This window comes from Euprymna scolopes, chromosome 12 (assembly GCF_053919585.1).
Source record: "Euprymna scolopes isolate OS-2025 chromosome 12, ASM5391958v1, whole genome shotgun sequence".
Taxonomy (NCBI): Eukaryota; Metazoa; Mollusca; class Cephalopoda; order Sepiida; family Sepiolidae; genus Euprymna; species Euprymna scolopes.
In genome coordinates this window covers 150,541,992-150,661,991 of record NC_136493.1, presented here as the reverse complement: position 1 = coordinate 150,661,991, position 120,000 = coordinate 150,541,992, and the positions used below count along the sequence as shown (strand labels likewise).

At 34.8% G+C, this 120,000-nt stretch overlaps 1 protein-coding gene and 2 non-coding genes across 4 annotated transcripts; 2 read left to right on the top strand and 1 right to left on the bottom strand.

The window, feature by feature from the left end:
* Positions 1 to 27,263: 27,263 nt before the first annotated feature.
* LOC145291546 (uncharacterized) lies at positions 27,264 to 90,645 on the top strand. 2 transcript variants are annotated; one of them, XM_080137557.1, is made up of 8 exons: positions 27,264 to 27,464; positions 55,842 to 56,062; positions 61,311 to 61,682; positions 74,155 to 74,236; positions 75,261 to 75,406; positions 80,271 to 80,411; positions 81,540 to 81,713; positions 90,033 to 90,645. In XM_080137557.1, exons 3-8 carry the CDS (start codon positions 61,313 to 61,315, stop codon positions 90,512 to 90,514), a joined length of 1,395 nt encoding a protein of 464 aa, XP_079993683.1. In that variant the 5' UTR covers positions 27,264 to 27,464; positions 55,842 to 56,062; positions 61,311 to 61,312; the 3' UTR covers positions 90,515 to 90,645. The 2 variants fall into 2 exon arrangements, with proteins under 2 accessions (XP_079993683.1, XP_079993684.1); XM_080137558.1 differs by lacking the exon at positions 27,264 to 27,464 and adding an exon at positions 33,547 to 33,777.
* A 12,128-nt stretch (positions 90,646 to 102,773) lies between these two features.
* LOC145291843 (U6 spliceosomal RNA) lies at positions 102,774 to 102,880 on the top strand. Its single transcript, XR_013869483.1, has one exon. It is a non-coding gene; the product is annotated as a U6 spliceosomal RNA (small nuclear RNA).
* Positions 102,881 to 109,346: 6,466 nt separating this feature from the next.
* On the bottom strand, positions 109,347 to 109,453 carry LOC145291844 (U6 spliceosomal RNA). The gene has a single exon (XR_013869484.1). It is a non-coding gene; the product is annotated as a U6 spliceosomal RNA (small nuclear RNA).
* Positions 109,454 to 120,000: the final 10,547 nt, after the last annotated feature.

The following is a 120,000-nucleotide window of genomic DNA, read 5'->3' as shown; positions in this document are numbered from 1 at the left end:
TTGTTGGAGTTTTTTATTATAGCTAGTCCGTCATCTCTATATAGGCCGATATCCGTAGTATCGAATATGCTTGTGAGGGTATATAGAATGAATAATCCCACAAGATCTGATGCCTCTGCAGAGTCTCTGGCACCCATCGCCAAATCGAACGAATTTTTCATTTTAGTTTTTATCCATTGGTTATTGTTATTTATTAGAACTGATTTGCTACATTTTTTAATGATGTTGATTTCTTCTGAGGATATATCAGTGTATGCCTCGGCAAATTCTAGGGCAATGTTAAAAAGTTCTTCGGATGTCGAGGGATAAAAGTCTATGATGTAAAACTGTATGAACGTATATTTATCTTTGTTTTCTATATTTTTAAACCAGGTGATTGCTTCGGTAGTATTTGCCCACTGGTTTAGTTCTAGGTCCTGTTTGATTTGTTTGTTTACTCTAGAAAGTATAGTTTTGCTAATTCTACCTATTTCTGGTTTAGTTGGGTTTATCAGGCGGGTGCTGGGATTATTATTAAAGTCCCATTTGTGGTCTTTAAGCAGAATGTATGACTCTCTAGGTTTCAATTTGCCAACTTTATCGCTAATTTTTAGTTTATCGGTAATTTGTTTACTTTCAGTATTTATTATATCTATGTAATCGCATTCGTTTGTGTCTAGTTTTTTTGTAGTTTTTTGTAATGTTTTCTGTGATTAGTTTGTTATATTCTTGCTTATCTATTTTGTAAAAGTTTCTGGTTTTATCTGCTTTTACAAAGATTGTATTAGAGTTGTTTATGTTTCTAACGATTTTGTGTAGTTTCCTTAGATTTTAAAACCCGATATATATATATATTAATATATATATATATATATATATATATATATATATATATATATATATATATTAATATATATATGTGTAATAAATTGCGAACAGACGGGCTTACCTGACAAACGCTCGAGGTGTGCACTCTGCAAAGCGGGCACGTCCAAAGAAAAATGGCAAGATGGCGGCGGCCGGTTAATATTGCCAAGTAATCACGCAAAATCTCGTGTTCTCTCGCACACACGAGAGTTCAGCTTAGCATAAAAACCGGTCACGGTGAGCAAGAAGGGAGAAGGAAAAACGTAGTCAAGAAAAAGACGACGTTTCTGACGACTGAGAAGAAAAAAGAAGAAAAAGAGCAAGAAGTAGAAGAGGAAGAAGAGAACGATACATGAGAAGACGAGGTGTGTGCGGTTTTGAGTAAATCGAAACAGACAGAAAAAAAAAACTCTGATTACAATATATATATATATATATATATATATATATATATATATATATATATAAATAATATATACACTGCATATCAAATTATTAACGAGGTTAGATTTTTTTAAATATTTACGGAACGAGTCAACAAAAATCCATGAAACTTTGAGAAAGTGTTTACAATACTATTCAGCTAATCCAGTCCGAAAATAAAAGTATTTAAAGCAATATTAGCGAAACTATGGCAGAAGATAGGAATATCTGTTGATTTCAGTGTGTCACGTTATTAACGAGGCTGAGAAAAAAACAAAATATACTCATAACTTGTTTATTGAAATAATTTTCAAACATTAAATGAACTAGGAAAAATGCTTAGAACACAATAACTACATAGCAATTTCTACGTTGACATAATTAGTAGGGGATATGCGATCCTTTTTTATGAATGACTTGTAAAAGACGTTGGTCCACAGAATTAGTCAAATTTTGATTTCGTCAACAGTTATTCCTCGCGATACCTCTTGGAGAGCTTCCCACAACTCATCTTTGCTCTTAAATTGGCGTCCACTTGCATAGCGGCATCGCTTCACGATACTCCAAAGGTTCTCAATTGGGTTCAAATCTGGTGAATTCGCAGGCCATTCCATCTTCCGTAACCCAGAGAACCCCAGTTGTTGCAAATGCTCTTTGTTTTTGTTTGCTGCATGCGAGAGAGCATTATCCTGCATAAAAATAAAATGGTTCTTCTGTACATCAACCTGTGATTCTTTCAGAAAAGCTATGTAAGCATTTGACATCATTTTTACACCTTCTGGGACTCTCCAACTAAAGTACTTCCGATAATCTCAGCCCTGATCATTATCCAACAACCACCTTGTTGGCACCTTAAATGCTGATAAAGATGTTGTCCATCTAGGACTCATCCCTTGCTCCAGCCATCTGAGCCATCAAGAGTGCACGCACTTCATCCGTGAACAAAACTTTGGAAAAATCCGTTTTCATTTTGTTCTCTGCCCATTTCAGTCGGTTTTGTATGTGATGTTGCTTTAATGGAGGCTTTGTCACAGGCTTAACAGACTTTGCTACTTCTTTCAAAATGCGACATCGAGTACTTTTTGAGACATTCTTCAATCCAGCTTGGTTAAAGACTTCTCGGCTTGTCTGCTCAGGGTTGTTAACAACTTCACGTTTAATTTGGAGTAGAAAACGGCGTGAAACAACTCTAGATTTACCTTTATCAGCCCCCCTACCTACCTTTGTAGGGTCCTTGACAAAGTTCTTCACAGTTTGATGGTACCTTCCTATCATTTGCAATATTTCGAGGATAGTTTTACCTTTTTCTAGCTGTTCTGTAATAATACTCTTTTCAATTACTCAAACCACCTTTACGGGCCATTTTATTGATGAAAAAAACTGCCTTGTTAATAATTTGACACACCTCAAATACCGTGGATTCAGCAATTACGATGGCAAGTTGTTTACATTGTGCGGAACAGTACGAAAATTTCACAGTACGCACAGCTCAGCGTTGCCAATGTTTCCGAAGCTTTTGATACAAAACTACTGGTAAGACATAATGGCAAAAATATTGCAAAATATAAGGACTACTTTTTTTCTCTTTTTCACCTTGCACAAGGCATATTGCTACTTAAAACGCAAAGGACTATCATTTGGAATCGTGTCTGACAGAGGACTGTTGCTGCATAATGCACCAACACACTTCATTCGGAGAGTAAATGCAACGATATTTCACGCATGAAGGTATTGTGGCTTTGTTAAGATATAGGATACTTTCTGGTGTGAGTAATTTTCTAGCATGGTAAAGGGATCCCACCTTCTTTGCTACAGTCTTGGCAATATCTTTTGCAGCAGCCTTGGCAATATAATTATATAAGAAAATATACACCAAGTACAACTACGACATTTATTAGCATTGATAAAATACTAAGCATCATTGAGAGTTTCACCAAGCATTGTTTGATAATAAGGGCAAATGTTATATAGCGCCAGGACCCCAGGTTGGGAACGGTCGTAGTTAGTAAGTTCCCCGCTGCACACAAAACCTAGCAGCCGTCTTTTATTGATCGTCTAGTTTGTTTAAGGCTTTGGTTGTTATGGTAACTGCCAAGACAGCAGAGTTATTTCCCCCTTGACCGTGCATTTTTCTCTCTTACTCGCCGTCAGCTGTCAATCGCTTGTCATAACAACGTTGCCGGCTGGAATAAAATTAACATGCACACAAAGATCAGACGTAACTCAGCATACCAATCAAGACGTAAGACACGCTGGCTTTTTGTATAAAAATATATTTTATTTTAGAAATATTTTTCTCATTTTATACATAAATGATTTTCACAGTTCAGTTTAACGAGGCGGCTGGCTTTTCTGTCATTCAGTGATGGAGAGGGGGAAGAAGAGACGTTATACTCTCGACAACGCACGTACTTCTGTGGTCTCTCCGGTTCTTCTCCGGTTCTTCTGCTGGACTCCAAAAATCACGTCCTTATATTAGCACGAGTTTTTGCTTGGTAGTTTTCCATTCCACTGGTCGATCAACTCTGTTATTTCCCGGTCACGTTTCCAGTTTTTGTTGACAATGCATTGCTGCGTCTAACCCAGAGACACTGTAACCCATTTCTCTTCAGCTGACCGACCATAGAATTTGTTTATACACGTGAGTCTCCTACCTCGTGCCAGCTTCATATGACATTCCAAACCTCCATTGCAGTGCAAGGAATATCACGTTTCAGCCAAAAATGCGTCTCCCCACAAACTTTCATTTTTGTAAACCTCTGTTTACGACGTAATTATTTTTTCACTTCGACTGGTGGACAATCGATTATTCGATGCCCACCTTTCAAATATTTCCTTCTTTTTTTTTTTAAAGTTTATTTTCACAGTTATGTATCGGATCGTCACAGCCATCCATTACATAACACAAATATGCGTCTTGTTAGTTGCTTAATAAATATAGCTTTGTTTTTAAATCCAGTCGAATTGTTTTAAATCCGATGACGATTTAGTCGAGTGTTTTTCAAACTCTTTTTACCACCCTGCACACCAAGGAGCAAGTTAATATAATAGATTTGAAAACATTTGAAAGTGTACAAGGCGTATCAATGATTCATTTGGGTCATAAGCATTTCCACTAGTTGTTCTATCGGAAGAGGAGCAACACTAGTGAAGAATATTTCGATTTATGTGTAAAGTTTGATTGGACGAAATCTTCTGTCAACAGTTTCTTTCAACCAATCAAGCAAGCAAAAATATTCAGTGCCGAAAATAGGCACGCAGTATAAAAACGTAAATATATAGCTTTCTCTTTTCTCTTATGTTCTGGAAACAGCAGACATGCACACTACATGATCCTGCCTAATCCCCTTTGGGGAAAAAGGCGAGTAACACATAAGTGACTTTTACAGACTACTAAAAAATACCAACATTTACGAAGGGTGTGCAATAAGTAATGCCCCTGACCCACTTCCCATAGGAGTAGAGCAACAAAACTTGGCACAGTTATTAGTCTCTCTCTACATAGGAACCACCCAGAGTTATGCATTTCTCCCATCGTTTGATGCAGCTCTGAAGACCGTTTTTGTAGAACACCCCAGGTTGGTCTTCCAACCACGACATGACTTCAGAAACCAAGGCTGCATCATCTGGGATATGCTTTCCTTTCAAAAACAACTTCATGGCTGGGAAGAGGTGAAAGTCAGAGGGTGCAAGGTCAGGATAGTAGGGAGGATGGGGAAGGATTTCATAACCACACACCCGTGCTTCTGATCTGGTGACATGCAAGTTGTGGACCGGAGCATTGTCCTGCAGGAGGAGGGTACCTTTGCTGATCTTGCCCTGCCTCTTGATTTTGATAGCTTCCCTTAATTTCCTCAAAAGTGAAGCATAATAGGCTCCTGTAATTGTGGTACCCTTTGCCAGGAAATCTGTCATCACCACTCCGTCCTGGTTCCAGAGGGATGCGCCCTTTGCTCTTTGGAGGTGGTTAGTCCAAGTGCTTCCATAGCATTGACTGAGCTTTTGTCTCTGGATCATAGTGATGACCCAGGTTTCATCCTGTGGAATCAGTCTTTTGAAAAACTTTGACTCATCTTCTTGGCACATCCCCGAATTCATCCTCGAGCACTCGACGCGTTTTCACTTCTGGAATGGTGTGAGCAACCTGGGAATCCATCTGGCAGATATGCAAATGGTCATGAATGATAGTTTCCACAGACCCTGTACGAATCTTGACATCTTGGGCTATTTGGCGAATAGTAATGCGCTGATCTTCCAAAATGGCAGCCTCAACTTGACGGACAGATGCCTCATCAATTGCAGAAGGGGGGCGACCAGATCTGGGAGCTGTTTCCACAGACTTCCGGCCATGTTTGAATTCACGATGCCAGCGTCTTACAAAGTCATATGATGGGGCATTATCACCATAAGTTTCTTTCATTTCATGAAAAGTCTCCTGTAGTGTGCGTCCTTTCAAATACAAAACTGGATCACTGCTCGACATTCAACAGGCTCCATTTCACACCTGACTCAGTTCAAACACCTGTAAAACAGAAACCACAATTAGTTCAGAGCTGTAATTTGCCATATAACCCGTAAAGATATAAATCATTGCACATACAAAATTTCAGCTAGATCAGGCAACTGGAAGTGGGTCAGGGGCATTACTTATTGCACGCGCTTCGTACACTGTTAACCGAACATTCTTGCACAGAATTAATACATATGATGTAATAAATAATAAAACATTAATAAAACATGTAACCGATGAAGCACATGCATACACGTTCATAGATGCGGACACTCTCTTAGATAATAAACATGGTTATTGGTGTAATAACAATTTACAAATTACCAAAACATGAAGTATAACTTTTAACAGATTTATTTAATAACTTACGGAGTAGTGTTAGGATGATTAATCGGGAATTGGAAAAATCAGAACTTTGGGAGTATCGTAATCAGTATCGTAACCAGTATCGTAATCAGTATCATAACCAGTATCGTAATCAGTATCGGAATCGGTATCGTAACCAGTATCGTAACCGGTATCAGAATCAGTATCGTAACCAGTATCGGAATCAGTATCGTAACCAGTATCGTAATCGGTATCGGAATCAGTATCATAACCAGTGATCGTAATCAGTATCGGAATCAGTATCGGAATCGGTATCGGAATCAGTATCGGAATCAGTATCGGAATCAGAAAAATTATAGCCTAATTTCCGATTCCAAATAAATTCTTTTATTTTATTGTATTTATTATTTTTTTTTTTTTTTGGCAATAAAAAATGAAACAAGCACAATTTTTTTTTTTATCAGAAGTTGTTCATTTACAAGACTGAGAAGGGTCACAGAATGAGTTATAAATCTCATTTACAGATTTAACATTGATTCACAGAGTTTAATTCATCGAGAAATAACGTGCCTATTTCCTTTGTAAATTTTTTGCATCTATTCGCTAAATGTCTATATGCTTCCATCAGAGGGAGTTCACTTGATTATTAAAAGGTTTTAAATGTTCTGGATGAAGTTTTTAAATTTCATTGGCGCCAGCTGTACATTGGCGGTGTCTGTCATCAGCTTCTTTTAAAATCGTCATGATTTAATGGCGCTTCTCTTTGGACGCAAGTGAAAAATATAGATGAAAATCCCCAATGAGTTAAACAAAATCTTAGATAAAATGCATAAAGAGGAAACATTCTGAAGATTTTCTTAATTAAAAAGGAAATTATATCTACCTTTAAACTTCCCCAAAAAGAAAAATGAGATTGGGACTGTAATTAACAGAAAAAAAAAAAATGACCACCAAATATGCAACAAATAAATGTTACCAAAGGCAAGACTCTTCTAAATACCTGAATAAATTTATTTGTGTTCAAACTTCTTTTAAAGTGTGTTTTTGGTTCAAAACAAACTTAGTTTCTCCTGTGTGAGTTAGAATTTAAGAAGTGGCTGTCCAATAACACCGGCAGAAAGGATCATTGATAATCGCTAAAAATTGAAAATTAAACAAACGCTGGTCGAAACATATAAATAAATGTTAATAATTGATCAAAAATGTTATTCTGTACAAGCATTTTGTTTAATTTTCGATTTTAGAGTGATTAAGCAAGAATAGGCCGGAAATGAGTATCATTTTACGTTAACTTTATATGCAAAATGAATTCCAATTGAGTAATATATATACCATTCAGTACAGACCCGACCATGGAAGATCAGATAATAAATAAACATGGATTTATAAGATCAAAAAATTCAACCTTGACCGTTCTTCGGGGTCCATGGTCGTGTGGATAGAGACGTTGAATCTCTATGGTTCTAGGTGAGAATTGTCTGAAGATAGCGGTTTCAATCCTACCCAAAGCCGGCCAGAGATTTACTTGGCTAAAAACGTGGTGAGACGACAACTATGGATGGCAGTAATTGCTGAGAATTCAGTTAGGAGATTTGCAGTTCCTATCCCATCGCGGTTACCACCTGACGAAGGCCAGAGGAATAGTTGGCCGAAACGTTGTGAAACAATAACTAAGAAAGATGAGGATAATAGTCCGCATGAAATAAATTAATTAAACGTCGTTTTTATATGTAATTTTATGTTTAATAGCTGGAAATTTTTAAATGTACAATAATTTTTCTGTAAAAATTTGTTTTACGACGGAATGAAATTTAGCGCCCTGGCATTTTTTTTTTTATTTATTTTTTTTTTTATTATTACATTTTCACCCCAAACAAGGCACATTGCCACTTTGGTGTAGGGGGCTACTATCAGGGGCAACAACTACAGGGGTACTATGTAGGGATTTGGGCAGCAAGGTGTCGGTTCACGTTACACTTGAAATTCTGCACGTCAGTACTGTTGGGGAAGCAGGGACCTGGAATGGAATTCCAGAGTCTTGCGGTTCTGGGGAAGAAACTATTGGAGTAAAAAGATCTTTTACATCTAGGGACCTCTACAGTGTGGGGGTGGGATCTAGTAGCCTGTCGGGTTTGTCGAGGGTGCTCGCGTCGTGGGGGCACAAGTGATTGCAGTTCATCAGAGCATTCACCACTAAAATACTTGTAGAACAGGCAGAGGGATGCAACATTTCGTCGATGGGACAGAGGCTGAAGCTTAGATGCCAGTTCAGGGCCTATCAGATTTGCGACTCTCTTTTGAACCTTGTCAAGGAGCGAGAGACTAGTAGCAGATGCACCAGCCCAGATGTGGCAGCAATACTCCATACATGGGCGAATGGTGGCCTTATAGAGGTACAGGATACTTTCGGGTGTTAGTAGTTTTCTAGCACGGTAGAGAGAGCCTACCTTTCTTGCAGCGGCCCTGGCAATGCCTTCAATGTAATTGTTCCAACTCATGTTTCCTGTGAACGTTAGGCCAAGGAGTTTGAAAGATGGACTCTCAGATAAAGAGTCGTTGGCCATTGCTATTGGTGGTAGAGAGGGTTTCTTGTAATTATTGAATGAAACTAGTTTAGTCTTGGCAGCATTGAACGCGACCAACCACTTTTGTCCCCATTCCACTACAGATTGGAGGTCCTCCCTTAGTGTTTCTGCCATTTCTTTAGAAATGTGTTCATTCGTCTTCCTGTCGTGTCTGCCATAGAGTGTAGTGTCATCAGCATATATACCCATCTCAGAGGCAATTTTGGCATACTTTTTGGCAAACCAAAATGGCCAATGTCTATTGCATTTTATCGCATTTATCGTCCTGGCGTCCTGACGTCCCAAAAAAATTACCGATTATTTTATGTTAAATGTATATTTGAAACTCATCTTCCTAATACTAAAATGATTGCTTTTCGTTGCGTCAAGTTTTTTAAGAGTTCCACACGTAATCACCTATAAAAGTAATATTTCTTTTTGGAATGGGGATTTAGCTGCGAGTGTTAATCTAAAAATTTGTCATTATTATTATTATTATTATTACTATTATTATTATTATTATTATTATTATTATTATTATTATTATTATTACTATTATTATTATTATTATTTGCATCATGTTTTAGTTTTTGTTTACAGCAAAGCAAATCTATTTAATAACACACCAAATTTTTTGTAATTAAAATAAAATTTTAACTTCATTCATAGAGGGAAGGCACAGAAAGCCCACGCCCTCCCCATATTAAAAATGATTTTCTAAATAGTAACATTACTTAGAAATTCGTTCGTAACAACGGGAGGGGTGTTGTAAAATATTTTGTTCTTACATCGTTTCTCATTTTTCCTTCTAATCGTCGACTATTTTCAACTGTTTATGAAAACTTTGAAGTAGCATGTTGTACACTAACGACGAACTGATACAATCTGGCTTTGTTTTAAAATCAAAATACATCTTTTGTTATCTTACAATTTTCAATCAACTACAAAGAAAACATTTGAGAAAAAATATATGCGGAAATCACTCGGAAATTTGAAAATTTACAAACAAAAAAAAAGTAACAAATCTAAATATTTATAAATTTTAAAAGAATCGGAATCGGGAATCATATCAAAATCGGAAATTTAGAACGGAATCAGTAATTGTATCTGAATCAGGAAAAATTTTGGCATCTTCCCATCACTACAACAGAGTAAATAGTAATGCATCATGTATTATGATTAAAACCTGTGAGATGAAACATTTTGAGTTATCTCAAATTGTTATAGCCGACGTTGTTCATTGCAAGGGCAGACAACTCTCATTGCCTCGATGGGATGGAAATAACTCAGTATTATTTTTTTTACTTCATTTTCGTTTTAGTGTCAGCTGATAACACTAACAAAACAAGGAACACTAATGCACAGACATTTTTCTGCCTATCGCATTTAAACATATACATACACGGCGACAGCCAGAATAAAAATATGCATTCAATTTTTTATCAAAGCTTAAAAGAACGGCAGAAACAAACATGTATATTCAATTTCTCTTACACACAAAAAAATAATTCTACTTTGCAATCTTTACTAACTCTTCATTTGTCTTAACAAGTTATTTAATTGATTATTTTTGTATGAATAAACTTTGCTAACATTTCGTTTGATATTACCTTTCTCTCTGCAGTCCCGCTTTGATTTCATCCAAAAATCTATAAGCTGTGTTATATCTATTAAAAAATTCTTACATAACTAAAAATAATTAATCTCTTTATATATTATCAATAAAGATTATATATATATTTGTGTGTGAAAATTAGTATATATATATATATATATATATATATATATCCGTAATCCTGTCTGTTTGTTCACAATTTGATTAATATATACAAAAGTTTCCTTACTTTACTCTTTCATTTATTTCTATATATAGCTTCATTCTTCGAAACTAGATACAATAAAAGGATTATATCATTTGCATATGACATTAAGAAAAATCGATTTTATTAAATAGCGGTATCTTAATTAATGTTTCTAGCGAGAGAATTGTTTTCAGTGTTTTATTTAAAATTGTTTTTAATACATTTTAAACAATCATTATATTGATAACATATTTATTTTTTGGGGAATTATTATTTCAACATCGAATCTTTAAAAAAACTTTTAGAGTTATTTGCCCCTTAGAATCTTCCGATCATTTCATTTGTTTGTTGTTATTATTCTTTAAACAGCTATACAGAAATCGCAAATTTTACGATGTGACCCCTCGTTGTTTAATAGCTAAAAAAATAGGATCTACTGCCCCCCCCCCTCTGAATTCCATAATTTGCACTTTTCTTTCTTTTTTTTTTCACGTTAATCTCCTCGATTAAAAACTTTAATTTCTAATTTAAAAAAAGGTAAGTTTTTACGACGTGACTCAGCGTCTTTTAACACCTAAAAAAAATCAGGACCTACTTTTTTGGGGCCCTAATACGTTTAAACAATCTTTATAAATAATATGAAAGAAGTAATTTCGAAAAAAAGAAAATTAACATTTTAAAGTGGGGATCACTTTTCTATATAAATTTAACGTAAAAATGAACACCCATTTTTGGCCACAAAGCATTCAACGAGATATATCATCTCTAGCATTTTTTCAAATTTAGCGATCGAGATGGATGGGGCAAAACATGACAAATACAGTTTTTTTGTTTGGTGGACGTGGGAATTACATTTGAAACATAAAATAATTATAAATTTATTTAATTTTTATGACACCATTCTGTACTTTCACCTTACACTTTTATAAATAAAATGAACCCCAACATATGACAAATTCATTTTTGTTATTTTGGAGGGATATTACATTAGAAGCATAAAATGATGAAAAAATTAATTTGTTTTGAAATTAATTGTTGATAGATCTTCATTTTTTTAGGAGTTTTATCGGGCATTCACTGTTATCTTTATGCTTTATTTTTAATTATTTATTTTAGGGTGGGTATTTATAGTACTCAATATCTGGGAAATAGTTTCTTCTATCTGTATCCATTCTGCCGAAATATCTGGTGGAGAGGGTATCAGGTACTTCTTTTAAGGAACGATTAAATTTACATGTTTTTATCCGTTCTTTTATTTATGGAATTGTTGTGAGGGTATCCATGTTACCCATGATGAAAATGATTAGTGTAGCAGGTGTGTTCCAAACGGAACTGTATGTAAACCCAGGCAACGCTGGGTACTCATGCTAGTATATATATATATATATATTTAAATAAGGGAGTAGTCACCAACAATGTGTATTTTTTAACATTATTTTATTATTCCGTGTCTTGGTTTTTCATTGAGAATTATGTTTGGATCATTGTAATAATGTTTTTAAGTCATTGAAATCGTTTTTACGCGCGTTTCAGACGGTCTGTGATGCGTCCTCGTCAGAAATTATTTTCAAATGTGTTGGAGATGTAAAAATGGCGATTTTCGTAGTTAATTTGAAGTTTTTCCAAGGGGTGGAGGCTTGTAAATGTTTTTTATTCATTGGTATGCTCAATTTTTATTGCTCTTTTATTGGGCTTGTCCAGGGAGACGTTGACCTGGCTGTAGTCGCTATCTCTTTCTGCTAATGTTTTTTTTCTTTTCCTTTAGGGTGGGGTAGTGTGTGTGTGTGTGTGTGTGTGTGTGTGTGTGTGTGTGTGTGTGTGTGTGTGTGTGTGTGTTTGCTTTTATTGATTTGGGAATGTGTATATTGTTTTATAGTATTTTGGGGTTATTTGCTTCCTTAGGACGGCGGCTGTGGTCCGGGGTCGTTACTAATGTGTATGTGTGGGGAGGGGGGGGCTGGTTCTTCTGAAATAAGGGTAGGGGTGCTTTCATTCTATTTTGATATTTATTTTTTGGATTCTTGGATTTTAGTATTGCGATTTTTCGTTTTAGTCTTTTCAGGTATTCCGTATATTATGTTCGTTTAGAAAGAGGAGTGTATTTAAAATATGAATAGGGGATTTTTTAATGTTTCTATTTATTTGTCTCCCCATGTGGGTATGGCCAGACCCAGGATCGGTTCCTAGTGTGGGGAAGATTTTGTTCCCCAGAGGGGATTGGAGGGGGTATAGGTATTGTTCAGTGTGTTGTATTAGAGATAGGGGTGTTATGTCTGTGTGTGGTTGTATGCGCGCACGTGTGTGTGTTTTAATGTGTCGGTTCTGATTTATCTGTGGGTGTGTATATGTGTATGTGTATGGGTTTGCATGCGAGTGTACCTTGCATTTCATGTTTTTGTGTGATGGTATTAGGTTCTGTTCAGTTCAGGAGTGAATCTGGTGATGAAGTTTTTTTCCTGTGTAAGTAAATAAAAATAATTGTCTGTTTGGAAGATTGGCATTATTTTGAAGCTGTTTCCACTGCATGTGTGTACGTGTTTTGAAACATAGAGATGTCTGTTATCTGCAATTTTGATGTTGCTCTTATTTAAGGCCACTCTATTGCTGAAATTTTTGGTGGCGCCTATGTAGGATTTGTTGCATGTTGTGCATCTTAGTGCATATACTACATTTCTGGAGGTGCAATTTAGATCCTTTTTTATTTTGAATGTTTGTGCTGGGTTTTTGAATGTGTATGTGTTACCTTCTATTATTATGTCACATACTCCACATCGCGGTTTGTTGCATTTTGTAACTCCTTTTGTAGTATGTGGGACAAGTTTTGAGGAAGTTAGGATGTGTTTTAAGTTTTTGGGTTGGCATTTGCTTTTTATTATTTTGGTTGTTTTAAGTATGTTGTTTAGTTTGTCGTTCTGATTGAGGAGGATAAGGTTTTTTGTTATCAGTGTGAATAGTTTTGGGTTGTTTGTGTTGTGTGTAGAGACGCATGCTAGAATTTGCTCTTTGTTGTGTTCTTTTGGGGTTCTTAGTTGGTCTATTGGAATTTTTTCAGCCAGTTCAATACCTTTCTGTACTAGTGGTAGTGGGTATCCTCTTTTCCGCAGTGTTATTTGTAGTTCATTCAGTCTAGTTGAACGGAGGTGTCTGTCTGTTACTAATTTTCACACACAACTATATATATAATCTTTATTGATAATATATAAAGAGATTAATTTTCAATAAAGACTATATATATATATTTGTGTGTGAAAATTAGTATATATATATATATATATATATATATATATATATATATATATATATATACTAATTTTCACACACAAATGTATATATAATCTTTATTGATAATATATAAGGAAAGTATTTGTAGATATTTATGCTGATGACACTACCATTTATGGTAGCACATCTAAGACAGTAAACGACCAAGTTCTCTCCAATTCTCTCTCCTCTGATCTTGAGCACGTAGTACAATGGGGTAAGGAGTGGCTGGTTACTTTTAATGAATCTAAAACCAAGCTTCTCTCTTTACATCATCAACATTCTGATCCACATCTGGCATCAATTGAAATGAATGGCTCTTGTCTTCAGGAGGCCTCAAGTTTTGACAAGCTTCTTGGCTTGACCATTACTCCTGATCTTAAATGGAACACGTACATCAAATCTGTTGCCAAGGCCGCTGGAAAAATGGTGGGATCTTTCTATCGATCCAGTAGATATCTCACTGCTGATGCTATTCTCTATCTATATAAGAACCAGGTACGTCCAAGGATGGAATACTGTTGCCATATCTGGGCAGGAGCTGCTAGAAAGGACTTGGCCTGCCTTGATAGAGTTCAAAATGGACTTCGTAGCCTCGTAGGAGATGTCCTTTTCTCTTCCTTGCAACCTCTATCTCACAGAAGAGATGTTGCGAGTTTGTCTCTGATGAATCGTTATTTTCATGGAAAGTGTTCGACTGAGCTTCAATCTATGGTCCCCCCTCGCCAAACTTTCACAAGAAGCACTCGTCTAGCTGTAAACACTATCAATAATTCCCCCCACTCTTTATCTGTGCCTAAACCTAAACGTAGATTCCATGAACAAAGCTTCTTTCTTAGAACTGCACACCTGTGGAATTGTCTCCCGTTTTCCTGCATTCTGGCTGACTACAATATGGTTGTCTTCAAGTCTAACGTAAATAAGTTCTTGATGAGCCGTTCCATATAAATATCAAATTTACCAAATTTTCATTACAAATGATTACTATATTGTCCAATTTCTACTGTACACTCTTAAACACTTATCCTTGAGTGGCCTCTTGGCCTTGATAATGTGGTGATGCCTATGTAAAAAAAAAAAGCTGGAGTAATGATAATAAAAAAAGACCACCTGAACTGATGATAATGAGGATAGACCACTTGAAATGATGCTAATGATGATAGACCACTTGAAATGATGATAATGAGGATAGACCACTTGAAATGATGATAACGATGATAGACCACTTGAAATGATGATAATGAGGATATACCACTGGAAATGCTGATAATGATGATAGACCACTTGAAATGATGATAATGATGATAGACCACTTGAAATGCTGATAATGATGATAGACAACTTGACATGCTGATAATGATGATAGACAACTTGAAATGATGATAATGATGATAGACAACTTGAAATGATGATAATGATGATAGACAACTTGAAATGATGATAATGATGATAGACCACTTGACATGCTGATAATGATGATAGACCACTTGAAATGATGATAATGATGATAAACCACTTGAAATGATGATAATGATGTAGACCACTTGAAATGATGATAATGATGATAGACCACTTGAAATGATGATAATGATGATAGACCACTTGACATGCTGATAACGATGATAGACAACTTGACATGTTGATAATGAGGATAGACCACTTGAAATGATGATAATGATGATAGACCACTTGAAATGCTGATAATGATGATAGACCACTTGAAACGATGATAATGATGATAGACCACTTAAAATGATGATAATGATGATAGACCACTTGAAATGATGATAATGATGATAGACCACTTGAAATGATGATAATGATGATAGACCACTTGAAATGATGATAATGAAGATAGACCACTTGAAATGATTATAATGATGATAGACCACTTGAAATGATGATAATGATGATAGACCACTTGAAATGATGATAATAATGATAGACCGCCTGACACAAGGATAATGATGATAGACCACTTGAAATGCTGATAATTATGATAGACCATGGAAATGATGATAATGATGATAGACCACTTGAAATGATGGTAATGATGATAGACCACTGGAAATGATGATAATGATGATAGACCACTTGAAATGATGATATTGATGATAGACCACTTGAAATGATGGTAATGATGATAGACCACCTAAAACGATGATAATGATGATAGACCGCTTGAAATGATGATAATGAGGATAGACCACTTGAAATGATGATAATGATGATAGACCGCTTGAAATGATGATAGACCACTTCAAATGATGATAATGATAGACCACTTGAAATGCTGATAATGATGATAGACCACTTGAAATGATGATAATGATGATAGACCAGCTGAAACAATGATAATGATGATAGACCAGCTGAAACAATGATAATGATGATAGACCAGCTGAAACAATGATAATGATGATAGCCCACCTGAAACAATGATAATGATGATAGACCACTTGAAATGCTAATAATGATGATAGACCAGTTGAATTGATGATAATAATGATAGACCACCTGAAATGATGATAACGATGATAGACCACTTGAAATCATGATAATGGGGATATACCACTTCAACTGGTGATAATGATGATAGACCACTTGAAATGATGATAATGATGATAGACCACTTGAAATGATGATAATGATGATAGACCACTTGAAATGATGATAATGAGGATAGACCACTTGAAATGATGATAATGAGGATAGACCACTTGAAATGCTGATAACGATGATAGACGACTTGAAATGATGATAATGAGGATATACCACTGGAAATGCTGATAATGATGATAGACCACTTGAAATGATGATAATGATGATAGACCACTTGAAATGCTGATAATGATGATAGACAACTTGACATGCTGATAATGATGATAGACAACTTGAAATGATGATAATGATGATAGACAACTTGAAATGATGATAATGATGATAGACCACTTGACATGCTGATAATGATGATAGACCACTTGAAATGATGATAATGATGATAAACCACTTGAAATGATGATAATGATGTAGACCACTTGAAATGATGATAATGATGATAGACCACTTGAAATGATGATAATGATGATAGACCACTTGACATGCTGATAACGATGATAGACAACTTGACATGTTGATAATGATGATAGACCACTTGAAATGATGATAATGATGATAGACCACTTGAAATGCTGATAATGATGATAGACCACTTGAAACGATGATAATGATGATAGACCACTTAAAATGATGATAATGATGATAGACCACTTGAAATGATGATAATGATGATAGACCACTTGAAATGATGATAATGATGATAGACCACTTGAAATGATGATAATGAAGATAGACCACTTGAACTGATTATAATGATGATAGACCACTTGAAATGATGGTAATGATGATAGACCACTGGAAATGATGATAATGATGATAGACCACTTGAAATGATGATATTGATGATAGACCACTTGAAATGATGGTAATGATGATAGACCACCTAAAACGATGATAATGATGATAGACCGCTTGAAATGATGATAATGAGGATAGACCACTTGAAATGATGATAATGATGATAGACCGCTTGAAATGATGATAGACCACTTCAAATGATGATAATGATAGACCACTTGAAATGCTGATAATGATGATAGACCACTTGAAATGATGATAATGATGATAGACCAGCTGAAACAATGATAATGATGATAGACCAGCTGAAACAATGATAATGATGATAGCCCACCTGAAACAATGATAATGATGATAGACCACTTGAAATGCTAATAATGATGATAGACCAGTTGAATTGATGATAATAATGATAGACCACCTGAAATGATGATAACGATGATAGACCACTTGAAATCATGATAATGGGGATATACCACTTCAACTGGTGATAATGATGATAGACCACTTGAAATGATGATAATGATGATAGACCACTTGAAATGATGATAATGATGATAGACCACTTGAAATGATGATAATGAGGATAGACCACTTGAAATGCTGATAACGATGATAGACGACTTGAAATGATGATAATGAGGATATACCATTGGAAATGCTGATAATGATGATAGACCACTTGAAATGATGATAATGATGATAGACCACTTGAAATGCTGATAATGATGATAGACAACTTGACATGCTGATAATGATGATAGACAACTTGAAATGATGATAATGATGATAGACAACTTGAAATGATGATAATGATGATAGACCACTTGACATGCTGATAATGATGATAGACCACTTGAAATGATGATAATGATGATAAACCACTTGAAATGATGATAATGATGTAGACCACTTGAAATGATGATAATGATGATAGACCACTTGAAATGATGATAATGATGATAGACCACTTGACATGCTGATAACGATGATAGACAACTTGACATGTTGATAATGAGGATAGACCACTTGAAATGATGATAATGATGATAGACCACTTGAAATGCTGATAATGATGATAGACCACTTGAAACGATGATAATGATGATAGACCACTTAAAATGATGATAATGATGATAGACCACTTGAAATGATGATAATGATGATAGACCACTTGAAATGATGATAATGATGATAGACCACTTGAAATGATGATAATGATGATAGACCGCCTTACACAATGATAATGATGATAGACCACTTGAAATGCTGATAATGATGATAGACCACTGGAAATGATGATAATGATGATAGACCACTTGAAAATTTGATAACGATGATGGACCACTTGAAATGATGATAATGAGGATATACCAATTGAAATGATGATAATGATGATAGCCACTTGAAATGATGATATTGATGATAGACCGCTTAAAATATGATAATGATGATAGACCACCTGAAACAATGATAATAATGATAGACCGCTTGAAATGCTGATAATGATGATAGACAACTTGAAATGATGATAATGATGATAGACCACTTGAAATGCTGATAATGATGATAGACAACCTGAAACAATGATAATGATGATAGACCACTTGAAATGCTGATAATATTGATAGACCACTTGAAATGCTGATAATATTGATAGACCACTTGAAATGCTGATAATGATTATAGACCACTTGAAATGCTGATAATGATTATAGACCACTTGAAATGCTGATAATGATTATAGACCACTTGAAATGCTGATAAAGATGATAGATCACTTGAAATGCTGATAATGATGATAGACCACTTGAAATGATGATAATGATGATAGACCACTTGAAATGATGATAATGATGATAGACCACTTGAAATGATGATAATGATGATAGACCACTTGAAATGATGATAATGATGATAGACCGCTTGAAATGATGATAATGATGATAGACCGCTTGAAATGATGATAATGATGATAGACCACTTGAAATGATGATAATGATGATAGACCGCTTGAAATGATGATAATGATGATAGACCGCTTGAAATGATGATAATGATGATAGACCACTTGAAATGATGATAATGATGATAGACCACTTGAAATGATGATAATGATGATTGACCACTTGAAATGATGATAATGCTGATAGACCACTTGAAATGATGATAATGCTGATAGACTACTTGAAATGATGATAATGATGATAGACCACTTGAAATGATGATAATGATGATAGACCACTTGAAATGATGATAATGATGATAGACCACTTGAAATGATGATAATGATGATAGACCACTTGAAATGATGATAATGATGATAGACCGCTTGAAATGATGATAATGATGATAGACCACTTGAAATGATGATAATGATGATAGACCACGTGAAATGCTGATAACGATGATAGACCACGTGAAATGCTGATAATGATGATAGACAACATTAAATGATGATAATGATGATAGACCACTTGAAATGATGATAATGATGATAGACCATTTGAAATGATGATAACGATGATAGACCACTTGAAATGCTGATAATGATGACAGACAATTGAAATGATGATAATGATGATAGACCACTTGAAATGATGATAATGATGATAGACCACTTGAAATGATGATAATGATGATAGACCGCTTGAAATGATGATAATGATGATAGACCACCTGAAACAATGATAATGATAATAGACCACTTGAAATGATGATCATGATGATAGACCGCTTGAAATGATGATAATTATGATAGACCACTTGAAATGATGATAATGATGATAGACCACTTGAAATGATGATAATGATGATAGACCACTTGAAATGCTGATAATGATTATAGACCACTTGAAATGATGATAATGATGATAGACCACTTGAAATGCTGATAATGATGATAGACCACTTGAAATGATGATAATGATGATAGACCACTTGAAATGCTGATAATGATTATAGACCACCTGAAACAATGATAATGATGATAGACCACCTGAAACAATGATAATGATAATAGACCACTTGAAATGATGATCATGATGATAGACCACTTGACATGCTGATAATGATGATAGACCACCTGAAACAATGATAATGATAATAGACCACCTGAAACAATGATAATGATGATAGACCACCTGAAACAATGATAATGATAATAGACCACTTGAAATGATGATAATGATGATAGACCACTTGACATGCTGATAATGATGATAGACCACCTGAAACAATGATAATGATGATAGACCACCTGAAACAATGATAATGATAATAGACCACTTGAAATGATGATCATGATGATAGACCACTTGAAATACTGATAATGATAGACCACTTGAAATGCTAATAATGATGATAGACTACTTGAAATGCTGATAATGATGAAAGACCACTTGAAACGATTAAAATGATGATAGATCACTTGAAACGATTAAAATGATGATAGACCACTTGAAATGCTGATAATTATAGACCACATATGAAATGCTGATAATGATGATTGACCACTTGAAACGATGATAATGATGATAGACCACTTGACAGTCTGATAATGATGACAGACCGCTTGAAATGATGATAATGATGATAGACCACTTGAAATGATGATAGACTGCTTGAAATGATGATAATGATGATAGCCCACCTGAAACAATGATAATGATGATAGACCACTTGAAATGATGATAATGATGATAGACCACTTGAAATGATGATAATGATGATAGACCACTTGAAATGCTGATAATGATGATAGACCAGTTGAATTGATGATAATGATGATAGACCACCTGAAATCATGATAACGATGATAGACCACTTGAAATCATGATAATGGGGATATACCACTTGAACTGGTGATAATGATGATAGACCACTTGAAGTGCTGATAATGATGATAGACCACTTGAAATGATGATAATGATGATAGACCATTTGAAATGATGATAATGATGATAGACCACTTGAAATGATGATAATGATGATAGACCACTTGAAATGATGATAATGATGATAGACAAATTGAAATGCTGATAATGAGGATAGACCACTTCAAAGGATGATGATGATAGACCACTTGAAATGCTGATAATGATGATAGACCACTTGAAATGCTGATAATGATGATAGACCACTTGAAATGCTGATAATGATGAGAGACAACTTTAAATGATGAAAATGATTATAGACCACTTGAAATGCTGATAATTATAGACCACTTTAAATGCTGATGATGATGATAGACCACTTTAAATGCTGATAATGATGATAGACCACTTTAAATGCTGATAATGATGATAGACCACTTTAAATGCTGATAATGATGATAGACCACTTGAAATGCTGATAATGATGATAGAAAACTTTAAATAATGATAATGATGATAGACCACTTGAAATGCTGATAATGATGATAGACCACTTGAAACGATGATAATGTTGATAGACCACTTGAAATGCTGATAATGATAGACCACTTGAAACGATGATAATGATGATAGACAACTTTAAATGATGATAATGATGATAGACCACTTGAAATGCTGATAATGATGATAGACCACTTGAAACGATGATAATGATGATAGACCACTTGAAATGCTGATTTGTAAAATGCTGGCATCATGATTTGTAAAATGCTGGCATCATGAATTCAAACATGGCCGGAAGTCTGTGGAAACAGCTCCCAGACCTGGTCGCCCCCCCCCTTCTGCTATTGATGAGGCACCTGTCCGTCAAGTATAGGTTGCCATTTTGGAAGATCGGCGCATTACTATTCGCCAAATAGCCCAAGATGTCAAGATTAGTACAAGGTCTGTAGAAACTATCATTCATGACCATTTGCACATGCATAAGGTGTCTGCCAGATGGATTCCCAGGTTGCTCACACCATTCTAGAAACAAGAACGCGTCGAGTGCTCGAGGATGAATTTGGAGATGTGCCAAGAAGATGAGTCAAAGTTTTTCAAAAGACTGATTACACAGAATGAAACCTGAGTCCATCACTATGATCCAGAGACCAAAGCCCAGTCAATGCAGTGGAAGCACTTGGACTCACTACCTCCAAAGAAGGCAAGGGTGCAGCCCTCTGCTGGCAAGGTCATGCTCAGTCTTCTGGGACCAGGACAGAGTAGTGATGACAGATTTTCTAGCAAAGGGTACCACAATTACAGGAGCCTATTATGCTTCACTTTTGAGGAAATTAAGGGAAGCTATCAAAATCAAGAGGTGGGGCAAGATCAGCAAAGGTACCCTTCTCCTGCAGGACAACGCTCTGGTCCACAATTCGCATGTCGCCAGATCAGAAGCACCGGCGTGTGGTTATGAAATCCTTCCCCATCCTCCCTACTCTCCTGACCTTGCACCCTGTTACTTTCATCTCTTCCCAACCATGAAGTTGTTTTTGAAAGGAAAGCGTTTCCCAGATGATGCAGTCTTGATTTCTGAAGTCACGGCGTAGTTGGAGGACCAACCTGGGGTGTTCTACAAAAATGGTCTCCAGAGCTGCATCAAAGAATGGGAGAAATGCATAACTTTGGGTGTTTCCTATGTAGAGAAAAACTAATAACTGTGCCAAGTTTCGTTGCTCCACTGCTATGGGAAGTGGGTCAGGGGCATTACTTATTGCATGCCCCTTGTCTCTATCTATATATAAAATGTGTGTATGTATGTATGTATGTTTGTATGTATGTATGTGTGTTTGTGTGCCACTAAAAACTTTCGACAGACAAAACAAAAATTCACAAACTCGGTATCATATTGAAGCTCCATCCTTTGCCCGAAAAATTGGCCAAAAACGTTAATTTTTCACCCCAAAATCGACAATTTTCTACAGGGGGGGGGGTAACAAAAACCGTCCTCTCGTGACGACGACCGGTTCTACTCATGCGTCAGATGACGTCATGACCTGATTTAGTTTAAATACTTGAAGAACTGACTAAATTTCATGTACGTCGTGTTAGTTTAGTTGGTTAGCGCATTGGGTCATTATCTAAACGTTTTGGGTTCGAATCGTGGTGTGGGATGTCTTTTTTTTTTTTTTTTTTTTCGATTTTTTAAATTTAAATATTGAACCAGTGTTATTTAAGCTATTTTTCACGTAACGTTTGTTTTTCTGTTTTTTTTTTTTTTACTTCGCTTATTCTTAGGTTTTCATTAACCCCCGACCACACACACTCAAAAACACCCGGGTACACACCGATTTTTTTAATTTTAATATCGAAACAGGCTTATTTAAGCAATTTTTCAAGTGTTTTTTTCTTTTTTGGTTTTAACGTTCGTTTTTCTGTTTTCTTTTTTGCTTTTTCGATTTTTACATTTAACATTGTTCATTTGCCTTGCGCTAGTTTTTTTTGTGGTTTTTTTTTCGATGTTTTGATTATCCCCCCCCCTCGCTTAAGTTTTAACGTTCGTTTTTATGTTTTCTTTATTTACTTCGCTTATAACAAACAAACCTAGTCATTAACCTCATTTGCTGAATAGCTATTGCTTACGTCATCGTCGTCGTAACACTCTACGACTTCCGTGCGGGCACCTGTCAATTTGGTTCTTACTTAAGTAAATTCAAACATCTTTCAGTAACTCATTCTGGCTGGCCGAACGGTTAATGTTTTTTGCACATTTTATTTTCAAACTTCGCCTCAGGGCTTCGGGTTCGATCCTACTCCCCACCCCCACCGGTTTCTTTTTTATTTAAGAGCACACACACCTCCAAACACCCGGGCAACGCCGGGTACACCCGCTAGTATATATATAAAAGCGAAAATGTGTGTGCTTGTATGTCTCGCAAAAACTTTCAACAGAGGCGACGCATCTTCAGCTGACAAATATCGAAAAAATTGGCCAAAAATATTCATTCCTTCATCCTCAACGGCTCTTTGTTTTACAGGGAAGGGGTGGAAAAAAAATTGTATCTTCATGACAAGATGGCTTCTATGCATGCATCAACACGCGCAAAAAACGTTGTACCTTGAATTCGTTTAAATATTATAAAAACCGATCTACATTCGCCCACACGTTCATACCGCACTGGATTAAGTGTCATTATCTTAAGATTGCAGGTATAATCCGAGTTATCAAGATATATTTTTTTCTGTGTTTTTTTGTTTTTGTTTCCCTTTTTTGGGGTTTTTGTTTATCTGATTTTTTTAAAGAAGTTTTACGTCTGTTCGCAGTTTTTTTTTGTTTTTTGTTTTTGTTTTTTTCGGACAGTGTCATTATCTTAAGATTGCAGGTTCAATCCCAGTTATCAGATATATTTTTTTTTCGATTTTTAAACTTTTAAAATTGAAACAAGGCTATTTATACCATTTTTTTCGCTTTTCGCTGTTTTTTTTTTTTTTCCGAACACGTTCATTTTTTTTTTTTTTGGTTTTTGTTTATCCGATTTTTTTTTAAGAAGTTTTACGTCCATTCGCTGTTTTTTTTTGTTTTGTTTTTTTCAATTTTTTTTTTTAAGTTTAAACAGGGTTATTACTTTACTTATTCTTTACCCCCCTCCCTACACACACACACACACACACACACACACACACACACACACACACACCTCCAAACACCCGGGCAACGCCGGGTACCCCTGCTAGTCTAATATATAAAAGACAAAATGGACGCAAGCGTTTGTGTATACCCACGAAAGGCTTTTCACTTTGGTTAGATTCCGCAAGAAGTTTTTGCATACTTCCCAGATCATAATATCTCGGATTTGCAAACGGATATCGTCTCTATCATTTTTTTGATCGAGTTAAACAAAATTCTTACCGTGGCATCATCTTTTTGCTTTTTCATATAAAGCGAAACTGTTTGAAAAAGCAGCAAAGTACTCTTGGCCTTCAGGTCGAGATTGATGCTTCACTTAAGTTAATTGGTTTTTGATTAATGTAGGGGAAAGCCGTCATACTGATATAATTATTATTTATTTGGATACTGCCAGAATGCCCTCTTTTTTGGGGGGGGGACTGGTTTTCCCCCCACATTAAAAACGATCCTGTGTCTAATCTGCTTTCATGGGTAAGCAAATAAATACCAAGCACTTAAATCATCGTACGTTCGATTAACTATGCTTAAATTCGATGCACGCAACTTCCGTTTTTTTTTGTTTTTTTTTTTTTACACAGTGATCACCACTTATCAAGGCCCGGAAGCCACTCAGGGATAAGGGTTATTGCAAGTACATTACGTTAGTGTGGAGATTTGATGAAGTGTTTACTTAAGGGGGCGGTTCATTAGGAATTTGTTAACATTGGACTTGAACACATCCAAATTGTAGTCCGATGGGAAGCAGGCAGACGGAACAGAGTTCCACAGGCGTGCAGTTCTAAGAAAGAAGCTTTATTCATGGAATCTAGATCTAGGCACAGATAAAGAGTGGGGGAAATTTTTCACAGTGGATTCGGCTAGATGGGTGTTTTTCGTGAAAGATTGGCGAGGGGGGACCAGAGATTGGAGTTCAGACGAGCACCTGCCATGGAAATAACGATAAAACAAGGATAGGCTCGCAACGTCTCTTCTGTGGGAGAGAGGTTGCAGGGTAGAGAAAAGGGCATCCCCCACTAAGCCACAAAGTCTATTTTGTACTCTGTCAAGGCAGGATAGGCTGTTTTTTTGCAGCTCCTGCCCAGATATGGCAACAGTATTCCATCCTTGGACGTACTTGGCTTTTATATAGATAGAGAATTGCATCAGTAGTGAGATATCTTCTGGAGCGGTAGAAGGATCCCACCATCTTTCCAGCAACCTTGACAATAGACTTGATGTACGTGTTCCATTTCAGATCAGGAGTAAAGGTCAAACCCAGAAGCTTGTCAAAACACGGGGCCTCACCCAGACGAGAGCCATCCATCACAACTGATGCCAGATGGGGATCAGAGCGTTGATGATGTAAGGATAGGAGTTTGGTTTTGGATGCATTAAAGGTAACCAGCCACATCTTTCCCCACTGAACCACACGCTCGAGATCAGAGGAGAGAGAATCAGAGAGAACTTTGTCATTTACAGCCTTTAATGTGTTGCCGTAGATGGTCGTGTCATCAGCATAGATGTCAACGAATGATTTAAGTATGTGTTTAGGGAGGTCATTGATGTAGATCAGGAAGAGAGTTGGGCCCAGGATTGACCGCTGAGGGACTCCAGCATTTATATTGCAGGCCTCCGATTTTTGTCCATCTACCACTACTCTTATGAGCCTATCGGAGAGAAATGATTTAATGATTGAGAAAACATTCCGCTTGTGCGACATCGGCTAACGCGTTTTTTTCACCTTTTCCTCCTTTGTGTTACAAGATCGAGCCTGCCTGCCTACTACCACTTTTTTTTAACACCTCTCTTCACCCTATTGTTTCTCCCCCTCCCACCAGGCTGCTTTTTATTCCCGCCCTTACTACACCATCGCAACACAGTTACATAATAATTAAACGACCCGGATATAAGCGTGATGCAAGACGTAACACACGCGCTATCGTATTAATATATAGATATTAATAGTAGTGATAGTAGTGATAATAGTTGTTGTTATTGTTATTTGTACTCACTAGTTCTCACACATCAGAGATTTCTCACTGATAACAACTGGTGGTATTCTCTGGAGTCTGCGTGACACCAAGTCTCTTCAGATTTCCATTACTCTCCATCTCTTTCATCATTGTAAATGAATTTGCATCATCACAACAGCCGCTTATCATGGACTTTTCGCTAGCAACAAACATTGAACATCACTGGTTTTTTGGGTGGCAATAATTTCTCCAAGGTCTCAGTCCTCTTCACACTCATCCAGTGGAGGTCTGATTAGTGCTTTCTCTTGTCGGTCTTTCCATCCTACTCAATCCTTCACAACGGGCCAGTGAATGCTAACACTACAATTTTTTTTTTTTTGGGGGGGGGTAAATTATTATTATTATTATTATTATTATTATACATGGCCTTTGCTCAGTGTTGAGAGGCGATGGATTCACCCTTACAGAGTGCCTGCGCGTCTAATTGTGGAGCAAGGGTTGCAGAATAACCAACTACACCTTTTTATTCCAGTGGCAATTATCATCATCATCATCATCATCATTACTACTACTACTACTACTACTACTACTACTAAGAAATGCTGAAAACGTGTTTATTTTCAAAAAGTGATTTTTGCGCATGCGCTAATTTTTGAAACAGACAACACTAGAAATGATAAAATAGAGGAGAAGCATCTACGGAGGCTGACACATTGGATTATTGTTTGGCTTTTTTTAACTCCCCGTCAGCTGTCATGGGAAGCTGCAGTTCCAGAAGAAGTTCTGCAGGTGGACAATTGAAGATGTTGATGCCAGTGTAAGTAAAAAGGAAGATAAATTTCTAGATCATTTTTTATATAACAGTCATATTCGTTTCATCAGTTGAGTTTTCGTTCGTACGAGAATGCGTTGCCATTAAGTGGGGGTTCAATTTTTAATCTAATTTATGTAATAAACTAGACACTCAGTTTATGGCCACCTAGTATCAGAAACTGGCCAGCTGTGTTTATGTATGCATCGTGTTTTTGTTCGTTTTATTTTAATTACAAATATATTTTTTTTAGAAAAGTATATTGATATTATGTCTGTTTTTTTTTTTTAGACATTTTGTTATTTCTACAGTTTACGGACTGTGTTATTTTTTGATAGGATTTTCAAGTTAAATTCTATTTTTGGTATTATTATACAAACACCGTGACAGCGTTAGGATTAGGGTTAGGGTTAGGGTTAGGGTTAGGGTTTAGGGTTAGGGTTAGGGTTGGGGTTAGGGTTAGGTTTAGGGTTAGGGTTAGGGGTTAGGGTTAGGGTTAGGGGTAGGGGTAATTCGCTGTCACGGTGTTTGTATAGTTTTACCGAATGGCTTTCTAAATAAATTATTTCTTCACGGTGGACTGGTGAGTGGTGCGGTGCGTGCGCCGTGCGGTGCGTAAACTGGAGAAGTACCAAATTATTTTTTCCGTAATTTTAATTTTTAGTAATAAAAATAAAACTTAGAAAATCAGAATTAAAAGTTGAGGTTCTTCATTGAAGTGTCGCGCGCTGTCGTTTTTAAGAACCGTCGTTATCGGCATTTTTACGCAAAAATGTTTAATTCTAGCCAGAAATTACTTCCAAACTGATAGATGGAAAAAAAAAAAATGTTTCTCCCGGTTTCCGGTATATTTTGTACGATAATCATTATTATTGTAGTTTTTTGTTTTTTTGAATTGTCACGTTTTTTTTTTTTTTGTTTGCGAAATTCTAAAATGATTTTGAAACCTTTAAACTGCCAACTCGACAGTAATTTTTGCCTTAACCAAAGTTTATGTCAAAATATTATGATTCATGTATCTTTTCTTTGCCCCCCCCCCCCTCCGCCAAATTAGTACTTATGCAGTGCACTTATGTCAATGTTACCGTGCTAAAATGTTATGTAGAAAGCCATTCTTAACATGGGGAGGGTGTTTTGTAACGATTCTGTACTTTCACCTAACAACTTGATAAAAAAAAAAGATGCCGTAAAAAATTGAATTTAACTTAAAATATTTTTTGAAAAAAAAAAAAAAATAGCACCGAAATATTTATTTTTTTCGTTATTTTTTGCGGTCGCGCCTCTATTTTAATAATGGGTTGCGGCCATTTTGGGGGGGTTTCTTTCTTTTGACAATTATTATATCATACAAACTTCTGCTAATATATTTATTTACTGCTATTAAATGACGGTGAAATTGTTTTTTGTGTAATACAAATTTTTAAATATAAAACTATTTTGGTCGAAGAAAAATAAAACCCATGAATATGGACCGTTTTTTTTTTTTTGTTTTGGTTTTTTTATTTTATGATTTATAAGATTTTACGATATCTTTTTTATTAAATTGTTAGGTAAAAGTATAGAATGGTTACAAACCGCCCTCCCCGTGTTAAGAATAGGTCTCTCAATCATGTTATTTCAGCATGGTTCTGCCTAAGTACCAAACCATTTGCTAAAAAATATCTCTCAACGATTAATATATTAAATTGGATCATTTTTAAAACTTAAATTTAAAAGCCAATCCATTTTATCCCAAATTTAGGCAAGCTATTCCGACGATTTCTGTAGTACAATTGAACATTTTAGTGTTTACTTTTTATTCCTAAGTAAACACGAAAACGGAGTTTCGGAATAGAAGCGCATAGTTTGTTTGTTTGTTTTTTTTGTTTTTTTTTGTGCTAATGCACTTGATTCGCGCTATTTTTTAAATCGTATTTCCAAGTTTAAAGTTTTGTTTTGTTATTCAATTGTAAGGTTAAAGTATAGAATAGGTACAAAACACCCTCCCCATGTTAAGAATGGCTTTTAAAATAATAACGTTATTACAGCACGGATCAATAAGTGCATGAGTACCTTTTTTCTTCCCCCCCCCAGGGAGAAGGGGGTCGTTTTTGATAAAAATTGATTGATTCTAGAACAAGATTATCGGAAACGAGATTCGAAAAACATTTTGCAAAATGTTACCCTTTGTTCCAACCTGTCAGCAGAAAGGAATGAATTTGTGTGCCGTCGTGCGATTAGATGCAACATGAATACTTTAGGGTTCAAGGTTAGAAACAAAAGGTGCTTATGCACTTATGTTACCGTGCTATTTATTTCTTTTTTTTTTTTTTCAAATCGTATTTTAAAGTTAAATTCGAGTTTTACGATATCTTTGGTCAATGTCAAGATTCTTTGATTCTTTTCAACTCCCCCCCCCAAATAAAAATACATTTCTAGGTTTTTGGCCAGATTTGCCATTTAGTTGTACAAATAGCCTCGAAGTCTATTATCACAAAAAGGAACACGTTGAGTCGACACCGGTATATAGCGGTGGGTTTGTATTACTGGACACAGATTCGAAAGTTGTCAAAAAAAACAAATATCAAAGGCAAGATAAATTACTTTTATACCAAACTAGATATAATTTTCGTGTTTTTATTCAATTTAACATGTTTATTCAGCTCGAAAAACATACAGTGTTTACCGATGTATTGGAAAATTCAAGATGGCGTCTGATTCTCTCTTTAACACGGTAAGTTTGGGAAAAGGTGTTATAAATAAAAAAAACTATACAAAATACTATTAAAAACCCGCCGAATATATGTCAACCTATGTCACGGTAACATATATTGAGCGAGTTTTTAACAGTATTTTATCTGGGTTTTTATTTATAACACCTTTTTCCAAACTTACCGTGTTAAAGAGAGAATCAGACGCCATCTTGGATTTTTCAATACATCGGTAAACACTGTATGTTTTTCGAGCTGAATAAACATGTTACATTGAATAAAATTGAATTTGTGTAGTAAATAATGGGCAATCAACAATTCCCCCACTAACCAACAATCACGAGGTTGTCTCCTCAGCAACTGACAAGGCTAACATGCTTGCCAGTCGGTTTGCCTCAAACTCCACACTGGACCCTTCCAACCACCCCCCTACCTGACTTTCCTATGTGGGCAGACGCCACACTAGACGATCTGAAAACCACCCCTGCTCAGGTGCATGCTATCATAAAAAACCTTGACACCTCAAAAGCATGTGGACCCGATCTTATCCCAGCTGTGCTATTAAAAAAGTGCTCAGCCGAAGTAGCTCCAGTTCTCTCCAAACTCTACAACAAATGCCTTAATGAAGCTTGCTTTCCGGGCTGTTGGAAAACTGCTTCTGTTGTACCAGTATTCAAGAACTCTGGCGAAAGGACTGACCCATCAAATTATCGCCCCATTAGCCTCCTCCCACTTTTTGCCAAAATATTTGAGACCATAATTAACCATGCTCTAGTCCATCATCTTACAGATGCTAAACTACAGACTGACAAACAATATAGATTTAGACAAGCCCGTTCCACAGCAGACATTCTAACTGTAATCTCTGAACGTATATACCATTCACTGGACAAAGCGGGGGAGGGCAGAGCGGTAGCTCTAGATATATCTAAGGCTTTTGACAGGGTATGGCATGAGGGTCTCCTCAGTAAAATCAGATCATACGGTATCACTGGTAGAATACTTAACATAATTAAATCCTTCTTAGATAAGAGAAAAATCCAGGTTATCCTCGACGGTCGTACATCTAAACAATATGATATAAATGCGGGGGTGCCCCAGGGTTCTATCCTTGAACCTCTATTGTTCCTGATATTCATAAATGACCTCCCCGACAACATTGCCTCTGAGATGGGTATATATGCTGATGACACTACACTCTATGGCAGGCACGACAGGAAGACGAATGAACACATTTCTAAAGAAATGGCAGAAACACTAGAGGAAGACCTCCAATCTGTAGTGGAATGGGGACAAAAGTGGTTGGTCGCGTTCAATGCTGCCAAGACTAAACTAGTTTCATTCAATAATTACAAGAAACCCTCTCTACCACCCATAGCAATGGCCAACGACTCTTTATCTGAGAGTCCATCTTTCAAACTCCTTGGCCTAATGTTCACAGGAAACATGAGTTGGAACAATTACATTGAAGGCATTGCCAGGGCCGCTGCAAGAAAGGTGGGCTCTCTCTACCGTGCTAGAAAACTACTAACACCCGAAAGTATCCTGTACCTCTATAAGGCCAGAATTCGCCCATGTATGGAGTATTGCTGCCACATCTGGGCTGGTGCATCTGCTACTAGTCTCTCGCTCCTTGACAAGGTTCAAAAGAGTCGCAAACCTGATAGGCCCTGAACTGGCATCTAAGCTTCAGCCTCTGTCCCATCGACGAAATGTTGCATCCCTCTGCCTTTTCTACAAGTATTTTAGTGGTGAATGCTCTGACGAACTGCAATCACTTGTGCCCCCACGACGTGAGCACCCTCGACAAACCCGACAGGCTGCTAAATCCCACCCCCACACTGTAGAGATCCCTAGATGTAAAAGATCTTTTTACTCCAATAGTTTCTTCCCCAGAACCGCTAGACTCTGGAATTCCATTCCAGGTCCCTGCTTCCAACAGTACTGACGTGCAGAAGTTCAAGTGTAACGTGAACCGACACCTTGCTGCCCAAATCCCTACATAGTACCCCAGTAGTTGTTGCCCCTGATAGTAGCCCCCTACACCAAAGTGGCAATTTGCCTTGTTTGGGGTGAAAATGTAATTAAAAAAAAAATATATATATATATATATATATCCAGTTTGGTAGAAAAGTAACTTATCTTGCCTTTGATAACATTTATTTGTTATATATTTGTTTTTTGACAACTTTTTCGAATCTGTGTACAGTAATACAAACCCGTTTTATTTTGTAATTTAAAATTTTTATTTTATACGTGAAAATTTGGTACTCATGCAGTCGTGCTGAAATAATGTTATTTTAAAAGCCATTCTTAACATGGGGAGGGTGTTTTTTTTACCTATTCTGTACTTAACCTTACAATTGAATAAAAAAAAAAAAACTTTAATTAAAATTGGAAATACGATTTAAAAATAGCGCGGATCCGGATCAGTAAGTGCATTAGCACCAAAAATTTTAAATATTGAACAAATGTTTAACAACAAACAAAAAAAAAGATTAAAAAAAATAATGAAACGAAGTTTAAAACTTTCAGTTTTTTTGGGTTTTTTTTTTTTTGTTAGACAACCTGAAATCAAATTTTAATCATAGGATTACGTAAATATAAACAAACGTTTAAGCGCTATATACCGGTACCGCCATCGCCTCAACGTGTCCCTTTTTGTGATAATAGGTGTCGAGGCTATTTGTACAACTAAACGGCAACTGCGCCGGTTTTTGGAGGTCCTGAAAACGAATACAATATTTAGAAGTGGCGCAGAGAAATAGTTTTCATATGAAGAAATTACTTTTTTAAAAAAGTGGGGATCACTTTTCTTTAGAAATTTAACGTAAAATGAACACCCACTTTCTGGCCACTTGATAATTTGTGTGTGTGTGTGTGTAATATTTCTGAAAGCTTTTTCGGTAGATTTTTACTTTCCACCTTAACAATCCGCTTTAAAATGACGGCTTTTAGAGATTTTCTGGTATGCTGAAAATGAATACTGGATTTAAACTTGTCGCAAACAAGTAATTTTCCGGATAATTAAGCAATGTAATTCCTTATGTTATCAGCGGTGGCTGTACGCGCAAGCGCGTATATTTGTTAGGTGAAAGTAAGAAATAGTTACAAAACTCCCTCCCCATGTTAAAAATGGCTTTCAAAATAACGTTATTTTAGCACGATAACATAAGTGAAGTACCGAAACAAATAAAATCTGTTTCACTCATACTGAAACTGGAATATATTACATAATATTGCCAAAGAAATTGTCTTTTCTGTAATGGCATCAGAAGAATTCCTGAACATGACTATTCACATCTATAAGAGCTGCTGAGATGCTCACGGACTTAGACGAAAAACTAACCTTTGCTGCCTTTTCTTTCTTTCTTTCTCTCTCTCTCTCTCTCTGCGGAGAGGCGGCGAGGGCGTGAGAACACGGAAGCACCTGTAGTATCAATGTAACAGTACTGTGTTGGGCGAGTTCATTTGCTCGTTACAAAATTTAAGTTAACTTCGAGTAGGAAGACATAGGGTCTGTTGTGGGTCATAGTAGTCTGAACACTTGACGAAAGTTTCCGTATTAGCACCTATCAAGCGACGTGCGCATCTATTAAAAGATGATGAAAGTCCCAGCCAAGAATGAGGTAAGGTAAATCAACGAATTTAGGAAAACTCGTACCCGGAAAACTTGTCCCCTTTTGCTAGGTAGGAAAACTGGTCCCTTATTGAATAAATATCGATTGAAAACACATTTTATGACCGTTCTTGAAGAAGATATTGTCTTTAAAAGAGAATACACATCCCATCATTTTTTTTTTTAAATATTTTTACTTGTATACTGTTTTAAAAAAATTAAATTAATTTTTCTAAGTTTTAGTTTTCTACCTAGCCTTGAAAGTTTTTTGGTCTTTCAACTTATTTAAAAGAGTTTATTTAGTTTAAAAAAAAAAAAAAAAAAAAAAGTAATGTCGAGTTTTCCTTATGAACAAAACATGTCCGACATAAGAGGATCACGTCTTAGGAGGATAATTGCTCAAAAATAGAAAATTAAAGAAAATATTAAGGTAGATATAGTTTTAAAACGAGCCCCCCCCCCCTCCAAAAGAAAATAAATTTGTATAATTTTAGGTAATAATGCACATCCAATAATATTTGTAAAAATATTTTTACATGTTTTAAAAATTAAATTGATTTTTCTAAGTGTTCGTTTTCTATCTAGCTTTGTAAGTTTTTGGTGTTTAAACTTATTTTAAAGAATTTATTTAATTAAAAGGAAATAACAATACGTCCAAGGATGGAATACTGTTGCCATATCTGGGCAGGAGCTGCTAAAAACTGGGTGAGGCCCCGTGTTTTGACAAGCTTCTGGGTTGACCTTTACTCCTGATCTGAAATGGAACACGTACATCAAGTCTGTTGCCAAGGTCGCTGGAAAGATGGTGGGATCCTTCTACCGCTCCAGAAGATATCTCACTACTGATGCAATTCTCTATCTATATAAAAGCCAACTACGTCCAAGGATGGAATACTGTTGCCATATCTGGGCAGGAGCTGCTAAAAACAGCCTATCCTGCCTTGACAGAGTATAAAATAGACTTCGTGGATTAGTGGGGGATGCCCTTTTCTCTACTCTGCAACCTCTCTCCTACAGAAGAGATGTTGCGAGCCTATCCTTGTTTTATCGTTATTTCCATGGCAGGTGCTCGTCTGAACTCCAATCTCTGGTCCCCCCTCGCCAATCTTTCACGAAAAACACCCGTCTAGCTGAATCCACTGAAAAATTTCCCCCACTCTATATCTGTGCCTAAATCAAAACGCGGATTCCATGAACAAAGCTTCTTTCTTAGAACTGCATGCATGTGGAACTCTGTTCCGTCTGCCTGCTTCCCACCGGACTACAACTTGGATGTGTTCAAGTCCAATGTTAACAAATTCCTAATGAACCGCCCCCTTAAGTAAACACTTCATCAAATCTCCACACTAACGTAATGTACTTGCAATAACCCTTATCGCTGAGTGGCTTCCGGGCCTTGATAAGTGGTGATCACTGTGTAAAAAAAAAAAAAAAAAAAAAGTAATGTCAGATTCGTCATTACTTAGTAAATAATTTTTAACAAAAAATGTCCGAAAATTAAAGAAAATACTGAGGTAGACATAGTTTTAAAACGAGCCTCCCCCACCCCCAAAAAAAAATAAATGTGTATATTTTTTAAGTACTGCTACTGCACAAGTGCCCCTGAAATGACTTTTAAACGATACCCTCCCCTCCCGATGTTAAGAATGGCTTTCGAAATAATGTTATTATTTCAGCGCGATACCAAAATTACATAAGACCGTGTTTTCTTTTTTGTTTTGTAATAACACAAGAATTGTTTAAACTGAATTAATTCTTCTAAATAAAATAATTGCTTTCTTTGAATACACGTGTTTTCTTTTTTTTTTTTTTTTTTTTTTTTTTTTCGTAATGTCACAAAGTGTTAAAACTAAAGTATTTTTGAAATAAATATTTGGTTCCGTTTTTCGTATCTTGACTCCGTGATAAAATTTTTTTTTTTTTTTTTAAGCAAGCGTTAAAAATAATTGTTAAAATATGGGGGTGGGTGAGTCTCTTTTGAAAACAATATCTCCTTCAAGAACGGTAATAAAATGTGTTTTCAATCGATATTTATTCAATAAGGGACCAGTTTTCCTACCTAGTAAAAAAGGGGGGTTCGGAGAGGAGTTTTCCCGGGACGAGTTTTCCGGGCACCAAATCAACTACAGTGAAGACGAACGTAAAGTCTACACAATTTCAAATTCGAAGCCGTTTTGTTTTTCAGAAGGCCTGTTTTTTTATACGTCAGGTTTAACATTTTTAAGAGCTATTAAGAGGTATTAAGGTCAACTACTACATTTTATTTGTATGCAAGGTAAATCGTCACACGAAAGGAAAACAAGACTTTTTATAGCAACAAGCTTGACCTTCGGGCCAAGATGACAGTGTAGCAATCATCTGTTTTGATTGCTACACTACACTTTTCCTACCCTCGGTCAGTGAAGGAGATCCTTCATGACTGAGACAATTTTTGTAATTTCACTTAACAGTTTAATAATAAAAAAAATATTGTAAAACTTGAATTTAAGTTGAAAATACTATTTAAAAAAAAAAATAATAAAAATAACATGGTAATGTAAGTGTAAGTACCGTCGGGCCATTTTTTTTTTTTTTTTTTTTTTTTTTTTTTTTTTGAGATTTTATGTTATTGAAAGTAAGACAAGTTAATCTTCTACCCCACTGGATAAATTTTTGTGTGTGCATATTTGAACTTGTTTTAAAGCGTTTATTTACTTTGAAACAAAATTAGTGTCGATTCTTAAGTTGTAGCAAGAAAAATAAGGAGGCTGACATTAGAGGGTCATCAGGGAAGTTTTGATAATCGCTCAAACATCGAAAATGAAAGAAAATTATGGTAGACCATATTTTTGCACAATTGGTGACATTCCTTTGATGGGTTGAGCGTCCAGTGGATAGTGACAGAAGATAGGAAAGGAATGTCTTTCCTTATTGCTTCTAGGATTCTCTCTGTTGACCGACCATGATTTCCAAAAGGAGTTAACGTAGTTCTTTGCTCCCTGCAAGTTGATTGGTGGGTCAGTGTAACCAAATCGCCTAACAGGGACATTTTTCTCTGAGAGAAAATTTCTTATTTATGAATACTAATTCCTCCTTATAGCAAAGAATTTTAACTTACAAAGACCCTCACCCCTATTCCAGTTGCTATCCACACGTTTTGTGTAGATGGTGGAGTATTCAAAGAAGTGGTATCTGATTTACCACTTCAAGTTGCTGCCTACAAAACAAATACTCACAAGATTAGTACATTTTAGATTGCTGCTGCCTTGGATGAATAATATCTAAAGTTTAAAAGACATTATTTTGGGGGTCAACTGAGTAGGTGGGGTCAATTTTTCAGCCATTTTCAATGTTATGTACTAATTTGAAAAGAAAATGCCAACTTAGTCCTCAAAGAATCTATATAAAGAAGAGTTGTGTGTGTTTAGAGAGAGGAATGGGTGGAAGGGTTATGGAGGGTAGAAATACAGAAATGTAGAGGGATAGAAGTTTTAATAGAAATTAGTGAGACCTGTGCTTAGTATTTATGTTAGTTAGTAAATAAGTTGGTATTTATTTTAGTTAGTAAATAAGTTAAGAATATTAATTTTCCTCTCGTTTACCAGTTATTTCTTGGCCTTTTGGTCAAGATCAAAGTGTAAAAAAAAAAAAAAAAAAAAAATGCACACACAACATACAGAAATGAATATACAAATTGTACATAGTTAAATTTTACATTGAATGCTGGGGTTATTAGTTAGATTAGGATCCACAGAGTGATTGAGGTATTTTGGTAAATGTTGCCAGTCAAGAGTAAGACTTTAAAGTCTCATCTGTTACATAGTCAAAAAGACCCTGTACCCTCCCCCTCCCAATTTCTTGTAGGGCCTTGTGCCTAATTTTGTTGAATTGAATTTTTTGTACGTTTTTTATGTTCAATTTTTTCTTTCTCAATAAAATATATAAACAAGATCAAAGTGTAGTATCTGTTCTTCAGATGCTGCACTTCCATTTCTTGTTCTCTTTCGGTGGAGGATCAGTCCTTCACAACTGAGACAATTTTTATTTTTGTACCTTTTCTCCACGTTAAAAAACGACCCTGGTGTCTAACTCTGTCCCGTGGGGAGGCATAGTAAATAGGTACATAATAGTATATCTCTGTTTAGGTCTTACTAGATTCCAGACCAAGAATTCATCTAGTCTAGTTGAATATCCGGCTTAGTGTTGTTACTATAGACAACATCATTTGCAGAAGATGCACCAATCCTTGTATAAGCCATTGTAGGAAAGCTATACTGAAGAGATTTTGGTGGGGAGGGGAGGACTTCTAATACCGTTATTTTAAATATTTAATCAAGGTTTACTTCTAAGGGGAAAATCCTCATGCCAGACACTCTATGATAATGTCTAGTAGGCATTCGAGTTCTTCCACAACATTCAACACAAGCAATTCTAATGTGACTTGTGAGCAATTCTTTTTTTCCTGATATTGGGATGTTTTAGGCAATGAATTTTGAACTTAACACATTATTTAATTAGCTGAGGTAGACACATTCTATGTCTTCAGATATGTTAAATGAGCTAATTCATAAGTTCCATCAGCAGTATATGTTTCCATGTATACGTTTGCAAACACTGGAGAAACCTTGTGTATCTACCATTTCAAAGAATACTGTTTGTATCAGCATTAAATTTGCAGTCTAAATGCATTATCTTGACACGTGAAATTTTAGAAATGCTGACTTCAATTTAAGAAAAATTCCTATTTGACTAGTAACTAGTTGCATATCGTTTACATCATTTATATCTTATGCTCAACGGTTCATTGTTTATATCTTCTGCTCAACAGTTCATTGTTTATATCTTATGCTCAATAGTTCATTGTTTATATCTTATGCTCAATAGTTCATTGTTTATATCTTATGCTCAACAGTTCATTGTTTATATCTTATACTCAACAGTTCATTGTTTATATCTTATGCTCAACAGTTCATTGTTTATATCTTATGCTCAACAGTTCATTGTTTATATCTTATGCTCAACAGTTCATTGTTTATATCTTATACTCAACAGTTCATTGTTTATATCTTATGCTCAACAGTTCATTGTTTATATCTTATGCTCAACAGTTCATTGTTTATATCTTATGCTCAACAGTTCATTGTTTATATCTTATGCTCAATAGTTCATTGTTTATATCTTATGCTCAACAGTTCATTGTTTATATCTTATGCTCAACAGTTCATTGTTTATATCTTATGCTCAACAGTTCATTGTTTATATCTTATGCTCAACAGTTCATTGTTTATATCTTATGCTCAACAGTTCATTGTTTATATCTTATGCTCAACAGTTCATTGTTTATATCTTATGCTCAACAGTTCATTGTTTATATCTTATGCTCAATGGTTCATGCTCACTGAATAATACTTTTCCGAGATGGTCTTCTATAGTGTCCTCAACTGGTCTCTCCTGCACCAGCACTATGATGCATAAAATATCCAATTTGACAGTTGCAGTTTGCAATAACCTCTCCATAGGTAGTGACCGTCCATATGTTGCAAAGAGTCACACCTTTCAAGAGGTAACCCTGTTAACATGCATGGATAGAACCTGGAGGATCTAGAGGAGTAAACCTCAAAAACAATTCTGTGTTTCCCATGGGAAGCAGTCGTTCTTTTGGCGTCCAACCAAAGCGTTATACCAAATGAGAAAACAGATGATCATATTCTTGACAAGCGCAGTACTCCAGTTTGTGGGGGAATATGGCAAGATGGTGTCTCTACTAAATACTCCTCCCTTTTGAGGGCTTGGTGCTAGGAAGGACATCCAGCTGTAAAAGTTTTTCTTCAATTAAACTATAGCTGTTTTAAATGGCAGACATCTGAGCAGCCGCCAAAAGGCAGACCTATGGAAACTTGTCTTATTTTCTGAGTCAAGATGCAAATGTGCTTTGCTTTTTAGAAAGTCATATGGATAAGGAGTGTATTTTGCAAAGCTTAGTGACTTAAACAAACTCTAAAGATAATGATGGGTAAAGTTAATTTAGTTAACAAAAACTGCAAGCGTATCTTGATTTTTTTTTTGTCTTTTTTTTTTTTTTTTAAACCTTTGCCTAATAGTAATGATTTTTTGTTTTGTTTTTTTATTTTAGAAAGTTATATCGATGCATGTTGAAAACTAACTATACCTCTGAGTCATGGAATCTGAGGTTTTGGAATCCTAGGAGTTGGATTAAAAAAACTTACTATTGGAAGACTTTAAAATAAAGAGTCTGAGTCAAATTTGTAATTTTTTTTCTTTATACTTTTTAGTCATCATTTACCAAGGCCCAGAGCCACTCGAAGATAAGGGTTAATGGGATAGAACATTTCAGCCCAAATTGATCACTACAATGACTCGTTTCTTTATGGAAAAGTTCACAAGTATTTGCTGACATTACGTTTAAAGATGTTGTTGTCTGCAGGGTAATGAGTTCCATAGACGGGAGCCTTTGCAAAGAAGCTTTATCCGTGGAATTCCACCTAAGGCTAGGCATATGAGAGAAGTGAAAATTTTTTTGCTGTTGTGGTAGTAAGATTAATTCTTGCTTCCTTACGGAGAGGAATCAGAGATTGAAGGTCAGTGGATCATCTCTCATGAAAATAATGATAAAGTAGAGACTATCAACATCTCTTTCATGATTTTTGAACTCTGTCGAGATGACGAAAAGTATTCAGAGTGGCACCTCCCCAGATGTGGCAACAGTATTCTATCTTCAAACATATCTGACTTGTATAGAGGATTGTATCAGGACTCTGGTACTTTCTGGATTAGTAGAATTTTTTTTTTTTTTTTTTTCAGTGACCTTTACAACAGAGTAGATGTAAGTTTTCCATTTGATATTTGGAGTAAAGTCACTCTTAAGAGCTCGTCAAAGTAAGAATGCCATTTATAAAGACATACCAGTTTAAAAACTAGTCTACCAAATAGCTTTGCACAAAGCGAACATACAAGCACAAGTTGTAAAAGGGAAAGAATATGCAATTATCTCCCTTTTCACCTCCTCTCTAGTGGACAGATGGCAACACTAATTCCCCCCTGCTCTCTCTTTTCCTTCTTCCTTTTTCCCTTTTCCTTGAGTGACACATGACTAGGACACGTGGATTAAGTGTGTCTTGCACACGGAACCGATTCTGTAATGAGATGAGCTTTTGCATAAATTCTAGCTTTATTGAGGTAAGCCCAAACATTGAAAACTACGAACAAACTCTACAATCATGAATTACCTCGGTAACAACTTTAAACAAAATATTTAATTTCAGTCCACATGTGATCGACGAAAATCAACAACCTGCATGTACGCACACAGACAGACACATCTTATGCAGTTTTCACGAAAGCTATTATTTATAAAAAGTGTATAAATATTCTTTCTTGTTTAAATAAAGCCTACAGTTATATATATATATATATATAAACTCAGTATCTATTTTCATTAATTCATGTCAACAAGTGCACAATCTTACCACAACACATTCATTTTGATAAGAGCAAACTGATGATCCAAGTATTGGTTACAGCAGGAGTTTGATCAACAGTGCTCTTCAAGATGCTGCCATAGACAGTTCTTGTCTGTGTAAACGTTAATTATTAATCTCAAAATATGATTTGAAAGATTATTAATGATGATTAGGAAGAGGATTGGGACAGGAAAATTCTCATAATCATTAATTATTGCAATAAAACTTTACTTGAAAACAGCAAACTTTTTAATGTAATGACCACGACTGTTTTTTTTTTTTTTACTTTTGCTGGGAATAGAGAATCCTGCTGGATGCCAGACATTTACCCATTGTTTCAACAACTCGAGCTAAGAGCTTTTAAAAGTTCTAACCGTCTTTTTAAACACAATTGTTTGAATCTGTTTTGCACTTGGTTCACCAGGTATATTCGCCAGATAGTTTTTGAAATTCTCTTGTATGAACATAACTGTTCTGATTTCTGAAATGATGGAGATATTCCTCAGATTCCAATTTCTTTTCATGGCGCGCATAAAATTTTGGTATCTAGTTATCTTCTCCCTCTCGGCTCTGTAGACCAGCATCATTAGAGATGCTGAGTTCAACTAAAGTTTCTACTTTCTCTCTCTTGTCCTATATCAATGTAAGAATGTGGATAACTAAAATCTGAAAAAAATACATTTAATGTCATAAAAGTATGTGCTGACTTGTTAGGGAAACAAAAGAAAGAGAAAACATGTGATTTTATGTTCTTTGTTTTAGAGACAAAAATTCTTCACTTAACTGCACTTGGTCTGTACAAATTATTTTAGTTTTATTTCATCTGCCTTTTCAAATTGAAGGAACAAGGATTTCACTTGGACGATTATTGTTGGTATGAATTTGGTTTTCTTAAACAACAATCTTTTACATCCAAAGCTTTCATTTTTTTTTTCTTTTTTTTTTTTTTTTTACTGGCCTTGTTCACCCCTAACAAGGCATATCGCCACTTGGGTGTAAAGGGCTATTACTTGGGGCCATGCCTAGGAAAGATTAACAAGATTTTGGCTTATATTACATTTAAACTTTTACATATCAGTACAATTAAGGAGGTAGGTAACAGGAAAGGAATTCCAAAGTGTAGCTGTTTGAGAGAAGAAACTATTAGAGTAGAAGGCTTTCTGGCATTTAGGGACGTCAACAGTGAAGGGGTGAGATTTTGTTGCTAAGCGGTTTGTCAGGGATATGTACGAGTTCATCAGAGCACGTTCCATTAAAATAGTTGTAAAACAGGCACAGAGATGCAGCATTGTGGTGATGGGACAGCAGTTGGAGCTTAGTTGACAAAGTGGAACTTATTTGATTGAAAACTTTTTTGAACTCTATCCAAGGGGGATAGACTAGTGGTAGATGCACCAGCCCAAATGTGGCAACAATACTCCATGCATGGGTGAATGATGGCCTTGTAGAGGTACAAGATACTCTCGGGTGGGAGTAGTCTTCTAGCCTGAAAGAGGAAACCCACCTTCTTTGCAGCAGCCTTTGCAATGTCTTCACTGTATTTGTTCCAGTTCATATTGCCCATGAATGTTAAGGCGAGGAGTTTGAAGGAAGAATTCTCAAGTAGGGTGTTATTTGTCATGAATATCGGTGGTTGAAGAGGGTTCTTGTAATTGTTAAGAGAGAGCAGCTTAGTCTTACTAGCATTAAATGTTATCATCCATTTCCAGTTCCATTCCACTCTGGTCTGGGGGTCATTTTCTAACAATTCTGCCATTCTTAGATTTATGTACGTCCGTTCTTCCCTCGTGCATGTTATAGAGCGTTGTATCATCAGCAAATACACCCATCTCTGACACAAACTTTATATTCTTTATTTGTATTCTTCTCTCTTGTATAAAAAATGTTTTAAAAATTTTGTTCTCAAAATTTTTATTTCCAGAACTCTGTTCATGTTTTTAGGTAGTATTTGCTCCCTGGCAAACTTTATATTCTCTTAATGTTTCATTTATTTACATTTTTATATGCATATTACATATATATATATATATATATATATATCCTCCATTTTCTTCCTTCACAAAGCTTAACTTTCATACCCAGCAACTATATTAAATATTGGTGCAGTTCTTGGCAATATGCAAAGACTATAACGTCGTTCCTAAAGCAACCACTACAAAGACCAGGAAATATGCCATAAGTTGGTGACCCAGATGCGAGTAGTTCATTTCTGTTGCGATTAACCGTTCTTAAGATGTTTCTTAGTTCACACTGGCTTAGCATTTTCCCATATACGTATTACTTCTTGGGGTTTGAAACGATTTTTATTGGTTGGAAAATATTTCGAGTCCACATGTTTCTGTGAAAACTTCCTTTGGGAAATGAAGAAGAAAGCAAATTTCAACAAAATGGAGAAGAAAAGTGTAAGCAATTAGAATCATTTGCATTTTAGCGTTTGTTGTCGGAATCGCTTCTTAATCTTACAGGTTAATCATGCTACATTTAGTATGATTGTTTTTTGTTTTTGTTTTATAACAAAGGAGTCACCACTTATCAAGGCCTGGAAGCCACTAGAAGATAAGGGTTAATGAGTGTCCAGTAGTCAATGGGATAATATCGTAGTAATCGTTAATAGTGGGAATTTGGTAAATTGGATTACTTAAGGAGAACGGCTCATCAAAAATTTGTTCATGTTGGACTTGAGGATGACCATATTGTAGTCAGTTGGAAAGTAGGAAAATGGAACAGTTTCACAGGCATGCAGTTCTAAGAAAGAAGCTTTGTTCATGGAATCTACGTTTAGGTTTCGGCACAAATAAAAAGTGGGGGAACCGTACTCCATCCTTGGATGTACTTGGCTCTTATATACGTAGAGAATTGCATCAGCAGTAAGATGTCTGCTAGAGTGGTAGAACGATCCCACCATTTTTCCAGCAGCCTTGGCAATGGATTTAATGTACGTGTTCCATCTCGGATCAGGAGTAAAGGTCAGACCCAGAAGCTTGTCAAAACATGGAGCCTCCCCAAGACGAGAGCCCTTCATTTCAAGTGATTCCAGACGGGGACCAGAGCATTGATGATGTAAAGATAGAAGCTTGATTTTAGATGCATTAAAATTAACCAGCCACCTCTTTCCCCGTTGTACCACCTGCTCAAGATCAGGGGAGAGAGAATCAGAGAGAACTTGGTCGTTAAAGCAGTTGATGTGTTGCCATAGATGGTAGTGTTGTCAGCATAAATATCTACGAATGATCTTAGGATGAGAGAGAGATCATTGATGTAGATCAGGAAGAGAGCACGGCCTAAGATGAACCCCTGACGGACTCCAGTCTTAATATTGTGAGCTTTTGATTCTCTGCCCATCAACTACTACTCTTATGAACCTATCAGAAAGAAATGATTTAATAATTGAGAAGATATTTCCAGCTATACCGTAGCTGGAGACTTTGTGGAGTAACCTTTATGCCATAACCTATCAAAGGCCTTTGATATGTCGAGCAATTAACCTAGAAAGGAAGTCTCCGTTGAGAGATTTGCTAATCATATAAGATATAACTGTTAGCACATCTGCTGTAGATCTAGCAGAACTGAAATCATATTGCATGTCAACATGTGGTTGACTACTTCTCTATTTAGCACAGATTTCAGCAACTTACTCATGACGCGCAGGAGACTGATTAGTCTGCACTGAGAGGGAGATGACCGATTACCTGAATTTTTCATTCAAATACGGAACATACTGATGAGGTTTTCCAGGGTGTTGGGAAGCAATTCTCCTTGAGACAATGTCGGTACAGTGGTAACGTCACCAGCTTTGAATACGACAGTTTGGCTTTTCTAGCTGATGGCACTGAAATGCCTTTTCTTTTTTTTTTTACTTTTGAAATCACGACTCTATAATAATATATATGAAATCTGGACAAATTAAAATATCATATTTAAGCATATTTTATGACCGGGCAAAACCGGGCCCCCCCCCCTCCTCCTTATTCGTTAAAATTAAAAATCAATGCTGTGCATATTGCTTATACCCATCCTAGGATGGGTAATTCTGCTAGTTCAGTATATATTCAAATAAACACTAGCAGTCGCTGCTGACAGTCGTAATAGATTTGGGATGTAACGTTGACAAACCCCACCCCACCCCACAAAAATTAAATTAGACAATTTGTTAGGAAGCCATGAACTAATCTGGAAAAGAAAAATGTGAAAACAATAAAACCCAATTCTACATAAATTCCAGCTTTTTTTTTTTTTAATGAGATATTTATTTTTATTTACAAACACCATTACAAATATTTTCTGCTTGAGTGAACCGTTCATTCATATGTGACAGCTGCGAACATTTTAAGTGACCAAACAATATCTGCAATTTCTGATCAATAAAATAATGTTATGACAAATGTAAGTAATTTCATTCTTTAATGGGATTTCTTTTAATCCTTCTTAGCCATGTTTCTAGATGTTTAATCCTGTTTGGTTATGTTTCTAGATGTTTAATCCTGTTTGGTTATGTTTCTAGATGTTTAATCCTGTTTGGTTATGTTTCTAGATGTTTAATCCTGTTTGGTTATGTTTCTAGATGTTTAATCCTTTTTAGTCATGTTTCTAGATGTTTAATCCTTTTTAGTCATGTTTCTAGATGTTTAATCCTTTTTAGTCATGTTTCTAGATGTTTAATCCTGTTTGGTTATGTTTCTAGATGTTTAAACGTGACTCAATATGATGCGCTCATCATATTCGCTTTAACGTCTGCTTTACATGCTGTCATGCATCAAACATCTTCTAGAAATTAACTTCCAAACTAACCTATCTCTGGCCAGGTCTTTATTTATCCCTTTTAAAGTTCATTCTTATCACTTTCACGTTTCGTTGGCAACCTTCTGTGAACTGGACCTGCTCCCTCCACCCTTCAATCTATATATCTATAAAAGTGAACGTGTGTGTGTACATTTCCCTATGCAATAACTCTGTCAATTTTAAGTCTACAAACTCGAAATTTGATATATAGAGTACTGAAATTTTGGGAAATCTTTGATTGGTTTTCGGCCAGAAATTTGACTGTTAAGGGGTCAAAGTTCAATGATTTGACCTTTGAGAACTCTACCAAACTCCTTCGATTTGGGGTCTAAACACTTGAAATTTTAGATATAGGTTCCTTGGACATGGATCTAACTTAATAACTTGATTTGAGCCCAAAACAAATGTTAAGGGGGGTCATAATAGGGGTCAAATTTTTAAAAAATTGACCGCTTTTTTTTTTTTTCAACATACACCTCCAAACACCTGGGCAATGCCGGGCTGAAATGCTAGTTTTTACTAATCCAAGAACTCTCCATTTTAATGTGACCATACCAATCAAGTCTCCTGTTCTACACACCTCCCTATACTGTTCAGGTTTAATCTTCCTCTGATATCATTAGATCTAAGCCTGTCTTTAACACTAGCATTGCACATCCATTGTATCCTTTTGATATCATTTCTCTCTATGCAACACATGTCCTCAACCCTCACTGGCCAAGTTTCACTTACATCACGTTGCATACAGATGCCTGATAGACTTTCATCGGTCAATATAACTTTATTTAATCCTTTCAGTGCAAACTATGAGTTAACAAGAAGTGTAATAGTTTTACTCTGACGTAGTTGACCAAAGTTGTGTCATATTGTTGTCCACTAATCAATAGCTGAGCTGTGATTTGTATAGATGATTATCATGTCAAACTTGATGTTAAAGCTACTCTCTGGACAGCATGTTGAATGCTGATTGTCATTGTGAACGTGCCATCACTGTTGACTGTGTTGCATGGTCAGAAGGTTCAGGAAGCTGCTGTCAGTCCTTACATACGGATGCATTTCCTTCAGGATTCAGGACAGTATAGTTCCAGCGTATTTTCACTCTGCAATCTTGCATAGTAATGGGGTATTGGGCTCCAAAAAGCTCTGATCTACAACTGTATCCGCGTCCTGATCATGTCACGGTTGGGTGGATATATGGTTAAATAAGTTATGTACACAGGATATTCGGGATAAACTTGATACTTTTTGGAAAGAAAAAACAAAGATACTGTGGTTAATAATTATATTCTCAAAATTCAAATATCTCCGAGAGGATCTTTTGCCAAACACAACTGACTTGAAGAAACTGCCCTGAGCCTCCAGTCCCATCTCCAGACGCGACTTGAACCTGGTGCATGCTACCATCATGGTTTTCTTCAAATGACACCTGGACACTAATTTTATCCTGGCAATCAGCTTGCCTTTGATATTGTAATGAATGGCTTTCGTCTTTGAGAAGCCCCATGTCGCGACAAGTTTCTAGGACTGATCTTCACTCCTGATCTGAAATGGAACACATACATCAAATCTGTTGCCAAGATTGCTTGAAAAATGGTTGGATCACTCTACTGCTCCAGCAGTTATCTCACTGCCGATGCAATCCTCTATTTGTATAAGAGACAGGTACAACCTAAAATGAAATACTGTTGCCACATCAAAGCAGTAGCTGCTCGGCATGCCTATTCTGCCTTGATAAAGTTCAAAACCAGCTTCAAACCTAGTAGGTAATGCCCTTTTCTTTTCCCTGCAACCTCTTTTCCACAAGAGACGTTGCGAGCCTTTCTTTGCTCTATCATTATTTTCACGGCAAGTGTTCGACTGAACTCCAATCTATGGTCCCTCTTTGTCAAACTTTCGCATAAAAAGAATTCAATTAGCTACAACCACTATATACGATTTCCCCCATTTTCTATCTGTGCCTAAATCTAAATGCAGATTCTATAAACAAAGCTTCTTTCCCAGAACTTTCTGCCTATGGAACACTGTTCTGCTGGCCTGCTTCCTGGTTAAATACAACATGATAGCTTTCAAGTCCAATGTAAACAAGTCCTTGTAACGCCGTCCCCATAAAACAAATTCTCAAAAAATTATATAATTACTACACTACCACCTTACATTCATTAATTCTTATCCCAGAGTTTTTCGGGTATTGATAAGTAGTGATTCTGAGTAAAAAAAAAAAAAAAAACTAGAGCAGGAATATGAGCGATTTCACGGAATTCAATAACAATAAAATTATAAAATTGTAATACACAAGTAGCCCCATTGCAGCCAGATGGCTGCATATTGCGAAAGAAAAGCGAGTAAGTACAGTGTATTTACACAACCAATATTTACGAAACTAAAGTTAGCAGTTATTTTTTCGTCGGTTCTCCTGTAGATGTCTCCTTAAACGACTTTAACAAAAAATATTGTATTTTCAACCAATATTAACGAAAAAAAAATGAGATACATGGGTAAAAGTATTATTTTATTTAATGATTGGCGGTCTAAACTGACCACCCCGGTCGAATCAGAGAAAATCCACTTTTTTTTTTTTTTTTTTGTAATCAGACAGAGAAAATGGAAGTAATTTTTTTTTTTAAAAGTAAACAAAAAAAAAATCTTGTAGTTTTCAACCAATATTAATCGAAAACTTTTCTACTTTTTTTTTTTTTTTTTTTGGTTGCAAATCAGAAAGTCTTCTTTTTTTTTTTTTTTTTTTTTTTTTTCAAATCAGAAAATCCTTTTTTTTGTTTTGTTAATCAGACGGAGAAAATGGAAGTAATTTTTTTAAAAATAAAAATCTTGTATTTTTCAACTAATATTAATCGTTGACTGCTGCTGCTACTCCCACCGATTTAATGCCTCTCACCACCACTTTGCCTAACGGCTGCTGAGGCTACTCCCACCAATTTAACTCCTATTACCACTACTACTTTGCATTTCTTTTGCATTTCCATTCACCAAACATGGATATAAATACTACTAAAACATCCGCTGGGTCATAAGCTTCATTTTGGTACCTAAATTGCCTGGGTGAGTTGCCTGTAGGCTGACTTAAACCGCATCACACACACGCACACAGTACAGAAATTTATAATAGGATATGTTAAATAGTCATGAAAAACACAATTAATATAGAGGTGCATTAATTAATGAAGCGATATTGATCCAAACAATACTTGGCACTTTTGGTAATTAATTTGCTTCATGATGCTTGGCACTAATCAGTTAAGTCCCTCTCTTTTGTAAATGCTTTTTCTACTATATAGTAGCATTAGTAGTAACAGCATACACACACACACACACACACACTAGAACCCCAGGATACAGTGGCCCTAGTATACGTTTTTTTCAGGTTACGATGTGGAATACATTTTTCCAGACCCTGGTTATGATATTTGCCCAACCTTACAGTGTGTTATTTATAATGTTATTTGATTATATACATATGTATTATATACTGTACTGTATTTTGTTACTAATTTTTAATATGTATAAAATTTTGCTTATGGGCCCCCGCCATACGGCGATTTGTACCTTAGGATCCCAACCACGAAATGGATTAATGCAGTGTCCCGGGGGTTCTACTGTGTGTGTGTTTGGAGGTGAGCAAAAAAAAAAAAAGTGGTAGTAGGAAAGCAGGCTCGAACCCTACCACGAAGGAGGAAAAGAATGGGAAAAGAACCTGACGTTTTTGCTGTTATGACCACCACCAGACTGGAAGTCGCATAGGTTTAAATTATGGCTAGACAATCGAAAGGAGAGGATGACTTTCAAAAATATCGGTGAAAAAAAGCGACCCCCCCCCCCGTTGAAAAGTGCCCATTTGAAGGTGAAGATATTAGTGTTTTTAGCCAATTTTTCGATATTTGTCGTATGAAAGGTCGAACTCCTACACGATACTGATCTTGGTAAAATCCGTCGCCTCTGTCAAAAGTTTTAGGCAGATATGCAAACATACATTTATATATTGGTAACTAAAAATTTTCGACCCAAACCGATTAAAAAGCTTGCCCTATCTCTGAATACTCTTTATGTAAAATTTCAAATGTTTAGACCAGAAATTGTCTGAGTAATTTGGTAGAGACTGCAGAGATCAAATTTTTAACTTTGACCCCTTAACATTTATTGTTTTGGGCTCAAATCAAGTTAAGTTAGATCCATATCCAAGGAACCTATATCTAAAATTTCAAGTGCTTATACCCAAAATTGTTGGAGGAGTTTGGTAGAGTTCTCAAAGGTCAAATCGTTGAACTTTGACCCCTTAACAAATTTCTGGCCAAAAACCGATCACATCGATTTTCCCAAATCTCAGTACCCTGTATATCAAATTTCGAGTCTGTAGACTAAAAATTTCTGTTTGGTGAAAACTGGTTTTCTTTTTCTTTTTTTTTTTGTTGCAAACCATCTACTAGTTGGCCAGTTGTGTACAAATCCCAAGAGCAATAGGAGCCTTCTATCATGTCTGAAAGTGACACAATGTTCAACGAGCGAGATCAGAGATGTGCCACTGTACAACGCATGCTCTCTACCGATCCAAGTTATGACAACAATACCATTGCCAGCATCCTCAAAATGCAAATTTGGACGGTTCAACATTTGAGAGCACAGCTCAGTGAAGTTTCCGACTATGGTTATGTCTTTGGTGTGGTTTCAAGTGAAGGCCACATCACATCTTCGAAGTTTGCTTGAAAGTCAACACCAAAGTGTACCTGGATGTGCTGAAGAGTGTGGTGATCCCTTGGTGCAATCTGGTGACCGCTGGCAGACCCTGGGTGTGGCAGCAGGACTCTGCATCAGCCCAAATGTCCAAATAGACCCAGGCTTGGCTTCAGGAGTGCTACGACTTTGTACCCTTCTCTCATTGGCCCCCTCCTCCCCCAATCTGAATTCGCTGAACTACTTTGTTTGGTCATACGTCGAGAATATAACCAACATGACCTCCCACAACACCAAAGCCAGCCTGATCGCTGCCATTCACTGAGCTTCCGCCAGCACTTGTGGAAAAGGCATGCTCCCAGTTCTGGACCTGTATTGAGGTGGTGATTGAGGCTGAAGTTAGCTACATTGACTAGATATTAGCACTACTACATAATCAAGTTACTTGAATTGATTTTTTTAAATAAAAGTTTGAAAATAAAGCTGTAGTGTTTTTCATTTGGGTGACAAATTTATCGTTCCACCCTGTACTAGCTGTCTCGATTCAGCATTGCCCGGACTTACTCTTACTCATTTTTGTTTTTCTTTTTAAAATTTTTTATTATGACTTTTTTGACAAAATATTTTTTAATTTTCAAAATTTCCTTTTTAATTCTCGAATTTACAATAAAAAAAAAATAGCCGAAATAATTTCGTTAAGAATATTTTTGTAAACCTTATTGCAATCCATATAAGCATAATGCTGCATGGAAATAAACTGCAAGAAATAAAATAGTATTGCCCAAGAGAAATGTGTTTTAAGATCAGAATAGCCATTAAATTTAAAATTGAGAAAAAATTAGTTTTTTCAAACAAATATGAAAATTTGATGACTGTAGGACGTCAATTGCATGTAAGTTAAAGAAATTTGCCTCCTGTACAAAGATCTTCACACATTCAAAGCGTTTGACATGCATTGCCTACATCACATTGTATGCATCTGCTTCTTTGACTAAATTGCAAACTGCACCATTTGTGTATGATGTAGAACACTACCAGCTTCAGAGACCCTTCTTAAAAGAAGACTTTGGTGGTTTGGTCACATTCTTCATCACTCAGGAGGGATTCATATATAAGTTGGTAGCACAAATCATACCTGCTGGCTATAGGAAGCACAGATGCTCAACCCACTCAGAATGAATTTTTAAAAAAATAGAAATTTATTGAAGTTATTTTAAAACCTGGTATGAAACCACTTGAAGTCGTTAAAAAGAATGAAAGATGATCAAGTTGCGTGATGAAAGGGAATAAGTGTGTTTGAGTTTTTTGCTTTGGTCGTCCTCCTCTGCCCTCTCTCCTCCTTCTTCTGAAACGAACGATGCACAGGAATCTGTCTAATTCTGGAACAAAATATTGCCCTTTCAAGAAAACTTGTATTTTGTTTTGGGGGCCCACACATGCAAATGGGCACAGGACTCATTTTCAGTCCAGCTATGCACACGTAGTGTCATTTCTTCATTAGCCACCATGATGTTCGCCTTGTCATGGATTGTTTACACTCCATCCTGATCACAGCATGTGCAAGATCATACTGATAATCTCTAGCATGTGTTTTGTCATACAGGCTGAGGTTTCTCTATTTTGTGTTGTCTGTTAGCCAGGCAGTGTGATGTATCCAGTGTTATCTGAGGTTTCATCATTTGCTCCATAAGATGAGATGGCATTTGTCCAGAATCACACATCCTTCACAGGACGTCATTGACAATAATGACTTGCAGACTAATCACCTCTGTTACTGTTCCTTCTTGGAATTTGAAACATGCATCAATAACGAGGCGGCTTCACTCGTACTGAGTCACTCATATGGTATTGGTTTTGTGCAGAGACAGTGACGTTGGCGTTGGGTTTTTAATACCTTGAACTCAAATGTTTATAGTTTTGTGTGTGTGTGTGTGTGTAATAATTCCAAGGTTTAACTAATAAAACAATTTTGTGGCAAAATTCGATTTTATTCTTATCAACATAAAAGAAGACAAATGAAAATGTTTTATGGTTTTTGTGGTTTACAAACAGTAAGTAGTCATTGAAGGTCAGATCTGGGGCAAAGGGTAGGTGTGGAAATAATTCTAATTGATGCAGTTTTGTGATCAACTTGTGATATGGCTCTCTTGTTATAAAAGGGCTTTTTTCATTTATCCTTTTTTTTCTTTGGCAATTTCTTCCTTTTAAATACTCCAATAATGTCATATGATACTCGCTATTGTTTTTCCTTTCTCATGGATGGATGGAGGTCAAAATCTTGTTTGCTGATGTTTGGATCCTTAGATGGTTTTGCTGCTGTCAATTCAGCTGAATGCTCCAAAGAAAAGTGGTGGATCCAGGTTGTCTTCATTGCTACATATTGATGTAAAAACTCACTTTTGTTGCATCAAAACAGTTGCAAACAATACTATAACTTGTTAACAATGATTTTTTATTAACTGTGAGCAATCATGCCACCCACTTTAAACACTGTCTTTTTGTCAATATTCATACAAAATGGTGAAGACACTACCATCTATTATCAATTTCTTTGTTATCTCACATAATTTGGATTCATGATTCACCAAAACAGGTGTGTGGATTTTTTGTTTTTCAGGACAACTGCCGAATTTGAGTGATTTTGAGCATTCAGCATCTTTTGTGTCTGTACAATGTTGCAATGTCACCATACCACTTCTTAGTGATTGTTTTTGGTGCAGCAATATAACACATATCAAGCCATTACTTGAAAAGTATTGTTCCCCATCAGAAACAATGCTTTATCAACATAGAAAATTCAAATTTTTCCATTCTTTTGAAAATTCGCAGCAGTAACTTTACCTAAATAAGTGTAATTCGAAAATTAATCATCCAATTAGGCTTCTTTTTTTTTTTTTTTTTTTTTTTTTTTTTTTTTTTTTTTTAAGTTGCACCAACTATGTGTTAAGCTTGGGATTTATTAAGTGATGTTTTATATCCACTTTTCTTGAAATATAATCTATACTAATCTATAAAAGTGAAATTGTCGGTGTGTACATTTCCCTACCAAACTACTGTCAATTTTCAGTCTACAGACTCAAGGGATACTGAGATTTGGGAAAAAATTTTGATCGGTTTTCAGCCAGAAATTTGGCTGTCAAAGTTCAACAATTTGACCTTTTGAAAACTCTACCAAACTCCTCCACCAATTTTGGGTCTAAACACTTGTATTCTTAGATGCAGGTTACTTGGACATGAATCAAACATTTTAATTTGCTTTGAGTCCAAAACAAATGTTAAGGGATAAAAATTGGGGTCAAAGTTAAAAAAAAAAAAAAAAAAAATTGACCTGAGGTCTCTACCAAATTACTCAGCCAATTTTTTGTCTAAACATTTAAAATTTTACATAAAAGGTATTCAGACATGCAACAAGCTTTTTGATTAGTTTTCTGGCAAGAATTTGGCTGCCAAGAGATCAAAGTTAAGAGTTGACCTTTGTAAACTACCAAACTCTTCTGCCAATTTTGGGTCTAAACACGTGAAATTTTAGATGTAGTTTATCTGGATGTGTCAAACTTTTTAATATATATATAGTTTTTAAAATATAATTATCCACTGACACTGATTCAGCCACTCTGATGAGTCGTAGACGACTAAACACGTGTCAGTTGATAATTATATTTAAAAACAATATATATGGCCCTCCCCATGTGGGGAAGGGGGTACCAAATTGGTTAAAGGGAAAATTATTCCCAACTTGCATTTAGGTAAAAATACACTTTCGTAAATAATTGAATTCGTTCAAAACGTATCGCAAAAATAAATAACATATAGATATGCACATAAAGTAATGAGCAGTACATAGGGTCCGAGCGAAGTCGGGCTGAACTACTGGTATATATATATAATAACCACTGCATTATTGCTTTGTTTTCAAAATCCACATTGATAAGGCTTTATCATTCTCCTCATCATATTTTGTTTAGTATTTGTTTCACGTGCTACAATGTTTTGAGCGACTTTTCTAAATTGACGTCCAAACTCCTTTCTCTGGACAGGTCTTTATTTATACTTGTTACTCTTAAATCCATTTTTACCACTTCTTCCCTATTTTTCTTGGCATTCTCCTACCAACTGACCCTGTTCTCTCAACTGTTCTACCTCGACTAACCCAAGAACTCTCATCCATTCTTTCAATGTGACCAAATCAACAAAGTCTCCTGTTCTGCACACATTTCCCAAACTGTCCAAATTTAATCTTCCTCTGAGCTCATCAGATATAAGCCAGTCTTTAAAACTTGCATAAAACCTCTCTCATATCATTTCTCTTCATGCAATGTATGTCTTCAGCATGCACACGTTTAAAACAAGTTTGATTAAACAAAATCTTTATTCTCTTGATTTTTTTTTTTTTTTCTCACCCAATCTTCAGCTATATTTTGTAATATTGATTGATTTAATAAACGACAACCAAAATTAATATTGATTGATTTAATAAACGACAACCAAAATTAATATTGATTGATTTAATAAACGACAACCAAAATTAATATTGATTGATTTAATAAACGACAACCAAAATTAATATTGATTGATTTAATAAACGACAACCAAAATTAATATTGATTGATTTAATAAACGACAACCAAAATTAATTTCTTCACCCAAAATACTTTCGATTTTACTAAGAATCCTCTTCAGGATATTCAATTAAAGTTAATAAGAATTGTCAAAAACAAATAAATTCTTCATATTATTTTGGATTCATCAGACTACTGTTCTCATCTTGAGTGTCATTTTCACAACGTTTCGGTCGTGTAACCTCTGACCTTTCAGGTGTATCTTGTCGACTTTGGGAATTTGGACGAACCCAGTTCAACAAGATACACATGAAGAAGATCGAAAGTTACATCAACCGAAACATTGTGAAAATGATATTCAAGATGAAGACACTAGTCTGAAAATTCCAAATAATACAGATAACCAATTCTCATCTCAGAAATTCAGAAACTTAAGTAAAACATCTGTCACTAAGTTTTTTTTTTTTTTTTTTTTGTGGGGGGTGGGGGGTATTTTATTTTCGTTTTTTACTTGACACTTTTGAAACGCATTTAAATTTAATTATTTGACACTTTTGAAACGCATTTAAATTTAATTATTTTTTTATTTTCAGATTACAACATGTATGATGGTATAAAAAAAGTATAAAGTTTTTATTTGAAATCGACAGTTACTCTAGGTGAAGACCACACTTAGTTGGTGGTGTAACAGTTTGGCCCACAACCACGAATTTGTGATGCAACTTATGAAATCTGGCAAGACTACATGAAGACACTTTGCATCAACCGTGGTGAAGGCGTCATTCATCCATCATGTGAACTTGGACAATTTATGGTATTTTTGTTTTTAGTTTGTTTGTTTTTAGTTTGTTTGTTTTTTGCTTGTTTGTTTTTTGCTTGTTTTGTTTATTTGTTTTGTTTTTGTTTTTTTTTTGTTTGTTTTTCTGCTTGTTTTTATTTCCCTATCATATTAGAGCTGAAGGCTTAAGATTAGGTTAAATATCTAAATTATTTTGAATGTCTCAGATTTTTTAATTCTTGATCAGTTTTAAATGTTTGCTCTCTTGCTTTTAAACATTTTTTTATTTAAACTTTAGTTTTGAGATTTTTAGTTTATATTCTATTTTTTGTTTTATTTATGATATGTCAATCCTTTTTGGGTTATTTAATGCTGAATCTATTCATTTTGGAAAGTTTTTTTTATATCTTCAACTATTCATGGTGTTTGGTTTGGTGGTTTTGTAGAACATTGTTATATCTGTTCTTGGCTTTGTAGAACATGATTAAGTTTTGCAAATGAAAAGAGGAAAACAACACTAACATGAATGTTCGGTGTATTTTAGGTTAAGAAGACGGTATCTTCAGACATCCTGTTCTGTTAAGCACAAGATTCTGCTTTTGTTGAGTTTGATAATTTGAAGTTGTGCTTACTTCTGCGATATAGGGATGTATTTTTCAGATTTTATTTCTTTTGAGAAATTTTTTAATCTTTTTGAGGTGAAGATTGTTTGATTTTTTTTTTTTTTTTTTTTTTTATGACTGTCCTCATCATGAGTGTTATTTGCACAACTTTTTAATCAATGTAACTTCCAAACTTAGGAATCTTCATGGAATGCTGAATGGAATCCATCATTCAACTAACTGGGATACACACTCTTGCTCTGTCAGCCATGACTGGTGGCTTAACCCTGAACCTAATTTGCCCCTGTGCCTTGCCTCCTGGATAAAACTGAAACAAATTTAAATGCGTTAGTAATTTTTTGTCTTTCATCTACCGCCAGTATTCAGCCTTCGTGTACCAGTCTGCCCAACAGGTGGATCCCTCCTTGATGCACAGGTATTTTCTGCAGTGGGTGCACCAGAACCTTGTCTTCACCTTCTTTTGGGTGTTGAGCACCGGGTTCTTATTGTCCTCTGCAAACGGCTGTAGAATGGTAGTTTCCTACCAGTCCCAAACAGTGTTTGACTGTATCTCGTAAAGTACAGAGATTTTCTGGCAGCTGTTTGTGTAGAAAAGTACAGCACATAGGAGTTGTAGCAAGCCCACACGAAGAATTTGAAGAGGCATCGAGGCCAACAGTAATGGCACCGTGAATGGTGAAGGCAGGTCATCTGGTCATTCTTGTCACAACTGGCCATGTACATGTCCAAGGCAAGCTGTGGAATGCTCACTTCAATGAAAGTACCATTATTATTCTTCCTGTTGACAGTTCCTGTCTTTACACGATCATGGTAGTTGGAAATAAAGGTGATGGGATTGTTGTCCTGCCATACATGTGATACTGTCCTGCCATACGTGTGATACTGTCCTGCCATAGCATACGTGTGATACTGTCCTGCCATACGTGTGATACTGTCCTGCCATACGTGTGATACTGTCCTGCCATACGTGTGATACTGTCCTGCCATACGTGTGATACTGTCCTGCCATAGCATACGTGTGATACTGTCCTGCCATACGTGTGATACTGTCCTGCCATACGTGTGATACTGTCCTGCCATACGTGTGATACTGTCCTGCCATACGTGTGATACTGTCCTGCCATACGTGTGATACTGTCCTGCCATACGTGTGATACTGTCCTGCCATACGTGTGATACTGTCCTGCCATACGTGTGATACTGTCCTGCCATAGCATACGTGTGATACTGTCCTGCCATACGTGTGATACTGTCCTGCCATACATGTGATACTGTCCTGCCATACGTGTGATACTGTCCTGCCATAGCATACGTGTGATACTGTCCTGCCATACGTGTGATACTGTCCTGCCATACGTGTGATACTGTCCTGCCATACGTGTGATACTGTCCTGCCATACGTGTGATACTGTCCTGCCATACGTGTGATACTGTCCTGCCATACGTGTGATACTGTCCTGCCATACGTGTGATACTGTCCTGCCATAGCATACGTGTGATACTGTCCTGCCATAGCATACGTGTGATACTGTCCTGACATAGCATACGTGTGATACTGTCCTGACATAGCATACGTGTGATACTGTCCTGACACAGGTAGCGACTTTCACCTCGAGAGAGTTTCTTGACTGCCTTGAAAGACTTTGGAAAGAAATTTCTGTTCTGCAGGAGAGATCCAACAACCCCAGTTTTCAGGTGGTTCACAGCATATTTGGTCAAAGTCACTGAATTGTAGAAGCGGCCCAGGACCAGAATGTGTTAGCTGCCCTCCATCCTAGCCACCAACCACACCCAATTCTTGAACTGGCATTCGTACTGCCTCAGTGTAGACTTCTGCATTGAGAATATATCCAGTCTCCACTTCACAAAGAAGAAATAATTTTGTCAGCTTGTCTTTTATTTACTGTTTTATCACCAGGCGATTTTTCGTGGGAATCGTTCCCTCATCTAAGCTCATGTGTTGTCTGGACTGGTAGTAGTCAAAACTCAGAGTAGATACTCCAGAACAAGCCTGACCTTGTAGATTCTCTCTTGTCAATGCCAGAATTCTCCTCATAAACCACATGCAAGAAAAGCCAGATGGCCAAAAATCTGTCTAGTGTCATGATGTTGCAGAACCACAGAGTATATCCAATGAAGTCACTGCCATCACTTGACCAGTAATACCGATAGCTGGGTTTCACACCGATATATTCCATTTAGATCCTCAGCCAACAAATATATTCATCATCACTCGCATTACTTGATTCAGAAACTCCTGATCAAATTCACCTTCGTCTGAAACAGAATTTCTCACTTTATCCAACACTCGTTGCACCACAAAACTCCTTGGTCTTGCTCTTTTATCTGTCGAAGTGCTTGGTTCGTCACTAGCACACTTCATGGCTACTTTAGTCTACAAAACAATTCACAACTCCGCCCAAACAAAGAAAACCATTTGCAGAACGTTAGGCTTGCACTAAATCGAGGCTAAGCAGCGATTGGGTAGCTATTTTTAGCTCCTTAACAACACAAAAACACATGGTCGGAAAATTACCAATTATGTGGTAACTCGGTATATAGCTATTTTGGAAATTACCGGTATATTCGTAACTTGGTCTAGTAGGATTAAGACGTCTTCCCTTTGTGTGCTTTGATCTCAAATTTTTTTTTTGGGGGGGGGGGGGCTATTTTAATAAATCCACCATATTTAAAAACCAACGTTGTGTTTTTGTTCACATGAAGCAAGAAAAATACAAATCATTTTTTTACTTCACTTTCTGCTTAGCGGAGTTTTACTGATGTACACCAAGAAAAAGTTCTGATTAATGTTTACATAATTCCAGTTGTTGTTGTTGGGTTTTTTTTTTGTTTTGTTTTTTTTTTTTTAAGTCTACATAAAAACTAATCGCTACGTTTTAAATGCTTTTTCGGAACGGTTTTATTTTTAATAAAATGTTATCAAAAAATATTTTTTTAATCTTTGAATTTTTTTTTTTTCAAAAATAGTCTTATGTAATAGAAAAAAAAAATATACTTTAAAAATTTACATGTAAAATAGTCTTTAAATTGAAATGTTTTTTAATATCTTGTAATAAAAATATTTTTTAGTTTTTACATTAAAATATTTTAAAGTTTACATGAATTTTATTTTTTTAATTAAACAATATTTTTATTACCAGTTATAAAAAAAACATTTTGATATAAAAAGTAGTTTTCATGCAAATTAAAAGTATATTTTCAAAGTAAAGACAATTTTTTTATATACAGTTTTAAAATTACACTGGAATTACCTAAATATTTATCAGAAGGGACTTTTCCTTTTGTATACACTGGCAGGACTTCCATGAAATAGAAATCGGAAGTCAAAAAGAAAGTTTTCTTTAACGTAACTAAAAAGGATGCATATAGTGTAAAATAAAAAATAAATGAAAATAACAATTGTTTGCTAATATGAAATCCTCGTTGTATGAGAGGTGGGGGTACGTCATGAGACTTATAGCCTTTATTATCAAAATGTTAAAAATAGCAGTCGCTAACATATTTTTTGCTATTGTAAAATCATTTATTTCAATGTCTGTTACTACAATAAAGAAATCGGGAATGTCCATGTTGTTATACTATTATGACATTGCTTTTTACCCTGTTATTTCTTTTTGTTTTTTACAAGTTAAAAAGCAACTTATGACTCGAGAGTAGAATTTGAGTGTCAAAACTATTGCATTTATTTCGTTCTGTTATTCTTGATATCTTAATAATTTCCCTTGTGTTATTTATCGATTCAGGCATTTGCTTTTTTTTTTTTTTTTTTTTTTTTTTTTTTACACGGTTGTCACCACTTATCAAGACCCGGAAGCTACTCAGGGATAAGGGTTATTGCAAGTACATTACGTTAGTATGGAGATTTAATGAAGTGTTTACTTAAGGGGGCGGTTCATTAGGAATTTGTTAACGTTGGACTTGAAGACATCCAGGTTGTAGTCAGGTGGGAAGCAGGCAGACGGAAATAAAACTTAAATTAACAGAAGAAATAAGGTAAGACTGCAACTCCTAGGATTTAAAAGGATTCTGCTTGTGACTCTCACTCCTTCCTAAACCTGCTTTTTAGTTGTGGATATTCTTATTTGGCTTAATCTTAATTGTAATAACTTCTTTTAGATTCAAGCTTTTGGAACTCTAAACTGTTTTTAAGTTATGTTTTATATAATTTTGTGATGGTTACATATGTCATAATCACGTTAGCACCTTGGTTCTTGTTAGATCACTGAAGTTAAATGACGATGTGCCTGGTCGCTACCAAATGGGTGACTATTTAGGAATATCAGGTGTTGTATGTAGAAGGAGGATACTTTCCTGCAAAAAAATTACGCAAAATAACGTCATCTCCTCTGACCAGGATATACATGCGATTGGGGACTGACACTTATAAATTAAATATTCCCAAGAAAATTCTTCTATCACTGGAAGAAGACTCCACCCAGCTAAAGTGAATACTGTACCATGCAAATATAAGTGCTAAAATTAGGAATTTATTGTTGGAATGATTCTTTGTTGGCAGCTTCGGCCACAGGAAGGCTTCCTTTTTAATTGTCTGAATCTTCATTCTTTGAAATTTACTATCAAAGGTCTTTTCTCTAAAATTGATTTAAGAATATTTCTTTTTTCGTGTCCATCTTTTCCAGCGATGCAATCTCCGTCAAACAGTGACCACCATCACAAATCCATCACTTCTCAACATCCTCTGCATCACCTGCATCAGACTCCTTCCCAGCCATGTATGATGTTTGTCCCAGCCAAAGTATCGATTCAACGTCCGCACCTTCTGATGCCGACATTCACGTTGCGGCGATGTTATATTCAGCTGGTGTGTGCTGTCTTCCTTGTTCTTGTCGTACTCATCATTCGCATGCTATCAAACGTACGCACCACTTTTGTCAGTTTCCATGCCGATAGCGATACTGATGGTGAGCTGGTTGTGCTTCCGGAAGAGTTCGTCCAGAAAAGGGGAGCTTTGTGTCTGGATGGTTCACCTGCTGGATATTACATCCGACAAGGTAAGTTATCGCAAGATCTAGATATTTTCTTGATAGGATTTTACTTTTAATTAACTGGTCTTCTATATCCAATAGGGTTAACAAGGAGCTTTACGTGTTGCATATTCTGAGCTACCAAATTCATCATGAATGGCATTTGCTGACGAAGCTTTACATGATTCGTCCTCACTTGGAATACGGGTCCCTAGTGTTTGCCGGAGTTGGCAAGGTGTTCTCTGATTCTCTTGAGCATCTACAGTGTTGTACCATCAGGTATATACTACATATTCTCGGTTCCCTCTGGAGTATATGATCTGCTTGGATTAGATCTGCTGTCTACTTGTCAGAATGTAACAGTTGCTTCTGTTGCCTTCAAATTATTTCATGGTTCTTGCCCCACCACAATGCTTAAATACCGCCTGTGCTGCAGCTGAACAGACCAAACCTGCAACAATACACATCTCATAAGACCCTCTGCATAATCACAGTATTTGCTCAGAAATCTACCAGTGATCTTCTTTCACATTGTGTTCTGCAGTCCTGAACATGCTGCCTCAGAATTGTATAAATGAACATGTATCACTGTCACATTTTCGGCGTTTTGTATTGTCTATCGTGATGTTTCTAAGTTTTATGCATTCCCTAATTAGTTTAGTAGCCTCTCTCTATTGCTACCAGATCAGGCTGTCTGAAGATATTGGCTTCCTCAGACGAAATGCGTTTATTAACATTGATTGTTTTTGTTTTTCTTCTTCCTTTTGCAAAACTTATGTTCTGCAAAACCAAAAATAAAAAAAACAATTCTCTTTTTCCCCCTTTTCCTTCTCCTCATTCCCTTTCTCTTTCTACCTCCCCCTGATTAATTTCCTAACTTAAAATGTACCAAACATTAATACTGTAACCTTTTCCTTCTCCCATTGCAAAACTCATGTTCTACAGGGCAAGGAACAAAAACTACAAACTCCACTATAAAACAAACCAAACACTGCAAACTAGCGATTGAAGATACAAAAAGCTTGGAGAATAAAAACCTTCTACTAAATGACTGGATGCAACACTTGAAGAACTTGAAACAAAAATTTTACACATTTAAAGGCCCTGTCGGTGAGGCTCTAGAATACACTAACTGCCCACATTTGCAGAGGATAAAAGTCCCTCAATGAGGCCACTTGTTGGCTGTTGGTAGCGACTTGTAATGCTCTAGAATGGGATCCTGGTGGCTGAGCACCTTATGACCTGGATCCAAGTGGCCGTGAGTTTGCAACACTCCACTTTGGCTCTTACTTTAGCTAGACAGGTGGTCGGAGAAATCCAACCCGATCAATTGACTAGTCATGACAGGCCCGAATAACACTAAACCCTCACAAAAAGAGAAATACAAATATATCACACACAAACACATATACAAAAACAACAAAAAAAAAAACACATACTGATATTAGAAAGTGATGGCAAGGGCCAATCAGATAGTGAAACCAGATGATACCAACAACAACCCCTTTATTATACCTTGCTGGAGCCAAGGAAATAAGGAAGTCGTCTCAAGCAACTACACTCATTGTTTGATAATATCATCCTTGTATCCTGAGATGCTTGGGTAAATGGGTCTTCCCCAACCATCTCCCAATATAGGGCTGTGAGGAGGGTGGGAAGCAAAGAAAATGAAAGAAAATAATACTTTATATGACTTTGAAAAAAAAAAAAATCAAAAAACCCCATCCAAACACAGAAAGTGATGAAGATGAAAATACAATCTTTCCTGAATACATAATCTTAGAATCACAAGACATTACATAAATAACCAAAATGTCTCCATTCCTAATCGAAAAAAATTATAAATACAAACTTTTACCTGGAAAACATGAAAGACCCGATCACTCACTTTCCAGATACCATCATCTCAATAGCTGAGGAATGCATACCTAAAACAAAATCATCAACCAAGTATAATCGGCCCTGGTTTAATGATGATTGCAAAAAGATTATCAGGCTACACCATGCATTAAAAAAATTCAACAAACAACCAACTACTCAGAATTTAAACAACGTTAAAATATGCAGAGTTAAAACACGCTAAAAAAAAAAAGAAGCCAAATGAGAATCATGGAAGAACTTTGTGTCCAAAATCAATAATAACACCAAAGACAAAACCATATTGAATATATGGAAAACACCAGAAAAAAACACCAGTTCCCACCTCGACCACCTTCGTATAAACAATAAAAAAATAACACCCCCCCCCCCCCCAAAAAAAGGACATAACCAACATGTTTGCAGATACTATTGCAAATAATTCATCATCCAAAAATTACAATAAAAAATTCCACACAGGAACCAGAAAAAAAACAAACTGAACTTTAAAAGTAATAATGAGGAAGAAACCTTTTACGATTCATGAAAAAAAAAAATAATTCATGAAAAAAAAAGGATTTAAAAAAAAAAAAAAAGCCAATAACACGGCTGAGGGAGCAAATGAGATAATATCTGAATTCCTAAAACGACTACCAGATCAACCATTAAAGTTTTTATTTTCCATCCTTAATGACATCTGGATCAATGGCAATCTTCCAGCTATATGGAAACAAGCCACAATCCTTCTCATACCAAAACCAGAAAGGATGCATCTGACACCTCCAATTATCATCCTAAAGCACTGTGTGTGCAAGACAAATTTGGTCTCTTGAAACTAATAAAATAATAACCAACTTTTAATGTGGCTTCTGAAAAACATTGGAGCATTACAGATTACTTAATATGATTGGAAACTTTTATTAGAAATGCATTTATACAAAAAAAAACCATGACTGCTATTTTCTTCGATCTTGAAAAGGCTTATAAAAGATCTCAAAGAGGCTGGACTGCCCATCTTCAACAACTTCATTAACAATAGACTATTTAATGTTCGTGTAGGAACATGCCTCTTGGACATCAAGAAACAGGAAACAGGAGTCTCACACGGAAGTATTTTGTCTGTAACATTATTTTAACCTAAAAATTAAGAATATTGTTGGATGCATAAATCAAGGTGTGGATTGTTAACTATGTTGATGATTTCCTAATTGCATACAGCTCAAGGTATATTCACATAATTGAGCATCAACTTCAACAATGCATTCACAAAATTGAAAAATGAACAACTGAGGATGGATTCAAATCTTCAACTGACAAAACAAAATGCATGCACTTTTGTCAGTTTAGCCCTAAGAATTTATGTTCCAGCCCATAACTGCATCTTCAATCCCAAATAACAAAACCTATTTGACCAAAAAGTAAAAGCTATAAAACCTTTTGGTCTCCGTATTAAACCACTAGTGGAAGACACAGGTGTCACAATCACCAACATCCATGATTTCAACTAACTAAGCTTTCCACCCTGGCTACTAAAACAGCCTGAAATTATACCTAACTAAACAAGCTCCCAAAAAGTCAAACTCATCAACTAACCTATCAAGAAAAACTCCTTAACATTCAGGAGAAATACCCAAACCATCAGCATATCTACACAGATGGTTCCAAAGACAGCAACAGAACTGGATGAATGTTTGGCATTCCAAGAATCTTTTACGATAAAACACTTTCTTTTTGATTGTGGTAATCTCGTGCACATCCAGCAAAATTATTACAAAGTCAACAATATGAAAGAACTATTTTAAAAAAAAAATTCTAAAAAAATGCTAACATTTCTGAAAAAGTAAATTTATACAAAAGAATATAATTTTAACTCAATCCAACTTTATAAAAAATAACAAAACAATGATCCAAAAAAAAGCTGACTTGATTTACTGAATAAGTTCAAATATCTAACCCACGACAAAAAAAAAATCCAAATTACGGAACTTATAAGAAAAGCTTTTCAAAATTTTAGTTTCTTCTGACGATATTAAGGGTCAAAACTGGAAGGGGATGGGGAAGAAAGTAATGAGTATATTAAAAAAGTACATAGTAGCGATCCAGATTCAATCTCGAGCAATATTGAGTCTTTCTACTAATATATGTTCAACCCAGCTTTGCTCAGGGCCCTCTCGACGTTATACGTTTTCTCCCAATTCACTAGCAACAGGCTAAATATTTGTTATGAACTGAGCGAGAGTTTACTAATCTATTCTTCCTTTAAAACTTAAAATCAAAGTCAGTCTGAGAGGACGAGTATGACATTATGACCCAGTCTCTGAAGTTAAGAATTCAATCGGCAGATATTTCATCAGCCAAGCAGCGAAAACAAAGGAGATTTCGTCAAATCTATTTTTAGACTGGAATGTGAAGCCGAGAAGAGTAAAGGGGCCAGAAGTGATACTACCTCCCCCTTCCCACATTTCTTTAAAACCTGGATACTGACTGATTTCAGTCTCTTTTTTGGCTTCGACAGCTGACCGCACAAGAAGTCACTCTCATCGTGAGAGGGGGAGGGGGGGCGACTTCTTCCCCTCATGCGAGAGATATAGATATATGAAACGCGGACGACGCGACTTCTTCCCCTCATGCGAGAGAATGCGACTTCTCCCCCTCATGAGAGTTACAGATATACGAAATGCGGACGATAAGAAAAGGAGAAAATGAAATACCCGTGGATTTATCGGTTGAATTTGCTTTCCCCACATATGGATTCCTGCATGCATTGCTAGCGAGTTGTGAAACCTGGAATTTACTATTTGAACTCTTTTCCCCACCAAAAAGATTATCTAGAACCGACTATGTTGCTAACAATTGGTGAAAACAAAAAGAGACAAAAAAAGAAAAGAATTGTGAGTGCAAAAACTGTTTCCCTGTACACTAGGCTGAAAGTTTAATTTTTCCTCATGGCATCATGTAAATTCTAATTGCACTATTAGACCCCTTTCCAAAGACTTTCACTCAGTTCACATGTTTAAATATATCCCAATCTCCTATAATTTTGAATATAACTTTTTTTCTTCAAACTTTCTCTTTCATCTTTAATAAACCTACTTTATATTATTTGGAAAAGTGTCTGTGTTCGTTCTTTCTCGCATTTTTGTTACGTTCGTCCTTGTCTCCTTTATTTTTACCCATGTCATATGTGCGATAAATGTTTTGTTTGTTTCTTATAAATTCCTTTTTTTTTTTTTCTTTTTTTTTTTTTTTCCCCTCCCCCCTTAGGTAATGAGTGACAATGTGCATATATATATTAAAGTTTGACTCGTGTCCAGGTAACCTATATCTAAAATTTCAAATGTTTAGACCCAAAATTGGTGGAGAAGTTTGGTAGTCTGCAAAGGTCAACTCTTTCAATTTTGACCTTTTGGAAGCCAAAGGTTCACTCCAAAACGGATGAAAAAGCTTGCTGCATGTCTGAATAGCCTTTATGTAAAATTTCAAATGTTTAGATCTAAAATTGGCTGAATAGTTTGCTAGATACTGCAAAGATCAAAAAAAATTTAATTTTGACTTTTTGGCAGCCAAATTTTCAGCCAAAACCTGATTAAAGAGCTTGCGCTATATCTGAATACACTTTATGTAAAATTTCAAATGTTTGGACCAAAAATTGGCTGAGTAATTTGATAGAGATCGTAAAGGTCAAATTTTTTAATTTGACTCCAATTTTGACCCCTTAACATTTATTGTTTTGGTCTCAAATCACATGAAAAAGTTTGATTCATATCCAAGTAACCTATATCTAAAATTTCAAGTGTTTTGACTCAAAATTGGCAGAGGAGTTTGGTAGAGTTTTCAAAGGTCAAATCATTGAACTTTGACCCCTTGACAGCCAAATTTCTGTCTGAAAACCGATTAAAAAGATTTTCCCAAATCTTGATACCCTTATGTCAAATCTCGAGTCTGTAGACTGAAAATTGACAGAGTAGTTTGGTAGGGAAATATACACACACAATTTTACTTCTATAGATATGTATAGGCATTCTGTTAGGCCTATCTCTCTCTTTTATTTATTTTAAGTAATATCATAATTAAATATTTATAATGTAAAGTTCTGATGTAAAATGATTTCAGAATACAATGTAAAAAGAACAGAATTAAACTTACAATATTGTAATGACTTGGTAACTGCGACTTGGCACTTCTATCAGTGCAGGGTAAATGGACATACACTTTATAAAAATTTGTTTTTGAGCAAATTCAAATTTTATTGAATTTCATTTAAAAATAATGGCCAAGAGAACTTCTGTTTATGTTTGAATGAGTGCTTTTGTGTCAACTTTTCATTGGTCGATTTGAGTCTCGTGGTAGTTTTTGAAAAGATTTCTGATTTTGGATTGTAAATGTGGACATTTATAGGTTTTTGAGTATGCTGACAACAAATATCAGTTAAATTTGGGGCTGATAAGTCTTTAACAAATATGAGAACATAATATCCAACATAAGAAGCTAATGTAATCCCTGACAGCCATTTTGTTTTTACAATCGAGTAGTTAGTAATGCGCCTGTGTGTAACTGAAGACGACAAAGCAAATATTTTTTAACCCACTCATTTAAAAAAATGGGGCGTTTATTCCGAAAGCCGTCCTTAACACTGGGAGGTTGGGGGTGTTTATTCCGAAAGCCGTTCTTAACACGGGGAGGTTGGGGGTGTTTATTCCGAAAGCCGTTATACATGCGCATTACTAATTCCTTGGTTGTGAAAAAATGGCTGCCAGGGATTACATTAGCTTTTACGTTGGATAACAAATGTTTTCATATCTGATAAACTACTTATCAGCCCCACATTTAACTGTAATATTCGTTGTCAGCATACCCGACAACCTATAAAAGTCGACATTTCGGATGTGAATGGTCAGTTTTAGTTAATGTAAAAAAATTATTGAAATATTTGTATTTTAGTCAAAGAGAACAATTATTTAAAAAATGTTATTGAAATTAATATTTGTTTTCTCAAAATTTAATGGTTTATATTTTATTAGTTACGAAAATTTCTATTTTGGATTAAATTAAGCCTCTATTTTGTGTTGTCATAATTTTCTTTAAAATATTTGAATTCGGTAGAGGTGTAAGGAAAATTTTCTTTAAAAAAAAATCACAACACGCGCATTCAAAAACTTTAGAATTTTGGTTTATCTAATCGATGAATGCATAAAAAAGAAAAAAATATATAGGGATGTCTTAATTTTTTTTTTTTTTTTTTTTTTTTTCAGAAAAAGAAATTTTTTAAAGAAAAAGAAAAGTATCTAAACAGAACATGATTAATAATTTAATTTAAAGAAAAATAACATTAAAGTTGGGCTAAACTATGAATATTTCCAATTTCAGAATTTCAAGCAATATTTACGTGTTATTTGTAATAAAAGAAAAAGAAAAGAAACGTAGAAACGTGACATTAGCTTAAGAAAGCTTCTTTTTTTTTTTTTTATCAAAACCGTACTTAGAATTTGTCCCCTGTTGTTGAAGATCTACAAAAAAGAATATGAATTTTTTTCATTGAATTTTGTCTTCATTCATAAGGGATTTCCAGCAAAACAATTGTCAAAAAATATTTGTCTTAAGAAATTTTTGTAAGAAATTAAAGAGAAAAGTTTTATTTTCCAAGCCTGTAAATAAATATTTTGATTCCGCTTGCCGTAAAATATGTTTAAGTATATTTAAAATCATGCAGATATTCACATTTATTAATACAAAAATATGGTGGCAAAAATTAAAAAAAAATGACTTGGTGCCATCAGGCTAAAATTGAAACCAAAATGTTTAACATTCTTGCTATGTTCTCTACCAATGTCGTTACCAAAAGATAATAAACTCTTAATGTTAAGAAATGAATTTTATATGAACAGAAAGAATTAAATTTTTGATGAACAGAAAGAATTAAATTTTAGATGAACAGAAAGAATCAAATTTTAGATGAACAGAAAGAATTAAATTTTTGATGAACAGAAAGAATCAAATTTTAGATGAACAGAAAGAATCAAATTTTAGATGAACAGAAAGAATCAAATTTTAGATGAACAGAAAGAATCAAATTTTAGATGAACAGAAAGAATTAAATTTTAGATGAACAGAAAGAATTAAATTTTAGATGAACAGAAAGAATCAAATTTTAGATGAACAGAAAGAATCAAATTTTAGATGAACAGAAAGAATCAAATTTTAGATGAACAGAAAGAATCAAATTTTAGATGAACAGAAAGAATCAAATTTTAGATGAACAGAAAGAATCAAATTTTAGATGAACAGAAAGAATCAAATTTTAGATGAACAGAAAGAATCAAATTTTAGATGAACAGAAAGAATCAAATTTTAGATGAACAGAAAGAATCAAATTTTAGATGAACAGAAAGAATCAAATTTTAGATGAACAGAAAGAATCAAATTTTAGATGAACAGAAAGAATCAAATTTTAGATGAACAGAAAGAATCAAATTTTAGATGAACAGAAAGAATCAAATTTTAGATGAACAGAAAGAATTAAATTTTAGATGAACAGAAAGAATCAAATTTTAGATGAACAGAAAGAATCAAATTTTAGATGAACAGAAAGAATCAAATTTTAGATGAACAGAAAGAATCAAATTTTAGATGAACAGAAAGAATCAAATTTTAGATGAACAGAAAGAATCAAATTTTAGATGAACAGAAAGAATTAAATTTTAGATGAACAGAAAGAATTAAATTTTAGATGAACAGAAAGAATTAAATTTTAGATGAACAGAAAGAATTAAAAACATGTCATGTTGAAATGAACATTTCGCATTTCAACTTGCCGATATGCCTGTATGCGTTATCAACCGAAACAAAGATTTTACTCATTATAAACGATCTTTTCCTCTTTCCTGTTAATGACCAATAGTTTAAGAGTTTACCTGTTAAATATTTACACACAAATACATCTACTGTTTTACTTATTTAGTTTGTTTAATGCGCTTTGAAAAATTCATTGAAGATGTTTTGAAAACATAAATTTATTAAAATTTTGAAAATGGGCAAAAACAGTTGTATGAATAAAAATTTGAAACATTAAATTATATTTTGAGCTTTAATAATGTATACACTAGAGAGCTATTAACCCAACTTCTGTGTGAATGTAATCTATATATCATGTCCCTTCGATCATACTTCATCAGAAACTTGATATGCATGGGATTGTGCACATTCACCGTTTGAGTTGGTTTGACTAAGTTCAGTGTGCCACCTCCTGTGTCGACTTCATCACACACATAAATGTTTCAGGTATTAGTAAGAATGGTAGTCTGAGGAAGACATGATTTGAATAGAAATGATATAACTGCATGTTACCTGATAATCCATAACATTTTGAGTTGCATGGAAAGCATGAGATGTTACTTGGTGTTGCTTACGTGACAATTATATTTACATCCCAAATGCCAAATAAATGAATTTTTATACGAAAATATTAACATCTCATGAGTCGCATCTTGCAATTAGTGCGAATTGTAAACCCATGTGACTTATTTTTCACCACTCCTTCCAATCCAGGGCAAGTTGGTTGATGGACGCCCAACTGTTAAGATGTCCAATCAAAAACATTTTCTCTCCATCTTCTTGGCTTTCCTCTACCTCTTTTGCTTTCTTAGCACAATAATAGAAATTCATGTTTGATTCCTCTGCCTGAAGATGCATTGATCCTTGTGGATTCTCCTAAGATCTTTGTATGCTCAGTCTGTTAAATCCAAAGTAGCTGAGCAGCGGCTTGGTTCCCACCAGTTTTGGCAAATAGCAAACAGAATCCGGAACAGAAGCGTGTGTTCTATCCCAACTATCATCAATGGACCTGAGGTAATCTCGTCACCATCAGACAAAGCCAAACTCTTTGCCAAGAACTTTGCAGCTAATTCTACCCTTTGCGACCAAGGCCGCCAACCCCCAATATTTCCTCCTATATCAGAAAACACACCATGTGATATACAAATATCTGTACATGATGTTGCCAAGCTGATCAAAAACCTTGATTTTAGTAAAGCAACCGGCCCTGATTGTATTCCAATTATAGTACTCAAAAGACTTCAACCAGAACTAGCACCCATACTTACAAAACTGTTTAAACATTGTCTTAAGGAGAATTGCTTCCCATCACCCTGGAAAATCTCCTCAGTATGCCATGTATTTAATAATTCAGGTGATCGTTCATCCCCCTCTCAGTACAAGGCAATAAGTCTCCTGTGCTTCATGAGTAAGTTGCTGGAATCTGTGTTAAATAGAGAAGTAATCAACCATCTCAGCAAAAATAACCTTCTTAGTGACACGCAATATGGTTTCCGTTCTGCTAGATCTACAGCAGATGTGCTTACAGTTATCTCATAGGATTAGCGAATCTCTCGACAGAGGCAACCTTTCTAGGGCAATTGCTCGACATATCAAAGGCCTTTGATAGGGTATGGCATAAAGGTTTACTTCACAAGATCTCCAGCTATGGTATAGCTGGAAATGTCTTCTCAATTATTAAATCATTTCTCTCTGATAGGTTCATAAGAGTAGTAGTTGATGGGCAAAAATCAGAAGCTCACAGTATAAATGCTGAAGTCCCTCAGGGGTCCATCCTGGGCCCAACTCTTTTCCTGATCTACATTAATGATCTTCCAAATCACATCCTTACATCATTCGTAGACATTTTTGCTGATGACACTACCATGTATGGTAGCACATCAAAGACCATAAACGATCAAGTTATCTCTCCACTGATCTTGAGCATGTGGTACAATGGAGAAAGAGGTAACTGGTTACTTTTAATGCATCTAAAACCAAGCTTCTATATTTACATTATCAACGCTCTGATCCTCATCTGGCATCAATTGAAATGAATGGCTCTTGTCTTAGAGAGGTTTCATGTTTTGACAAGCTTCTTTTTTTTTTCTTTTTTTTTTTTTTACACAGTGATCACCACTTATCAAGGCCCGGAAGCCACTCAGGGATAAGGGTTATTGCAAGTACATTACGTTAGTGTGGAGATTTGATGAAGTGTTTACTTAAGGGGGCGGTTCATTAGGAATTTGTTAACATTGGACTTGAACACATCTAAATTGTAGTCCGGTGGGAAGCAGGCAGACGAAACAGAGTTCCACAGGCGTGCAGTTCTAAGAAAGAAGCTTTGTTTATGGAATCCACGTTTTGATTTAGGCACAGATAAAGAGTGGGGGAAATTTTTTACAGTGGATTCAGCTAAACGGGTGTTTTTCGTGAAAGATTGGCGAGGGGGGACCAGAGATTGGAGTTCAGACGAGCACCTGCCATGGAAATAACGATAAAACAAGGATAGGCTCCCAACGTCTCTTCTGTGGGAGAGAGGTTGCAGGGTAGAGAAAAGGGCATCCCCCACTAAGCCACGAAGTCTATTTTGTACTCTGTCAAGGAAGGATAGGCTGTTTTTTGCAGCTCCTGCCCAGATATGGCAACAGTATTCCATCCTTGGACGTACTTGGCTTTTATATAGATAGAGAATTGCATCAGTAGTGAGATATCTTCTGGAGCGGTAGAAGGATCCCACCATCTTTCCAGCGACCTTGGCAATAGACTTGATGTACGTGTTCCATTTCAGATCAGGAGTAAAGGTCAAACCCAGAAGCTTGTCAAAACACGGGGCCTCTCCCAGACGAGAGCCATCCATCACAATTGATGATCTTAAATGGAACACATACATCAAATCTGTTGCCAAGGCCGCTGGAAAAATGGTGGGATCTTTCTATCGATCCAGTAGATCTCACTGTTGATACAATTCTCTATCTATATAAGAGCCAAGTATGTCCAAGGATGGAATACTGTTGCCACATCTGGGTAGGAGCTGCTAGAATTCAAAATAGACTTCGTAGCCTCGTTGGCATGTCCTTTTCTCTTCCCTGTAACCTCTTTTTCACAGAAGAGATGTTGCGAGTTTGTCTCTGCTTTATCGTTATTTTCATGGCAAGTGCTCGACTGAGCTTCAATCTATGGTTCCCTCTCACCGAACTTTCACAAGAAACACTCGTCTAACAGGAAACACTATCAATAATTTGCCCCACTCTTTATCTGTGCCTAAACCTAAATGTAGATACTATGAGCAAAGCTTCTTTCTTAGAACTGCACGCCTATGGAATTGTCTTCCGTTTTCCTGCTTTCTATAATATGGTTGTCTTCAAGTCTAACGTGAACAAATTTTTGATGAGCCGTTCCATATATTAACAAATTGACCGAATTTCCATTACTAACGATTACTATATTGTCCAATTTCTACTGTACATGCCTTAACCCTTATCCTCGAATGGCCTCTTTGCCTTGATAAGTGATGATGCCTATGTAAAAAAAAATCCTATAAATTGAACTTTTCTTTTTTACGGTTGTTTTGTATCAAGGGAGATAACTTAAGTTTTTAAAGAAAAACATTTTGATGTGCCCGATTTTTTTTTTTTTTTTATATAATTTATATGAAAAAGTAAATTAGTGACAAAATTTTACGATTTTTTTATGTGAATATGTTTGTAATATATCTCGATAAACAGTGAGTGAACACTGACGAGGTGTAATTCTTTTACTTAGAGAGTTTCTGCACTAGTGTTTTAATATTTTTTTGTACATTATGAGCGCTTTTTCTTTTGTTTTTTAGGTCGTGGGGTTTCTCGTAAATATTGGATTCTACATCTCCAAGGTGGTGCATGGTGTTCAACTCAAGAAGAATGTTATAAAAGGTATTGAAAAGTTTTCAAACTTTATTGGGAAACCGTTTATACTCTGATTTCAATGGGACCGCTAAAGCTCAATTTTACTGGATTAGTACAAAAAATAATAATCTACCTCGGTACTCTGCTTAAATTAGTAAAAAAAAAAAAAAAATGCAGCTCACAAATTACTTGAAGTTTTCTCTCAGTTTGTATTTTTTTCACTTTTTCTCTTTTTTTTTTTTTTTTTTTTTTTTTTTTTTTTTTTTAAGGGGATTAAAAAAAAATAGAAAATTATTGCAGACATAAAATATCAGTTAATTTTAACCAATGAAAATGCAGATGTCAATATCAGTTAATTGATTTTAACCAATGAAAATACAGATAACTCATGAGTTCCTGATTTTCTTACTAAGATAAATTTGTTTATTACAATCGTTTTGTTTCTCATATGTTGTCAGTTTGGTTTTCCTTTATGATTTCGGCATTTCCTTAATTGTCATATTACACACGAGACAAAGGTGGATCTTTTTCATGGTGGAGATGAAGCCGGTCAAAACCACTCTCGCTGCTCGATCTGTGTTAATGATTATCATGTGTGCCAGTAGTATTTAAAAAAAATGGAATAGAAAAAAAAATTCTGAAATCTCCATTTGCATTATTCTGATTTTTAAAAAAAATCTTTAGGAAAATATGATTTGATGTTATTGCAGTAATAGAATTTGTTTTCTTTTTTTATTTTTTTTTTCATCATAAATTCTTTTGCAATGCACGGGTAGAGTAATTAAGTCAGTTCTTGACATGTAGGAGTTGCTATGAATCACTTGAAAGTAAAATACAGTTGAGTAGGGGAGGGCACAAACTGCTATTTTGAATCTTTAGTTCATAAAGATGTTGCCATAGTTTTCTGGGTTTTTTTGCAGCCGTGACAAGTCAAATTAGTCTACCATACAAAAAAATGATTTTTTTTTTAAGCAATAAAAAAATAAGTTTTAATTGTTAGATATTAAAAAGTTTGAATAATTTTTTTTTTTTTTTTTTTTTTTTTTTTAAGAAGTTTTACGGAGCTTGGTTCTAGCCTGAGGGCACCAGTGTCTGCAAGTTTTGAGGGCTTTATGTCCAGTGATGATGCAATAAACCCAGATTTCCATGATTGGAATATGGTGCGCTTCCTTTATTGTGATGGTGGTTCTTTTCTTGGTAAGAGGTTTTCTTTTGTTTGTTTTTTTTGTTTTGTTTTTTTGTAACGATTTAACATAAGTTTATGAGATCTCTTTGGCTAAGAACAAAGTGTAGTATCTGTTCTGATGCTACACTTTGATTATTCTGTCCTCGGTTAGTGAAGAAGTTCTAAACTGAGACATTTTTATTTTTATTCCAATCCAGAGTTCTGTATTTTCCCAACATTAAAAGCCAACGTTATGTCTTAATGCGGTTTCCATTGGGAGGTTGAGTTGACTTAAGTGATGTCTCGATTATAACACAATGTTATGACAATGTTAATGAAAAATATGTGAAGTTTCTCTTGATAATTATAACTATGTTCCTATTTACAATGTCTCCCCACGGGACAGAGTTAGACACCAGGGTCGTTGTTTAATGTGGAGAAAAGGAACAAAAATAAAAATTGTCTCCGGTGTGAAGGATTTCTCCTCCACTGACAGAGAACAAGAAATTGAAGTGCAGCATCTGAAGAACATGTCATCTGAAGATAGCCACTTGGAGGCGGAGTTATATAACACAGTAACTAAATCAGACTCCTTTAATTCAAAGTTTCGGGTATAAGGGAGATAACACAAGTTGTCGTTTCGTTTCTCGTCGAAGCAAGAGTTGCTTCCCTTTGTATGATAACTGAGACGTTTTTATTATAAAAAGAAGTCTTCTTTCTTAAACAAGCCTTAAAACTTTGCACATCTTTTTATCAGATACTAGTCTGATTGTCTCCCATACTTCCCCCTCCCCCCCCATTAGTCTGCCAATCTCTGTCGCTTAGTAGACTTTACATAAATTAGGAATAAACAAGTAGCCAGTGAACATTGTTTAAGTCATGTACAGAAATACTCAGTTGTGGTTAAAATTAACAGCATATTTATTAATGTTCAAGTTCAAGTGGGAATACATCGGGATCTGTACAAAGTCCATTGTTTTTAGAGTTTTGAGTTGTCTGGAATATCTACTTTATGCTGCTGATTTGTTTAATGAAGGTCTATTTAAGTTGGAGACTTTGCAGAAAATTATTGAAAGTCAAGGTCTGAGAGTGAATGTTTGCAAGACCAATTAGTGATTGCAGTGTTAGAAAGGCCTCAATATGACGAAATTTCCTCTTCTCGGTTTCTGGAAAAAGGAAGTATGATACTTGTAAGCATTGAGTACTCAAAGAAATACATTGGAATTGTGGTGAGAGATGGTCACTTTGTTTGCAAGACAGTTAAGAACTTTGATATGGAGAAAGTATATTTGGATGGTGAGTCTATTGATGGTGTCCAGATGTTTTGTTCTCTGAGTATATATGTATATTTGTATATATGTATATTTGTATATATGTATATTTGTATATATGTATATTTGTATATATGTATATTTGTATATATGTATATTTGTATATATGAGTGAATACCATTGGAGCACAAGGAAGTGCAGGTGTGATAGCAAAAATTTAAAGTAAATGGAGTGCAGAGAACTTTTATCATTACTAACCAGCAGAGCATTACCAACAAAGTGAAGACTCTGTGAGCATAATGTGATGATGTATCAAAGTGAAACGCTGATGGCAGATATTTCATGAACTGAAACTCTGGCAGTTTAACAGTAATGCAGGTTTAAGGAGGAAGTTTTGTAGGAGTATGAAATTCACAAGTCGTCCCCATTATGGCAAATGACTTGCAGGGAGGTGTCGAGGTCTACCTACATACAGCACCTAGTATTCTCAAATAATCATCCATCTGGTATTGATCAGGCTCAACGTTGCTTAACTTTGGTGATCTAATGAGAACTGGTGTGTCGACATGATTGTGCCGTACATATGAATGTTGCATGTGAATGTTACATATGAATGTTACATATGAATGTTACATGTGAATGTTGCATGTGAATGTTACATGTGAATGTTACATGTGAATGTTACATGTGAATGTTACATGTGAATGTTACATATGAATGTTACATGTGAATGTTACATGTGAATGTTACATGTGAATGTTACATATGAATGTTACATATGAATGTTACATGTGAATGTTGCATGTGAATGTTGCATGTGAATGTTACATGTGAATGTTACATGTGAATGTTACATATGAATGTTACATATGAATGTTACATATGAATGTTACATGTGAATGTTGCATGTGAATGTTACATGTGAATGTTACATGTGAATGTTACATATGAATGTTACATGTGAATGTTGCATGTGAATGTTACATGTGAATGTTACATGTGAATGTTACATGTGAATGTTACATATGAATGTTACATGTGAATGTTACATGTGAATGTTACATGTGAATGTTACATATGAATGTTACATATGAATGTTACATGTGAATGTTACATATGAATGTTACATATGAATGTTGCATGTGAATGTTACATGTGAATGTTACATGTGAATGTTGCATGTGAATGTTGCATGTGAATGTTACATGTGAATGTTACATGTGAATGTTACATGTGAATGTTACATGTGAATGTTGCATGTGAATGTTACATGTGAATGTTACATGTGAATGTTACATGTGAATGTTACATATGAATGTTACATGTGAATGTTACATGTGAATGTTACATATGAATGTTACATATGAATGTTACATGTGAATGTTGCATGTGAATGTTGCATGTGAATGTTACATGTGAATGTTACATGTGAATGTTGCATGTGAATGTTGCATGTGAATGTTACATGTGAATGTTGCATGTGAATGTTGCATGTGAATGTTACATGTGAATGTTGCATGTGAATGTTACATATGAATGTTACATATGAATGTTACATATGAATGTTACATATGAATGTTACATATGAATGTTACATGTGAATGTTACATATGAATGTTACATGTGAATGTTGCATGTGAATGTTACATGTGAATGTTACATGTGAATGTTGCATGTGAATGTTACATGTGAATGTTGCATGTGAATGTTACATGTGAATGTTACATGTGAATGTTGCATGTGAATGTTGCATGTGAATGTTACATGTGAATGTTACATATGAATGTTACATGTGAATGTTGCATGTGAATGTTACATGTGAATGTTACATGTGAATGTTGCATGTGAATGTTGCATGTGAATGTTACATGTGAATGTTGCATGTGAATGTTGCATGTGAATGTTACATGTGAATGTTGCATGTGAATGTTGCATGTGAATGTTACATGTGAATGTTGCATGTGAATGTTGCATGTGAATGTTGCATGTGAATGTTGCATGTGAATGTTGCATGTGAATGTTACATGTGAATGTTACATGTGAATGTTACATGTGAATGTTACATGTGAATGTTGCATGTGAATGTTGCATGTGAATGTTGCATGTGAATGTTGCATGTGAATGTTGCATGTGAATGTTACATGTGAATGTTGCATGTGAATGTTGCATGTGAATGTTACATGTGAATGTTGCATGTGAATGTTACATGTGAATGTTGCATGTGAATGTTACATGTGAATGTTACATGTGAATGTTGCATGTGAATGTTGCATGTGAATGTTGCATGTGAATGTTGCATGTGAATGTTGCATGTGAATGTTGCATGTGAATGTTGCATGTGAATGTTACATGTGAATGTTGCATGTGAATGTTGCATGTGAATGTTACATGTGAATGTTACATGTGAATGTTGCATGTGAATGTTGCATGTGAATGTTGCATGTGAATGTTACATGTGAATGTTGCATGAAGAGAAATGAGTGATCAATGTTTTATGTGAGTTTTAGATCTGATGATAAGGAAGATTAAATCTGGACAGTATAAGATTATGTGCATAGAATAAAGAGGTTGGTTGGTCATATTGAAAGAATGGGCAAGAGTTTTTGAGTTAGAGATAAAACAGTTAAGATAGTATGATCGGTTAGGTAAGTCGGAGGGAAATATGGGATGAATTGATAAGGATGGATTTTAGAGAATAAAATCGGGCCATGGATGTAGAACTGAATATGCCAGTAATGACTACTGGAATGTCCAACAAGAAATAGTGAGTTAACTGAGTGATGGTTGTCATGGATACCAGTGTGGATAATAGACTTTGTACACTATTAGTCCGGTCAGCTTTCTACAGGGTGGAACGATAAAATTGTCGCTCTAAAGAAAAGTTTTATTTAAAACTTTTATTGAAAAAATCAATTCAGGTAACTTGATTATGTAGTAGAATTGATATCTATTCAACATAGCTGCCTTCAGCCTCAATCACTGCCTCGATTCAGGTCTGGAACTGGGAGCATGCCCTTTCCACAAGCACCAGCAGAAGTTCGGCGAATACTCAGTGGATGACGATGATCAGGCTGGCTTTGGTGTTGTGGAGGATCATGTTGCTGATGTTCTCAGTGTATGACCAAACAAAGTAGTCCAGTGGGTCCAGGTAGAGGGGGGAGGGACGGGCCAATGAGTACAAAGTCATAGCACTCCTTCTGAAGGCAAGCCTAGATCCCTTTGGACTTGTGGGTCAATGCCAAGGCCTACTGCCATATGAGTTGTACAGTGGCACATCTCCAATCTCGCTCGTTGAACATTGTCACTTTCAGACATGATAGAATACTCTTATCGCTCTTGGGATTTATACACAACTGGCCAACTAATAGATGGTCTGCAACAAAAAAAAAAAGTTTTCATCAAATAGAAATGAAATCATTGTCTTTTCTAGCGCGACAATTTTTCGTTTCACCATATATAATTACTTTTTTAGATTAAAAAAAAATAAAACATTTAAATTCCAAAATTAGTTTCAAAGAAATTTTGCATAAACTAATTTAATATCAAAATATTATTAATCGTAGTAATGGAGTTTCATCAATTTTGTAATCCAAAATTGTTCAGATTTCTTTTCTTATTCCACCAGGAAATCGCTCTCAGCCGATCAAATATAAATCCAGAGAAATCTATTTCCGAGGTGCAGCCGTATTTGATGCTATCATCGATTTTTTGCTCACTCAGGCGGATCTTGGCTCAGCAAAGAAAGTCATCTTAAGTGGATCGTCAGGTAAAAAATGTTTTGCACTTCAATCGCGACTGTATTTTAGTTTTTAGCCTGATGATTCCCTACAGGGATGAAGCATGGAAGCTTCTGTGTAGCTTAATTGCCAGAAATATATTTTCATAATTTCTATATAAAATAAAAACTAGGGGGGGGGGGGGGCGAGATTACATAAGCAAGGGAGGAAACTTTCAAATATTTAAGAAGCAAAAAGTACCAGAATTGTGACACCGCCATTCCTCGCTAACAATAACAAAAAATAACATGAAAAGTGCATATTTTATTTTTTTTGCATTTTCAAGCTTGACTTGAGATGGAATCGTATTTTTACTTTAATGGAAGTGATTTTTAATAGTCCCACATCTTTTTAAGCAAAAAGTTATTTTCATTAAACTGAACACTAGGTTGCAAATTAAACTTCTCCCATAATTTAATAGTCAATATTTGAACCCAGAATTTCTTAAGTTAACATACTTTTCCAGGCAACGCCAGAACATGTCTCATTAGTTTTCCATTAAATGAATAATTTTTCGATCTTCTATTAATAAAACATCTAATTAATGACTTACAATTTTATACGAAAAAAATCTTTGCAGTTTGTCCTCTTGGAACATATGGAGCATATAGACTTTAGATTTTATTTTCCTTAACAGGTTCAGTATGATCATCCAAATAAAATCTGACATCCTAAATAATGTAGCAGACAACATTGACAATAGGGGAAAAATCCCTTGTAAAAATTTTAATTCTCATTGAACAGATGAACATAATATATTATGGTCAAATCAGCTACGGGTATTATTGACCACTATTTGATTTCATAGATATTGGCACTGGTTTTAAAGGAAATTTAAGTGGCCAAAAACAGGAGAAGGGTATTTAATTAGAAATTTCCCTTTTAGGTCACTAGTAAATTTTTAGAGCAAGTGGACCTGCATGTTAAGTCAAAACTTTATCTACTATAAGCCAAAGAATTAAAAAAAAATTCTTCCATGCATCAAAAAGTTAATTATTTCTTTTTTTCTGATGTCTCGACTATGATTTTCTTAAAATCATGGAAAGAGTGCCATATTCTGTATAAAATCTTATTAATGTTTGTTTCTGTGATTTTTTTTTTTTTTTTTTTTTTTGCAGCTGGTGGCCTTGCAGCACTGATTCATGCTGACCATCTTCGCAAACGATTGCAGAAAATCAAATCTGTCCATGCCGTGCTTGATGCAATGCTCTTTGTTAATCTGACAAGTCGCAGTGGACAGAAAAAAATGATGAACATTCTGGAAAACACATTCCATTTACACCATATCAAAGGTGAGCATTTCATTATATATATATATCTATTCATGTAAAATCTTTTTATCATTTTTTCTTTTACCTCCTATTCCCCTTACCTCACCCTTTTTTTAAAACCAAGTAAGATCTGTGACTTACTTGTGGTTTCATTAAATACTTTTACATGCAAAATCCGATCCTGCATTTTGCTAATTCCTGCCCTCTGGTGAAAAGGAGAGTATTTCTTCGAAACTCTGCGAATTAAGGACTATCCACTTATCTTGTGTTTCCTTTTTTAAAATTAAATGTTTTAACTCTTTTTCAAGATGTTTTTTAACATGTTTTATTAATCATTTGTTTATATATATATATATATATATATATATATATATATATAGGTGAGACGCTTTCTGGGGTGATAAAATGATCCAACTATATTATCAACAACCTTAGCAGCATATTTGATATGTCTTCTATTTCAAGTTAGTCCGTCCTGAAAACTTGTCAAGGTAGAGAGCCTCCTCAAGGAAATTGGCATTGATTTCAACTGCAGCAAAATCAGAATCCGAGCATTAGTGGTAAAAGGAGAGAAGCTTTATTTTTAGATGTTTTAAAAGAAACCAACCACTTCTCTACTCATTGCACCAAGTTTGACAATAGAGAATCAAATTTTGATCATTAATGCTTTTCAAAGTGTTGCCATAGATGGTTGTTTCATCTGCATAGATGTTAATGAATATCAAAAAGAGGATTGGGCCTTAAAACACATTGATACGATGACCTTCAGACTTCTGCTCATCAATGACTATTTTAACTATTTGAACGAAAATATTTAATGGTTGAGAAGATATTTCCAGATATTCCATTTTTCAAGTAATATAAAAAAAAAACTGGGTACAGTAATTTTATTAGTAACAGTTTAAATAAATAAAATGTTTATTTTTTAAGATTTGCAATTTTTTTTTTTTTTTTTTTTGTAACTGTTTAATAGAAGTTGCTATTTTGTTAATTTTCTGAAGTTGTTGATGCGTTTAAGAAATCAAAACGAATTTGTAATCATTTAATTACACTGTGCAACACTCCAAAATTACAGAAAATCTACGACCATTTTTATATGTACAATAGCATGGAAAATCCATTTCTGGCCTTTTTTTTTTTTTTTTTTTTTTTTGTCGTTAGCTACAATATTTTGCAAAATTGTCACTTTTGAGAATTTTGCAGAGAATCTTAGTGACGAACATGAGATTCCATCAGAATTTTTCAGTGATGAAGAGAAACATTTTAAAGGAATATAGAATCCTGGTATGTTAGCATGTATGCTGCTGAAATATGAAAATGATGACACTCAACACAAGAGGGTTAAGAGGACGAAAGTTGTTTTAACTGATAATTCTGCGTTTTTCATTCATAACAAATAAAAACACAATATGATTTATAGGACATGAAAATGGTGCCTAATCTAGAGAAATAAAGGGAACTTCAGGTTCCATTCATCATCTTTTTTTTTATCAGTGAAGAGATCCAATTCTTTATCGTCTGTTTTGTTATCGCTTGATAAATAAACAAACTCTGATCTAGGAGGATAACTCGTGTATATATCGCCATCAATGATATTTTTTTTTTATCACTTTTTGAAGGGGAACCCCTTCCCTTGTTTTATTTTTTTTTCATGGTTAAACCTGGCCATTTAGAACTTGGTGTTGAGGTTGTTTCATCACCAGAATTTTTGTCATTCCTCGTTTTGGGTTTTTTTTTTGTTTTTTTCATGGTTTAAAGATCTACTTATCTATGTTTAGCCATGTTTATGATGATGTTGATGTCGTTTATGTAAGATTTAATTTTCTTTTTTATAAACAAATGTGTTCTGTTTTGCATTGTGCCACTGTTAATCTTTCTTTTGCATTTAGTTGAGTTTTTACTATGACGTGTCATAACCATGTTTTACTATGACGTGTCATAACCATGTTTTACTATGACGTGTCATAAATGGTACGATGCATCATTTAATCTTCATTTTTATGATGTCTACTTTGGAGAAGACTGCCCATCCAAGTGTAATTCACCGTTTGATTTTAGGCATGACTGTTGCTTCATATAAACTGAATGCCTGGCATTGCCCAGTCATACAATATGCTTGCCCTAAACTATGTTCCTCTTCTGTTCTGTCTTCACTGGGATCTCCCGACCACTCTGTTGTATCAGTTAAGATAAAAATGAAATGAAATAAGTCTTCAGATGTACCTCTCCATCGTACAGTATATCGATACTCTATGGTTGACTGGGATAGCTTCCGTACATTTATATCAGATCTACGTCTGCGTTCCATGTTTAAAAAGGATATGTCCTCTATAGTATCAAACCTGACGGAATGGTTAATTGTATGTATGGTCTGTTTCATACCCTTGAAAAAGTTCCAGCAAAAACCTAACAGCCAGCCATGGTTCTCTCCAGAATGTGCTGCTGCCATCACGCACAGAAATCTCTTTTTCCATTGCTTCCAACGTAATAGATGTACTGAGACTAAAGCCACTTTCAAGACGACCAGCAACACTATAAGAGTAATAAAAAATGCAAGAGAGTTACATGCTCAGTCCATTAAGTCTAAAGTAGCTGAGCAGCAGCTTGGTTACCACCAGTTTTGGCAAATAGAATCCTGAACAGAAGCGTGTGTTCTTTCCCAACCATCATCAATGGACTTGAGATAATCTTGTCAGCATCAGACAAAGCCAAACGTTTTGCCAAGAACTTTGCAGCTAATTCTACCATTTGCAACCAAGGCTGCCGACACCCCCCCCCCAATATTTCCTCCTGTGTCAACCAGAACTAGCGCCCATACTTACAAAGCTGTTTAAGAAGAATTGTTAAGGAGAATTGCTTCCCATCACCCTGGAAAATCTTATCAGTATGCTCATCAGGTGATCGTTCATCTCCCTCTCAGTACAGGCCAATAAGTTTCTTGTGCGTCATCTCAGCAAAAATAACCTTCTTAGTGACACGCAATATGGTTTCCGTTCTGCTAGATTTCCAGCAGGTGTGCTTACAGTCATATCTCATAGGATTAGTGAATCTCTCGACGGAGGCTTCCTTTCTAGGGCAATTGCTCTTGACATATCAAAGGCCTTTGATAGAATATGGCATAAATGTTTAGTTCACAAGATCTCCAGCTATGGTATAGCTGGAAATGTCTAAATTATTAAATCATTTCTCTCTGATAGGCTCATAAGAGTAGTGGTTGATGGGCAGAAATCAGAAGCTCACAGTATTAATGCTGGAGTCCCTCAGGGGTCCATCCTGGGTCCTATTCTCTTCCTGATCTACATTTAATGATCTTCCAAATCACATCCTTACATCATTTGTAAACATTTATGCTGATGACACTACCATGTATGGCAGCACATCAAAGACCGTAAACGATCAAGTTCTCTCTCCACTCATCTTGAGCATGTGGTACAATGGGGAAAGAGGTAACTGGTTACTTTTAATGCATCTAAAACCAAGCTTCTATCTTTACATTATCAACACTCTGGGCATCAATTGAAATGAATGGCTCTCGTCTTGGGTAAGTTTTATGTTTTGACAAGCTTCTGGGCTTGACATTTACTCCTGATCTGAAATGGAACACATCAAATCCGTTGCCAAGGTTGCTGGAAAATGGTAGAATCCTTCTATTGATCCAATAAATATCTCACTGCTGATGCAATTCTCTATCTATATACGAGCCAGGTACATTCAAAGATGGAGTACTGTTGCCACGTCTAGGCAGGAGCTGCTAGAAAGGACTTAGTCTGCTTTGATAGTTCAAAACAGTAGTTTAGTAGGGATACCGTTTTCTCTTTCCTACAACCTTTTTCTCACAGAAGAGATGTTGCGAGTCTGTCTCTGCTTTATCGTTATTTTCATGGCAAATGCTCCTCTGAGCTCCAATCTATGGTCCTCCCTTGCCAAACTTTCATGAGAAACACTTGTCTAGCTGAAAACACTATCAATAATTTCCTTTATCTGTGCCTATTCCATGAATAAAGTTTCTTACTTATAACTGCACGCCTGTGGAACTGTCCTCCGTTTGCCTGCTTTCCAGCTGACTACAATATGGTTGTCTTCAAGTCCAACGTAAACAAGTTCTTGATGAGCCGTTCCACTTAAGTTAACAAATTTACCGAATTTCCATTACTAACGATTACTATATTGTCCAATTGACTACTGTACACTCTTTGACCTTTATCCTCGAGTAGCCTCTGGGCCTTGATAAGTGGTGATGCCTACGTTAAAAAAAATAACAAATGCTACTTTACTTTATGCAGATTGCATATGTATTATAAAATCAATCATCTATTGAATATTACAAGGATTAATTCGCAAAACAAATGTAAAAACTAATGATAATGTCGTTCATCAAATTCCGACTATTTGTTTACAATATCACGTCTGCTGATATTTGGGCTTGACAATCTAAAAAATAGTTTTTCTTATCTTATAGATAACAAAGAATTTTTACAGGGGAATATTTTGCATTACACCAGCCAAGGTTACAACGGTGTAACGCAAAATATTCCCCTGTATAAATTCTTTGTTATCTATAAGATAAGAAAGACTATTTTTAAGATCCGATTTTTTCAATTTCGATTTAGTTATCGGATAAATTTCTGCACAAAACATATCTAAGAACACTGTCAGATATATAAATTACATTTGTATGAAATTTAACAAAAAGTTGAAAATTTAGTTAATTTTTAATGTTGTTAGATAATTATTATTGTTAAGAAAAAGTTAAATTTTGTTAATTGTTAATGTTGTTAGATAATTAATATGAAGAAAAAGTTGAAAATTTTGTTAATTGTTAATGACTTGAAACTTGCTATATAGGGGATCCAGGCTTGGAGGACAAATTCAATTTGATTTTTAGCTGGTAAAAATAGCTGCTAAATGGTCCAAATTTTTTAAAATGCTGTTATAGGAAATCTCACTTGAAGAAGGTTCACTATTTCTCGTATAAGCCACTGTTAGTTAGCCATACTGAGATGTCATTTAAGCCACGAATACTGTTATTTTGTTTAGTCAAGGTTTTCTGGTAGTGAAAATTATCGTCGTGCCAGGTTGTCCTGACAAAACCTGTACAGAAAGACCATAAACGTTTGACGATAATGTCTTGTAGGCATTCATGTTTTGAAACCTGACATAAATCATAAACCTGATGTCACATCAGTTATAATTATTTTGTTAAGTTAATATTTTGAAATCTATTTATAAGAAATTCTAAATAGTTCAGTTCGTGGAATATCAAACTGAAGATCTTAATGTTTTGGTTTCAATTTCCACTTATGCCATTCACTTTTTTTGTTAGGAATTTATTATTTTAGTATTGATGTAATATTTTCCATTAGAAAACAAGTTAAGATATTTGTTAAAAAAAAAAAATTGTGACTGACAAATACACAACTAAAATGCCCGTTACATTAGGAGTCGCTATGCAGGCATGTGTGTGTGTGTTTAAAATTAACCTTTCTTAATCTGTTTGTCCTCTGTTGAAATACAAAGTCAACCTTCTGCCAAGGTAAGTGTGTGTGTGTGTGTGTGTAAATTTAATATAAAAATGTGTAAACACAAAAAATCTTACATGTCACTATGCATTTTAGACCTTTATGTACACAGCATTTAAATGGATCATCGGATATTGTGGACTCCATCCCTTTTAATAACCTGCTTTCCCAGGATCTGTGTGTGTGTGTGTGAGGGAGGGGGCATTGTTTATCCTTTGAAAACGGTTCGTCATCATCATCCTGTGTAGGGTGTTGGTATGATGAGGTTTAAACAGGTGAAATGGTATTGGGGAATGGGGGGGGGGCACTACCTCCGGGGATTGGGGGGGGGGGCTTTATTTAGAGCATCTTTTTACTGATTGGAATTCTGATAATGTCTAAGGCTTGGAATGTCTGCTAGCAGAGCATGACTATCTAACTTGATCTTAGTCGAAAACAAAACAGAAATTTGCAAAGAAGAATACGCTGCTTGTCATTCTGTGCACTTTGATGCCATTACCTAACCCCCATCCGCAGTCCCCACCCCAATGTGAAGGTGCATTCATTGTGCTTGTGTACTGTCTGCTATTCTTAGACTTTATCATTAGCTTGCACCCTCGCATCTCCCTCTTTTTCTCCCTCTTTCACTCTGTCCCTCCCTCTTTCACTCTGTCCCTCCCTCCATTTTCTCTCTCTCTCTCTCCATTTTCTCTCTCTCTCCATTTTCTCTCTCTCTCCATTTTCTCTCTCTCTCCATTTTCTCTCTCTCTCTCCATTCTCTCTCTCTCTCTCTCTCCATTCTCTCTCTCTCTCTCTCTCCATTCTCTCTCTCTCTCTCTCCATTCTCTCTCTCTCTCTCCATTCTCTCCCTCTCTCCATTCTCTCTCTCTTCATTTTCTCTCCCCCCTCATTTCCCCACATTCCCCCCCTCTCTCTCTCTCTTCTGTCTCCATTTTCTTCGCTCTATCTCTTTTGTTATATCATCTACATCTTATGTCTTCTCTTTCTCATTCAATTTAAATAATTGTTATTTCCACCCACACTTCTTCTTCCCTTTTTTTCTATTTCCATTCAATCAAGCTAAAATCTCTGACATATTCCAAAAGCTCATGTCCTCTTCCACACATATTTCTTGATATTAGAAATACAACAAATGAACGATGTATATGATATGATTTATACACATTTCTTCACTTTTATAAAAAGACCAGGACCATAGCACCTGCACTCAGTTCCTGTTCAATTTGACCTGTGCACAGTCTCTATCATGTCAGCGTAATAAAAACAAGTGTCGGAATATTTAACATGGGTTCAAAAAAGTTAAGATGGTGACCAAAAAAAAAACAATTAAGCGTTAGAAAGTTCTCTATCTGCTGAAATTTAACAAGCATCAATTATCTTCCAGTGAAGATAGTTAATGCTCAGAATCCAGAGGATAAGAAGATAAGAGCTTTCCATTGTCCGTGAATCCTAAAAGGGTTAAAGTCGTTTATCATGCTTATTAATGAGTATGTAACCAAATCGCCTAACGGGAACAATTCTTGGAGGTAACGAAGTCATTATTTATGACTTCGTTACATATTTCTATTATTCACATGTAACTGTTCTATGTTCACTCAGGAGAAAAAGAGTGGGGTGTCCTTCTTGATTGCTTTCATGAACATTTCTCAAAGAGCAAAAATAATTATTTACAACTGCTACAGTATTCCTGTATTTTCAACAACTGCTTAGAAAATTTAGCAATAAAGTTGTTAGAAGTCCTACATATAAAGCAAATAATTTTTTTTTTTTTTTTTTTTTCAGACTGTTATCCTCATCTTTATAATTGTTGTTTTACCACATTTCGGCCAACTCTTCCTCTGGCTGTGGTTAACCACCTAACGAAGGCCAGAGGAATGGTTGTTCGAAACGTGGTGAAACAACTATGAAGGTGAGAATACGTCTGCAAAATACAAATTATGGAAACTCATCTCAAAGGATTCTAAAAAATAAAATTTTTTATTTTTTTTTTTATTTTGATCTTTTGGGGAATTCTTCCTTTCAATGAATGGTTTTCGTATTATTAATATTATGAGTTTTTTTTTTTTTTTTGCTTTGTCTTCTTAGTAAAGTTTTTTTTTTTTAATGCTGATTTCTCTGCTTTATCGTTATTTTCAAGTGCTCGTCTGAGCTCCAATCTATGGTCCTCCCCCACAAAACTTTCAAGAGAAACACTCGTCTATCTGAAAACACTATCAATAATTTTCCCCACCCTTTATCTGTGCCTAAACCTAAACGTAGATTCCATGAACAAAGTTTATTTCTTATAACTGCACACCTGTGGAACTGTCCTCCATTTGCCTGCTTTCCAGCTGACTACAATATGGTTGTCTTCAAGTCCAACGTAAACAAGTTCTTGATGAGCCGTTCCACTTAAGTTAACAAATTTACCGAATTTCCATTACTAGCGATTACTATATTGTCCAATTGACTACTGTACACTCATCCTCGAGTGGCCTCTGGGCTTTGATAAGTGGTGATGCCTATGTAAAAAAAAAATTTTTTTTTTAAATGTTATGTGCTGTTAAAGTTCTTAATCAAGCTGCTTTTAATAGATGTGACATAACAACTAGTAAGAAAAAGACAAAAAAAAAAAAAAATTTATAATATTACTAATATGAAAAAAAAATTTTCTATATGAAGGGAAAAATTCTAGACCAAAATAAAAATATATATATAATTGCATTACTTTTATGGCTTTATTGCTAAATTTTTAGAATCCAAATTTAAAACAATGCTTTAAAGAGCTATTTTATTTTTAGTATTTTATTTATTACTTAATTAATTTTTTTTTTTTTTTCAGATTCTGTATCTCTATCCGACTGCTCACAAAAGATGTCTGATGATACCAAATGGCGATGTTTCTCACCAATGTATTTTTATAAACACATGTTTACCTCAGCCTTTTTTTTAAATTCCGTGCATGATCGCTGGTACTTGAATCAGGCTCTGGACGTGACTTGCGATTTTAACAAGTGTTCTTCCAGTGAAATAAAATATATATCTGATATCCGGACGGGTCTGTTAGAAACTGTCCATGCAATCCTCACTTCTCAAAAGGACGGAAGATACTTAACAGCCTGCCCTGTTCACTCTGTGCTTGTTAATAACTTCTTTACCCAGCCTTTAGATGGGCATGTCTCTCCGCAAGAGGCCATTGGAGATTGGTACTTTGGAAGGAATTCTATGTCTTCCGCAAATGTAATCCCCAGGGAGGCTTTCCCAGAAGCTGTATCTTTGTGTTATAAATATTTCAATGATGACGAAAAGACGTTCAAAAGGTGACCACTCAAGAAGACTGGTTTTCCAAAAATAAATTATCAAAGAAAATTCAAAATGGAAATCTTTGCAAGTTTTTTTCCTTGCAGGGAATTTCTTGAACAATTCGTTCTTGCCTTTTTTTTTTTTTTTTTTTTTTAACAAGACAAAAGAAAGATTGCTCATAAAATACTGAAACAATCAAAGATGTGTGTGCGTGCATGTTATAAATGTTTCCTGAAAAATCTTGAGTGGAATCGGCTTTATTAAGTTCACGTGACCATAAGGTGCAATTCATAATAGTGATGAGCAGAGGTGTGGTGATTTCTGGGGTCAACTCATTGGTTGCATACCCCAAATACATGAGTATAAGTTCTAGTACTAGGAAAAATTATGAGAAAAGGAGATACTTTGGATGTCGACTTCATCTGTTTCTCTGCACACCACTGTTCATCGATTAATATTCATCACTGGAATTTATTTTCAGCTGTATTCTATGTGTTACCTAGCTTTTTTTTTATTATATATATATATATATATATATGATGAGAACAATGGAAATAGTTTTCTGAGGAGGTAGAGAGATAAAAAATTAACAAACCAAGTTATATGTTCATCAATGTTTCGTCTTTATTGTAAGACTTCTTCTGGATGAATGAATTGAAGTAAATAAAATACTGAAATATTTGAAACAACATTACAACAAATATATTTTCAAATATTGTATTGGTATTTTATTTTCTTCAATTCTTCCAGAAGTTTTACAATAAAGGCGAAATGTCGACGAATATATAACTTTGTTTCTTTTTTACTAGTATATATTGTGTGTTTGTTTTTGTGGGTAATTCATTGCATAAATGATTTAGTTCCACAAGGGTAGGTGGCAGCATAATATATTATTTGAGATATACAAAAGCCAGGAGAAAACAATGCTTTTAGAATTTCTATTTGTTTCCTCTTTTTAGCTATTTCATCCTCCCGTCACGTTCAATGTCTTTCTATTGATTTTTTTCTTTTATCTCTTATAAAAAAAAAACCCATTCTTTTTATCTTTGTTTTTGTATTTTTGAGAAAAAAAAAGTATTAATTCTGTGCAGTTGTATGACCTAAATAAACCCAATTCCATATAAGATTTTCTGGTCATCATTTCTATCATCCGCTCGGATATCATCCCCCCCCTCCTCCCCTATTTGTGTGAATGATTATTTAGTTGTTGGATAAGAATTCGGCAAATTACTAAAAATGAAACCATGGAAAAAGTTCAAACGCAGCAGTTTCCGCATTTGAAGTTTTAATAAAAGTAATTTATGAATTTGAAAATATTGGAAGCAATTCATCCAGTTTGCTTGCATGGAATTACAAATCAGTTTTACACTTTTCTATACTCCCAGCATTCGTTTTTTAATTTAATTTTTTTTTTTTTTTTTTTTTTTTTTTTTTTTTGTCTGTGTTTTGATCTATGAGATGATCCTAAGGCACAGTGTGTTGTGAGTGAAGCGATCATATTTATGAATAATGAAAACGTTTATTTTTGATCTACGATAATGAAAAACTGGCATCTTTTATTTATTCATAACTTTTTCTTTTCTCATTTTTTCCTCCCTTTCTCTTTTCTTCGTTTTTTTTTTTTTTTTTTACACGACTTTTATTTCAACTTTTTTTTTTATATTGGATTCCCCCTACTTAACACATTCTGCCCTGGAGAAACCCTCGTTTATTAAAATGCAAGTTGTCTAAGCCATTAAAAACAAAAACCTAACAATTGGATTTTTCTTCAATCATATTTATGAAAAGTAGGATATTTCATCCAAACTTGTAGAGAAAATATCGATGTTTGCTTTTTGTATAGGCAAATGTGTCTAGAATTGACCTACAAGAAAATTATTTGTAATTCTCTGCTCAGTTTATTGGTCTGTCTCGCATTTGCTAGTATGTCTTAGTATATATTAAGAGGAATAGGTAGTTTGCTTGAAGCATTGCTGATAAAGATAAAATATGAGAGATTGAGAAAACCGAAAGTGTTTGCTTTTGTTTTCCTTTTGCTTTCCTGGACTTTCTCATTTTAGTATATATTATTTTTTTTTCCTTTGTTTGAAAAAAGATAATTTTCGGAGAATCTTTCTCTTTTATCAATTAAGGATGAAATGTATGATTCATCAGAAATTCACATATGAATTTGCAACATTTTGACTGAAGAATTCATGAAAACTCTACAAAAACAATATACTAATACATGCTTATAAATTTCGGACCAAATAGTGAACAGAGATTAATAAAGTAAAGAGTTGCAGATTACTGCGGTTTTTTTTTGTTTTTTTTTTTTGTTTTTTGTTCATTTTTTCCAATAGGCCGATTTAATATATACAAGATCAAAAGTCATCAATTTTCTTCTATTTATTAATTTTCAGTTTGTTTTTTTGGTGTTTTATTCATTGTTTGTTGAAAAATATGAATTTTTTTTTTTTTTTTTTCATGTGAAATTATTTTTGATCCATTTTCATCTAGGTTCCCCCTCTTCATCCCTAATCTCTCATCTGCAGTAATAAGTCATTGTCATTGGAATATTTTTTTTTAAAAAAGTCATTTTGAAGGAATTCTCCTTCTATGCTTTTTAACATGTTTCATGTTTTGAAAAAGAAGAAAAAACAAAAAAATAAAGATTAAACAATGTAGATGCATAAAATCAGTTTTGTTTTTTCTGATTGTTGTTTTAAGAATGTTTTTTTTTTAAATGACAGATCTTTTTATTTATTTATTTTTTTTTAAATATAAATTCATCTTTATTTCTTATCTAGACATTTTTAGAACTTTTTTGAAATCGAGAGCTATTTAGTCGGGTTTTTTTGTTTGTTTGTTTTTTAAATAACCTCATGTTTGTTTATTTTTTTTTAATACTCTGGGAATAGATATTAATATATCCTATTGAATATATTGTGATCTTTTACTTACTGATGCTGTAGGGAAACATCTGCACCCAAAATAACAATTTTTGTTCAGTTAAATACTTCAAGTATTAAGTTTTCAGCATTAAATACTTCAACAAGAGTTGATTTACTGAAAAACCATGAAACTCATATCTCATGATTTGGGTAAAATGATAGAATACACTAGGCAACTCATCTAAGAAAAACAAATCGAAACTTATTTGCAACAACAGAAGAAAACTGTTTAATGCCATTAAAAAAAAAAAGGAAAAAATGTGAAAACACAAAGTACAAGTATTAGGTTTGTGCAAAAGTATCGTTTTTGGAGATTATATATATATATAAAGAAGTTTGCGTAGTTTGCTTGAAACATTTAAATAAATAAATGAATAATAAATAATATTATTTGTTTATCTTCACAAAACACCTGTACATTCCTGCATTGTTCTAGCCTTCTAAAAATACTAATATATATATATGTGTGTATATGTGCGTGTATATATATATATATATATATATGTGTGTGTGTGTGTATATATATATATATATTTAAATTTATATATATATATATATATATATATAATTTTTTTTTTTTTTTTTTTTTTACAGTGATCACCACTTATCAAGGCCCGGAAGCCACTCAGGGATAAGGGTTATTGCAAGTACATTACGTTAGTGCGGAGATTTGATGAAGTGTTTACTTAAGGGGGCGGTTCATTAGGAATTTGTTAACGTTGGATTGAAGACATCTAAGTTGTAGTCAGGTGGGAAGCAGGCAGACTGAACAGTCCCACAGGCGTGCAGTTCTAAGAAAGAAGCTTTGTTCATGGAATCCACGTTTTGATTTAGGCACAGATAAAGAGTGGGGGAAATTTTTCACAGTGGATTCAGCTAGATGGGTGTTTTTTGTGAAAGATTGGCGAGGGGGGACCAGATATTGGAGTTCAGACGAGCACCTGCCATAGAAATAATGATAAAACAAGGATAGGCTCGCAATGTCTCTTCTGTGGGAGAGAGGTTGCAGGGTAGAGAAAATATATATATATATATTTGCAAACCAATAAAATATGCCCAAATTATCCTACATTTGTATATATAGTGTCCTGACAGGCTAACTTTAGTTTTGCTGCTTTGGGATTAATTTTGCTTAGGTTTTTTTTTTTTCTTGTTTGGTTGTTTCTCCTGTGACCATTACCAGGCCACTAATATACTAGGGATCTCCAAATTGTGTGAAATCGCTATCGTTATACATGCTATCAGCTTCATCATCGGTTGATGTCTATCTTATAATTGTGCATACTTTTTATGGATGCCAATAGTCGCTTTAATTGAATCAGGGGAGCAGCGGGGGGTTTTTTGTTTTGTTTTTTTTCTATTGTTTATGCTAATTTTATTAATTAGAGAGCTTTGTACATTTTTTTAAATAGCCACCAAAATCAAGTCGACCCTCCCCTCCAGAAATAAAAATCTTTTAACATTTTAACAATTAAAATAATTTCAAATTATAGTTACATTTGCTATTTTATAATTGCCAATGGTACTTTTTTTTATATTATATGTAAATTTTTTTAAATTGGGAAATCTTACTCAAAAATCTGTTTAAAACTTCATATTGTGGAATAACAGAAAAATTATTTTTTTAGAATTCTGTTTTTTGTTGTAATTTAACTAAGTCATCATATCATATCGCAATAGAAATTAACCCATCGCATGGCGGTGCTTTTTGCCTCCTTAAAGTCTTGGTTTGAGCAATGAGGACCCAATCAGCAGTTTTCCCTAAGGTGGTGCATCATTTGTACCTCTCCACATGGACATAAATGTAAGGTGTCTAGGCCCCACTTGTGGAGATTGTCTTTTGTTTTGCCTTCTTTGACTCAGGCTCTATTTAGAGTCACCCAGTTTTTTCTACCAAGGTTTGAACCCTGGGGGAATGTTTCTTTTGGGTCTGGTAGGGCTTCATTTTTATTCCTGCTGTTATAGTCTCGCCATCGTTCCATCCTATAGGAGGCAACTTGCCTGGAATCGATTTCCTCTATATTGATGAAGCTACTGTGAGATTTTAGTCTTTGTCTCACTGATTGGTGGCCAAACAGTGAGTGTCTGTGGTCGTTAAGCTGTTTGTACCATTCCATTCTGGTGATGACATACTAGTTAGGCAGTATAGAACTGGCAAGGGAGTTGGTCTTAGTGTTCTGTCCAGAGTTACCCCCAAGTAGACTGGGAAAGGTTCATGTGTAAGCATGTTGTCATTCCACATGACTCTTAGTCTCCGATTTGCTTGGTGATTATTCTTATTTTCTTACATAAACGTCACCACTTATCAAGGCCGATAGGCCACTCAAGGATAAGGGTTAAAGTGTGTAGAGTAGTCAAAAGGACAATATAGTAATCGATAGTAATGGAAGTTCGGTAAATTTGTTAACTTAAGTGGAACGGCTCATCAGAAATTTGTTCACGTTGGACTTGAAGACAACCATATTATAGAAAGCTGGAAAGCAGGAAAACGGAAGACAATTCCACAGGCGTGCAGTTCTAAGAAAGAAGCTTTGATCATGGAATCTATGTTTAGGTTTAGGTACAGATAAAGAGTGGGGAAAATTATTGATAATGTTTTCAGCTAGTCTAGTGTTTCTTGTGAAAGTTTGGCGAGGGGGGGGGACCATAGATTGAAGCTCAGTTGAACACTTTCCATGAAAATAACGATAAAGCAGAGACAAACTCGCAACATCTCTTCTGTGAGACAGAGGTTGCAGCGAAGAGAAAAGGACATCTCCCACTAGGCCACGAAGTCTATTTTGAACCCTATCAAGGCAGGACAAGTCTTTTCTAGCAGCTCCTGCCCATATGTGGCGACAGTACTCCATCCTTGGACGTATCTGGCTCTTATATAGATAGAATTGCATCAACAGTGAGATATCTATTGGATCGATAGAAGGATCCTACCATTTTTCCAGCGGTTTTAGCAACAGATTTGATGTACGTATTCCATTTAAGATCAGGAGTAAAGGTCAAGCCCAGAAGCCTGTCAAAACTTGAGGCCTCCCCAAGACGAGAGCCATTCATTTTAATTGATGCCAGATGGGGATCAGAACGTTGATGATGTAAAGATAGAAGCTTGGTTTTAGATGCATTAAAAGTAACCAGCCACTCCTTTCCCCATTGTACAACGTGATCAAGATCAGAGGCGAGAGAATCGGAGAGAACTTGGTCGTTTACTGTCTTAGATGTGCTACCATAGATGGTAGTGTCATCAGCATAAATGTCTACGAAGGATGTGATTTGGAAGATCATTAATATAGATCAGGAAAAGAGTTGGGCCCAGGATCGACCCCTGAGGGACTCCAGCATTTATACTGTGAGCTTCTGATTTTCGCCCATCAACTACTACTCTTATGAACCTATCAGAGAGAAATGATTTAATAATTGAGAAGACATTTCCAGCAATACCATAGCTGGAGATCTTGTGAAGTAAACCTTTATGCCATAGCCTATCAAAGGCCTTTGATATGTCAAGAGCAATTGCCCTAGAAAGGCTGCCTCTGTCGAGAGATTCGCTAATCCTATGAGATATAACTGTAATCACATCTGCTGTAGATCTAGCAGAACGGAAACCATATTGTGTGTCAGATGAAAGGCGCAAACCTGGGTCTTGTTTGGGTTTGCATTTAAGTACCACTTTTTGTAGTACCTAGAGAGAGTGGTTAGGGCATCAGAGAGTATCTTCTATGATGTCAAAACTATTTGTTTGGGTGGCGATGCATAGCTCATCGGCATATATATATCTTTGTATATTTGGGTATTGTGGTTGGTTGTTAGTCTAGATATTGAATAGGGTTGGAGCCAAAACTGAACCTTGTGGGAGGCCATTGTTTTGGATAAACCATCTACTCTTTTTGCCATCCATCTCAACATGGAAACGTCGATTACTAAGTAGACATTCAATTATGCTCACCAATGCTGAGTTTTGTATCATTTGGACTACTTTTAGTATGAGTGCCCTATGGTTGACAGTGTCATAGGCTGCTGTAAGGTCTACAAACACAGTGCCTGTTATTTTTTTGGTCTCAAATCCATCCTCAATGAATTGGGTCAGATTTAAAATCTGGTTACAACATGACCGACCTGGTCTAAAGCCAGCTTGGTCAGCTGAGAGTTGTTCTTCCACTGTTTCCATTATTCTGGCAAGTATCATGCGCTCATATAGTTCATAGCGAATGCACAGTAGGGAGATAGGTCGGTAGCTCTTAGGTGATGTGGGGTCTTTTCCAGGTTTTAGAATGGCTACTACTCTTGCCTTTTTCCAGATTTTAGAGAGTTTGAGGGATGACGCACAGTTATTTATTAGGGCCAGTAACCACTTTCTTACAGTTGTTCCAAAGTGTGTTACAATCTCTGTGGTTATTCCATCAAGGCCCGATGCCTTTTCATTTTTTAGTTGAGATATTGCTGCAGCTGAGAATGGTTCTAGATGGGCATTGCTGTTTTGCATGACGTGGCTAAGTTCGGCTTTCATTCTCTTTTTCTGTTCTCTTTCTTTTTGTTGCGGTTTGCCATTCAGTAACAGCTGATGGGCTACTTGGTTGGGTGTCACGGCTGCAATCCGAGACTGAGGAGCTTTTTCTGAGTTCAACTTTTTTATTGTCATCCAGGCTTTTTTGCTATTGTGTGTCATATCGATGCTACTTATGACTTCTTGCCAGCGCTCTTTGTGTTCACTACTGATGGAAGCAAGCAAATTCTCTCCGAGCTCTAACGTGTTTTCAGCAAATGGGTCTTCATTATAAGCTTGGATATATTCCTCATACTGTGCTTTATTTGGTTCCGTGTGACCAGGGATGTACGTTTTCCTGCACCCTCTTGGATTGGAAGTTGTATTCACCTAGTAGTGGGGTGATGGTGTTGATGGCTTGTTCTAGGTCAGAGGTATAGCCTTCCCAGTTGGCCTTACGGAAATTGAACCATGGCCTAATCTGGGGTTTCTGTGGCCTAATGATAGGTCTTATATCAATAAATATGGGTCGGTGTTGGGTTTTTGGCACTGGGCTTCCCACAGTTTTTTCTAGATTTCCATAGTGCTTTGATGAAATAAATGCTAGATCAAGGTTATATCCCCGTCTCCAACGGGCACTTTGGAAGGATTTGGGATCCTTTGCATCGTGGAGAAGTTTGGGTTCATTTGCAGCAGCCCATGCCTCTTCCCCATCACTGTTTGTCTCATTGTATCCCCAAGTGGTGCTATGGCTGTTAAAGTCCCCAATGTATAGGCTCGCGTTGTTGGAACTCTTGCATGTTAACGGCTATGAAAAGGGGGTTGCTGGTGGTTTATACACGGATGTGATGTTGAGGTGTTCCATGCCCACCTGAAGTATCTCAAGGCCTCCTTCGAAAAGTGGGGTAAGTAGCAAACCTTCACGTGGTGCCCCTGTTAATCTTCGGAGACTGATTGCTACACCACGCATAGAAATATACCCATTACCAGAGGTGGTAAAAGGATTAACCCTCGGCCACTGGAAGTAACCGTAAAGAAATTCAGAATTCTCAGCTTAAATGCTGAAGGAATATCTGCATCTAAATCAGAAATCATAGCCAGCCTCGATGCTGATATTATATGCCTCCAAGAGACACATATATACAGAGTGCTCCCCAAAATACCAGGGATGCACCTTATTATCCACCACCCAAGTACAGTATATGGAAGCGCAATCTTCGCACGAGACAAGTCAATTTAACTAAGTATAGTATATAGTGAGAAAAATTGTTTTCAACATAATAACATTGATTTTATGTCTATTTCTTTTTATTTACAACTTTAAGGTAAGTGAAATAAGTAATGGGTTTATATATAGTCTAAAGAAGCTTTGAATAAAAAATGCAAAAATAAAAATAAAGAATGCAGTTTAAATTCCCAGAAGGAAAAAATATATTAATTTTAACCTATCGCAGACTAAGCACCTACATAATCCAATTTCTAAAATATATGGATGAAAAAAAAAAAAGCCTAAACTAAAATTGCTAAATAGACATAAGCCGATTTCGCAAAAGTCTTTAATTTTAAAACCGAATTTAACTACATAAGGATGTAAAAAGAAAACCTTAACTAAAATTTTGTAAATAGAAAACGGGGATCATCAGCTGTTTACCATGTAGCTGTTTCGGACATTTAAAAACAGGACAGCTGTTTAATACACATGGCTCTCCAGTGGATAAAACCACTTCCCCAATAAAAAAATGTAAAATAATACGGTTACTATTTTTACTAATATATGAAAAAAAATATAGATAGATAAAATCTAAAAAGATAAACTATTAATAAGTGAGTTTCAGATTACAAAATCCGTTGTGCGACATGTCAACTAGCATATAAATGCTATGAGAATAAAATTGCATTAAAGCTTAGGTACCAGAAAGGCAAATAGATAAGAGGAAGGAAACCTAGCCATATATATATATATATATATATATATATATATATATTGATTATTTAAACTCTTTGGTTTTATAAAATGTTGCAACTTTTATGGACCTAAATTTATTTTTAGTTTTCGTAACATTAAATAGGGGGTGTCACATATTTAAATGAAAACTGCTTTTAAAATATGAGTTAATTAAAAAAATGAATAGGTATAAAAAAAATTCATGAAAATCTGACCCTTAGTTGATTTTTGCAAGGTACGTGCAAAATGAATTCTGATGCTCCAAATGTATAAACATTTTTATCCCTACCTTTACCTAAAAATTCACCAAAATTCAGGAAATTAACCAATTTTAATGAAATTTTCAGTATTTATCAAATAATGATCACGGAATATTACAAATCCATTACTTTCTTTTATTGGAAATGTATTATTTTGTTCAAACAAAAAACACCTTTACAAAAGTTATGGTTTCCAGCAGTAAAAGAAATGAATTAATTTGTTTTTGCTCTTTTTTTATGAAAATAAAGCATCAGAAACTGTAACAATTAATAAAAAAAAAATTTCAGTTACATTAAGAAAAAAGCCTCTGAAGTCTGTAACTTGAAGAAAAATTAATTTCTCAAATTACCGATATTTCATTGAATTAAACCTTGTTTATTTAATATTTTCACACAAAAAAATTATAATTGCAAAAAAATATTTCCTGTTTTTTTGGGGTTTTTTTTTGTTTTTGTTTTTTTCAAAATTACATTTTTAGTGTAATTTTTCATTTTTGCTAGAATGATTGCGGAATCTTCATTGTAACTTAATTTTTAAATTTAATCTTGAAAAAAAAAATTTTTTTTTAATTTAAAAGCGGAATGCACAGAAAGAATGAAATTAGAAAATGGTAAAAATTATACAAACGTCCATGATAGAATTGTACAGATGCATAACTGAGGGGGTGGGGGAGAAAACCAACACTCTCTACCTCTCTGCAACTGCCTGATATCATTTTCAGACAGCCGTTTGGCTTTCTGACGTTATGGGCTTCCACAGAACCCATGCTTAGATGACTTTCTTTGTTTTGTTTGTGCAAAGCCAGAATCTCTTGCTTTTGGGGGCTAATTAAGGTATTTTTTTGTACAAACAAGGTGTTTTTCATTATATCTTAGGACTTTACTAATTATATCTGAAAAAGACCCAGAAAACTAATATTTATAGTTTAAAGCTTTTTTTTTTTTTTTTTGTATAAACAAGGTGTTTTTTTGTTTTTATTTATTTATTTATTTCATTTACTTCAATATCTTAGGTCTTTACTAATTATCTTTGAAATAGACTCAGAAAACTAATATTTATCTTTCAAGGGATTTTTTCAATAAATTTATTTAACTTCAAAATTTAGCTGAACTTGTCAGTTTCCGAATGTCGCCGTAAAAACATTTTTTCATTATAATTTTTTTTTTACGTGTACAAATATTTTTTATTCCTTCTGGAAATTTACTCTGGGCTTTAATGTTTAAACTATGTCCCCCCCCCCCCGAGTTTTTCGCCATTAATGCTCGCACCTAATTTTTGTTTCATTTTTTAAACACGTGTGTTTATGCCTTCAAAATGATCACTACATAGAAATCTTGTTTTAAGTCATCGATAATGTAAACACGATTTTGATCTCGCATTTTCATTATTTTCGTCCGCTTAAAAAATATTACTAGTTTATTTGAAGCTTCTTTTTTTAAATGGTACAAAGTTATAATATTAAATTAAATTACATATAGGGAAGGGTAAAATCTGTTTCACATTGGAGGTACCTATATTAGATGAGCCAGGGAATTCGGGAAGAGTGGTTAAATTCGTATAGACTCATCATTTTTTTGTTTCTATTATTTATTTACATGATTTTTTTTGGTCCCCTGACAAAAGGAGGGCGGATCTGTAAATTCACCCTTGTCCATTTGTCCGTTCGTCTGTTTGTCCGCACTTTTCTCATTATGCCTTGGAATCTTTTAAAATTTTGCACAAACATTAAACATGATATGAGTAAAAAAAAGTAACAAAACGGTTTTTCCGGGAAAACTCCGGTTGCCCCCCCCCCCCCCCCCAGAGGTGCCTTAGGATTAAAATGGCTAAAATTAACACTTTTGTACTTATTAAAAAAAATTGATGCTTTGGATTTTTATAAAACTTTCTGAAAAGTTGTAACTAACTGATTTCTATGTAATTTTGTTTGTCTATACTTCGTGATAACTCTTGGGTGTGCCCCAGGGGCTCTTTTAGGGCTAACAAAAACACTCCATTTTTTTTTTTCTTTCTTTTTTAGGACTATCTTACCATATTTGTAAAATTTTCTGTGCATGTCTATTTAGCAGTTTTGCATGGTACTGAACTCAAATTTAAATATGTTAAGGCTTTGGGGGCTAAATGGGGGTGGGGGCAAATGATGGATTTAGTCATTTCTTTTTTTTTTTTTTCTTTTTTTTTTTTTGCATGATGCAGAACTCAAATTTACATATGTGAAGGCCTAAAACTGCACCGTTTATTCATTTTCACCAGGATTTGACGTCCCCTAGGGACTTTTAAATGGGGGGGGGGCTGAACATAGTCATTTTTTTATGCCTCGTTCACTGTGCACTCACGGGGGACCATGCATGCTTCATTTGTTTTTCATGTTTTCATGCTTCGAAAAACCTGAATAGAGTTATCTCCCTTTGGGAAGAGAAAAATGTAAATATTTGCTTAAATAATTAGAATTTCTTTGTAAATTTAAAACTGGAAAAGTTATTTTTTTCTGTAAAATGTTTTTATATAATATAAAAAGTTTTGCGTTTGTAATGCTTTTTATGAAACTGTGAACATTAATTAAATAAATGAAGGTAAAGTTTAAAATATGTAAATAAGATAGCGCCATATAGTTTGTGAATCTAGTTTTGATTGAGTATATATTATGTTTGTGTTGTGTATTTAAATGTACTTGCTTCGGCAGTACATATACTAAAATTGGAACGATACAGAGAAGATTAGCATGGCCCCTGCGCAAGGATGACACGCAAATTCGTGAAGCGTTCCATATTTTTTTTTTTTTTTTAATAATAAACTCATCGACAAACAACTGACTAAAAATCAGTTACAAACGGTGTTCAGTCGGATTTAGTTCCTAATGTTAAACATCCTCCGGAATATTATTTTTATTAAACTTTGAATATTAATTAAATAAATAAAAATAACCTTTAAGATTTGCAAATAAGATTTTTTTTATTTTTATTTTTTTTTATTATATTTTCACTCCAAACAAGGAACATTACCACTTTGGTGTAGGGGGCTACTATCAGGGGCAACAACTACTGGGGTACTATGTTGGGATTTAGGCAGCAAGATGACGGTTCATGTTGCACTTGAACTTCTGCATGTCAGTACAGTTGGGGAAGCAGTGGCCTGGAATGGAATTCCAGAGTTTAGCGGTTGTGGGGAAGAAACTACTGGAGTAGAAAGATCTTTTACATCTAGGGATCTCTACTGTGTGGGGGTGGGATTTAGTTGCCTGTCAGGTTTGTCGAGGGTGTCTACGTCATGGGGGCACAAGTGTTTGCAGTTCGTCAGAGCATTCACCATTAAAATACTTGTAGAACAGGCAGAGGGATGCAACATTACGTCGATGGGATAGAGGCTGAAGCTAAGATGCCAGTTCAGGACCTATCAGATTGGCAACTCTCTTTTGAACCTTGTCAAGGAGCGAGAGACTAGTAGCAGATGCACCAGCCCAAATGTGACAGCAATACTCTATACATGGGCAAATGGTGGCCTTAATGCAATTCTCTATCTCTATAAAAGTCAAGTACGTCCAAAGATGGAGTTCTGCTGCCACATCTGGGCTGGAGCTTCAAAAAACAGCCTATCCTGCCTTGACATTGACAAAGTACAAAATAGACTTTGTGGCTTAGTGGGGGATGCTCTCTTCTCTTCCCTGCAACCTCTCTCTCATAGAAGAGACGTTGCGACCCTGTCTCTGTTTTATTATTATTTCCATGGCAAGTGCTCGTCTGAGCTCCAATCTCTGGTCCCCCCTCGTCAATCCTTCATGATAAACACCCGTCTAGCTAAAACCACTGTCAGTAATTTCCCCCACTCTTTATCTGTGCCTAAATCAAAACAGAGATTCCATGAACATAGCTTTTTTCTGAGAAGTGCACGCCTGTGGAATTCTCTTCCGTTTGCCTGTTTCCTACCTGACTACAACTTGGACGTCTTCAAGTCCAACATAAACAAATTCCTGATTAATCGCTCCCTTAAGACGCTTTATCAAATCTCCAATACCAACTATTACTACGATATTATCCCATTGATTATTGTACACAAAATAACCCTTATCCCCGAGTGGCTTAAGGGCCTTGATAAGTGGTGATCCCCATGTAAAAAAAAAAAAAAAATAGATACTTTCGGGTGTTAGTAGTTTTTTAGCACGGTAGAGAGAGGCTACCTTCTTCGCAGCGGCCCTGGCAACGCTTTCAATGTAATTGTTCCAACTCATGTTTCCTGTAAACGTTATTGGATTATTTTGTGCATGTAGTTTTGATTGACCGATATGGAGGAGATGCTCCCTGCACAATCGATTTTACGTTTGCAGAAAAATAAATAAATAAAAAAACAAAAAAATAAATAAATAAATAAAAAAATAAATAAATAAAACAACAAAAAATATTATTCCTGTAATGATTTTGTCCCTGTTGATGTTGTGGTGGGAGTTTAGTCCACGCTCCCAGGCTTTCGCCTTCTCTCTTTCAGAAGGGGTTATAATCATATATAGAACTTGTATAGTTTAACAGGTGTTTCTGCAGTTTAATTAACCGTTTTTCTGTAAGTAACGTGCTGAAGTTTATCGAGCAGAGTAATGATTAACATTTCACAAAAATTCTGTTTACATTGGCGAGAATTTTTGTGAAATGTTAATCATTACTCTGTTCGATAAATTTCGGCACGGTACTTACTTTTAGATCAATTACAAAGGATTAAAAACTACGTAACAAAAATGAACCACATTAGTTGTGAAAATGCACGCTAAAAATTCCTCCGCAATGTTACAAGTCATTTTACGCTCGTGCGCACATGAACGCCAGAACCGAATTACGTGAACAAATAAAACGATGCGTTGTGATATTTATGAAATGGCCTCTGTGGGCACGAGCAATTAGCCGACTTACGCCATTATAGCTGATTTTATAAAGAAAATAATCCATTGGAAAAATATTAATATCTCCAAAACTATTAATTTGCGACGGATACGGTTTTCAGATTCTTTTTTAGCACACTGAAATCTATAAAAGCAATATATTTTCTTCTACTAGTTCGAGTTCACGCTTTTTCTAAAATAATACCCACATATGTTCAACGATAGGTTCAATGTTTGTGTGTAATTTTCCTTTTTATTCGTTTTCAATCACCTAAATTATTTGGAGCAAAACAACATGCACTTTTGTTATGCGTTATTCACAAACAACTTTTTTTATTTTTAAATGCACTAAGTTTTAACAAGCTTCATCATACACGTAAATTTCCAAAATGAAAACTAGGCCGAAAAATAGCCATCCTCTTTGTAGCCAATAGGCTAGTTAAGGAAAAGTGATAACTCCAGTTATAGCACTGTTCTATAACTAGAAAATTAATTTAGTTATCATTCTTCCTTAGCTAGTTTCTCGAAAATGACTATTTTTTTGGCCTAGTTTTTATTTCGGTGTTTTACTAAATGTTAAATTTGCTATAATTTAGTGTTTTAATGTGATTTTTGTACTTACTAGAACATGGTTTAAGTAAAAATAACTTTAATAAATATGACTTTTAAACGATCTTGTTATGCCCACTAAGAATGCATATTTCTTTCTTTTTTTTTTTTGTTTTTTGTAACGTTGTTGCCACCCGGACTTGGTGTTAGTATTATTAAGGGGCATCTTTTTCTTTTCTTTTTTTTTTTTCATCATTTTATTATTATCTGACATGATTCACGGTGGTTTGCTTATCATCACATTTCCAAACTTTCCTACACATTAACAGGTTTATAGAAGTGTGGTCTAAAAAAAAAAAAAAATTGAAAGCACTCCAACGACATTCGCATTATGAGCCGATTTCTTAACTTCAACGTGTCAAACACTAGACTCATTCTCCTCCACATCTCGCAGATACTTTGTAAGAAATTTCTTCCCTACACACCCAATTTCTTCCCTGCAGATAGCAAATGAAACTCCACAAACAAAGCCATACCTTTAACTCAAATTTTATTCAAGATGTATCAGAAAATGAAAGTTCTTTGGTCACAATAAGTCCTTTGCAAAAACAGTAGCTGAATTTGCTATCCATACGCAATGGAGCCTTTAGTTATGATTCCTCTGTGGGAAAGTTAGTTCAGGTTTCCTTTTAGAAGGATCCATATTGTACATGGTTGAACACGGCGTGAATGTTGTCACCCAATATGGCATATTTTAGGACCTCATGGTCTCTGGAACAAATAGGAATAATTTCCTATAATCAAATATATCAAGCCGAACACTGTAGAATATCTTCATTGGGTAAAATAAGTTCAGCAATTATGTTGTCTCTGTATTTAGAGAAATGTCTTTCGTCCACCCACTGCATGGTGTCCAATACAGGTAAAATCCTGGCGCTCTATAACGGAGCACCGCTGTGTGAGTCCTTTACTGTTCCGAGTTCATTGTTCAGACTGAAAAATAATGTACATGTAATACAAAATTCGCGCCAAACTGGCGCATTCAAATTGAACCAATCAGACCGTCTAGCAAATCATGTTAGGCGGGCAAACAAAATGGCGTTGATTATAGAATTTCTCACAACTTTTCTCACATGCTAATTATATTTTTAAATCACAAGTTTGAGCTTTGCTTGAACTGTAAAGACCAATTCTTGTATTTTGAAAGGATCTTTTGCAGCTTACGGACCATGCTGACATAATAACGTTATTATTTAGAGGCCATGGCGGAGTTGTACAACCATCACCCCCATGCATAATTTCTATACTGATAGGTTTTTTTTTAATTTTTTCGTTGGGTTATTAATGATGGACACTAATTAACCAGATTATGAAAAAAAGAAAAATTTTGTTTTTAATCATTTCCACATTTGAAAGGGGTGCTCACTTTTTAGTTACAATGTTCTAGTAAATCAGTCACCCATTTTTTTTTTTTTTTCTAAATACGGAAGAGTCTTCGGGAGATGAAATGGTCCCATGTTGGCGAAGCAATGTATCGGGAGGCGTACGATATGAAAATTGACAACGGGATGGAAAATTATGAAACATTTCTCCAGCATGTTAGTGAAATTTATAATACTTAAAAAAAAAACACAAAAAAAACATGCTACATTAAATAAAAACATATCCAGTTAGGCAGAAAAGTAACTTATATTGTTTTTGATAACATTTATTTGTTATTTATTTGTTTTTTGTTTTTTTGACAACTTTTTCGAATCTATGTGTATAGTAATAAAAATTTAAAAAAAAAAACTAAATAAGTTAAAAAAAAAAAAAAAATCGAAACTTTATTTTCATAAAAAAAAACAATAAAAAAAGTCATGTTCATTCTATCTTTTTTTTTTTCTTTGAGAAACAAAAATATTTCTGACTTACAAATGCGGTAGAGGCTCATGTCATTTTTACTTTCTATGGTTTTGATATACCCGTGTTTTTATTGGTTACAAAATGGGTGACTGATTTACCAGAACGCTGTAACTAAAAAGTGAGCACCCCTTTCAAATGGCGAAATAATGTTTTTTGTTTTTTTTTTTTCAATTTTTTTTCATAATCTGGTTAATTAGTGTCCAATCAATAATAATCCAGTGAAAAAATGTCAAAAAACCTATCAGTATAGAAATTCTGCATGGGGTGATGGTTGTACAACTCCACTAACATAGTTTATATTAAATAAAATCTTTGTTTGGATGGATGAATAACGCATACAAAAAATATGTCGGCAAGTTCAATGCAAAATGTTAATTTCAACTTGACGACATATTTCTGTTACTTTTGTGCATGCGCAAATTCATTCATAGCTTGAAGTGGTTTAATTTTAAATGCTTTCTATATGTCGATAGCTCAAACAGTAGGGAATGCGGCTGGGATGCTAAATGTTTTAGTTTCAATTCTAGCTGATGGCCCCAAAGTCACTTTTTTAAGAAATTTTGAAATTCGTACTATATATATGATATTCAATATGCACGAATTAAAATTTAGTATGGGCAAAAATATTGAAAAAAAAAAAAATAGGGTGTCATAGTTTGGAAAGCGGGTTATCATTTTTTTTTTTTTTTTTTTTTTTTTTTTTGTAGGTTTTCAACTACTTTTGGATTGTATTTGAAAAATTAAAGCCTAAAGTTAATTTCCAAAAGGTAAAAAACAATATTTATATACGTGAAAAAAAAAAAAAAAAAGTTATAATGAAAAATGTTTTCATAGCGCCTTTTGGAAACTGACAAGTTTAGCTAAATTTTGAAGTTAAATAAATTCATTGAAAAAATACTTTGAAATATAAATAATAGTTTTCTGGGGGTTTTTCTTTTTTTTTTTTTTTTTTTTCAAATATAATTAGTAAAGTAAAATCCTAAGATATTAAAGTAAAGTAATAAATAAAAAAAACTTAATTATCCCCCAAAAGCGAGAGATTCTTTCTTCACACAATCACGCCAAACGAAAAATCGTCCAAGTGTAAATCCTACGGAAGCCCAAAATGTCAGGACGTCAGGTAGTTAAAGGAAGATAGGTAGTGCTCCTTTTTTTTTTTTCTCACGATTATATAAAAATTATGTCACACCGAAAATTTCATATTCATTCAAGCAAGAAAAATATTAGAATCTTACATATAAAAATTATGCGAAACCTGTAATTTAAAAACCAAATATTTTTTGCAATTATAATTTTTTGTGTGAAAATATTAAATAAACAATGCTTAATTCAATAATAATATCGATAGTCCGAGAAATTAATTTTTCTTCTAGTTATATCGAATTCATTAATATGAACTTTAGGGGTTTTATTCGTAATGTTCCTGAAAAAAATAACTTTTCCCCCCTTTTTTTGTTTTTTTGTTTTTTTTTTTTTGCTTTATTTTCATAAAAAAAAGCAAAAATAATTTTTTTTTTCTTTACTAAAAACCATAACTTTAGTAAAAGTGTTTTCTTGTTTAAACAAAATAATACATTTCCAATGAGATTCAAATAAAAATAATGGGTTCATAATATTCCGTCATCATTATTTGATAAATACTAAAAATTTCATTAAAATTGGTTAATTTCCTGATTTTCGGTGAATTTTCAAGTAAAAGGAGGGGTCAAAATATTTATACATTTTAAGCATCGGCATTGTGCAGGTCGTGCCTAATATTTTAAGACCGGCTAAGTCCGCTCTCATCTCCGTTAGTAAATAAGTATATTTGGAAAATTGAACTCGCCGAGGCGGATGTCATATATCAGGTATTAAATCCGATCGATTTGTAACTGATTTTTAGTCAGTTGTTTGTCGATGAGTTTATTATTAAAAAATAAAAAAAAAATATGGAACGCTTCACGAATTTGCGTGTCATCCTTGCGCAGGGGCCATGCTAATCTTCTCTGTATCGTTCCAATTTTAGTATATGTACTGCCGAAGCAAGTACATTTAAATACACAACACAAACATTATATATACTCAATCAAAACTAGATTCACAAACTATATGGCGCTATCTTATTTACATATTTTAAACTTTACCTTCATTTATTTAATTAATGTTCACAGTTTCATAAAAAGCATTACAAACGCAAAACTTTTTATATTATATAAAAACATTTTACAGAAAAAAATAACTTTTCCAGTTCTAAATTTATAAAGAAATTCTAATTATTTAAGCAAATATTTACATTTTTCTCTTCCCAAAGGGAGATAACTCTATTCACTTAAGTTTTTTGTTTTTTTTTCGAAACACGAAAACATATATCAGAAAAAAAATCGTGTGAATGAATAATAGAAATGAAGGTGCTTGTTAAAATAGTCGACAGATCGATTTTTTTTTTTTTTAATGTCGTTTTACGGACTTAATTATCAGTAAATGTTTACTTTAACTACAACAGAATACCGACCAATAAAATTTGGGTACTTATACAGTTTAATGACGACATTAAAAAATGGAAATATTGAAAAAAAATTTTTTTGTACGTACCTGTTATAGACTGAAGTTCTTCGAAAAAAATTTCACTTCATTTGATCAAGTAGTTTTTTTTTTTTACAGCGAAAAACAATTATTTATCACGACGACGTCAAGGTGGCCATTTTGGAAATGTTATTGCAGCGCCCAGGAATTCCCCAAGGGCAGGTAGCTTTCCCCAAGGGCCGGTAATTGCCCTACGTAGCAGAATACCTCCATTTTAGGCCAATCTAGCCCTTTTTTTCCCCCCACCAGAATGAGAATTTTTTTTTTTTTTTTTTTTGAAGACAGATGCCATTTTTGGAGTGTTTTTTTTTTTTTTTTTTTTTTTTTAATTTGTAACAGAAGAAAATAAAAATAAAATATTAGAAAAATTAGAAATATGCAACCGAAATTTTCGAATTAAAAAAAAAAACTTAGGGTTTGTATTACTGTATATGGATATGTTTTTAGTGTTTTTATTCAATGTAACATGTTCATTCAGCTCGAAAAGCATACAGTGTTTACCGATGTATTGGAAAATTCAAAATGGCGCCAGAGTCTCTCTTTAACACAGTAACTTCAGGAAAGACGTTATAAATAATAAACTAGACAAAGTACTGTTAGAAATTCGCTCAATATATATTACCGTGACATAAGTTGACATATATTCGGTGTTTTTTAAATAGTATTTTGTGTAGTTTATTATTTATAACACCTTTTCCCAAACTTACCATGTTAAAGAGAGTGTCGGGCACCATTTTGAATTTTCCAATACATCGGTAAACACTACTGCGCATGTTTCGAAAATAATCGCGTAAAAAATTCTTCAGTTCTTTGCATTCTTCAATTTCTTGGCATATTCAATAGTATTCTGCTTTAAAAATAAAAAAAAAAACGGAAAAAAATTGCAGATGTGCGCATCTCATTCTGGCGAAAAAAAAAAGGCTAGATTGCGAAATCTGGCCTAAAATGGAGGTATTCTGCTAGGTACATTTCCAAAATGGGCACGTTGACGTCGTCGTGATAAATAATTGTTTTTCGCTGTAAAAAAAAAACTACTTGATCAAATGAAGTGAAATTTTTTTTCAAAGAACTTCAGTCTATAACAGGTACGTACAAAAAAATTTTTTTTCAATATTTCCATTTTTTAATGTCGTCATTAAACTGTATAAGTACCAAAATTTGTTTTTTGCTTAGGTTTTTCGGTGTCGCTGACAACGTATCTGATATTCAAACCCACCGCAATTTTACCGTTTGCATGGTATTAACTCCTGAACCCTCGCACTATTTTGTGCCAACTCACCGCCATCGTTTATGCTTTTCTTACATGATGATGCGTTCGCGCATGGACGACACCACCCGTCTCCCCTGCCCCTCCACGCCTTCCCCCAAATGTAAACAGAATTTTTGTGAAAAATTAAATTTCTTCTGCTCAGTGTATGTCGGCGCGTTACTTACGGAAAAACGGTAAATTAAACTGCAGAAGCACCTGTTAAATGTTGTACAAGTTTTATAACTTAAAAAAAAAAAGCCGCAAAAAAAAAAAAAACGAAAAATAAAAATGCTTTTGTAGACAGACCGCTCGTGAAAACTTAATTTTTTTTAGATCAATTAAAAAGGCATCAAAAACTACGTAACACAGAAAAATGAACCACATTTTGTTTTTGAAAACTTTTTTGTTATTTTAAATGTCTGCCAAAAAATTCTTCCGCGAAGTGACAAGTCATCTTACTACGCGCGTCCATGCGCGAACGCATCGTGTAAGAATAGCATAAACGATGGCGCTCGGTGCGGTGAGTTGGCATAAGAATAGCATAAACGGTGGCGACGGTGTGCGGTGAGTTGGCATAAAATAATGCGAGGGTTCAGGGGTTAATACCATGCAAACGGTAAATTTGCGACGGGTTTGAATATCATATTCGTTGTCAGGGACCCCGAAACCCGATGAAAAAACAAATTTTATTGGTCGGTGTTCTGTTGTAGTTAAAGTAAACATTTACCTCATTATCATGTCGAAAATAGTAATACATTAAAAATTTACGAAAATTCATCGAGTAGAACAATAGGTACCTCCAACGCGCGCCACAGTTTTAACCCCATCCTCCCTGTATTTAACACGATGTAACTGTAATTTAATATTATCATCCTAACTTTTTATCATTTAAAAGAAGCTTCAAGTAAACTGCTAATTTTTTTTACAGCATACAAAAATAATGAAAATGCGAGACAAAAATCGTGTTTACATTAACGACGCTTGAAAACAACGTTCCTATGTAGTGACGTTTTTTAACCCATAGACTACCCATGTTTTAAAAATCTAGCAAAAATCAAATAATCGTCATATTTTCCTGAAATTTTCGATATTTATTCATTATTAAATAAGCTTACTTAATAAAAGTAAGTTTCGTTGAATATATTAGAGGTTTTTTTTTTACGTGTTCTACCCCCCCCCCCCCATATTTCATGTTATGAAAACTAAAAAAAAATAAATGTAGGTCGATAAAAATTTCAACATTTTTTAAAGCTGAAAAGATCAAATAATTAAAAAAATATTTATATATATATATATATATATATATATATATATATAACTACTTCATTTACTCACATAAAATTAATATACGAAAGTATAGATTTATGTGTAAACTTTAAGTATTTACTTCAAAAGTGCTCAATACGTAGGTAGAGCTAGTTAGTAATTTATAAAATATATATGGCGATTAAGCTGCACTGAATATTCGGCGTTTCATCCACTCTAGGACTCTTCTAGTTTTTCAGTTTATATTTCCTGTGAATGTTAGGCTGAGGAGTTTGAAGGAAAAATTCTCAGGTGGGGAGTTATTTGTCATAGACATCGGTGGTTGGAGGTGTTCCTTGTAATTGTTAAAGGAGGGCAGCTTAGTTTTACTAGCATTAAATTTCACCATCCATTTACGTCCCCATTCCACTATGGTCTGGGGGTCATTTTCTAAGGATTTGTGTACATCTGTTCTTCCCTCGTGCATGTTATAGAGCGTTGTATCATCAGCAAATATACCCATCTCGGACTCAATCTTATCAGGGGGGTCATTGATGAAAATCAGGAATAATAAGGTCTATGTTATGCAGCCTGAATGAATGTCCATCAATGACAACCTGGATGGTCCTATAGTTTAAAAAGGATCTGATTATATTTAGTATTCGTCCAGTTATACCATATGATTTAATTTTCATTATCAGCCCTTCATGCGAAACTTTGTCAAACGCCTTGGATATAACAACGGTTACAACCCTGGCTTCACCTGCCTTATCCAGTGCATTGTATATGCGTTCAGAGATGACTTAAAATTCATAAAAAAACAATATTTATATACGTGAAAAAAAAAAAAGTTATAATGAAAAATGTTTTCATAGCGACTTTTGGAAACTGACAAGTTCAGCTAAATTTTGAAGTTAAATAAATTCATTGAAAAAATACTTTGAAATATAAATAATAGTTTTCTGGGGGGTTTTCTTTTTTTTTTTTTTTCAAATATAATTAGTAAAGTAAAATCCTAAGATATTAAAGTAAAGTAATTAAAAAAAAAAACTTAATTATCCCCCAAAAGCGAGAGATTCTTTCTTCACACAATCACGCCAAACGAAAAATCGTCCAAGTGTAAATCCTACGGAAGCCCAAAATGTCAGGACGTCAGGTAGTTAAAGGGAGATAGGTAGTGCTCCTTTTTTTTTTTTCTCACGATTATATAAAAATTGTCACACCGAAAGTTTCACGTTCATTCAAGCAAGAAAAATATTAGATTCTTACATATAAAAATTATGCAAAACATGTAATCTAAAAAAAAGAAGTAGAAATATTGTTGCAATTATAATTTTTTGTGTGAAAATATTAAATAAACAATGCTTAATTCAATAATAATATCGGTAGTCCGAGAAATTAATTTTTCTTCTAGTTATGTTACAGCAGAATGACATTGCCCAAATCTGTACTGTTTGTTAGAAAGAAGATTAGCTTTTCCAAGGTGGTGGAGTAATGTTGATTGATTAGCGTCTACAAGATTTTGGTGAAGAGGGGGAGGAGACTGATAGGGTGATAATTGAGAGGGTCGGTCATTTTGTCAGAATTCTTGTACACGGGTACTACAGAGGCCACCTTCCAGCTATTAGGGAAGCAGGATTCAGCATTTGTTATAGAGTTCAGAAAGTATGGAGGCTAGTTCAGCTGAGCATTTCTTAATTAGTAGAGCAGGGATGAGATCAAACCCACAAGCATTGGAGGTGTCTAAGTTTTCTATGAAATCGTGGACATGAGAAGGGGTAATTTCAGATCATCATTTGTAGGTTCCATCCGTATAGGGAAATTTGGGAAGGAGTTGTTTGTTGGCTCTAGGGTCGAGTTAAAGGCAAATTGCCGAGCAAGCAGTTCCCGTTTTTCGGTTGCCGTGCATGTAACCTTCTGGTTGTTGGATAGTGGGGGGAATTACTGATTCCCCTTTATTCACTACACTACTATAAATTTTCCGGAAAGTTCTATCTTCTGCGATTCTATGTGTTCCCTGGTTATTTCAGCATTTCTTTTTTTGGCTGTGGTTATTACTCTCTTACAATAATTTCTAGCATCTATAAAGTTGTGTCTATTTGCATTTGACTTATGATGTATGAGCCGGCAGAGTGCATTCTGTCTTTGTGCAATGGTAGCTGCACAATCTGTAGTGAACCATGGGGGTGAGTGGGGCTTGCTATAATACTTTCTTGCAGGGACATACTGAATTTGCTTTCACAGAGGACCGACTAATGGCCAAATTTTTGTTACTGAAATTTGCAAGAGAATTGAAGGGAGAGCTGCAAGGCATCAGTAAGGCAATCAAACACCTACTAATTAAAGGTGGTGAATTGCCTGTTTTTTTCCTCAGAATCCGTTGAAGGAATTCACGTGTAACTTTTTTAAATCTAGAGGAGTCTCTACCTGTCAAAATGCCTTTTTCTAGGTATTTTTGTATTTTCTATTTTAATAATCGAGTAAATTATGTCCTGGCATTTCTGTTACCTTTGATGAAGGAAGGAGGACTCTTTCAGTGATTTGTCTGTTGGATACTCACAGTAGGCAAACTGGTTTATCTGGTGACGTCTTGTACTCCTTAGATACTCACTAACTTGCGTTCTTGTTGCATGAAGTTGACTATCCTTCTTGGAGAATGCAAGTGAAAGTTCAACACTGGAGTTTCACTTAGGATTTGATCATATTGGTTACTTTTCAGTGCTGGTTGCCGACATGTTGAAATTATTTCTTCATCTGCGAAATTAGTTGGAGTTCAGACGAATCAGATGTTCTCTGACTGAGAAATTTGAATCTAATCTTGATTTGGCCTCTATAAGGAAATGATAGGATTTGATCTAGTGCAACATTTAGGTCCCTTGCAGTTGGTGCCTTCTCTGCAAATTCGAACTTTCTCTGTCTCTGCTGACATCATTCCCTTTGCTGATGTAGACTCTTTTTTTTCTCCATAGACCATTCCTCTATTTCAGAGGAGTCTCTTTTATTCAACTCCGTAATGGAACATACACTCCAGTTGAAATCAATTTGTTTGCTTCGACCTAGAGATCAATTCAATCTTGTTAAATGCTTTTCCTCAGCGATGTGAAGATAGGATTTGAACATTGCGTCATTGGAGATTTAAGACAGAGAAAAAACTCCAGGTTATTGTTGGGATCAGATCCAGCAGTTCCAGAAATCCATGTAGCCCTACAAAAATGTGGGTATTATATCAGGATACCTAATCGAAACATTTTTTTAAAATAGATCTGGCACCAATTACTAAGATCAGGCGAGGATTTAATTGCAAGGGGCCTAAATGTTGCACTAGATCAAATCTTATAATTTCCTTATAGACGTGTAGTTCGGCTTTGTTTAATGAATTTGTTTACTCTGCGGTAAACATGCCAGAAATTTGTTGGATTTGATGTTGTTATTTAGGATGAATAATTTTATCTTGTTTGCAGATATTAGAAAGGCATTTCTGATGGTTCGTCTTGTCTTGGAGTCTGACAGGAACAGTTTTCTTTCTTTCTTTTCTCAAGGATAGTGATCATTTTTCGATGTTTGCCCTATTCAACACTGATTTTGGGGTTCACTTCTGGTCCTTTTATGTTTGAGAATATTTTGAAGTTTCACACAGTCCAGTACCCCCTAAATGAATGTTGAGCAACAATGAAGAACAAATTAATGTCAACAACCTTGTGGTGATGTAAACAACCTTGTGACGGGAAAGTTTGCAGAATTGTATTAACAGGTCAGGGAGTCTGTGAAGAAAAGTGGATTTATGGTACATGTAGTTCCAACTGTGATGAGATTAGAAATGACGTTTTTTTTTTTAAATTCTGATGAACACAACATTCAGTTCAAATGCTGTAGAAATCGTTTCTTATGAAAGAATATTTTTAGAAACCCCAGAATTGTTGATGTGCCGTAATTGTGAACTTAAAGAAATGAAATTATAAACATTATAAACAGATGTTTATACACTGAATTTGGGAAAACTCGTCTCCGGAAAACTCGTCCCCTTTCGCTAGGTAGGAAAACTGGTCCCTTATTGAATAAATATCGATTGAAAACACATTTTATGATCGTTCTTGAAGGAGATATTGGTTTTTAAAATAGACTATAGCCCCCCCCCCATAATATTTTTTTTAAATACTTTTACTTGTTTAATGTTTTTGGGGTTTTTTTTTTTTTTTTTGTAAATAAAATCGATTTTCTAAGTGCCCGTTTTCTACCTAGTTTAGTTTGGAAATCAGTTTTTGAAAGCCATCCAACACATGCCAGCATGTAGAACAGATGTTAAACCGATGATGATGATGATGATGATGATGATGATCCCCTACAAAGGATTTATATGCCATAAAACAACGAAAGGGATGATGGTGATCTACCCTATCGAATCGCGACATGGACTCTTCTAGACACTGTGAATACAGTTGATAACAGAGAGCATCGTTATGATCAATTCAGAAGCAATCTATTGTTTCAATACTTTCTATGAATAAATACTTTTTTATTAATTACTTCCTGTCTGTCTAATTTCTTTTTGGGTCTTTACAGTTGGACTTACCTTCTACTGAAGGTTTCAGACAGAGTAAGTTAAAGAGGAGGCCACAAGCATTTGCATTTGAGCAGAGTTTGAACCGAACGTATCTAAGTGTCCATTCGGCTTTACCTGAAGCATAACATCAACCGCTCAGGTTTGCCTATAATCTGACGTAATCAACCAATCAACCAATCACAATGCACGGCAACAAGGAGATAACTTTTGGATAAATATTGGAAAAGAAACAAAAAAAACAACTAGATGTTGCATGAAGACTAACAGTACAATGAATTTATTAATGTTAGACAAACAACTGCAGACGAAGAAGTAATTTTTTTGTTGTTGTTGTCAAAATAAGAAATTAAGCAGATTCCCCTAAAGAAGTGTATTACATGTAGCGTTAAATTCATCATAGCAAAGAGAGGCTTCATAGTGACAGACGTGGCTGACAAAAAAATGTTCTTTAAAAAAGTTTTAACAATTGAACCTATTTTTAAAACATTTTCTTGCAATTTTTTTTGAAAACAAAACAAAACATTTGAGCAAAACAAAAAAATACTTGAAAATAAAACTTTGTTTTGCTTCTTTGAACTTTCTTAAAAAGCTTTGAAACAGCAAAAAAAACAAACAATTTGTTTTGAAAAAAAAAAAACAAAAAAAAAATGATTATAGTAAATCCACCACCTTCCCTGCATAAAAAAAATGTTTACTATGAAAAATTAAATGAATAATAAAACAAAATTACAGTGGGTCGTAGTTTTTTTTTTTCTTTCTTTTTTATTTCTACGGTTTCCATGTATTTTACTATTTTTCTGTTTCATTCTGTTGTTAAGATTTGATCATCGGCGACGCTCAGCATAAATATGGCAATTGATGTCATATTCCGAGCAAAGCTGAGCAGATGCTTAGATAAAATCTGCACAACTACCCAAGCATTTTGATATGCTAAAGGTAAGTACTTTATTTACTTGTACTGTCCTATTTTTTACCGTAATGGTAACCTACCCTATTGTGTCACTAGATGGACTCTTCTGGGCAATATAAATAGTGATGGTAACAAGGAGAGTCGTTACGAAGAATTCAGAAGCAACCTGGCAACACATTATTACATATTTTCTTTAAATACATACTCTAGTTAACTACATCCTTGTTGTTAGATATTGGTTAGGCAATGCCAAAAGATGTGCTGGTCGATCATTATTAATATTTGTAAAAATATAATGCCAGAAAGAATGTTATCGTAGCGAAATAAATATTTACAGATAAAAGTATTTATATTAAAATGTTTTAATAGAAAAGAATGTTAGAACACACAAAAAAAATGTGACAAACGTAGATCATTGGAGTGACGTCTTTGAGAGAACCTGAAAGTCACATATCAGTTAATCAAGAGTTGGGAGTCAGAAAGTTAGCAGGTGCGATCGGTAGTCAGAGGAAGAAAGATGGTAGTGAACAGTACATTACAGCTTTTCAATGAGGAAACATCAAAAATAAAGCTGCCATATATATATTATTCCTTAATTGGAATTCGTTTTTGAGATGAGCATTATATATATTAATTTTATTAATTTATTTTTATTTCGGACTATTAGTCTCATCTTTATTAGTTGTTGTTTTCATCTTTTATTCATTTGTTTATTCACAACGTTTCGGCCAACTATTCCTCTGACCTTCGTCAGGTGGTAACCGCGACGGATAGGAACTTCGAATCTCCTAACTGCATTCTCAGCCATCACTGCCATCCGTAGTTGTTGTCATCTCACCACATTTTGGCCAAGTAAACCTCTGGCACGCTTTGGGTGGGATTGAAACCGCTATCTTCAGACAATGTTAATCTGGAACTGTAGAGATTCAACGTCTCTATCAACTGCGCTATGGGCCCCGAAGGGCGATCAAGGTTGGATTCTTTGATCTTATAAATCCTCGTTTATTTATTATCTGATCTTCCATAGTCGGGTCCGTACCGATTGGTATATATATATATATTATTCCTTAATTGGAATTCATTTTTGAGATGAGCATTATATATATTAATTTTATTAATTTATTTTTATTTCGGACTATTAGTCTCATCTTTATTAGTTGTTATTTTTTATCTTTTATTGGTTTGTTTATTCACAACGTTTCGGCCAACTAAAGCTGCCATATATACCACCAAGACTTTGAGTCGTATGAATCTTTTTTTGCAGCTTTTCCGAGGATTTGTCAAATCAAGATAAACTCAAGATGGACAAGGTATGTTTTACAATTGACTGATGTAAAACCCCAGAGACTGTTATAATTGTTATATTTCTAATCACTAGACGATCAATAGGCACATTCATATGTAGACGATCAAATATATATGCACTTCAATAAACATATCATATATACACCCCTCCATGGCATACAAAAGCTTCTGACAATATTACATTATTTCTTTTGAGGCCCATAAGGCCACAAATATTTACTTTCTACTGGAGGCAAGTTTCAGACAAGATCAGTTTAAGACGAGGACACAAGCGGTTCACCCATGCATGGAGTATTGTTGCCACATCTGGGCTGGTTCATCTACCACTAGTCTCTTGTTCCTAGACAAAGTTCAAAAAAGAGTCGCCAACCTAATAGGTTCTGAACTGTCAACTAAACTCCAACTTCTGTCCCATCGCCTATACATGGCTTCTCTGTGTCTGTTTTACAAGTATTTCAATGACAAGTGCTCTGACGAATTTCAAGCACTAGTAACCCTTGACGGCAATATACCTGACAAACCCGACACGCAGCAAAATCCCACCCCTACACAGTAGAGATCTCTAGATGCTGTAAAGCCATCTATTCAAACAGCTTTTTTCCTTCGGATTGCTGCAATTTGGAATTCCCTCCCAGGCCCAAACTTCCCTGACTGTACCGACGTGCAGAAATTCAAGTGTAATGTGAATAGACATCCCGCTGCTCAACTCCATAAATAGTATCCCTGCAAATCTGGTTCCCAAAT

Excerpts from the sequence above, each read along its gene's own strand:
- LOC145291546 (XM_080137557.1), top strand. The coding sequence starts at position 61,313 with ATGCAATCTCCGTCAAACAGTGACCACCATCACAAATCCATCACTTCT. Across the intron at positions 74,237-75,260 it reads CAAGAAGAATGTTATAAAAG|AAGTTTTACGGAGCTTGGTT; the intron begins GTATTGAAAAGT and ends TTTTTTTTTAAG. Across the intron at positions 75,407-80,270 it reads TGATGGTGGTTCTTTTCTTG|GAAATCGCTCTCAGCCGATC; the intron begins GTAAGAGGTTTT and ends TTATTCCACCAG.